Source organism: Apus apus, chromosome 24, assembly GCF_020740795.1.
Source record: "Apus apus isolate bApuApu2 chromosome 24, bApuApu2.pri.cur, whole genome shotgun sequence".
NCBI lineage: Eukaryota > Metazoa > Chordata > Aves > Apodiformes > Apodidae > Apus > Apus apus.
The window spans coordinates 2474261-2596156 of NC_067305.1; the positions used below are offsets into that span (position 1 = coordinate 2474261).

Here is a 121896-nt window from a genome sequence, read left to right on the forward strand (position 1 = left end):
ATCTGTGTGGAGAATACAAGGAAAAAGAGTTCTCTGGGAGCAGCAGCAGTGTGACAGATGTGTGTACCCGTGGGCAATGCTGGAGACTTGCTCTGTCACACGGGACGGGGTGTTGGTTCCTCATGGCTCTCCTTCACACCACTGCTTTTTGATATGTTTCATGACTGATGAGTGAAGTGCTAAATATATATAGTAACACTGTGCTGAAGACAGCCACAGTTAATTAATTGATTCTAACAAAATACATTCTTCCTCTGAATTCTCCAGCGCAGCAGATCACAGCATCCTTCACTTTTTCTGCTGCTGTTTTAAGCAGGTGCTATATCTTGTGCCCTACAACTCGCAGGTTTACTCATGGGTGGTAGTTCAGAATGAACCAGCTTCTTCCCTTGGTGAGGAAATCCAGATACAAACAGGCAATAGTTTGCTTTGGGTCAGAACTCACCCTGCAACACGTGTCACAAAATAGGTGGTCACGGGTCTGAGGCTGGAGGCCAGTCAGTGCTATCCCTCTATAGATTTAAATTCTAGATGGATAAAGTGATCAATTCCAGATCATGGTTGAGATGGCAGATTTTGTGGTGCACACACGGTACGTGCTGCCTGTGCCTTGGCAGCACCAGGATCATATTTGTGCTTCTGGGTTCTGACGTTAGTACAGTGATGAAACTGTTGATACAGGCATGAGACCTGGCGGGCATGCCCTGAGGACAGACAAACAGGGAAGCAGCTCTGCTAAGGAGTCGGTGCAGTCCAGAAAAGCAGCAAGCACCTTTGTGGTCTGCTGCCCCATTACCTGTTTGTGAAGCCTGCCAGGAGCCTGTGCCACCTGGTGGACACCAAAGAGGAAACACTGAGCCGCTCTGGAGCGAAATGATTGTTTGCTGAGGGCACAAATACTGGCCTGAGCCCCAGGTGTCCAACCCAGCCTGCTCTGATCCCTTGCAGAGGGTGAAGAGCAGTGAGGGCTGAACCTCCCAGCTGGAGGGGTACAAAGGGGGTTGGAGCCAGGCTGGTGTGAACCTTTCAAAGCTGCAGTGTGGGGAAGGTGGCCTCATATGCTGCTCAGGGTGAACTGTTCTGTAGAAAAAATTCATGTCCCTCTTCCCAGGCAAAACCACCTGGCTGTGCACAGCAGCGTGCAGTGCCTCAGCTAACCAAGCCCTCCAAGGGCAGGAAGGGACAGGAGCCTTAGCAGCAGCTCTGTGTTTTCTGATTGGGTTTAAACCATCCCACTTGCAGGGAAAATTCGTATCTGTTCCAGTTTCATCTTAACAAAGCATGTTCGTTTTTACAGAATCTTGCTTTTTAGTCAAGTGAAGTTAAAATTGCCAGAATAGAGCTTGTTTGCCTTTTAAGCCAACAGGAATTAAAATTTGCAAAAGCATTGGAGGAACCAAGGAACCCAGGTCTTAGTCTTCTGGGTGACATCTTCTAAAGTCTCTCTGGATGTTTGGCTTGATTTTATTTTTAAACTGTAAACTTTCAGCCTGAGTGCCACAGCCACTTGTATATCTGAAGTGTATCTGGAAGTTACACTTCTGTAAGTTCAATATTTAATTGTTTTTTCTTTCTGGCTCTGTCAGGATTAGTGTGAGTGAATCCTTCCCTCCAGGACAGCAAGCCTGGGAAGGGGCTGAGCTGTAGAGGTCACTCTTCTCCTTCATTGCTCCCCAAAGTGGGAATCAGGATACTATTGATCTCATTTACCTTTAGATCATAGAATCGAATGGTTTGGGTTGGAAGGGTCCTTAAAGATCATCTAGATCCAACCCCCTGTATGGGCAAGAACTCCTCCCAGTAGACTGAGTTGCTCTAAACCCCATCCAGCCTGGCCTTGAACACTTCCATCATCCTCCCCCATCATTCCCCCTCATCATTCCAGCAGTTCCTGGGCTGGGGGAGCAGGCTGATGCTGCTGGCCCTGCTGTGCTCCTGTCCCACTCCCAGGGGCAGTGGGACTTCCTTGCAAACCCCGAGTCCTGGGTTTATTTTCCTATTCTGGAGCAACCTGAGGGGCTTCACATCCACAACAGCCTGCTCACAGCAGGTATTAGGCTGTTTCTGGCTGGCATTCCTGGCTCTAATCTCACAGCAGGAACACAGGCCCATCTGCCAGCACTGCAGCTTTTGTCCAGATCAGTCACCTCGTGCTGCCTCCACGCCCAGTGCAGAGAAAGATGCTAAGGTGTTTTTTACCTTCTCAAGATCATAATAATCTAAAACAGATCAGATCACTCACACCCTACAAAAGTCTCTCTTCACTATAAGAAGAATCCTAGAGGATAGGGCCACATCTAGAAACCCTGCTTTTGCAGAGCAACCTGGGCTGGTGGGAGGTGTCCCTGCCCATGCAGGGGGGTTGGATCTAGATGATTTTTAAGGTCCCTTCACACCCAAACCATTCCATGATTCTCTGTGGGCTGGGTTCCCCAGCAGACCCTGTTCCTTGTGCAATGTGATGTGGTGGTTCAGCCAGAAAATACTCCAGGGACAGGACTGCCAGGGAGCTGTGCCAAAGGGGGAATGAGGGCACCAGGCATCTGCACCAGGACTTGTTAACGAGCAATGGCCAGGGCATGTGGATGCAGTTCAAAGCAGAGTAGAACTGAAAATTAATACTGCAGTTAGGCTTGACAGACCAAACAATATTCATTTTAACCATGCTGAGAATGAAATATTTAGCTTCATTTTTTCCACTGGGAAATAATGTTGTGGGTTTGATTGTTGGGGTTTTGGTTTGGTTGTTTTTTTTTGTCTGGCAAGATAGAATTTTTTCCTCAGAGTTCTCGCAAAAATCAGCATTTTCTGGTTTATGTCTGAAGAAATAAGATCCTCACCTTAATCTCTCATCTTCCAAGCCATTCCCCCTTGTCCCATCCCTCCATGATCTTGTAAAAAGTCCCTCCCCAGGTTTCCTGCAGCCCCTTCAGGTACTGGAAGAGCAGATCCTGTCTACAGCTCCCCCTCCCATTCTGACAGTTACAGCAGGGACTTAATAATGAGACACTGAACATTTTAGACTAAATGAAGTTAAAGGCTTCATATAAGAATAAGCTCTGGAACTCACTGCCACTTGAGCTGTTGAAATGCAGCCAGAACTGGAGAAGGATGGATGGTGATTTGGATTTGGGCTGCAAGGATGATAAGACTTAGCTGGGTTCTCACTCCAGTCGTGGAGGTTTTGGGCATGAGGATGGATTTTGCTTCTCTCACTGCCATCCTGCACTTTCAGTCAAAGATTTTAGCAGGACTCATCCCTGGGAAGTAGTTGGCTTGAGGGGCTTGGGAAGCTCCTTGGTCCCTTCTGTTGTGCCTGAGCCATTGTTTAAGAGTTGGCAGGAGCTTCTGGTACCAAACCCCTCTGACATCTGCAGTCTCAGTGCTCTCTGGGACCAGGCTGTGCCAGTGTTTTACCACGCCCGTGCTAGGCTGAGGGATGATGTTATTCAGGCAACTTGGGATGAAACAGGGGCAGCACCAGAGCTGTGTGGTTTCCTGACTGCAGCTTTTGGAGAGAGGCAGAGCAGAGGGAGGATTTTTCACTGCATTGTTCATACCCACGGGACACCCAAAGGGTCCCCTTTGCCCTTGGCCAGCAGAGAGGATTCTGTGAATTTGGTGAGACAAAAACAAAGGTGCTGCAGGAACCTTGTAAACTACAGAGAGAGGAGCTATAGGTGCTTCACATGGAGGCTGTGTGTCCAACCCAGCATCATCAGGAAGAGTGTGCTCTTCTTACTCTCTTAGGAAACCCTTTGTCCCTCCTCCCTGTACCTGTCCTCACCTTCTTGGCTTTCACAGATGCAGGACACAGTTTCTGCTCTGCAGAAATGCACTCAGTGCTCTAAATCAAAGCAACTCCTGAGGATGAACTGAGAACCTACTCCTTTCCTGTACAGGTGTCTGCTGAGAAAATCACATTCTCAAAAACCTACTTAAGGGTAGATGTTGAAAGGAACAGATACTTCAAGCACCTCTTGATGTGGGAGCTGAGGCCTGAAGTTCCATTTATGATTCTGCAACTCTCCCCTTGAATTCAAAGCACAAAATTATAACATCCCATCTAAATAAATAGGCATTTCTGTGCCATTTGTGTGTGCTGGTGCTTTTATATGGTTACTTTGTAGATTTTTAAGTGAAAATAGTATAAACACTGTTTCCAGTCAGTGGTATCTCCCCATGGTTCACTTAAATCTTTCCTGTACTCATTGGAAAAGCCTGTTGAAAGTTATTTTTCTGCATTGGTGGGATGTTAGTGCTCCAGCACAGGGGCCAAATTCTGCTTCCACTTGCAGCAAAAGAAAAAAAGAATTAAGATTTGCTTGAGACTCTGAGCTAGCTGGGAAGTGGGGACCTGAAGCTGGAGGCCTGACTGCTCTCCCAGACAGGGCTGTGGCATAGTGGGTGACTGCATGAATATCCTCTGTTATTCATGAGTAAGTGCCAGCATTTGTCCACTTCTGACCTGGAATTTGTATAATTTAGCAGGTTTTTTTCTTTTAAAATGAAAGCTGAGTTTACCCACTTGTATATTTTATTGCTACACCACTAATAACTGTATTTGAAATATGCTGCCTCATTGTTTGCAGACTTTTCACTAAAAGAAACAGGAAAGATGGACTTTTTATTACCTGCATCAGGGAAGTTTATTAATCAGTTCATGCAGCTTAATAAGGTAAATAGAATTTTAAAACAGGTTGGGAAGTATGTGGGGGAAAAAATAGGTTTCCTCATAAAAATTAAATCCCAGACACCAGGAAAAGCCCAGTTCACAATCACTGCAGTGATGAGGTTGAAAGGACTGGGAGGTTTCTACTTTGGGTAGATAATAACTAGTGTATGAAGAGTGCAAGCAAAAGTAGAGCCTTTGTTACTGTGGGCATGGAAATACAGCCCTGCCCACGAGTGTCTTTGTGTCCACAGCCCCACACACAACATATTCTCTACACCTGCCAGGGCATGAACATGCCTGGCAATTTCTGCACCTGCACCAAGTGCCTCAGAGGTGTTACTCTGCAGCTTGAAGGGTCGAAATCAAAGTGCAGAGAGGGAAAATGAAGATTAAACTTGTTCTGACTGTAAGTCATATTGTCCTTTGGAAACTGTTCAAAAGGAACATTTACAACCTCCTTCCATTCCCTTGCTGGGAAGAACGAGCTCCACAAATTCCCATCACTTAATCCCCTCTTCATTTGAACTCCACCTATGAAATCTATTTTCCCTTACATTGGTCTTTTACAGCCTGTGGCTGTGCTAAGCCACCCTGATCCCAGTGACAGAGGGAGAACTGGGGAAGTCTGTGTCCTTCTCCAACACTCTCAGCTTCCATCACGTCAAGCTGGATTTCTCCATCATCTTCTGGGCTCTGACCCCTGCATAGAGGAGGGCAAAGCAGGTGGGGTAAGGGAGCAAGTGGAGCCCCTTCTAGCAGCCTTTGCCTGCTCTGCTGCCAGTGTACAGGGCAGTGAGGTCAAAATCCCCTAAGTCATAGTGAAAAGAGCAGGAGCTCTTGATTAGAGGAAGCTACAATCAAGCAGGGTAATTGAGTTAGAAAACTCAATAGAGAAAATCTAGAGGGGAGATATTTGTTCATTTCTAAAATCACATTAATAAAGAGAAAGCAGGTGATTTGACATGAAATGGAGGATTAGAGATCACAGAATCATCTTAAAATGGTTTGGGTGTGAAGGGACCTTAAAAATCATCCTGTTCCACCCCTCCTGTGTGGGCAGGGACCCCTCCCACCAGCCCAGGTTGCTCCAAGCCCCATCCAGCTGCTGTGCTCAAACTTGCAAATAAATCATTATTTTCTAGAAGACTTGCTACAGTAAAACACACTGTGTGAAACCTGGGCAGGGCATTGCATGGAAGGATGAAGCAAATCCACAAAGGATGAGGTTAACTCTCTGTTTCTGGCAAGCACTGCTCTGGGGAACAAAAACAAGGCAAGGAGAGAGCTGAGGGGCAGAGATGGCCCCTGCTCTGGCAGGAGGGTTGGACTAAATGATCTCCAGAGGTCCCTTCCAGCCCCCACCATTCTGTGGTTCTTTGGATGTCCCCATGCTTCTCCATGCCTAGCCAGGGGTTCCTATTCACTTTAGGTCCAGGGCTCTTGACTGTCATTCCAGCCTGTTTCCCAAAATTCACTGAAGTGGGGGCCAAAATCAGTTGCTCAAGTTTGTCCAGGATGACATGACAGACCAAAGCTGTAGGTCAGAGAAGGGAGCTGGTTCTCCATCCCGTTACACCACGTCCCTGTTCACCTCCTGCCAAAGGATGTGGCAACTGCCATATCTCTGACATGACTCTGCTTCACACCCACATTCTGCTCATCAGCCCCAGGAGTAAATTACTTGAGTTGGATGGAAATTTTCCTATAGACGAGTTTTCCATCCAAAAATGCTGATTAGACTTAACTGACGTGCTCTGTGGAAAGGTTTTGATTCCGTCAGAGCTTTCAAAGGAAACAAAGTGAGACCTGGCCAGGCTGGCTGGGGGGGAGCTCTGCTCTGCAGATTGTCCATCTGCCTACATGTCCCTGGACTTTCTGGCTCTGTGGCTACAAGATTTCCCAGCTGACTGGCTCATGGAGGCCAAGACACCAGTTGGGTACCAGCTTCTGCAGCTCTGTCCCTACATGGGGGCAACCCTGGGACCACACATTCTCTGAGTCCCAGAATCAGCTGGTTTATTTTTTAAAATCTCTTTGGATTCCTTTGTCATGATTTTTCATGTCACTGAAATTGTCCATGTTTTATTTTGCTATTCACTTCAGAATAACTGTCATCATCGCTGTCTGCAGGGCACGTTTTGTGCAGCAGGAGGTGGTGTCCTCTCTGTGTTGGTAACATGATTTCCAGCTCCGGGCACAAACTCTGCAAACAAAGCAGGGGAAGGGGATTTTTTTCCCCCCATTTTACCCTGCCTGCTCACAACTGCCACCTGCATTAAGTCCCCTAATGCTTTGGTCCCTCCTGACCTTCACACATAACCCTGCTCTGTGCTTCTGCCCTCTTGCCAGGGGCAGTTCAGCCCTGCACAGTGACCTGTTGGCACTTGCCTTTCCATCCTTCTGCCCACGGAGGGTGCAGCATTGCCCTGGTGCAGCTCCCCCCAACATCAGTGGTCTCTGCAGCCAAGCTTTGGGCTTCAGCAGTGAAGGCAGAGACCACAAGCCAAGCTCCACCTCAGGCCAAATGTCCTGCATTGTCATAGCTTTGCTTCTCCTTCCTGCACTGCTCAGGAGATGAGGAGGATGGGGCCTAAGGGGACCTCAGATCAAGAGGCAAATTGCTGGGTATCCATAAGCCCTCCATATGAACAAGTCTCTGAAGGTGCCATCTTACCAGAGCAAGGCTTGAAGAGGCAGTGGCAGCACCAGCCACCACGCCCTGCTTTGCCAGTGCAAAGCAAATGGAGCAACATCTCACATTGACCAGAGCTGATCATAGAATGGTTTGGGTCGGAAGGGACCTTCAAGATCATCCAGTCCCAACCCCCCTGCATGGGCAGGGACACCTCCCACCAGCCCAGGTTGCTCCAAGCCCCATCCAACCTGCCCTTCAACACTGCCAGGGATGGGGCAGCCACAGCTTCCCTGGGCAACCTGGGCCAGGCTCTCACCACCCTCATGGTGAAGGATTTCCTCCTCATGTGCAGTCTAAATCAGCCTTTTTGAAGTTTTAATCCATTGCCCTTTGTCCTCTCAATTGCTTAAGGCCACAAAAAACTGACACAGAGAAACCACCTGTCACTGCTTGGGCTGTTTGCTGACAGCCAGGGACAAAACCAGCCCCTGTGCCATGGTGTGTCTGATGCTGCTCTTCATCTCCCTGCCAGGCCTGACTCTGTGCCATGGCTCCAGTGGATCAGGCAGGCAGGGGCTCGTGCCTGCCCTCACACCCCAAGGGTGCTCCTGGCCCCAGATGGGATCATTTGATGTCAGAAGAGACAAGTGATGCTGAATTTCCTACCGCTCCCCAACAGCTTCTCAGCCGGTGCCAGAACCTCTCTTATTTTCCAAGATTTCTGTTGCTGATCAAAAAAACACAACCCCTTGTGAAGACGTGATGGCAGGTTTCCCCTGCCAGAGCAGAGATTTTTATCTGGCAGGCAAAACCAAGGTGACATTAAAAAAAACTAAAGACAAAAGAAGAAATGGCCTTTTGGCTCAGTCCGAGTCCGACCTCGGATTTCTTGGTGGCAAAATAAATCATTTCCTTCTGCTGTGAAAAGAGGGGTTTTTTTCCTCAGAACTTGGATTGTTTGGTAATACCTAAGCCAGCCCCATCCCTTGCACTCCTCTTGTTAGTGAAAACCATCTCATTTTTCATCTAGCTTTGCACCTTCCAGTGCCTTGCACATCCTTTTTTCTTGATGTGGTTGATGGTAAAAGCCTCTACAGTAGGAGCTGGCTAATTCTGGGCCACTGCTGAGTGAGGATGTTGGTGCATGTGATGACACTCTCTGTGCTGGGGCATCATTTGGCTTGTTCAGCTTCTTTGGATGGTGAAGGCCTTTGGACAGAAGAAGGTATCACCTGGAGATGGAAGTATGAAAGCAGACAGAGGTGGATGAGGGCTTTTCTTCCCCTGTGCACTCACTGGCCATTCATATCCTTCCCTTGTCCCACTTCCCTCTGCTGCAATTAGAAACAGGCTGATCTATCACGGAGGAAGAGAAGGGAACAGTGTAGGATCAGTCATTCTACCTGACTTATACACAGGAATCTGATTTTGAGCTGTATTTTATCAGGGCAGGCATTCTGTGACTTGATGGGTGCCAGACATGGGGTGACAAGAAGGGTGATGACAGGCAGCAGGTCTGTGTCCTGCCCTTGCAGTGACTCCAAGTTACCAACAGCTGGACAGAGATCTTGAAAATGCAAACCTGCCCTTTCCCCAGACACAAGCAGCTCTGAGTCCTGCAGCAGCTCAGCTCAGCAGTGGCTGCATGGAGACATCTGCCCTGGGGCCTGCCAGTGCTTCCCTGGGGCTGAGCCCCTCTCTCTGCCTCGTGCTTCTGGTTCTGCCTTCTTTGCTGTAGGGATCTACCCAAGGCCCAGACAGCAGCCAAAAGCAAGCAGCTCAGCTGCTGCCCAGGCTCATGGCAGAGAGGGCAGCCCAGCAGCAAAGCAGGAATCCCCTTGGCCTGAGGAATGGCCTGAGGAACCTCAGAGGCAGCACTCCTTGGGGTGGGAGGGGAGGATACCCAGTCCTAGCTGTGCAAACACACTTTTGCATCGGTTCAGTAAATTATTTAGGGATATGATACAAAGGGCAGTGAGCACAGAGCTGTGTTAGTCATGGAGCTGCTGTGCTGCTGAACAGAACAGAAGTGCCTAGATAGCTGAGATAGAAAAGCCAGAATGTGCTTGTGATATCGCAGTACAGTTGATAAACAGGCATGTGCTGGTGATAAGATAAGCTTATTGGTGATAAGACAGGTAGGAATGAGATAGATCTGGAGTGGTGTGTGATACAGTGTTGATCAGACATGGTTACCAATACGTGGCCATGTCTCGTTATCACTGTGGCTGCTTATTTAGAAGATGAAGTTGATCTTTTCTCTTGCAAGATGGAGAGGGCAAGAGTCAGAAAAGCTTGAAAGATTCAGGTAAAAGAGGGAAATGGGGCGAGTGGAGAAAAGGGGGTAAGGAGAGGTCTGCAAGAAAAGAGAGGATTTGGGGAAGTTTGAAGCAGCCAGAGAGCACTGAGCTCTAAGTCTGTGCTGACTGCAGCCTGTACTTCATCTTATCAGCTTGAACACCCAGTGTCTCTGGGATCAGGGGGCAAAAGGGCTGAAAGGTCCAGGAAAGCCTTTCAATATTTGAACCTGGCAGCAACGGGTGAGGAGAGAGGACAGGGCTGAATAGATCCATGATATGGATGATGGAGAGGCTGTTCTGGTCTGCAGGGCTGTTGCCCTGAGCCACCAGAGGTGTGAGCCCCCTCTGCCATGGCAGCCTGGGGATGCCCAGGAAGGGGCCAGTGCCTGAAGTCAAAGAAGATTCCCCTCAGGAGTCACAAAGATGCAGGAGTCACAAAGATGCAGGAGTCACAAAGATGCAGGAGTCACCGAGCCCTGAGGCTTCAGGTCCTGGTTGTCTCATTCCCCCACAGCAACTCCTGACATTTGGTGATGCTATTGGAACAGCCAGAGGAACATCCACAGCCTGGATGGCTTTCTGGAGGAGAAGCCCCTGCCTCTTACTCTTGTGACATGATCTCAAGGGATTTACATTCTGTCAGGGTGTGTCTCACACACTCACTTGGAATTGTCTCCAGCTAAACCAGAAGGTCCTCAGGGGATATGAGTTCTCTGGTACTTTCTTTCCCCATTTGAAAGAAATGCCAGCAGCCAGTTAGCTGAAAATGTAATATGAGAAATAATTTCAAACTGGAAAAGGGATTTGTTTTGAAAGAAAAGTCTAAACAAAATGTCCTGGCAGTGTTATTCAAGCAGAAAGCACATTGATCCTTCTTTTTTCCAGTAAAAGAGCTGCTTTCTCTGGGGGAAAAACATGACATAGGAGAGATTTTTTCTTTTCCTGACTCTGCCACTAACTCACTGAACAAACAGGAACAAGCCATTTTCTCCTCTAATACCTCTGTTTTCCCCTCTACTGGCAGGCAGGACAAGTTGGTGGGATGCAGGGAGGAAATGGTTTGGTGCATAATGAATTGGTATTCCAAGCAAGGAGACAGGAACACTCTTGGTTTTCACCAGACCTTGGTTCTCTGAGTGTTTCAACAGGCTGTACTGAGAGGGTAGTTTAGGCCTCATACCTGAATGCTCCCCAGGAACCAGTGTCTTCAGATCAAATCCACCTCCCATTAAGGTTTTAGATGAGGGCTGTGCCCTGGCTTGGGGTGTAGCTGTTGATTTTACCTCCAGGACAAGGTACTCTTGTGTGAGCTACTGTGTGGCTGTTGGACACCAGAAGATGGTGAGAGATACGTGTTTCTGTTCACTGTATCTCAGGGCTCTGATCTTCTGCTTGCCCCACTTCCCCAGCCTCCACAACACTCTGCTCTCTGCAGCAGGGCAGAGCACAGTCCCCCCCAGCACGGGCAATTCACTGCCTCTGGGGTTGGGGGTGACCAGGACAACCCTGGAATCAATAGGTGGGTTTCCACACTGGACTGGGCTGAGCAGCTGTGTGTGCCAGGAGCTGCAGTAAAGCTCCAGCCCCGCAGTGAAGCCCCAGGGATCACCAGGCTGGTGTCTCTGCAGGGTTATGGAGAGCATCGAGGAGGGAAACCCTGGCCTAGTGGAGGGAAATGACAATTATTTTCTTGCCAGCTTGCAGCAGTTGCAAACATTTATGATAGTTCAATAGTCTGAGTAATAGGTACATTAAAAAATATAGAATAGTTTATTTACAGGGTGACCAATTTTCAGGCTGGAAAAGCAAGATGCTCATTTCAGTGGCACAGAGGGGCCAGATGGGATGCAGGAGGTGAGCTGTGGGCCCTGGGAGCTGAGTTGGTTCAGGAGCCATAAGCAGCTTGGAGGGCTGTGGCAGTGCAGGGGGTGTGCCCTGTGCCCTGTGGCAGTGCCCAGGGTGTGAAAGCTGCAGCTGGCAGGGGACAGGAGGACAAAGCAGTGGCACTGTGCAACTCTGCCCTGCTCTTTCCTGGCAGCAAGCAGCACACCGGCTGCTTCTTGCCCTAAGCCAAGGGAAAGGAGACTTGATGGCTCCCTGTCCTGTGTCCTGCCTCATGCAGACCTCTCCAGAAATGTGTACTTGGTGGTTTCCTGTGAAAGAAGTGTTGTTTAAGGGGTCTAGAAAAATCTGGGTGTGCTGCAGCCAACATCATCTTCCTCAGTGAGCCTGGCAGGGATTAAGCTCTGAGGTCCTGGGCTAGTTTTGGGAGTGGGTAAGAAGAAAGCATGACACTGTCTGTGCTGTCCTGTGCTGGGTCAGGCTGGAGGTGTAACTCATGGCTGGCTGTTTGGAGGCACAAGGCACAGCTGAGCACCCTCATCTGCCCTGGCAGCCCCATCTCCCCAGCCCTTAGTTCTGGAACTGTTGAGAAACAAACCCGGCGTTTGAGAGATTAAAGCAAAAATTCACAAAGAGCCTTTCCAGGTCTCGTGCAGGAAGGGTGTGTGTTCAGGAGCAGAGAGGGGAGCTCAGGGGAGAGTTGCTTTTGACTTGTCCTCTGTCTCTGGCCCATTTTCTGTCTTGGTTGCAATGCTGTAGTAGTAGGAGCGGATTATGTTTTCCACAGAAATAAATCCTGGACGCTCTTCCGACCTGCAAGGGCAGAAAGAAACAAGTAAGAGCCACCAGAAGGGACAAGAGTGGACTGATGCAATGAGAAGATGCCAAGCACAGAAGAACCTGGGGAAGAACTGCAGCCTGGTTGTATTAGGGCTTAGGAGAGCAGCTGAGACTTTGATGGGCAGGGGCAAAGGCAACATCTCCCAGGGTTGGTACGGGCAAACAGAGGGGTGTGATAATAAAGAAACAGGTGCATTATTCATCACAGACTGGAGATTGTGACCAAGGCAGGTGACATGATTTGCTTTGTGTTGCCACCACCCGTGTGTGCTGGTCTGATGGGCCTGTGGAAGCCTCACCTGTAGGTCCAGCACTGCTGCATGAGGCTGTAGATCTCTGCGGGGCAGCCCGTGGGGCAGTCCATGCGCTTGCCTTGCTCTATGAAGCTGATGACCTCTGGGCCTTTCATTTTCTAGGATAGGATCAAGTGAGAAGACACTTTCAAGTTTTTGGAGAGGGCAGCAGGGTTAGAAGAAACAGTTTAGAGCTGGGCCTGGGGTAACGCTTTGGATCCCTGCACCAGGCACCTGGTACCAGGCACCATTTCCAACCCGGCCACCCAGCAGTGGTGTCTGGTGTTGAGCCAGCCCAGCCTGCAGCCCCCAGCCCAGCCTGCAGCCCCCAACCCAGCCTCGAGCCCCCAGCCCAGCCTGCAGCCCCCACCCCAGCCCCAAGCCCCCACCCCAGCCCCAAGCCCAGCCTGCAGCCCCCAACCCAGCCTGCAGCCCCCAGCCCACAGCCCCCAGCCCAGCCTGCAGCCCCCAACCCAGCCTGCAGCCCCCACCCCAGCCTGCAGCCCCCAGCCCCCAGCCCCCAACCCAGCCTGCAGCCCCCACCCCAGCCTCCAGCCCCCAGACCAGCCTGCAGCCCCCAGCCCAGCCCGCAGCCCCCAGCCCAGCCTCCAGCCCCTAACCCAGCCTGCAGCCCCCACCCCAGCCCCCAGCCCAGCCCAGCCCCCAGCCCAGCCTGCAGCCCCCAACCCAGCCTGCAGCCTCCAGCCCAGCCTGCAGCCCCCACCCCAGCCTTCAGCTCCCAGCCCAGCCTGGAGCCCCCACCCCAGCCTTCAGCTCCCAGCCCAGCCTGGAGCCCCCACCCCAGCCTTCAGCTCCCAGCCCAGCCTGGAGCCCCCAGCCCAGCCCACAGCCCCCACCCCAGCCTTCAGCCCCCAGCCCAGCCTACAGCCCCCAGCCCAAGCCTGGGCACAGCAGTGGCTGATTTTTCAGCTCTGTGAGTGGAAGGATCAAAGAGAAAAGCTGCTTTGATTCCAACCCAAATTAATTGTTTGTTTTTAGTTGTGGGTTTGTTTTTTTTTTTGTTTCTTCTCCCTTGAATGAATCCAAAGCTGCAGGATCCAAACAATCTAATTTGTGCCTTTTGTGAAGTGGAAGTGAGTCTGTCTCCTTTCCCCTCTGCTCAACAGTGGGAAGAGCTCCCATTCGAGGAGACAGAAATTGTAGTTTCAGGTTGTGTCAGCCTGTTGGAGAGTGGGACTGGACTGTGGCATCCCTCTGCGGTGGCCCCAGCTCTGCCTCACCTTGTATGGTTTCTGCCCAAAGCTGAAGGCCTCCCACATGGTCACACCGTAGCTCCACACATCACTCTTGCTGGAGAACTTGTGGTAGAGGATGCACTCTGGGGCATACCATTTCAGGGGCCACTTGCCAGCTGTCCTGGCCTGTAGCAAAGCAAAGAGGAACATTTCCACTCTGAGTCACAGCCTGCTCTCAGCTGAGCAGTAATTCTGCTCTGCTGAATGGTTGTGTCATATGTAGGTCCACGCTGCTGAAAAAATCCCCTTGCCCTGGGCTAGGAGCTCATGGTCCTGAGCCCTGAGCCTCAAATCCTAGCCCAGGCCCTGCTGTCTTGCTGGCCCTGCTCAGCCATCCCTGGCTCCTGGGAATGAAAAGCTCCAGCCCCTACCTCTGGAGGTCTCACCCCCCAACCAGGAGGGCTCCTGCTAGCTACCTGCATCCTTTGCTGTGCTTACACTTACCTTGTAGTAGCTGTCATCAGCCCCAAGGGCCTTGGAGAGTCCAAAGTCACTGATCTTGGCATAATGCTGGTTGACCAGCAGGACATTCCTGGCTGCCAGATCCCTGTGCACAAAGTTTTTTTCCTCCAAGTACTTCATCCCCATGGATACTTGGTGCATCAGCTCCACGATATTGCTGACTGTAATCTCGTCTCTGGGGAAGATGAAAGGACAAGGCAGGAGTAAAGGACCTGCCATCACTCTGTACACCACGGTCCCCTCCAAGCTTTCTAGGGAGAATGAACGTGGACATCTCTACTCCAAAAGCATCAGTCCCTATTACCTCACATGATATGACATCTCTTTCTGCTGTTAGCAGCTTCCCTCCACCTGCAAATCCAGGCTCCCCTGGCAGGACAGTGTTTGATGAGAAGTGCAGAACATCAGGCAGCCACATGTTATTCAGTACTCACTTCCTGCAGGCCAAGAACTTGTTGAGTGGCCCTCCAGAAGCCATCTCCATCACAAGCATCAGGGACTCTGCCTCACAGACCCCAATCATCCGGACAATGTAGGGGTTGTCCAGCTGATGCATGATCTGGGCTTCCTTCATCATTTCATCCTTCACTGTTTTCTCATTGTTGCTCTTCAGGACCTTTATGGCCACGTCGATCTGCTTCCTGCACGGGGCACAAGAGGAACACACATGGGATGAGCCAAACAGCAGCAGGACTTGTGTCACAGCCAGGAATGCAAACCACTTCTCATGTGTTATTGTTTGATCTCTCAATGACAATCTCAGTGCCTGTTTGGGTGGGCACAGCACTGGTATCCCAGGCCAGCTAGAAGGCTACAGAGAAAAGGGTCACCTCAGCCTTCGAAGTCACCTCACAGGCCAAGATCTGCATCAGCATTGCCAGCTTTCAAGGGGGAAGCTCAGGCATGAAGAGGGCAAAAGCCATCTTTGTCGACTCACAGACAACCTAGCCAAGGATCTCACAGCTCCTCAGTCTCTCTCCTTTGCCCTGACATGGACCAAGATGACCTCAGAAGCTTGGGCTTGCTCCTCTGAGCCCAGCAAATGCCCTCAGAAGTGGCAGCCCTGTGCCCAGGAGTGTGCAGTGCAGTTTGCACTCTCAAGGCAATGAGGCTGTCACTGGACGTTTCCATGGAAAGTCAACGCTGACCTTCCAAAGTAACTCTTACACCTCCACCCCATGATCACTTTAGGGTCCATCTAGCTAGAGACAAGGTAGCTGGGGACTCCCCTGAGCTCAGGCTGGAGCACCCTCCTCCCACTCCCTCAGCACCCTTTCAGGGCAGGGCTCACTTTCTCATTTTGTAGACTCCTTTCTTGACGCAGCCAAAGTTTCCTGCCCCCAGTTCCACTTCATCCATCATCAGGTGGTCCCTCTTCAGGAAAAGCTTCTTATCCTTCAGTTCCTCGGGGTCACTGTAGGGGCTCTCATAGACAGTGGTGTCCATGGGTAGCAGGCGTGACTTCCCTGCCCCTTCCCAAGAGAGACAGTTTTTATAGCTGTAAGCAACATATCCTTCCCCATCTCTTCCTCCCTCACCACTGGGGAAGATTTTCACTAGTCTCTTGGGCAATTCTCCTTCAAGCTCCAGCATCCAAGGGCATCATTCAAAGGCTCCACCCGGGGCATTCCTCCCTTTCACAACCTGTGGCCTCTCCTAGTTACAGCTGCTGAAGCAGCTGGGATGGGGAGAGATGTTGGGGCATTCCTGCTCCACCCATCAGGCCCTGCAGGACCTGGGCACCCCACTGAGGTGGGACCAAATGCACCAAGTACTGAGTAGGCAGGGTGCAAGGTAGGGAATGGGACAGGGCTGGATTTACTGGGTAGGATGGGGAATGGGACAGGGCTGAATTTACTGGGTAGGATGAGAAATGGGACATGGCTGGATTTACTGGGTAGGATGGGGAATGGGACAGGGCTGGATTTACTGGGTGCCAAGTGTGGGCAAACAGTTTTGCAATATTCCTGTCTCAGGGCCCTCAAAGGAGCAGGATGCTCCTGTGTGCCTTTATAAGAAAGGGGCTTTGTAGCAGAGCCCAGAAGGTGATGCAGATGTGTCAGGTAATCCCTGTGGCATCCCCAGGTCCTGTGTCCTGTTAGGAGGAGAAGGATTTCAGAGATGCTCACCTACAGGCTCTGGTGTGTATCCGTCTGCATTAAGAGGCCCAAGGTGTCTCTGGAAAGGAAACAGGGATAAAGTGAATAAAGGAACCAGGGAAATTTGCTTCAGTGTAAAATGGAGGAGGAGAAGGACAAGGAGCCTCTGCAGCCCACAGAGCCCTGGCTGGTCACTCCTTCTGCACAGCCCTGAGGTGGGCACAAGAAACTGGGCTGGTATTGAGCTGACTTTGCTCTCCCAGTCCCAGCTGGCAGGAAGCCCCACTGCAGCTGCACAGCAGGGATTAGATCCTGGGGGAATTCCCTGCCATGGAGCCTGGGTGCAGCATCACCCTGCAGTGACCCAGCCTGTGGGCTGGGCAGGTGAGGTGCTGAGGGCTCTGGAGTCACCCAAGCAATGAGGGCCACACACACAGGGCTGCATTTTGCCCTCTTCCCCCTCTGCTTTCCCCATCCCAAAGGGACAAGTCTCCTAGAGGAGCAAAGTCATCCCAGCCAAGTGTCTGCAGCTGGTTTTGAGGCAGGGAGTGAAGAGAAGCCTGGAGGCATCTCAGCTGGCAGCTGCCACACCTGCCCCAGGAGTGCAGTGATCCCCACGAGCACAGGACAAGCCTAGAGGAAACGGCCTGAGGTTGGGGCAGGGGAGGTTTAGACAGGATATTAGCAAGAATTTCTTTGCTGCAAGCGTGGTCAGGCCCTGGAAATGGGCTGCCCAGGGAGGTGGTGGAGTCACAATCCCAGGAGGTATTAAAAAAACCCACGTAGATGTGGCACTTCAGGAAACGCCCTCATGGGCGGGGTTGTGTTGGTTGGTGTTCGTTTGGGGGTTTGTGGTTGGTTGTTTTTTTGGGTTTTGTTGTGTTTGTTTTTTTCCTGCTGGGTGGACGGTTGGACTCGGTGAACTCAGAGGTCTTTTCCAACCATAATGATCCTGTGATCCGTGACCCTGTGTTTCTGTGACCCTGTGTTTCTGTGACCCTGTGCACAGCCTCCATCCCACAGCCTCCATCCCACAGCCTCCATCCCACAGCAGACAGGGGTACCCTTGTCCCGCACACCCCTGAGCGCCGCTTGCAGCCACCACGGCATGGGAGCCCACCCTAGATTGTGAAAGCTCTCTGAGAAGAGCTCAGGCCTTTCTTCAGCCTCTGCTGGGCTCTGGGATGGGCTGCTCCGACAGCCCAAAACGAGCTGGTTTCAACACAGCTCGGCACACACGGCAGTGACTGAGCACAGACGTACCCCAAGGCCAGGGACGCAGTGGGAGCACAAAGACCTGGCTGGTGGCCAGCAGCAAGGCTGAACATTCCCAGAATCCAACCACGTCTTCCTTGCTCCTGCCTGGCAAGGAGGGCAGGGGGGGGGGGGGAGAGGGCTCCCTGGGGACAGGCCCACATGTTGCAAGGAGCTCAGTATGAATGGAAACCATTTTCAGCTCTAATGGTAGCTGTGCCCAGCTATTCCTTGTCCCCATCCAAGCTGGAAAGGGAACAGCATTGCAGCTGGCCTTAATATATTCCATTTGAGTTACTGCCTTTTAGAGAAGAGCAGAGTTTGATCAGCAAGCTTGAAATGCAATAACATTAAACCACTGAGGTACCAATAAACCGGACCCTGCCCAGAACTTACGCTCACAGAGGGGTGGGTTGGTGGAACCGGTGCTGCAGACGCTGTGAATCAGGAGAGAGAAGGTGTTAGGAAGGGTCTGCCTGTGCCCCAAGCAGGATCAGAGCATCCTTGAAGGACTGTGTGGATGCCTGGGTGTAATGCACCCCCCCAAAGGCTGGGTTCCACAGCCTTTACCAAAAAAGGTGTGGAAGTGTGCCTGGCTACGGGCATTATTCCCAGAGCAGCCCTCAGGGGAGGTGCAGGCCCCACTGAGCACCCCACAGTCTCCACTGGTCCCAGAGTGGGGATGGGTTGAGCTGTACCCCAGAGCCCCCTGCCCAGGGGTCCCACAGGCAGGCTCTGAAGAGACACTTGTGATACTTGGCCCAGGAACAAAGTGACCCATGGCTTGAGCGTTCAGCTCAAGAGAACCCCCAGGAGCCAGCCTTGCAGGACGTGTTGTTTTCTGCTGCCTAAAAGCAGGTCACTTTTTCAGAAGCCATCTGTTTGGCATCCAAAGTCCCTAATCTATTTGGAGCACTGAATCCCCCATCTGCTCCTGTCTTTGGGCCAGCCTAGGCCAGACCTGAAGAGCAGCCACTTTCAGCAGACAACCTGGCATGGCACTTGCCCAGTTTCTAGAGGAGCAGAGACCTCACTGTTCCCTCACTGCCAGGATCTGAGCAAGGTTGGACATGCTAAAGTAAACCTGGGTTGGCTCTGCTCAAACTGGTTCTACTGGTGGTAAACTGAGGCCAGGGATGGCTCTGAGAGATGTTCGCTCACCTGGCATGTTGGGGTTGGGGCAGGTTTCCCTCAGGTAGAAAATCAGCCCGTCTGGTTTGAGTTTTAGGTACTCCACCAACTGGGAAAGGAATTGGAGGAAAAAGAGAGGAGAAAATTATGATTGTGAGGAGAAAACAATCTCTTGGGGTTTTTTTTTGCAGGCAACTTGTGTGGCTTATGGTAATAATTTCTCTCAGATTTATGGCAGATGGGAACTCAACTCTTTTCTCTCCCCCTATCTGTGCACTCAAGGATCTCCTAGAGCAAGGGCTTGCATACCTGATTATCTGCCAGAGCTGGGAGGAATTTGGGAAGTTAGATAAGGACCAAAGAAAGCCAAAAGGCAAATGTCCAATAGGAGAGCTGGGTAGGGCATTTGCAGTGCAATGTTTTTGTTGTTCCAGCCAGAAAGGTTTTTAAGTCGTGTTTGATAAAGCATGAAAGAAACCTTTGGCTTTCCCAGAGGAAGCCCAGGGTTAGCTCTGTGATTCCCAGGCAATTTCTCACTGCAGCAACAACCAGTTCAAGCACAGTGAGGACTTGACTGGCTGGAGACAACCAGACCAGTCCCTGGCCACTGGACCACAAGGGGGCCAAAGCTTTCTCCTCCCCTTCTGTCTGGCTCAGATTTCATCTGCAGTTTGGAACCTGGCACGGTTCTGTTTCCATAAAAATGCCCCAAAGTCTTTGTTTTCAATCACATTCAGAGTGAAAACAGTCCTGGGAATTTAAAAAATTCAGCAAAACAGAGTTACTGTCCCCAAGACAGCCCTGCCTCGGAAGAAGCGCTGGTCTCCGTCCCCTGGCGCAGCTCTGAGGTGTGTGCCATGGGGCAGAGCTGGGCTCTGGGGGGACAAGTGACTCCCCAACAGTACCAAGAGCTGCTGGGCCATGTGTCACATTCCCTAAAATCCCTGCCCAGCCATCCAGTTCAGCCATCTCCACTTCCCAGCACCCCTGACTCCCAGGAGCGATGGGATGTGTCTCCTGGTGTCTGGATCTCCTGTCACGTAAAGATTTTTGGCAGCTGGCTCAAGACCTGTGGCCTCCCCTACTCTTTGCACAGCAGTCAGTCCCCTGGCAAACAGAGGGGCAATCTGCACCCAACAGTGCTGCCATCCCAGGGGGACAGATGGGGGGACAGCCTGGGATGAGCAGTGCCATCAGGGATCAGCCATGCTATCAGGGCTTGCTGCAGGCAGGGGTCTGAGGTGCACCCTGGGGCTGAATGTGGTGTTTGCTCCTGGGGTGCAAGTGTAATGAATACAGCCATCTCAAGTGTCCTGGCTTAAAGACAGAAATTAAAAGCACTAATCCTCTTGTTTCCTTGGAGAGGCACCACACTGGTGTAAGGCATGGAGGCAGTGGCAAAGCCAGCACCATTTCAGTGCTGAGTTGGGGCTATTCAGCCTGGAGAAGAGAATGCTCTGGGGAGACCTTCAAGCAGCCTTGCAATACCTGAAGAGGCTACAGGAAAGCTGGGGAGGGACTTTTCACCAGAGGGAGAAGAGATAGGAAAAGGGGTAATGGTTTTAAACTGAAAGAGGGGAGATCTAGGTTAGATATCAGGACAAAATTCTTCACCATGAGGGCAGGAAGGCACTGGAACAGGTTGCCCAGAGAAGCTGTGGCTGCCCCATCCCTGGCAGTGTTGAAGGGCAGGTTGGATGGGGCTTGGAGCAACCTGGGCTGGTGGGAGGTGTCCCTGCCCATGCAGGGGGTTGGAACTGGGTGATCTTGAAGGTCCTTTCCAACCTTCACCATTCCATGATTCTGTGAAATCAGTCAGGTGAGCTGATCGACAGCCAGACCCAGGGAATATCAGAGCTTTCTGGAAGGGGCTTCAACCACCCATCTACAGTCTTAAAGCCTTTCAAGCTCCAGGAGGCTTTTCAGCGTTATAACCTCAGGGTTATCACAAGGGAAAAGCACCTTCACTTGCTCAGGACACCAGTGGTCAGCACAGTACCTGCCAGAGTGTGTCGAACTTGGTGCCCTCAGGGATGGAGTACTTGCCAGACTTGTCCTGGTCTATCCGGTAGTGATAGACTGTTTTGCCATAGACCAGGGAGAGAGCATAGGCACTGTTCTCTTTCCTTTGTCTCAGCCTGGGAGGAAGAAGAACCATTAAAAGCAACTCTAGGTTTCGCCCTGCAAATTATCATGGCTGCAGCAGTGGTGGGTCACTGGGTGAGCACTTGGCAAGGTGTCCCTGCACCCCAGTGTGGGAATTGCCACCTCGCTGACTTCCCTCTGACCCTTTACCTTCAGTCTCTTGCCCTTCTCCTCCATCCTCTCCAGCTAATGCTTTCTTTCCCTAACTCATTCAGGAGATAATTAAATGAAGGGCTGTCTGACCTCAGCACAGATGCAGAGCAAATGCTTTTCCTGTATTGCCATACGTGGTCTAACATGTCAATATTGAATCTCTCTACTCACTGAACCCAATACCTTGTAGAATCTGGTGCATGAACAAGCATACTTCATAGAGATATCTAAACATGAGAAACAACAAAGCTCACGATGGACTCTTCAGGGAGGCCAGACACTGCCTGGACAATAAAAGGGTTGGGGTGTTGGACCCTGTCTGTGAAAGATCTGTAACCACAGCCTGACCACATTAGGCTAAATCTCCTCTGAGGAACTGTCATATGAAACAAATTGCTACAGGGTGGTGGAGGTGGGGAAATGGTAAAAAACACAGAGGTCCCAGCATCTACCAGGGGTTTGTGTACTCACAGGAACTTCCCATCAGGTTGTGCCCCAGAGTAGAGTCTCCGCTCAGCTTCATCCCGGGCGATGCTGCCGTGGTACCAGGGCATCCTCTCATGGGCTGTGGTGGCAATCAGCTTCTCCACCTGGGGAGCCTGGCTTATGATGGCCTGTTCCAGCGCATCGCCCTGCAAGAGGGTGAGCAATGAGACCTCCTGCCAGCCTTCAGGCTTCAGCACGGTTCATTTTGCACCCTTTTGGGCTGATGATGCAGGAAACCTGTAAGATTTTCAACTGAAGTTCCTGTGGCCTTAATCATGCCTATAGCAATAGTGGGTTGAAATCTCTTCTGCTGCAGAGAATTCCTTGCTTATCTAAATTGGTCCCATCCCTCAAATCCAGCTGAAGTCCATTGACCTGCTGCTGGGGGAAGAGAGAAGATGTCATCCTGGCCCCACACAATTTATAAACAACTGTAGATTTTCGTTTGCCAGTAGGTGGCAATGTCCTTTGTGTTATCTGCCAGTATCCACGGATCAGCTTTAAGCAGAAACCCTATGGGTAACCTCATTCTGCCAAGCACCTTTGGTCTAAAATCAGCCACATTTAGAGATGTTTTGTAGAGAGTCTCCATAAAGGCAGAGTCTGAGCCATCTTCTGTGAGGACTTGGAAATGTCTGAGTAGCTACTCTCAAGGTGACAGCAGATAGAAGGAAATTAATTACGTGGTTGCCAGTGTGTCCATTTACACTGTTTTGCTTTATGCAGATATTATATATGTTCCAGTCTGCAGTAAAATGCAGGGACCTGTCTGTAGCTATTTTTAAATTTAAATAACTCACAGACCTGACCCAGTACCTCAGTTTCACAGGCAAAACCTCCACTGACTCCAAAGAGGGAGGAAAATGTGAGTGAGAATTTAAGTCTAAGGCATTACAGCTCCAGCTCAGTGTTACGGAGAGATGGTCCCGTGTGCTGCAGAGGAGCAAACAGCACACGGGGAGCTGCTTTGCCAAGCGTGCAGGAGCTCCAGCACCCTGCAGAGCAGGCACAGCACCAGCTGTTCACGGGAAGGGTCTGAAGACTTGGGAAGATGTTTAGACCTGTTCCTGAAGGAGAAACTGGAAAAGAAAGAGATTTAAGACTACTCTTAGTGCCAGCAGCCTCTGAGGAGAAGGACCTTGCTTTGCCATGCTGTGAGAGGGGGCTGGCAGCAACAGAGGAGGCAGAATCATAGAATCATAGGGGTTGGAAGGGACCTCAAAAGATCATCTAGTCCAACCCCCCTGCCAGAGCAGGGTCACCTAGGGTACATCACACAGGAAGGTGTCCAGGTGGGTTTGAATGTCTCCAGTGAAGAAGACTCCACAGCCTCTCTGGGCAGCCTGTCCCAGGGCTCTGTCACTCTCAGAGTAAAAAAAAATTTTCTGATATTCACCTTAAACCTCCTGTGCTCCAATTTGCACCCATTACTCCTTGTCCTATCACTGGTCATCACTGAAAAAAGCTGAACTCCATCTTCTTGACACTCACCCTTTACGTATTTGTAACCATTGATGAGGTCACCCCTCAGTCTCCTTCTCTCCAAACTAAAGAGACCCAGCTCCCTCAGCCTTTCCTCATCAGGGAGATGTTCCACTCCCTTCAGCATCTTAATCATCTCCCTTCATCAGAAAGCAGCAGCAAGCCCCCCGAGGAGCCCTCCTTGCACCACCACACACCACCTTGGCCAGTACCTCTAGTTTCCAGGTCTGCCGCACGTATTCCCGCACCATGTTGTCCCTCATGCTGTCGAAGACCCCGGGCTGGGGTTCCACCCCGCTGGGCCGGTTGCAGGGCTTGCGGAGGGGGCAGCAGAGCCCATCAGCATCTTTGGAGTAAAACTCGCAGAGCTCCTCGGGCCCGCAGTGCGCTTTGCCCCCCGCGATGGCGTAGGTGCCGTTCATCTGGCGCTCGATGGCGTAATGGTAGAACTGCAGGTTGCAGACCATGGAGAGGACATACCCCCCCAGGCTGCGCAGGCACTGCCGGAGCAGGAACAGCCCATCTGACATCCCTGCCAGCTTCAGGTGCTCCTCAGCCTCCGACCTGGCGATGCTGCCGTAGTAAAAGGGCAGGTGAGCGGCAGCATCTGGCATCTCGGCGCTCTTCCCGGGGCTGCCCGGGTCGGGTCACGCTGCTGGGGCTCGGTCTGGAAGAGAGAAGCAAAAGTCTTCACTGACACAAAGTTTTAGGAAAAAAAGGTGTCCTCGGAAATCAGCCTTGTCTGCCTAGAGGTTGTTCAGCCTGCAGCTGGCTGCCTGGAGTGGCACTTCAAGCACCACCTGGAGAGCAGCAGTGGGGACGTTCATATCCCCAGCCAGAGAATCCCACAGTGACTCCTCTGTCCCACCCTGAGTGCACTTAGAAAGTGTAAGCACAAATCCATCTGATCTTGATTCAAACATTTCAAGCAATAGAAAATGCACAGAATCCTACAGTGAACTGCTCCAATGGCTAATTACCTTCACTATTAAAAATGTGTTTCTTACATCCATCCCAAGGTTTTTAGCTTCGACTTCCTACCATTTTCTCTCCAGCTCTGTTCACAATAAAAGGAAATTCTTTTGCCTCTCTGAATAAATTCGCTTTGCCATGCAGGTCTATAAGGCCAAAATCTTAAATGGAGTAAGATTAAAACACAGGATGGATATTAAATACCCAAAAAAACATTTAGATAGACAATTGCACCAAACACAGCAAAAGGAGATAAAGATAAACCCAAGTGCTTCTGGGCAGACATGAACCATCAGTTGATAGAACAAGAAGAAAGCTTCCTCTAATTGTCTCTTTAAAAATTAATAATTCTTTTCCCACGATACCTGACTCTGGCTGGGTTCTGAATTTGTCCAACACTCTGATCCTTTTGGCAGTTCCTGTCTCCACCTCATGAACGTGCTGCAGAGAAGGCCGGAGCTCAGACGTGTTCAGCCATCACCTCAAGGCCAGTTTAATCCCACTCTTTCTGTTCAGCTTCACTGCGCAGGCATCACTGGAGACCCTTCTTCTGAACAGCCTCAAACCCAAAACAAACCTACCACCGTGCTGCTGCAGCTCCAGCTCGTGGTGGGAACCCAGAGAGAAATGGCTCTTTATTGACTGAGCCCCTTCTGCCAAGGAGCTATAGATCTGGTATCAAATCATCTAAAATCCCACCCACAAACAGACGCCAATTTCTGATGATTAATGGAAAATTTATCGTATTCAAAGGGTCTCATTTGTTCCCCGGAACCTTATATTTGATTTTGTCATCGTGCAGATGCTGACTCCAAAAAGTGTTTGTCTCTATCCACCTTTCCCACAGATGTGTCACTTGCTTTCAGAGTAAGGAATCATGGAATCATGGAATGGTTTGGGTTGGAAGGACCTTAAAGAACATCTAGATCCACCCCCTGCATGGGCAGGGACACCTCCCACCAGCCCAGGTTGCTCCAAGCCCCATCCAACCTGCCCTTCAACACTGCCAGGGATGGGGCAGCCACAGCTTCCCTGGGCAACCTGGGCCAGGCTCTCACCACCCTCACACTCCAGAATTCCCTCCTCATGTCCAACCTCAATCTCCCTCTGCCAGTTTTCATCCATCCCCCCTTGTCCTCTCCCTCCCTGCCCTTGTCCCAAGCCCCCCCCCCAGCTTTCCTGGAGCCCCTTCAGGCACTGAAAGGTGCTCTAAGGTCTCCCTGGAGCCTTCTCTTCTCCAGGCTGAACACCCCAACTCTCTCAGCATGTCTTCATAGAAAGAGAACACTGGCTCTTTGGCCAGCACACTGGGAATTTGCCCTGATTCTTCCCAACATGAATCTTATGTCTGAACATGATGAGAGAAGTCACTGCCTGCTGGGTCAGGCCCACTGCTCTATCCCAGAAGTTGTCCCTCCTCTCAAGCAGTGGCTGGAGCTGGTGGCCAGCCCTGCTCCATCTCACCCGGCTTGCTGCAGCCCACGCAGCAGCAACAGGGCTGCCTCCTGCCAGCCTCTGGGACTGCTGGAGCTGGGAAGGGGTTGGTTGGATCCGTGCTTTGAGTGGGCAGGAACGGGATGAGGGTCAGGAAGCAACTGCTCGGGAGAAACCCTCCTGCTGCGCGCACCCCGCGCTGCCCAGCCTACCACAGCGAAGACCCACGGAGAGCTGGGTTTATGGCAACCAGACTCCGCTCTGTTTTGTTTGTTGTCTTCATTAAGACCAGAAATGGCCCTGATGAGAACAGGAAGGGAGAGCAGGCTCTGTGGAGGAGGCGTTGCAGCCGAGGCAGGAAACCGCAGCAGGAAGCCGTCAGTGGCGTTCGCAGCTCGGGTGCGGGACTGGTGTAACCCGGATCAGGCACAGCACAAATAAGCCTGAGTTGTGAAGCCCCTTTCATCAAATGCATCAAATGAAGCAAAGTGAAGTCTTGGCAGACTTGCTAGACTGGGACACAGAAGGCAAATGAAAATGAAAACACCCTCAAACCCAAAGTGGAGTCAGTGCTTGGCACCAAAGCGAACGTCCTCATCCCTTGATGCTTCCAGCAGCCCCAGCGCTGGACAGGCAGATCCCCCAGGTTCAGCTCCTGAGACGAGATCACTGCCAGGTCTTCCTGACCTCAGCCTGGTTCACAGGGAGGGCAGGTCCCAGGAAGGTGGGTTGAAGCATCTGAGGAGTGGGGATTGCAGCTCTTGGTTTTAACTGCAGAGTCAGGCCCATGAGTCATGTTCATGAGTCAAGGAAGAGGAAGCGCTGAGTGGGCAGTGGAAGGTTGATGGCCTTCATGTGCTGCTAATTTCCACTGCCTACCTGGGATAAACAGTGATTAGGTACAAGGATGCTGCACCCAAACATGCTGATTCCCTTTTCTGGAAAGTCCGGGACCAGAACATCACAGCAAATGGAATTTGTTTGACAATTGTTCATACAGGTGAAAATGAGAAGGCAAAAGTCACTGATCACCACTGAGCTCCAATAAAGTTTCCAGCTGCCTACACAGGTGGTTCTTTTACAGACAGACTGGTTTTCCTCTCCAAGCACAGGACTGTGAGTCAAGACAGCCTCGTGGAGACACAGGAGTGAACCCAGGGACCAGAGGCTGGTTCGGGCTATGCCACCTCTTTCATACAAGCCTTGCTGCTACAAATGAACTCTGTTAGATAATCACACTTACTGGAAAAAAAGTCTGAAGTCTCAGCCATGAGGGAAGGTCACCCCCTGGTCTGAGAGCAGGTGTGAACAGGGTGGCTTATATCTCCTCTAAAGCTCTTGCTTTAAAAAAGTTTGTGCTGCCATCCTGGCTCTTTCTGTTGCCCATACACCATCTCAGGGCCTTCTGGGCATAGATAAGCTCCTCTTCCCAACCACAGCTCTGTGCCTGAGCTCTCCCTTTGGCTGGACCTGAGCAACCCTGAGACAACCTCCACAGACCTGCACAAACCCTGAACAGCTTTGTTTTCCCACACTGTAAAACGCAGAGGGAAATGAGACCTGATTTCCTGGACTGCTTTCCTGAACATCTCAAACTAGTGCCTGGAAGAAGCTGTGCAAGGGACCCCTCCATCACCAGCCATTTCAAGTGACAGGACCTGATGTTTCCAGCACCTGCTTAACCTCTGTCCCCTGGACTGCAGCGACCCAGATGCTGGGTGTTCCTGGTGGCTTCAGGAGCTCCTCCCAGGTTAGAAACAGGACTCAGGGAGAATGGCCATAGGAGCAGGGGGGCTGTGAGGATGGCCACGCTTGCAGGTTGGCATTACCCTGTGAAAATGCGCTGAAAAAACCAACACCCACGTAAAGAAGTAATCGGATCTGTGCACCATGACACACAGGAAAGCCAGGCAGGAAGCTATTGAGATGTCAGTCAATCAGATCTATATATAGCTGGCCACTTGTTTGTACTTAGATTAGACAAGTACTGTCAGGAACTGGTTGGATTTTATAATTTCTCAGAAGAGCAAAATCACTTTCTGCAAATCCGGAGCCAGTCCCCGCAAGCAGCGGGGGGTGCTGATGAAACTGGAGGAGGCACTGGCAGGCTTGAGCATCCTGTTAAGACCACATTTTCTGTCCTGGCAGAAATAATCCCCTGTAACACAGCACTGGCTGGGATGGGCTGTCCCTTTAAGGTGGCTGGGTCAGCCTGGGGTAGAGGAGGGATCTGCCCGGGGGAGAGCAGAGAGGGCTGGAGGATGGAAACCAGCCTGGAGGGGTATAAAGGGCCATCAGGAGGGGCATAAAGAGGCATCAGGAGGGGTATAAAGGGGCATCAGGAGAGGTTGTGTGCTTTGGAGGTGGCAGAAGGAGCTGCTGCTGAGGTTTGTGTTGGCAGCGTGGGATGGAGTGTTTAATTGGGAAGGGGGGAGAGGTGGCTGAAAGTAAGATCTGCTATGGTAAATGTGCCCGTGGCATTGCTGGAAGGTGAGGTCAGCCTGTGTGTTAGGGGCTGGGGTCTCTGAGCTGCTCTGTGGGTCACTTCTGCTGCCCCCCAGGGCTGGGGGGGGTCTGAGCTGGGGTGCAGGCAGTGGGGTGGGTTGCTGGAGAGCCCAGCCTTGGGGGCTGGCCTGGCAGGAGCTCTACTGGGTGGGTGCAGGGCAGCAGATCTGACCTAGGCTACTTCCTCATCTCCTCCTGATGAGCACTGGCCTCTTTTACCACCTCATGGGAAGGAAAGATGCTTCTCATTGGGCCTTGCCCTGACCCACCTGCAGCTAATGCAAGAATAAAAGTGCTTCCTTATGCTGCTGCTTCCAGGCTCCTCTTCTCAGGGCTTTGGGAGAGCACCAAGTAAAGGTTTGTACCCCAGATTATCTCAACCCTCCTGTTTACTGAGGGCTGCAGCAGCCCTGCTGGTCGCCATGGAGGGCTGGAGGAATGGTGCTGAGCCTGCTGAGCAGTGGGAAGGTGAGGGCAGGACTGAGAGGTGGGAGCAGGGTGTGAGGTGCAGAGAGGGATGGCAGAAAGCAGAGCAAGTCTCAAGCAGCAGCTGCTTCCTCTGTGCCTGCAGAGGTGATGGGCACATCCAGCTGCAGAGGAGCAGCCATCCCCCATCCCTGCCTTTGGATCCCCTTCCCTTGTTCCTGATTTTAACAGAGAACTAGATTTACAGGTGAGAGCCTGGTTGAAGATGTGAAGGGCTGAAAAATGCCTGCAGTGTACAAGTCCTCTTTCCAAGTAATTCTTCCCAGGAGTAGCTGGCACTGTGCAAGAGGATGAGCTGAAGAGCTGGTTCCTGGGGCACAGGCACATGGGGTTTTTTAAATCTTAAATAACGAAAAACTTGAAATTGCTTTGTTTAAGTTTGAAATGCTCCTTAGTTTAAAGAAAAACCTGAAAAACTTAACTTTGGCTTGGCCTGCCTACAATCTTCTAATTGTTCTTGACTAATGTTTAATTCTTATTTATGCACTCCATGGCAGCTCTTCCCAAGATTTCCTCATGAGCACTTACATTCCTGGCTATAGCTGCTTTCCTAACCTCCCTGCTGACTACTCATTAAAACCTCAGCTACCCAACCATTTATTAACACTTGACTAATGTGTGAGTGGGAGTTTATGAAAGTGTGAGCCCATTTATGTTTGAGCTCATAAACAGTGTGCCTTCTGCTTGCATGTGCAGATAATAATCTTTTCTGCTTCTCAGTGAGCAGTACTGACTTAGTCCTGCCTGAAATGGTTGTGTTTACAGAAACTCCACAGAAAAACCTGCCTGATTTCCACTAAGGACCTTGCCTGCTCTTGAAGCAAGCAGGTAGGTCCCAACTGCCCTTCCACTGCCTGTGGATCCCAGGCCAGGTGCAGAAAAGCTTCATAAACCTCCTCCCCTTTGAAGTGGAACACGGGAGCCATTTCCCCCCAGGGTCAGGCCACAGTCCTTGGAAGGAAAAATGTTAAATAAAGAGCAGCAGCTTCGAGGCCCTTGGAGGGACCTGGTGCTTCTGTGAGGCACTTGGGGTGAAGGCTCCTAACAGGGACAGCATGTTCCACACAGGCTTTGAGACAAGCTGGTACTGTGGACATCAGTACCTCTCTTCCCCCTTCTAAACCCTTAGGCAGAGACCTGGTACCTCTGGAGATAAACTGAGGGAGTGGTGCTGCTCAAATGTCTGTGGCCTTGGTCTTGGTGTACATGTGTGCTAGCAGCAGGCAGTGCTCACCCAGTGGCTGGGCTCATGGGGAGCTTTTGTGTGTGTGTGGCTTCTTCCAGGCAGGATCCAAGCCAGGCAGGCTGCCTTGGGTCCCTGCAGCTCTGATAAAACATTCATCCCTGCCAGCCAGGGCTCTTGCTTGCAGTTAGTGCTTGAGGGCTCAAGGCACAAGCACATTGCTCACAGTTTGTCCTGCAGAGCCAGCCTGGCGCTTGTATCTGTGCCCAGAGGCTCAGAAGTTGCCATGTGTCCCCTCTGCTCCCATCTTGCAGCTCTTGGAGCATTCCTGCTTGCTGCTCTGTTTTGACTTGGCCACTCTGAACCTGCCCGGGCGAGGGGGCTCATCCCTCTCCAAAAAGGGAGAATGGTGTAACAGAGCATGGAAAATTGATGACATGCTTGTTTGGTGCAGTTTGATGGCAATAAAGGCCTGGGCTCATTCATATCCTGCCGGGGACTTGTTTTCCTTCTGGGGTTATTTGTCAAATGCTAATGAGCGGAAGCAATTTGCTCCTCTAGCTTTGAGAGCAGGAGGTGGGGAGGGGGCTGGGGAGGGAGAAGGCCACCTGCGTGGGGCCTGCTGGCTGTAACTATCTGCCTCTTTTGTTCAAGGTGTTGTTTTAACGGCTGGGACTGCCTTGTTCCCAGAAAGCAGTTTGCTGCTGTTACCCTGCTTCCTGAGTGAAGCCCAGTGCAGCTGCCCTGGGGGTGGCAGGAGGCAGGGTTCCCTGCTGGAGAATAGGTAGATGCTTCTGCGGTGCCACGGCAGGGGAGTCAGGCAGAGCAGGGTCCCCCCGAGCCAAAGCACATGAGAACAGTCCAGTAGAAACCACCAGTGGGTCTCTGAAGCATGCAGATGGTGTGTGTTCCTGCTTCGGGATTCACAGCGGTCAAGCCTTGTCTGCAGGAACTTGTTTCTTATCTCCATGTGGCTGTGCCCGTGGGGTGTCACATGCTGCTTCTAGCAGAGAGCACCTGTCTCACTGAAACCTTGTCTGGCTGTGCGCTGCCTGGGGAGCGTGGGTGGAAAGAGACAACCACAGAATCAGAGTGGTGGGGGTTGGAAGGGACCTTGGAGATCATCCAGCCCAACCCCCTGCCAGAGCAGGATCCCCTAGAGCAGATCCCACAGGAACACATCCAGGTGGGGCTGGAATGTCTCCAGGGATGGAGACTCCACAGCCTCCCTGGGCAGCCTGGCCCAGGGCTCTGTCACCCTCAGAGTCAAGAAGTGTTTCCTCATGTTTAGCTTGACCCTCCTGTGCTCCAGTTTGTGCCCATTGCCCCTTGTCCTGTCCCTGGGCACCCCTGAGCAGAGTCTGGCCCCATCCTCCTGCCACCCCCTGGAGATCTTCACCAGCACTGACCAGATCCCCCCTCAGCCTCCTTTTCTCTCAGCTGAGCAGCCCCAGCTCTCCCAGCCTTTCCTCCCAGGCAGATGCTCCAGCCCCCTCAGCATCTCAGTGCCCTGGGCTGGACTCTCTCCAGCAGCTCCTTGTCCTTCCTGACCTGGGCAGCCCAGACCTGCCCACAGGGCTCCAGGTGAGGCCTCCCCAGGGCAGAGCAGAGGGGCAGGAGAACCTCCCTGACCTGCTGGCCACACACTTTCTGAGTGCACCCCAGGAACACGTTGCTGGCTCACACATGCCAACCATGCAGATCTATCTTGTCTGCTCTTCAGCCCCCAAGGGGTGCAGCACAGGGCAATGCCAGGGGCTGCTGTTCATCTGCTGTGCACTGGCTGATCACACCACAGACTGACCCCAGTTTTGCTACCAACTGTAGGAGCTTGGGCTGAACACTTGGCTCTTTCCCTAAGGAAAAGGGTATTGGTTCTTTTCATAGTTGTTCTTCTCCATGAAAAAATCCATGAGCAAGTCTTTTTACAAGGGCTTTTAGTGAGAGGACAAGGGGGGATGGATGAAAACTGGAAGAGGGAGATTGAGGTGAGACATTAGGAGGAAATTCTTCCCTGTGAGGGTGGTGAGACCCTGGCCCAGGTTGCCCAGGGAAGCTGTGGCTGCCCCATCCCTGGCAGTGTTGAAGGGCAGGTTGGATGGGGCTTAAGGTCCCTCCCAACCCAAACCATTCTATGATTCTATGAAGGCAGGAGCTCCGCAGACCCTGATAAATGAGAACATAAACAACCGTGTTTCCAAAAATGCTGCAATGAGGGGCACAGAGGGTTTTTAACTGAATGTGGTTCTTTGTTTAAACTCAAGCTGACATGAGTATTTCAGGAATATCCAGTGATGCAGACAGGCACAAGTACCATGAACCTTGTGTCCTGCACAGGAGAGAGCTTTGTTGTAGGCTTCAGTGCCTGGGTTAGTGCAAGAGCAGAAACCTGAGTTTTGGTGCTTCTTGGAGCTGACCCTGCTGCAGGTTTTTAGTAGCACCCTCTCACAAGCCAAATGTCCCTGGTGAGCAGCTCTGGAGAAGGAGGAGGGTGCTGGGCTGGGCTCCACGGGCAGTGGGAGCACTGCTGGGTGGTGGGGTGAAGCAAAGCCACCTGAGGCAGCTTGTGCTCAGCTGGTGCATGTGGATTTCGTTTGGAAGGCTGTGAAAACGCCCTGCTGAGCCTTTGTCAGGGCACTGAAAACACTCCGGGCTCCGGAGCCATTGATCCTGAACTGCTTTTAATTAGGGTCTGACATACATAGTTAAACACGGTACCTGCAGCTTCCTGCCTGGTATCCCTGACTGCTCCTGTGGTCTGGTAACTCAGCTATGGGTCATGGTGTCTAAACAAATGATGTCAAGATGTTTGTCCCGAGGGATGAGTGAGCACAGAGCTTGTCCCTGCCAGCGAGGTGGACCTGGTGCTGACAAGGAAGCAGGGAGAAGAGTCGGTGCTCCAGCCTGACCCTCTGGGGTCTGGGCACAGCAGATGGTTTCATGGAGCCAGCGGCAGAAAACTGCAGCAACTTAGGCAGAAGTTGGAGGAGAAGGGCTCTGGTTTTTTGTTTGCTTCTAGCTGTCCTCCCTGCTTTACCCACTTGTGAAGGGCTTTTGCTGAAATAACAGCACGCGATGTTGTGGGCCCAGAGATCGAGTCCTGGCAGTGCAGAGCACCTGGGGAGTGCCAAGCTGCAGAAAGCTGAGAGGAGATACTTATCTGAGGGGCTGGTGCTGAGTCTGTGGCTCAAGCCCCTTCCTTGGCACCAGCACTACGAGCTGTGCAGCCCTCAGCAGGGGCCAGGAAAGGTGGCAGAGCTCAGAGCAGCCTCAGCGTGAGAGCACTGGCCATGATTCATCTTACTGGAAATAAGTGAATGGTGTCCTGCCTGGGCTTGGGTCCTGCTGGTGCTGAGTGGGTCCCTTCTACGGAAGGACTGAAACTTGTTGTGCAAGTCTGATGTGGCTCTGAACAACGTGCCCTTCTCACCTTCCTGCTCCAGGGAGTGAAGTGGCTGACAACTCTTATTTCCAACCACCAAAGGACAGTGTTTTTGTCACTTAAACGTCTGCGTTTATGCTTTGCATTTGTAAAGAAATGTAATAGCTGACCTGAAAGTTTAGCAGTGGGGGTTTTTTGAGGGTTTGGGGTTTTTTTTGCAATGCCTAGAGACTCCCTTGGAGATCACAGCCACTGTCTGCACTGCATCCAGTGCACAGTCTTTGTCCTGGAAAGCTCAGGAAGAAGAAGAGACAAGGGGAGGAAGAGAGAGAGGCAAATTAAGGAGAGGAGGACTGTGCGGTTCACAGTTGTGATCAGGTCAGGTGTAGAGCTCCAAAATCTTGTTCCTTGGCTCCTGGTGTACAGGGCTCTGCAGCCACTGGGCTGTGATGCCTTCCTGATGGGGTGCTGACTTTTTGTCCTGGACTTGGTAGGGTGCTGGCTTACCAGGTCTACCGTGGGGGAGACAAGCTGTCTGGAGGTAATACTGGGGGTTCACCCACCTGCTGACCAACCTTCCCTTAAGAGTTCCTCTGAAATGCTTCATATGAGTTAATCAGGTTGCTGAGCTGCTGAGGGGTAGTTCAGTCCTTTAATCATTCTGCCTTAATTTAGCTTTGAGAGGAAACAGTTCCTGTGTCTCTGCCAGGAGCAGCTCTCTGCTGGGCACAGGGTCCTGTGGGGCTGTTGCCCGTGGTGGATGCTGTCAGACATTGCTCTGTCCAAACTACCTGGCTTCTCCTCTCTCTACCACACAGGAGGTATTTTTAAGGTATTCTCAGTCTGGACAATGTCTGTGCAGATGTGGCACTTCATAAGTTGATAGTCCTCTGAAGGCATCTCTGCAGCTCTGCAATTCCCTTTTGGAGATGGGTGAGGGAAGCAGGCAGTTCCCATTCAAACCAGTACCAGGTTGTACTGGTGCTGTGTCAGTGCCACGTGTGGGTCACCTGAGCTTTGACCCAAAGGCTTCAATGTGCCCTGAGCTGCCCCAAAGCTTTCCCTGGCCACTGGATTGAGGGTTCTCCTGAGGACCTGTCACAGCCCACCTGCACGGAGGGAGCTGCTGCAGGGGCTCTCCAGACAGCTCTGGAGCAGAGCTCAGAGATGGTTCATCCTCATCTTCCAGTGCTACTGCAGGAGCTCTCCAGACAGCTCTGGAGCAGAGCTCAGAGATGGTTCATCCTCATCTTCCAGTGCAGCTGTCCCCAGCGTGGCACACAGCAGCTTTTGTGCTCTGCAGTGCTGGCCGAGGAGTGCCTGAAACAGGGAGACAACCTTCCCCAGCACTGCTGGAGGGGATTTAGGCAGGCAGAGAATAAATACCCAACTCAGAAGTTGGCTGAGACACCAAAGCAGCTTCTCTGTGCTTGCAGTAAGTGCCACGGGCTCTAATGGCCGCGAGTCACAGAGTTTCTCAATCTCACTTTGATAGCCCAGGGAAGAAGGACTAGCAGCAGCCCCAGAGATGGCAAAATGCATCTGCTGGGCATCTGGTGTTTGCCACTGGTGCTGCAGCTGTAGCACTTCTTGTATGAACAGAATATGACTAAGTAGAGTGGGTGAAAGCTGCTGCCAGGCGGGGAAGGAGCTGGCAGAGCCCTGGGTGCACTCGTTGCTCCTTAGACATGCAAAGATGAGTTGTGTTCACATGGAAAAGATCTCAAACAGTTCCTACAGTTTAATAATAAAAATAAAAGCCACCCATGTGGTTCAGCAGAGTGAGGAACAAGGTCCCAGCACCTCGGTGCTCTTGAGGTTACTTCTTTCAGTTGGTGATTTGGTACTAGAAGTGTTGGAAACATCTCAAGTCCAGGAAAGAACAATGAAAGTGATGAAGGGTCTGACTGGGCTGATTAATGATAATCCTCTTAGGGATGGAACATGCACATGAATTGTTGGTGAAGAGTGATGGGGGAAAATTTGAGAGCAGTGTCTAAAGAGCATGATCATCTTTCAGGGAAGAAAAGCTGTTTTGGATGTGCTGATAAGGTGATACAGGGATAAAGGAGACGATATTAATGAGTGGAAAGTATAGTCTGGTTTTCTAAAACCAAGTTCTAACAAGAAGATCCATCAGGATGTGGAACAGGGGGTATAGTGGAAGTCCCATTGCTAGTCACTTAACACTGGATCAGAAAATGTGCTGTAGGGAACAATCCTCTACAGCAGGAAGAAGCTGGGATGAGTAAATAGGACTTTCCCATATCTAATTTCTGCAATTCTGGGTTCCAGTAGGGAAAATAATACTTTCAGTTTCTTTCTCTGGCCAATGTAATTTCCAGTCCAGCCAATGTTCTGTGGAAAACTGAAAAAAACACTGAAAGCAGAAGCATTTTGTGGTCGTTTGTTGAACATCAGTGTCTGAAATGAGAATGGAGTCCTCTGCTTGGTGGCAGACTAAGGTTACATGCACAGCAGTAAATATTCTCCTGCACATTTTTAGAATGTGGTTCAGTGATCAGCTGTGACAACTAAGGTGAAAAAATAGCTCATTCTCCCTGGTCTGGTGAGTTCTCAGCTTTTGTCCTTTCTGGGCTGTCAACAGGAGGTCACATTAATCACTGTCTGCCCATGCTCAGGCTGTTCTTACCATGGGCAAAATGCACTGTGTCCCTCAGCACTTCCACCAAGCAAAACTAACTTGGAACTAACCTTCCAGCTGAACATCCTGGTGCAAGCACCCATAGAATCAGAGAACAGTTTGGGTTGGAAGGGACCTTGAAAATCACAGAGTCATAGAATGGTTTGGGTTGGACGGGATCCCAAAGATGATCCAGTTCCAACCCCCCCACGGGCAGGGCCACCTCCCACTAGACCAGGTTGCTCAAAGCCAAATCCAATCTCATCTTCAACACCTTCCAGTACCTGAAGGGGCTGCAGGAAAACTGTTGAGGCCCTTCTTACAAGGGCATGGAGTGAGAGGACAAGGAGGAATGGGTTAAAACTGGAAGAGGGAGATTTATGTTAGACATGAGAAGGAAATTCTTGAGTATGAGGTTGGTGAGACACTGGAGCAGGTTGCCCAGGGAGGCTGTGGATTCCTCTTTTCTCTCTTGGATGCAAAACACTCAGAAGCAGCAGAGGGTTAATGACTTTGCTTCACCCTCCTGCAGCCTCCCCTTGTCAGCTGGACGGGTGGGATGCCAAAACCCATCAGAACAGACTCTCCAAGGAGAACACTGTGGTCCAAGGAATGGGGCTTTGTGCTGTGGAGCCCTCTAGGCTGCTGGATTGTGTCCAGCCATGGTGGGACAGGCTGGATGCTCCAGCCTGGCAGTTGTTTGGGCCCTGCCAGCAGAATCCCTGCTCTCCCAGACCGCTTCATGGCGGGTGTGTCTCGGCAGCAACAATTAGTGGGAAATCAGCTTTTCTTCAGCACTCCCAGCAGAGAGACCCAGTGGAAAACTTTCCAGGTCCCCTGGAAGCTGTGCAGGGCATGTCCTGCCCAGCGTGGGCCCAGCTGAGTCCCAGCAGTGCCTGGTGCTCCTGGAGCCTTACAGTGTGATGTTGGGGCGATGCAGGCAGCTCTGAACACCCCTGAAAACGTTGCCTGTGCCTCTGGCCCCTGTAGCCACGTTTTGCTGTGGTTGTGGGGCTTTTCTCTAGGCTATTGTCTGTTCCTGCATCAAAATTATGTTCCTGGGGACAGGGTTTGCTGGCTCCTCTCCCAACTCAGCCACAGCACCCATGTGCACAGCCTGACCCTGCAGGACTCTCACTGTTTCCCCTCCATCTTCTACCACTTGATGTGGCTACAGCACCTTGAGCAGCTGATGCAGGAGCTGGGGAGGCTTCTTCTTCCACTGGTTTGTAGAAATGTGCATTATCTCACACTCCTCCCTAGAGCTGCATTAGTAAAATTAGGCTCTAGTTAGGCATAGAATAGTTCTGCTGGGTACTCCTACCTCTGCCTTAGTTCTGTGCATGAAAGATAACCACCTCAGATAAGAAATGAGGGGCAAACCATAGGTGTGTATCTTCACCAGTAATCTTCAGGATCTGCACAAACATCTGATGGGAAAAGGGTCATGATTTTCACTCAAAAAAACCCCCAAACAACCGGTCTTGCAAACTTTTCCACCCGCCCAGCAGATCACAACAACTTTGATTCCAGTGTGATCTGCTCCAGAGCTGCACACTGGGATTTTCTAATGAGATGGAGGAGAGACAGGTAGGAGCAGGACAGCAGATGGGCAAGGAACAACTGAATCATCTGCTCTTCACTGGTCCAAACCTACCATAACTTTGTTGCTTCGTAGACTTTTGCTGAGGGATTATTCAGAAGCTTTTCAGAAGCACAAATAAGATGTTTGGGTTTTGCTTTTTTGTTTGGTTGGTTGGGTGTTTTTTTTTTAAAAAAAAGACTGTAAGGGTTTAAAATACTCATCTGTGTGATTCTGTTCTTTTTGGCCAAAATGAGAGAGAACCTGGGCAAAATGTAGTTGTCTGAGGCAGCTCAGATCCAGAAGGACTTTCTTTGGTACTTGAGCTCAGGATCTGAGCCAGTGACTAAGAGATGATGGGTCTGGTATCTCTTCCAGTGTTGTCTCTGCCATCTGATTCTCTGTCCAGTTAATCACTGACCTGCAGCAACAGCTCTGGGTGCTTTATTACAGCCAACAAGGCTGAGAACTGAAGGTTCTTGTGCTCTTTTAAAATCCCATGGAGTTTTCAGAAAAATGTGGCATTATCTGAAGTCTCTTACCCCATTTAATGTGCCAGAACCTTTAATCTGTTTGTGTTATTAACTTGCTGCAACAATTGAGTGTTGTCTGGTCCCCTCAGGGGGCAGGGATCGCTGAGTGGGGGTCTCATCAGTGCTGGTGAATATCTCCAGGGGGTGGCAGGAGGATGGGGCCAGACTCTGCTCAGGGGTGCCCAGGGACAGGACAAGGGGCCATGGGCACAAACTGGAGCACGGGAGGGTCAAGCTAAACATGAGGAAACACTTCTTGAGTGTGAGGGTGACAGAGCCCTGGGACAGGCTGCCCAGGGAGGCTGTGGAGTCTCCATCCCTGGAGACATTCCAACCCCACCTGGATGTGCTCCCGTGGGATCTGCTCTAGGAGATCCTGCTCTGGCAGGGGGTCAGACTGGGTGATCTCCAGAGGTCCCTTCCAACCCCACCACTCTGGGATTCTGTGATCTGTCCCTGCTAGAGCAATTCTGTCACCAACTGAGAGAAGTTTCATCCCTCCAGGTCCAGATTAGCCTGGCAGTTGCTGAGAGTTTCAGAGAAGGAGAGAAATTCTGCAAATCCAGCTGAGCCTCTGAAACTGTAGGTGTAAAATATTGTCCTGGTGGTAAATGGCAGTCCAGGCCTTGATGGGTCTTCATCAGGGTGGGAGCACAAGCCCTTTCTCATCCCTGCTGCTCAGGATTGCTTTGAACATTATTTCAAAGCAGAGCGAGACTGTTGCTTTATTGGAGTATTTCATATAAAATGTATTTATATATTTTGGAGTATTAAACATAAACTTCAGACTGTGCAGGATTACTGGGTGGTCATAGGAAATTCCTGAAGGGAAAATTCTGGAGGGGAAAATTAATGCAACTGGAGGCAGGGAAAGCTGAAAACTTGGACTTCTCCAGCTCTGCTCTTCTTGCAAAAGCTGATGAGCTCAGGAGGGTGAGTTTGTGATTGCCTGGGACCAGCATGTGCTGGGAGAAGGTGTGGGACTTGGTGGTGGTGCTGGAGGTTTGCATTCTCAGTCATTTCCTACATTACAAGGTTAGAGTGTTTAAATACACCCTCACAGGCCTCTATTTTCCAAGTATAAAACTGAGGCATAGAGAAATAATGGGCTAGATCTGCACAGGGCTTTTAGTTTATTTTAAATAGCAACAGTAAAAGCTTTTTGTTCCAAATATTTGAAGAGGATTTAGGGAAGGAGAGTTATCTAAGGCCTTAGTTCATGCTTTATCCTTACTATAGTAAGTAGTGGCTGCAGCTTTGGCTCTGTATGGAGTTTGTAGAAATCTGCCCATGTTCCCCATAGCCCCCTGGATCTGTCTTATGTTCTGGGCTCTCTCTAGCCTGGCCCCCATCTCTGCTGTGCCCATTCAATTGCAGCCCCAGCAGGGCCTTTTCTGGCACCTCTGGGAATATTACAAGCCTTCCTGAGCACGTTCAGTGATCAAAATGGTGTTTAAAAATGTATATTCCTGCACTGGTGAGGAAAGGACTAAACAAGTAATATACTTTCATTCTTAAGACTCTGTTTGATGTAGCCCATTTAATGCTACCATACAGGTTAGCAGAGATGCCTGGGAAAGCAAGTGCTAAGCAAAATGTGTGGGGTTTAAAATTACATGGGAAGTTACCTGTATTTTTTGTGTATTTCCAGCCCTCCAGCTTAATTCTCTGCCCCTTGATAGTGCCTGCCCTCCCAGCAGCTGCTTCATGCATCCCTCTTCACAGTCGTGTTACTCAACTCAGACCCACACAATTGTTAGAGGTGGGGGGGGGGGAAATATCATCTCAGTGGCACCCTTTGCCTTTGGCATCTCTGCTCCTGTGCCACCCATCCCACCTGCTCAGGGCTGGTGTGACCCAAAGCTTGGCTCAGTTGACACATCTCTTGGCCCTTCTGACCACACTGACCCTCTCAGGCTTTTGCTGCTTAAGCCAAATCTGATGTTGCTGGTTGAGTGGGCTCAGGTGGTGAACAGAGCCTGGGGCTTCTGAGGTGTCCTGCTCCCTGTGAAGCTGGCTGAAGCTGTCAGAGTTCTCAGGAAACCCTCTTTCTGGTTCAGGTCTTCATGAGAATTAACTTTTTAAAAAGCCAATAACCACCCAGGTGTGTATATGTGGGGATTCTAAATTCTGCTGGGGCATCTCCCATCATTTCTTTAGGAAATCCTATTCCTGGGAGCATCACCAAGCTTTTCAGAGCCTCAGGCCCTTTCTCTTATTAAGAGGAAAAAGGATGATGGGAGGTTGAAAATACAAAAAAATCCTAAATGTATCAGAAAGCAGGACCTTGTCGATCAGTTTGTTCATCCCCCAGCAATGAAGGAGCTTTCTGCCTGATCCCTTCTCCAGTCCCCTCTCCAGCTCTGCCCACGTGCTGAGTTTCCCCTGCGTCTCCACACGTTTATTCCACAGCCTAATACATCTGCCTGTTAGGAAATGTTTTCTGAGGTTTAATCTCAACTTTCCTTTGTTCTAGTTTATTCCATAACACCACAGACTCTGCTTGAATTGATGGGCCTGGGAATGGTGCCTGTTTGCACAGGAAAGTGCTGAACAGTAACAGAGGAGACAACAAAGAAATCAAAGAAAGTAAAGGTGAGTTTGCCAGAGGCCTCTGCTTTTGAGTACAGCTGCTGTTATATTGTCCCTGCCCATGCAGGGGGGTTGGAACTAGATGATTTTTAAGGTCCTTTCCAACCCAAACCATTCTATGAATCTATGATTTGTCAGTAAGAAGTCTCTGAAGTCTTTCTAAAATATTGGAGCATTATTCAGCAGGTACCAGGTATCCCAAGTCTTCCCACTGAGGCTCGTAGGCAGTTTAAAGAGAAGCTTCCAGAGAAGACAAGTTTTCATGTCACAGAGTCATTTAAGTTGGAAAAGACCTTGAAGATCATCAAGTCCAACCATTAACCCAGCCCTGCCAAGGCCACCACTGCCCCATGGCCCTCAGCACCACATCTACAGGGCTTTGAAATCCCTCCAGGGATGGGGACTCCACCACTTCCTTGGGCAGCCTGGGCCAGGGCCTGACAACCTTTTTGGGGAAGTCATGTCTAGAGCTAAGGGAAGAGAAACCCGAGCACCAGACTACAAACCATCATTTCAGCATCTTCTGACCTATCTAAATCCCCTCCAGCTTCAAAAATAACACGACGCCCCGAGATTACACCGGTTGTTTTTCATGAACCCGTGGAGTAATCAGTAGAAAAGCCAGAGTGGGCACATGAGGAATTCACCTGGGCCTGTTAACACCAACGTTTGCCAGGATCTCCCCTCCTGACACTGCAGCCCTGATGCCACCAGGGTGAGCAGGAAGGTACGAGACAAGGAACAAAGCAGCCATGTCGTGTAACAGCCACGGGAGGTACCGACAGCAGAAAAGTGCCTCTTACCTGGTGTGCAGATGAGCACGGTGCCTCCCCGGGGCTTCAAAACAGCAATTTTGAAGAAAGGAAGGAAAGAAGAGGGAAAATCTTCTTCAGTGGGTGAGAAACGTGTCGATTTTGGAAGGCGAGAGGGGAAGGGGCCACGCCATCCAGTGAGCTGCCTGGCATTCGCTAACCTCCGCTTGCTGGTTTCTTTGAAATGTGACCTATTTCCTTGTTGCACAGGAAAGGAAAGAAGAGAAAATAAAAGCTGTGTAGCTCTGAAGGGTGAAAGAGTTGTGAGACCTTCTCAGCGCCAGGATACGGGTCTTCTGTGGAAGCAAAGGGAGCGGAGGAAGGTGCTGAAGAGCTGTTGTTACCTAAACAAACGTGCTGGGGAAGGACGTTGCCTGGAGAGCAAAGGCCTCGTCTTGCCCCTTGAAGAGATGTTCATGGGGACGTGAGGCTGCCTCTGCCATGCCATCCTGTGTCCCTTAGAAGTCACAGGGGGGTAAGGAGGGCTTAATTTCCTTGGATTTGCCACATCCAGGCCAGAGGCTTCTGAGAAAGGCCCTCTGTGTAGAGCTGCCTTGGAGTGGTGGTTTGTGATGGTCAAGAACTGGGCTCAGTAACCCAAGAATCCTCTCCTAGGCTGGTTTTCTGCTCTGCTTTCTGATTAGCTCTTTGTGGTGCCAACATGGCCATAACACTAACAGCTGGGCTGGGAACCATCAACACCAATCCCACCAAACAGTGCTGATTTTTGGCAAGGTTTTCAGCTGCTCCTCAGGGACATGTCTCCCTTTCCAGAAGGGACAAGTTTCCATGGTGAGCTGCTCATTGCCACCTGGCAGCTCATTACCATGGAAGAGATGGGTAAAGGGGCAGTGTCCAGTGCTAGCTCTTGGTGACTGGGGAGCAAGGCTACCCTGGGTCACTGTCACTTGTTTCTTCTGAATGCACAGAGGGGCCCCAACAGGATGGCTGGGGAATCCCAGAGTGTCTCACTGTTACAGGGAGAAGACTCTACTGTAGAATTTGTGACTTGGGCCCTGATTGTGGCAGGTTGAGCTTGCTGATGTTCAAGACTGATTGGAATAAAACCATAGTAACAGGGTTAGGGATGCAAAATGGAAGCTCTCCTTGAGCATGCCTCAGCTGTATGGCATCTCATGGCCAGATCCCCCTTGAGGAGCCCTTTGTTTACATTTGGCCGTGGAGCTCTACATGCTATTTATTCATAAATCCATATTAAAGGCTTTTCCAAGGACAAGGTGAGATCCTGAGATAGAAGAGGTGAGTCACTCAGGCAGTTCCCAGCTCACCCCAGCCTGCTGTGAGGGCAGAGAGCTCTCAATCCTGAGCCCCCACCAAGGCTCACCTGCACATTTGTCCTTTGCCCAAACCTCCCAAAGTTCAATTCATGTAAAGGATCTTGATAATCACTTTCTGATGGCTGTGCTTTCAAAGCCAATGGTGGCTCCCTCAAGCTGGAGTTAGAAGATTGGGAGACACCAGCCCAATTTTATCAAGCACCTGGGATTAATTAAACTGGGTTTCACTGCTGGGCAATTAGTTGACGTGTCTCTACCCTAGTGGGAAAACAAACGTTCTGTTTACAGCTGGTTTTGCTTGCAGGTTCTCAACCTGCAGTATTTGGGCTACAAACAAAGCAGAGAAGTTTCTTTGTTCCTGCAGTAGCTAAAGGGCTGAATGGAGCGTTGTCCTGTTGGGTGCTGTGCAACCATGAAAAGAATTAGTCTGTGGCTCAGCAACTCGTCCCAAGATGGACTTGGGGCCAGGCTGTGATGTAGAGCCAGAGCTGGGAACTTTGCCCAGGCCCTGCAGTTTAGACATAGCAAGAGAGAGTTGCTTTTTATTTTATGTACCAAATGGTTCTACAAAATGACTCCATCAGGCCTCAGCATTGTTCCCCATGTGGTTTAGTGGCCACCAGGTCAGAGCTTACAGCTTTACAAGCCTTCGGATGAGCACTGGGCTCAGTGTTGTGCAGGGTGCTGCTGCAGCTGGGCACGCTGGGCCATGAAGAGGATCCTTGGGCTGGAGCAGCTCTGCTCTGGAGCCAGGCTGGGAGAGTTGGGGTGTTCAGCCTGGAGAAGAGAAGGCTCCAGGGAGACCTTAGAGCACCTTCCAGTGCCTGAAGGGGCTCCAGGAAAGCTGGGGAGGGACTTGGGACAAGGGCAGGGAGGGAGAGGACAAGGGTGATGGATGAAAACTGGCAGAGGGAGATTGAGGTGAGACATGAGGAGGGAATTCTGGAGTGTGAGGGTGGTGAGAGCCTGGCCCAGGTTGCCCAGGGAAGCTGTGGCTGCCCCATCCCTGGCAGTGTTGAAGGGCAGGTTGGATGGGGCTTGGAGCAACCTGGGCTGGTGGGAGGTGTCCTTGCCCGTGCAGGGAGTGGATCTGGATGATCTTGAAGGTCCTTCCAACCCAAACCATTCTATTATTCTATCCTTTGTGCATGGGTCAGCAACACCGAGCGGCCATGGCACCAAGTTTGCCTGGAAGTTGCTCTTCCTGCCTCCCCAGGGTTTGGTGCTTCATCCCTGCAGGTTCCTGCCAGCCTGGTGCTGAGCCTGCAGCTGGCAGGACCCGAGTGCTCAGCCTCTGCCTCGTGCAGCCACAGGAGGGTGCAGTGTCACCAGCTGCAGGACTGGGCCCTGGTGCTGTGCTGAGCACTGTGCTCCTCTCCATCCCAGAAGTGAGGGAGGATGCAGGAGAGCGGGTGGGAGAGGATTTCAGGTGTCTCCTGGAAGTGCATCCTCACCCTAGAAAGAGAAGAGGCAATCAGCTGGCACTGTTTGGTGTTGGAGATGAGCTGTAGTGGCTCAGTTGTCTGCAAAACCCTTTTTTTCAGGGAGAGTCCAGGTACCCTCTGCCTTTTTTCTGTATCTCATCCTTTTACCTTTCCCCATTTCCTGGGTGTTTGTGTGAGTGGTGGAGGCCTTGGCTTGGGAAAGTGTGTGCAGCTCCAAGGTGGCTTCATCACCCCCTCAGCACAACTGAATTAATTACTGAGCCTTGTTTGCATGGCCTGGTGTGAGAGGGTCCTCAGAGAAGGTCTGGTTTTGGGTACAGGGCTGGGGGGGTGACGTTGGCCCCCAGGCACAGAAATCGAGTGTCCTTGTATGTCAAGAGTCTCTAACACTACATTTATCATCTGAGAGGGACTGGAGACCCTGCACATCAGGGAAAAGCAAATTTCGCTGGGAAGGGGGAGGGACAGGCAGCCAAGAGCTGCTTGTTGCTGAGCAGGAAGGTTAGGGGGGTGTCTGCAGCCTCTGTCCCTCTTCCTTACACACCAAGTGTGTTTGGGGACAAGCTCCAGCAGAGAGACAGCCCCTGGTGGGGCACCAGGCCACACCTTGAGCAATTAGTTTTTCCCTGCACAGAAGCAGCACAATTCAGTTAAACCCCAAATATTTGGTTGAGTTGCTCTTTTTACGTATGTGCTGTGGGGGCTCAGACAATGGCCTGCACGGCCTGGGGAGGAAGGAAACTGCTCTTTCCACCCAGCCAGGGAACCAGCCAAAAATCCAGCCCAGCAGTTTTGCAGTCCCTTTGAACTCTGTTTTCAAACGGAGAGCCGGGACCTTCCAGTGTGACTGCCTGTAAGGAAGAGTGGCCCTTGTGCTTGTGTTGGGATGTCCCAGGGGCTGGAGAAGCTGGGAGTGGAGGTTCAGGCTGTGAACTCCCACTGACAGGCATCTCCTGGGAGCACAGGATCATAGAATGATTTAGGTTGGAAGGGACCTTCAAGATCATCTAGTTCCAGCCCCCTGCATGGGCAGGGACACCTCCCACCAGCCCAGGCTGCTCCAAGCCCCATCCAACCTGCCCTTCAACACTGCCAGGGATGGGGCAGCCACAGCTTCCCTGGGCAACCTGGGCCAGGCTCTCACCACCCTCACAGGGAAGAATTTCCTCCTAATGTGTAACCTAAATCTACCCCCTAAATGATAGTTTTCGTATAATTGAATGTCATTTTTTCCTTCTTTTCTCAGATGAGATGAGCACATCTGCCAGGCAATACCAAAGACATTGAGACCAGAAGAGGCACCTTCTGCTCAAGTCACACTGTGGATCCATCCAAGGAGCCGAGTCCAAAAGGCTTCAATAAGTGTTTACACAAATCCATTGGAAGTGAATTATGACTGTTAAGTGCAAAGAGACAGCTCCTGGCTCAGGTTCAGCTCTGCACTTTGTTTACTGATAGCAGAGGATGTAGGAGGATACACTGCAAAAAGTACCAAAGGTTCCTGCTTTTTTCTTAGTCCCTTTTCCTAGGCTTGCCATGGCCAGCATCCGAGGAGGGCGTAGGGCTGGTTAGGCCTTTGTGGCTTTTCCTTTCTCTGTTCCCATCTAATGGTCAGATGGTTACAAACCAGTGCTGGGTCAGCCTGGGTGGCAGCCAGGACCAGTGCCAGGAGCCCTGGCTGCTTAGTCCTGCCCCAGGGCCAGATCCTGTGGATTTGGCAATGTAGGTACCTAGAGAGGTCAGGGCAGGACACGGTGTCTGGAGGGGCTGGCTGTCCTGCAAGCTCTAGCCACCCCACACCTCAGGGAGCTGCAAACCCTCCAGCCCCTTCCCACAGCTCCCCTTGGCAATCTGCTCCTGGGCAGAGGGGTCTCATGTTCAGGGAGCTTGGTCTAAGACTGCGTTTCCATCTTCCCCCCACAACTTTTCACCCCCTTAACTCATAATTAAAATCCTCTTACACGAAAAAAGCTCCTTGGAGATGATTTTTGGGTCCTTCTGTGTTCCCTGCGAGGCTCTGGCTGGAGATCCCCTGCCTGCTTTGCTCCTTTCCCCATGTTCTCCTCCAGGGCCCCTCTCTGTATCCAGGGCAAAGCAGAACAGTGCACGGAGATCTGGAAGAGCCCATTTTTATAACATCTACAGAACTGCCAGGTAATTCCTTACCAAGCCTCACAGATTCAGCTTTGTCATCTCAGAGACGACTTCAGGAGGAAGGAAATGGGCTCCTGCCCTTTCTTGTTTCTAATTGTTTTGTGTGTCCTGAGAGGGCTTTGGTTTTAAACCAGCAGTATTTTCTTCTTTGCCATGTTTATTCTTGACTTCAGCAGTGCATTGTCTTCTCTGGGCCACTCCACGGTGGCAGCAGGACAAGAGGAATTATGGCCTGGCAAGAGCCAGCAGGGCGAAAATGATGTAACTGGGGAGGGAAGGGACTTCTTAAAACATTAGCAAATTCTTGAGGGCTTTTTTTTTTTTAAGCCAATACCTAAGATTACTTGCCTTTGTTACGGCTCTTCCATCCCGTGCTGGCTTTTTTAACAAAGCTGTGAAAGCTACGGTTAAAAAGGAGGATGGGAGTGTGTTGTTCAGTGTTTGGGGGAAAACCCTGGCTTGCTTTATCTGTTGTGTCTGCTGGCTGCCATCCTCAGCCTGACCTCTTGGCTTTATCACTTTTATCGGGGTGTTTTATCAGCCCGGGAGCTGCCTGCATAGCCCGGGGAGGATCTGCCTGCTCCTTTGCAGAAAGGTTTAGCTGATTAATTTTATACTGGTTGCAGGCAAGACCTGCCTTCTACCCTGATGTCAGCAGTCAGGGCGGGACTTTTACTGCCTTGTGGCTTTGAGGATTTTTTTTTTATTATTATTTTTTTTTATTTTTTTTTATGATCCTGGCAAAATTCCTGAGCAAAGTTGTGGTTTTTTTTCTGGGTTTTTTTGTTTTTGTTGTTGTTGCCTTTTTTTTTTTTGGAGCAGCCCCTATACATGCTGCCTCCGAGCTGCTCTCTTATTACTGCTCACTTCCTGAAAGGAGACTTTTTAGCAAAGCCTCTAGCTCCAGCTCTGCCTGGGTCTGACAGAAGAAGGTTATTGAGGAAGGCGACATAAACTCTCAGCTTGGAAAAACTTTCTGACCCGCGCAGGACTGAGAGAGGAGCTTTTTTGGCTGCTGCTGGGAAAAAGGAGAAAGAAAGAAGAAGAAAAAAAAAAAGCTCAAGGAATTAAAAGGGGGGAAAAAAGAAGAAAGAAGGGAAAACGCTAGAAAAGGTAAAACACTCTTTAAAATAATTTTTCCAGAGAACACTCTTTGAGGTTGGAGTGGGGTGGTCTGGGGTGGAGGGAACGCGAATGTTCTTTGAAATCAGAACCGTCTCCCTGGAGAAGGAATGAGCCTGAAGAGCGTTGCACGCTGGAAAAACATTTATGAGAATGAAAACCATGTTCACCCTTCTCCAACATTCAGAGTTTCCATAAAAATGCAGGGTTGTGTTTCAAAGTGTCTGCAGACAGCAGGACTCAGGCATCTGCACTCGCACTGTCTCCCTCACCTCCCCCTATCCCCACACTGCTCCACTTTTTTTTTTTTTGCTGCATTAAGCCATCTGATCCCATGTTTGCTGCTCGAAAATGCAGCTCTTTTCTTGCACAGCTGCCGCGGGCAAAAGTCTCAATTACAGAAAGCAACAGCTCTAATCCCTGTCTCGGAATTAGATGTTCTTTGCTGTCTTCATTCTTGAGCCTGAACACATTTTGCGCTCCCTCTTTCACTGCCTCTCTCTGTCTTCAGGAGCTGCCAGTGCCTCTTTACCTCCTGCACGATGTGCTCAGGGGATTATAAACTGTCTGCCCTGAAAAAGCTGCAATGTCATTAACTTCGTGTGCATCACCAGGCATTTGGCCCCCTTGCCCTGCTCCTCTGTTTCTTTGCTTTGATGGTGTTTTAAAGGGTGTTTGTTGTTGTTTTGTTGTTTTTTTTAAAAAAAAAGATCAGTCCCTCAGAACATGTTATTTTAAACATCAAAGTAAATATTAGTGATGGTGAAATGCCAGAAGATTATCTCATTAGAGCTGAAGGAGCTTGTGCTATAAATAGAAAGGAGTTTATAGAATAACCTTGGCAAATATCTTCCAGAGGGGAAGAATCAAACCAAGAGGGGGACTGGCCGGGGCTGCTCCAGGGCAAGTACCTGCTCCAGCACCAGCCCCGGCTGGGCAGCAACATTTAAAATTCCCATCAGAGGGGCTCAATTTTGGGGGCTTTTCTGGCCAAACCTATGCCGGGATATAAACCTCAGGGGACGTTTGTTTTCTTCTTTCAGTCCATGCCAATTCCCATGTTGGCTGGAGGGAGCTGGGCCACACCAGAGATCTGCTTCTGATTCTGGTGGTTACTGCTCCTGTGAGCAGAGCTCACGAGGTGACAAAGTGAGACCTGCATGAAGGGTGAGAGCAGGAAGATTTTTTGAAGCCTTTGTTTGGCTCTGGTCTCCCCCCACGCTGGGGATGGTAGGAGGGGAAGTGCTTTGTTGAGAGCCCAGGTAGTTCCCCAGCCTGCACGGGGGGTGTTCCATCTGCTCTGCTTGCCATGGCCTTGCCCAGACTAGTCTGCAATGCCTCTTGTCAGTGAGGTTTCCTCCAGTTCTTGGGAGGTTGTTCCAGTGTCGTGAAGTTTCTCCATATATGGAACGTGCCGAGTGCTCCGGTTGCTCCATCCTTGGCTTCCCATTGTTCCTGCTTTGCCCCACGGCAGCACCCTCTGCTTTCCTTCTCCTCCTTAGATCCCTAAAACCTCCAGAGCTGCTCAGTGTGTCTCTAGTTGCATTCCCCGAGCCGCTGCTTGTTGGGTGGAATGGGAGAGGTCCTGTCATCTCCTGTACATCAGGCTTTTCCCAGATAAAACTCAGGGGCTGAACTGTTTCATTTGGCAGAGGAAGACCCCGATGGGGTGAAGTGTAGGCCTGAAGGAAGGCAGTGCCTGCCCAACATAAACAGTGTCTGCTACTCAGGGGAAAGGCCTTTTAAGGACCAAGATGCAAACCTGTAAGATGAGAGGCTCTGTTATCACCCATGGGGACTTTTTGGGGAAGGGTCACTGCTTATCCCCACATGAAGCCCTGCTCCATGGGCTCAGCTGCCCCAAGGAGCAGCTCTGAAGAGGCCTTCTCAGCACAGGTTGCATCAGGCCCACCCAGGGGATGACCCTCTTCAAGTACTTCTCAAAAGCTTATCTGAACCCCCCAACTCCAAAAACCACTTTTCTTGCCAAGTTTCCAGCAATTAGTTCATTCTAAGCCAGAAACACTGCAGGATGTGTTTGTCACGTCCTGTCCTGCCTAGATCTCAAGTTAACACAAATGAACTTGAAACAAACAGAATTTGGACCAAATTTGTCAAGTTTTCAATTCACTAGTGCTTTGGGTGATGTCAGCTCAGATGTGCTGAAGACAGGCAAGTCAAAAAGCTTCACTTGACCCCACCCCCATAGGAAACATATGCAGGGCAAACATTTCCTGGGAATCGCTAAGCAGGTCAGACCTCATGCACTGCTGAGAAACATGGAAAACCACCAGCCAAGATACAGACTTAATTTTTCAGCACTAAAGGAGGTTTTAAAGGGACACCATCAGAGCAGGTTTTCCCATCTTGGTTATTCTGAGTGTCCTCGATTCAGTCTGCAATCAATTCAGCAACTGGGAGATTTTCCACTGAGAAAACCCTGCCAAAATATTTATCTCCATCTGACTCCAGTGGAGCAGTGTCAGTGGCATGTGTTAAGTGCAGGGTCTTCATCTGGCTGCTCCAGTGCTGCTGCATTCTCCCAGGCTGGGAACAGAATCCTTGGGCTATGCCATGTCCAGCTATTCAGCATCTTTACATTTCTCTTTGACACCCCAACCCACTGTTACTGCTGCTCTTTCCCACTTTTTTGTCACAGCCTCATTTTTAAAGGCAAAATGTGTTCAAATTAATCTCTCTTTGAGTAGTCCTGCAGATTCTTCTGAACTCAAACATTCATGAATGTTGGTTCCAGCTGAGCTGAACTGGCAGGTGAGATCCTGGCCTTCTACTGTTGGAGTTGTGCCACTGAGCTCAACAGGATGGAGGGTTCACCCCAAAGTGGCTTTGATCAAAACCACAGTGCACATGATGAGTTCAGTCCTATTGGGGTTAGCAGCTCTTCATCCCTTGGCCATGAAGGAAGGCACCTCCTCAAGGCACAGAAGAATGTACTTGGTGGCCTTTGGGCTGCAAATTCCCCGTTAGGAAGCCACACGTGCTCGTGAGTCGGCGTTTTTTCTGTTGCACCCTGCCCTTCCCCACCAAATCCAAACCATCTGGGCCATATGTTTCCCTGAAGAGAGAACCTGCAGGGAGGGGAAAAAAGGGGCCTATAAACTCTCTGCAGAGCAGATCTCATGGAGCTCCGCTTAAGGAAGCCAGAGCCTGGAAAAGATCTGCAGATCTTTTGGATCTGTACGGGCTGGAGGGAGCCCATAGCCTGGTGTGGTCTGCAGGACTTCATCCAGCTGCAGAGCTCCCCTGGCACGTTCCTTTGTGGTTACATGTCTTGGGGTCTGTGGGTTCTCACTGTCATGGTCCTGCCTTGCACCAAGGGGTCTCAGGGTGCTTGCATGGGGGACACGTGCTCCTGCACTGCCTGCTTAGCTGCTGCCAGGTCACTTCTCCTTGGTTTGCCCTGTGAACGAAACCAGGAGCATTTGCCAGCTTGCAGGGAGCCTTTGAGAGGCTCCAGGGAGAGGCAGAAGCTGGGCTGTGGGTTTGGTTTTGTGCTCTCCTGCCCAGGGGGCTGGGTCTGCCTGCACAGCTGCAGTGGGGGTCCCTAGGGCTGGGAGCACAGAGCCAAGCAGGCAGCGGGGCAGGTAGAGCAGATCAGGAGGAGCCACATCTCTGGCCAACCAGGGCTCCTCTCCCTTTCTCTGTCACCACAATGCAGCCACTTCAGTTTCTGGTTTCTTGGAAGGACAGCATGGTCCAAACTGACTTTGATGCTTCAGGGTCCTGCTCTACAGCTCACTGCGTTTCCTCCACGCCACTCCTGTATGTGACCCCCTGAGACAGCATGGGTTTTGTGATCCAAACCTGATCCAGTGTCTGAGCTAACCCTGTTGTGGGAGTGAGGTGGGACCAGAGCTCCCCCCGAGTCCCTTCCAACCTCAGTTGGTTCAGTCTGGCAGGACTGGATCAGCAGTGGGTGCTGGGGGCAGGCAGTGCCGTGGATCCCTTCCCCTCTCCAGGATGGTGCCACTGCTGGATGCAGCATTAGACACTGCTGTGCCATGGGGATGCTGTGCTGTGGTGGTGGTACAAGGAGCTGCTGACCTCTGTGCTCGCTGCAGGTCCTGTGGTGCTCCCCACAGCCCTTCTGGGTGACAGGAGTGGCCTCGGGTGCTTGTCTTGGCAAGCTCAGCACGGCTCTCTTGTCTCTCCAGCTTCAGCAGTTGAGCCTGTGCTGGACTGTGGGTGCACGTGGGGTGGCAGGTGATGAGGGGGGCTGTAGTGGGCTCTGCTCCCTCCTGGCAATGCACATGCAGTCTGGTGACCAGACATGACTTTGTCAGAGGGTCCCAACACAGGTAACAGCAGCACTGTGGATGTGGGGGGGTGACCTGAGGCTGGGTTAACAAAGGAGTCAAATCTAGGGTGTCACGCTGGGTGTGTGAGCTGTGACAGGACTTTGTTAAGCTGGAACTGTATAAAACCTGCTGCTGCCTGAGCTGGGAGAAGCAGCAGTGGCAGTTCTGCAGGTGAGTGGAGCTCAGTGTTTGGCACAGGGGGGTGTTTGTCTTTATGCAACCCCAGGGCTCGGTGCCCTGCCGTGCTGTGTGGTGTTGTGTAAGCACCGGGAGCGCTGAAGGGCTGCAGCTGGAGCCAGCCCTGCTGGGATCAGGATGGCTGCTTCCCTGCTGCTTCCCTGCCTGCTTCCCTGCTTCTTCCCTGCTTCTTCCTTGCCTGCTTCCCTGCTGCTTCCTTGCCTGCTTCCCTGCTGCTTCCTTGCCTGCTTCCTTGCCTGCTTCCCTGCCTGTTTCCCTGTCTGCTTCCCTGCCTGCTTCCCTGCCTGCTTCCCTGTCTGCTTCCCTGTCTGCTTCCCTGCCTGCTTCCCTGCCGCTTCCCTGCTTCTTCCCTGCCTGCTTCCCTGCTTCTTCCCTGCTTCTTCCCTGCTGCTTCCCTGCTGCTTCCCAGCTGCTTCCCTGCCTGCCCAGAGGGGTGAGTGCTCTGGCCTTCCCAGAGCCTGGGGCAGTTTCCTGGCATCCCAAGCACAGCAGAGCTGTGTTGCTCCATGCTGGTGCAGAGGCAGCAGCAGGAGCTGGTTGAGCAGAGAGGCCCAGGAGATCTGGATTTCTCTCCTGGCTGTGCTTAACCCTGCAGAGAGAAGAGGTTTATGAAGGCCTGGAGATGCCTGATATAAAACCAGCATTTATTTGTGCATGGTATATCTAGAGGGATTGGTGGGGCAGGATGGCATGCAGAGAGGGGTGTGGGTATGGAACACTGGTGTGCCTGCAGATAATGTGTATCCTTGTAGGGATAGTGTGTATCCTGGTAGGGACAGGGTATATCAACCTGCTCTGGGGATCCTGCTCTAGCAGGGGGTTGGACTGGATGATCTCCAGAGATCCTTTGCAACCCTGACCACTCTGTGATTCTGCCTGCATGCATGTGGATGGCATGTTCATACCTACATGCGTGTGGTTGGCAGGGGCACTGTATGGCAGGGGAGATGTGCTTTCTTTTAATGACTGCTGGGTTGTCTTTTTTACTCTGCTGGTTTGTGCATGGCTGAAGCCTGCAAGGAGAGAGGTGGCAGGGGGCCAGCAAGTCTGGGTCACATGGAGAGCCTCCAAACTATTGCATAAGGCCCGTCTGAAAGTGGACCTGCTTGGTGGAGTCATCTCCTTAACGTAAAACAAGTCCCAGGCTGGGAGCATTTTGGTTGCATCTGGCTGAAGTTTTCTGAGCTAGCAACTAGTTTTGGGCTCAGCCCTGGGGCTCATGCTGCCCTGTGCCCAGCACCCCTGATGGATGATGATAGGAGCTGGCACTGCTCTCATGCTTTCCTGTTGGGGACCTCCAAGCATTTTACCACACTTGGAGAAATGCAGTGACCCCCAGATAGGGCCAGATCTTTATGTAACACAGAGATAGGATTTCCAGAAAGCCAAGCAGTTGGTGTCAGAGAGAGGTCAGTGCTCCCAGCTCCCCGCTCGTGTGCCCTCACTTTGCCATGGGTTTCTTTTTCCCCTTTGCTGGTGAAATTAAAGATCCCAACTAATTGTGGAGAGGAGCAAGGGGGTCTTTCAGTCCTTCCCTCACTGAGCTTGCAAGGAATAGACTTGACTGTAAAACAATCCTTGTGTTTTGTTGGTTGTTTTTTTTAAAAAAAAAAAAAAACAACCAAAAACCCTACTCCCACACAGTTCTGGAGGGAGCCCAAGCCCCTGTGAAGCTTGTACAAAGGGATGGAGGGTGTGCCCAGCTAGAGCTCAGCAGGGCCCAGCCTGGGGGGCAGCAGCCAGGCTGTCAGAGGGGGCTGGTTGTCCCAAGGCTGTGAGAGGGTTCCCCCTGCTCACCAGGCTGATACTGGGGGGCTGATGGGGGGGGATGAAGACCCAGGCTCAGCCCCCTCACCTCTTGGGTTCAGCCTGGATTTCCCACATTGCTGGTAAGCACCCTCAGATGGGGTTGGATCTCATTTTAAGTGCAAAAGCAGCATCTCTCCTGCAGGCCAGCTCTAACTTTGACCCCGCAGTGGCTGGGATGGGCAAAGAGCTGCTCTTGGGGTGAGATGCAACAGCCCGTTCAGGCACAGGGGCTGCAGGGCTCAGCCTGGTGGGTGTCAGCAGGAAAGGGAAAGGCAAAAGCCCTGGTCCTTCCTCCAGCGTGGGCTTCAGAACAACCAGAGGGATGGTGAAGGGATCCTAAAGGGTTGCTGTGGAGCAGCTCAGGCAGTAACCACCCCCTGGCTGGAGGCTGCTGTTTTCTGGTGAGCAGTGATAACTACATGTTTCTAATTCCTTGCTTGCCGTGCCCCCAGAGAGGCCAGGCGTGGAGCAGCAAAGCAGATTAAGGCTCAGCCTCTTGTTTTCTGTTCTGCAGACCTGTGACTTTAACCCATTTTTCACATTCTGTGGCTGATGCTTCTTAACTGCTGAGCAGTTCACGCTGATTTTTCTGTTTTTAACCCATAACTCTGCTCCAGAGCTGAGCAATGACTTCCCAGTGGAAGTCCTGTCGTGTTGGCAGGATGACTGCAAAAAAAAAAAAAAAAAAAAAAAGGCTTCTGCCATTTGCAACTCAGCATGTTCTCAACTTAGCAGTCCAGCCAAGTATTTTGTCGGGAATATCAGGACAGGCTCATGCTGCAAGCCAGGGAGGTCTCGGGAAGCTTTGCATCCACCCACGAGCTCAAATCCCGCCCGGCATCTGGCCAGGAGGTGCAGCATGGCCCAGGGGAGCACTGCTGTTTACTCTGTCCTCAGGAACATGCAGGAACCTGCCAGGAGCTGGGGTGGTAGCATCTCACACATGAAAAGCCTGCAGCTCCTGGGGGGCACAGCCCAGAGTGGGGGACTCACCTGTGCCAGCCCCCGGGGTGTGGAGCCAAAGGGGGTGAGAAAGAGGGAGGTAGGAATGGTGAGAAGTGTTTTGGGAGAGGTTTCAAGGAAAAGGAGGCAGGGGTGTTGGTGGTGGCTTTGCTTGTCCCCCACTGCTCTTTCCTTCCCCTCCTTATACTGCAGACAGCAGGAGAGGCCAGAAGTGCTGGTGGAGATGGGAGGGCTGGTGGTATAAGGCTATCAGGTTGGTCAAACATGACTTCCTCTTGGTAAAACCACGTTGACTGTTCTTCATGACCCCCTTATCCTTGATATGCCTAGAGATAGTGCCAAGAACAAGTTGTTCCATCACCTTCCCAGGCATGGAGGTGATGCTGACAGGTCTATGGTTACCTGGGTCCTCCTTCTTGTAGACTGGAGTGACATTTGCTGTCCTCCAGTCCTCAGGCACCTCTCCTGATGCTGTCATTCTGTGTATGGAGAGCAGCTGGGTGCAGTGGGGGCAGAGCAAGGTGTCCCCCCTAGGCCATGCACTGCAAACAGGCCCTGTCTGTGCCTGAGCTGAGCTCTGATTCCTTTGCTATGGTAGTGACTGGCTCACTCCTCTGATCTGGTCCAAGAAACCTGCTAAACATGCAGGTCAGCTGCACTGAGCCTGCTGGTTGTTGGGCTTGATTGAAAGCGTGTGAAAACGTTTGATTTGCTTTGAAGACTCTGGAGTTTTTTATATCTGGCCAGAGCCATCTGACTGTTTTCTTATAATGAAAAGGCTGGCCTGAGCCACCAGGGATGGTCTTCTGCTGGCTGCCCTTGGATGTGTGCTGGAGACCTGGGTGCTGGAGGTGGCCACCAGCACATGCAGCTCTGCAAGGCTGACCAGACAAAGGTGCCATTGAGTTATCTTGCTTTTAAGACATTCCAGTCCCCAATTATTTCCTCAACCCTCACACTTTCTGTGAGGCCCCCCCATGTGCTGATTCTCACAAGGAGGTGGAGACAGGGCTGGTGGTCTTGGTGTCCCCTTGCTGTGATGGTGCCTGTCTCCATGGGTCAGGCAGCAACAGGCATGTGGCATTTTTCTGAGTGTCCCCTGGGTACAGGAGCTTGGGTTGAAACTAGGACAGACCCTGGAGACCACGCAGAGGAGTTGTCCATCTGCCCTGTGAGAGTATTTGGGAAGCAGATTTCAGCCAAGGGTTTACAGACCAAACTTGTGGGCCCCCATGAAGCAGCGACAGCAGGTGAGAGGGGAGGTGTGTTTTTCAGAAAACGTGGCAATTTTAGGATGGACATCCAGGAGCTGCAAGCACTGTGTGGCCGTGGTGGGCAGCTGTGGTCACGAGCAGGAGGTAACAGCCCACGGTGTGGAGCAGGGGTTCTGGGTTCTGAGAGTTCTGGTGATGCTGCTGCCAAGTGCTTCTCCATGGCCCTGGCAGGGCCCAGGAGCTACATGTTCCAGAACCCTGCAGTCCCCACCATACTCAGCTTGGTTTCCAAAGAAAATAAGGCCCATGGAGCAAGCCATGTGTTTGCAGCTTTTCACCCCAGTGATGGCTTTTGAACTGGTAAGACCATTTCAAGTTGGAGTGGCTGGAGATGCAGGAATCTCTACGGTGCTGTGTTTGCAGGGGCTGTGGGCAGTGGCCACGTAGCTGCTGTCCTGTGGGTTTGAAGTCCAGCTGAGCCCATTAGCAGGGTCAGGAGGGAGCTGGGCTCAAAGCTGGCCAAGCTGTGGGACATGGCATCTCCTATGAAGACAGGCTGAGAGAGTTGATTTTGTTTAGCCTGGAGAAGAGAAGGCTCCAGGGAGACCTCAGAGCACCTTCCAGTGCCTGAAAGGGCTCCAGGAAAGCTGGGGAGGGACTTAGGACAAGGGCAGGGAGGGAGAGGACAAGGGGGGATGGATGAAAACTGGCAGAGGGAGATTGAGGTGAGACATGAGGAGGGAATTCTGGAGTGTGAGGGTGGTGAGAGCCTGGCCCAGGTTGCCCAGGGAAGCTGTGGCTGCCCCATCCCTGGCAGTGTTGAAGGGCAGGTTGGATGGGGCTTGGAGCAACCTGGGCTGGTGGGAGGTGTCCCTGCCCATGCGGGGGGGTTGGATCTAGATGATCTTGAAGGGTCCCTTCCAATCCAAACCATTCTATGATTCTGTGACTCTGTGCTAACCCCGGCATGGTTAGGAAGTGCTGGTACCCCATTTTTCAGAAGAAATAAGTAGTAACGAAGGGGCTGGTGACTTTCATTGATTCATTTGTGCCATCAGTAACAGCACAGCCCAGAAATGCTGTTGTTGGGGAAACGGTGCAGCCGTGGGGACCTTCCCTGCCCTCCCTCCCTGCTGGGAAGGTGTCAGTGGAAGGGCTGAGACCTGGCAGGTGAGCTGCCAAGTATTTCCTCCCACCGGGAAAAGGTGGAAGCAGAAATCTGTGTTTGTATTTATTTCTCTCTGAAAAAAAAAAAAAAAAAATATATATATATATATATATTAAAAAAAAAGGGAAAAGGACACCTGAGCTCCTAATTTGCAAAAGCTGGATGAGAAACCTGGAAGCTGCCGGGCCCTGCGTCTTTAAAAGCAGTTAAATTCCTCTTCCCTGCACTAGGAGGCACCTTGAACCTTCCTCTTGGCCCCGAGCAGAGCCCATCTGCTTCCTATTACCTTCCCATAAAGCTGCCTCCCCGGCCAAAAAGCCGGGCTTTCAGGGAATTCTGTCTGCAGCCCCGATGTTGAAATTAGTAACAGTTGTCATCTGTTGTGGGGTTTTTTTCCCCCCCTCTTCTCTTTTTGCTTTATTCCAGCTTGGTTTTTAAACCTCCTCCCCAGCCCTAACACCCCCTGCCCGCCCCCCCCTGCTTCTCCCCTGGTTTGTCGTGGTTTTTTTTTTTTTTGGGGGGGTCGGTTTTTCGGTTTTGGTGTGGGGAGAGGTGACCTTGAAGCCACCCCTTGTGGCATCAGCCCCTGCTCCCCTCGCCCCGCAGGCAGCTTGGCGCGGGGAGCGCCGGCCGCTCGCGGGGCGCCTGCCAAGGGCGGCGAATTCCTTGGGAAGGAGCAAATGGGAACCTGGCCCGAGCCAGGGAGGCATGAGACTGTGGAAAGTCCCCCGTCCCCCCCCAGCTCATGTCCTGGGGCTCCCAACAAGACCCCTGGTGTTCCTGCCCCCAGCACAAGCCTGAGGCCTGTCCGGGCTTGCCGCGGGTCAGGAAGAAAATCTGCAAAATGAGGTGATGGAAAATGTTATCCGGAGCGATGCGGCCGCAGAGCCCACGCTCCTCCAGCTCTCCCGCTGGTTCCGGGTCCTTCCCTGGCGGGAGGTGGGCTCGCTGGGGTCTGGGAAGCTCCGCTGGGAAGGGGCCATGTTTTCCTTGCTGTGTGCAGGGAGGAATGGAAGCTGGGCCCTTCCCCCAGCCCAGCTAACGGGAATTGTGCAGCTGTAATTCCTGCCTCCGAACGTGGCTCCTTCCCCCCAAGGTCGGGGCTGCCTGCAGCTTCCTCCTGGCGCCTGCTCCGGGGGATGCTGAGGAGCTGGGACTGAAGGGGAAGGGCAGAGGGTGGATGAGGGGATCAGCCGTGGCTGCCACAGCCTCGGGGTCGGGGAGAGGCGGAGGAAGGATGGGAAATAAGGACAGGCTGGAGGAAGCGAGTTCAACAGCTGGAAAACAAGAAAAATGAGCGTGAAGCCCAGGAGAAAATACGCTTCAGCTGAGCAGCTTTCTCTCCGCAGGCCTTGGAGCTGTGACAGGATATAAAAGCTGGAATCTCAAACTTGAATAGATGCTGAAAAAATGCTGACTTAGGAGAGGGCCACAGCACGCCCGGCTCGCGTTCCGCATTCTCCCTTTTCCAGTTGACTTCCCGCAGCCCCGCCAGGAGCAGGCACAGAGCAGCTGGCAGCATCCAGCACCATTGGCCCCCTCTGCCCCACAGCCGGGGGGTGACACTACAGAGATGCTGTCCCCAGGTGGACGTGGCCTTTTGGACCCAGAGGAATTCCTGCCCAACCCTCTTGCCTCCCCTGCCCTCTTCACTTCACCCATCACGGGTGAGTGGAGCAGCCTGGGATGAGATTTGGGCAGTTTTTTCCCTGGTCAGGCAGCTGATTCTCATGGTTGCTGATCACTTGTTGCTGTCTTCAAAGATGCTGTCACAGGGGTAGTGCCTGGGCTTTGCAGAAACAAACTTGGCAAGTGGCATCAGGTGTGACTGGGGAGACCAGCCCAAGGCCTCACTGTTGATCTTTGGCCATTTTTAACTGTCAATAGATTTAACATTTAAAATACGTCGTTCCAAATTGTGATTTAAAGATGCATGATTAATCTTCCAGCAGGGAAAAGTCACTAACTTACTTAGATTAATTATTGGGGCAGGAATCATATCTCTGATTTCTTCTTGTACCTTACCTGTGTAGTCTCTGGCCTGTGGTGGATGTTATTCCAAACCTCCACGGCACAAATAACATTAACTGCGTAGTAGAGATGGGAAAACAGAAGTAGAGATAAATTGCAACCTGCCCTGAGGACATGAGGTGAGGGGGAGTGTGGCAGACCCAGGAGGAACAGGGCTCCCCTGCTCTCTAGCCAGCAGTTAGTCTTTGCTACTTAAAGCACACAAGAGCAGAGCAAAGCAAGGGTTAATGATGTTCTTCCCAGTGTTTTCTTACTGGGATGAGGACCACACACGTGGCTGTTGACACCTTTGCAAAGAGCAGCATCCTCCAGCCCAGCCTCATCTTCCCAGCAGTTCAGGAGCATCCCTCCTGCCTTCCCTGCTGTGCAAGCCATTGCTGGATCATCTCAAGCCAAACTGCAGTATGTATTTATCTGTCACCTTTGCAGGAACCTTTGCATTGTGCTGTGGGGCTGCTCTGGAACAAGAGAATCACTTCAGATATTTGGGATTCTCCAGGCAGTGTTTAGGTATGTGCCATTTTCCTTACATACATCATCTGAGGGCTGGATAGCAGCAGAAACCACAGGCTCTGTGCAACTCTCCAGCACTCTGTGAGTTTTGTATAATTGCCTCAGACTGAGTGGAAATTATCTGCAAGCCAGAAATCTTTCACTGGAGCAATTAGCAAATCATTTTAAATAACAAATACAATTGGAATCTCACAATCCATTTGTGGATAGAGCTGAGGGTAAGGGTGAGTTCACTCAATGGGTCCTTTGTTTTCAGTCACTGTTTTAGGTTTAGCCAATGCACTCAGAGAGCAAGTTCTCTCAGTGCACTGATGGTCATTAAAGTGTATTTTAAAGCCAGAAACTGCAGCAGAAAGGGTATCTACTGCTCACTGCCACCCCACTAATGCTTTTATTTCATGCTCTCCTTGAAAAGATCGGGTAACTGAGACCAGGTCACTCTTTGGTCTGCACTTTCTTGTGGGTATTGTCACAGGACAAAGAGTTCCCATTTATTCTGAGCTCCTCTCCTCTGGTACAAGGTCTGTACCAGCCCTTCAGTGCAGGGTTGTGCTGGGAGCAGAGTTTGCATCCAGGAGAGCCCCCAGCTGTCCCTGCAGCAGGACAATGTGGTTTTCTGATGCTGTGAACTGACGTGGTTAATTGCATTTGCGTTCGTTTCCCATCCTTTTCTCCCCTTTTCTTTCCATCCCACTCCCCCTTCTCTAAGATTGGGCTTTCCTCCTTTACCCTGCACACCCTTTTCTCCCCCGTGTCCTTCCTCCTCCACCCTCTTTCCCCTCTGTCTGTCCCACTGGCTCATCCCCACCCTCTCCTCCACAGGGGCGATGCCACCAAGAGCCTGCAGTTTGGATTAGCCCATGGTGACCCCGCAGTGGCCCGGGCACAGCACGTGGCACAGACATCGTGGGCCTCTCTGCTTTGGGGAGAGCACAGAGTGGCCAAGGATGCCTGCGGAGGGACCCAGGACTCCTGTCTCTACATAAGTGGTGGCTGAGGGAGAGACATGTTGGGACAGTGCCCCTCCAGCTGGCACAACACTCCCTGCGCCGAGACAAGCGTCGCTAACCATGGCAATAGCTTGGAGGCTTCTCACGTGGACTGTCATCTTCACTGCAGCCCTGTGCAGCTTTCCAGGTTACAGCTTCCAGTCCCAAGGTAGGGATTGCTGGGGGGGGAGGAGCTGGATCCACCCACCTCTGCTGGCAGAGACTCTGGTGCTGTGGGAGGGAGCTTTTGGGGTAATGTTGGGGAGTAGGTGGAGACACCCCAAACTCTGCTCGTTGCACTGCAGCAGAGCTCCTCCTGCTGAATGTGCAGGTGTTTTCCCTTGGCCTCCAAGGAAGGGGAACAAGGAGAGGACACTGGCCCAGGTTGCCCAGGGAAGCTGTGGCTGCCCCATCCCTGGCAGTGTTGAAGGGCAGGTTGGATGGGGCTTGGAGCAGCCTGGGCTGGTGGGAGGTGTCCCTGCCCGTGCAGGGGGGTTGGAACTAAGTGATTTGGGGTTGGACTAGATGATCTTTCGAGGTCCCTTCCAACCCCTATGATTCTATGATTCTATGATCCCTTCCAACCCAAACCATTCAGTGGTTCTATGAAAGGCTGTGTTCTGCTCTTGGATGTTTCTCTCCCTGATTTTCTGCGGAATCCGGAGCTGTAGGGTCTGTTGTGAGAGGACAGCACGGAGAGGCTTAGAAAGCAAAGGAGATGTGGTAGGACAGAGGAAGCTCCCCTTCCAGTGGGGTGGAGCAGCGCATCCTGGGATGAATGGAGGCTTTGTGAGGAGGAGGCTGTGTGTGTGCAGCCAGCCAGCAGGGCAGGGAGCAGCCCTGTGGAGCAGTCCTCTGCAAGTGCAGGGACCAAGCTCTCTGCTGGCAGACACTCTGCAGAGCTGAGCCTGGGCAGGCATGTGCTGCTGGAGGAGCAGCTGTAGTTTGCACACACGTTTCTCTAAGTGTTACCATTAGAAAATGCCCAAACCAAAAGGTGTGAGCACTTTGTACCCGCCTGGTGTGTCTGTGTGTTTTTAGTGGTCTTGTGTTTAAATACAGAGCCACACAACCAAGGGACTGCAAGGAAAGCAGAATGTGGGGCTCCTGGAGATAGATTTGTGCCTCTGTACATGATTTTCATCCAGGTTAGGAGTGAAGGAGCTGGAAAGTGAGGTGGGGCTGCCTTGTACCCAGCCCGGAGTGCAAATACAGCACGGGCAGGTAACACAGGGTGGCTAAATTGCTTAGTACTCATTTGCTTTCATGACCATTTCTTAAGAGGCAGTATGAACACTCCCCTCAGGCACCAAAGGAAAGAAGAAACTCCAGAGTTAGACATTCAAGGTGTTTAAGCCTCAGCAGAGCACTTGCACAGCCATAATCCTGCAGTACCAGGTGTTGCCCAGGTTAAGTGCAGCAGGACCAGTGATGTCCCTGGGCTGTAGAGTGGTGCAGCACCATGGGCTTGCAGTTATGGGTTGTCTTGTGAAGCAGAACTGGAAAGAGGAACAGAAGCAACCAAAAAGCCTGGTCTGAGCACCATCTTGTTGCTAAATGTGGGGCACTGCTGTGCTGCAGCTTGTGCTGGGTGACACGAGGGGGAGGCAGGCACAGAGGGTTTGCTAGGCAGGCACTGTGCAGCATTCAGGGTTACACAGGCAGGTGTTGTTTTTTTTTGACTCTGAAACAAACAGAGGTTTCTGGTCCTTTCCACCAAAGGCTCTGGCAGTGCCTGGGGTGGCTGTTCTGGGCCTCCCATCCCCATCAGCTCACACCTCCCTCCATCTGCAGCACAGCCACGCGCTGACCAGCACTTTGCTGCCAGACCCCCTCAGTTCTGCCCACGGCAGCTCAGATCCTCCCTCACCCACCAGCCTCCTCACCATGTGCTAATGACACCTCAGCCCAAACCCAGGAGCTCACCCAGATGATGGTTAAAGCATTTGTGCTCTCCTAGGTGCTGCCTTCCCCTGGGGGATGAGTCCCAGCTGGTGGTGTTGCTGGGAGCACCAGTCTGAGAACTGAATCCCGTTCCCTCCCTGGTCCCTGTCCAGGGTCAGGCTGCCCCTTGGGCCCCTCTTGCTGTCCTTTTTTAGGCTCAGAGTCCTTTTTTAGGCTCCCTGCATCCGGAGTGGGTGGCATCAGGCTGTTGATGTTACTCAACACTTCTCTTCACCACGCTGCTGAGGCAACAAGTGCATAATCCTCACAACACCCTTTGAAGAGGGTGAAAGGCTGTTATCTCCTCTTAGCAGCTGGAGGCACGGAAAATAAAGGCCAATGCTTTCAACAGGCACAACTGCAGATCAGATTCTTTGTTTCATGCAGGAAAAAATGAAGGTATCATAGTCATGAGGTGTAATTATCTTTGTGGTGCACAGCCCAGGGTTGAAGGCCCCTTCCATCCAGCAGAGATGTAAGAGTGTCAGATGTAACACGTACAGTCAGGCTGCAGTTTTTAACAGTGCAGGAACCAGCAGCTGAAACAATTGACCAAGGACTCGGCACGTGCTCACTGAATGGTTTTTAATCAGGAGGGAATTTGCTGCCAACCCTTTGGTTTAACTGTAGTGACAGATTATTAGATATCCCAGTTTTTAGAGCATTAGGTGAGGCTGGCCTCTCTGCTCCTGGCTCACATGTAAACCCACAAACCCTCGAAGGACACAGTGGGACTGCACCAATGCCAGGGCAGCCTGAAGTCCTGGGGTCCCACAGTGTTTTCCACAGTCATCCCCTAGGGATCACGTCTGGGCTGCAGCTGCAGCTCCTCTTTTCTCTAGTGACAAGACCAGAGCAAACATCTGCTTCCTTTCCATCCTTCAGGCAGCTCTGTAATGAGAGAGGCAAAGGGGAGCATTCAAGGAGGGGACAAAAACCTCCCTCCTCCACCTTTACCACCTTCTTTTCGTTCAGCTTACCCCTCTGCCTCCCCTGTGCCCTTTCCCTGCCATCCCTGCCCCCTCAGATCTGTGCTTCCTGTACATCAAACACGGGGCAGTGAGGGACCTCTCCCTGCAACCCATCCCTCCTGCTTCCCAGCTTTCTCCTGTGCCTTCTCCTGAGAGCTTTGAGATCCTTCAGGGGTGCCCAGAGTCCTGCAAAGCCATGGAGCAGTTTTTCCAGGAGAAAGGCTTTTTATAGCATCTTTTCTGAAGCAGTTTGACAGCTCTCTGGAAACACCAGGCTGCTTATCACCAGCACATGGGGCACTGCACTGCACATTGCAAGGCAAGGTCTATTAATACAGTGTGAAGTGGCTGAGGGGGCAGAGGGCACATGGTGGCTTTTCTGAAGGGAAGGAAGAGGCAAACAGTGCTGTTCTTGCTGTTGGGAGCTCCTGGTATGGTCTGTAACCTGAGGAGCATGACTGAGGCAGAGAAAATTAGGGAACATCAGTGATGTTGAGTGGAGCACACAGGGTTAGGGACTGAAAGAGATCCTAATTTCTTAGGAATCCAGCCTTGTATGTTTTTAGGGGAGAGGAAGGAGCCAGCTGGAACACTGGATGAGGACACTTGGTTTCTTCCTTCTGTTGAAAGTCTGTCTTCATTATTTTCCCATTTCTGGCATCTCCACCCTAGAACATCACTTCCTAAAATGTACATGTGATGCAGGGCACTGCTCTTAGATCTTTATTTCTAAGATCTTAGATCTTTAATTCTGTGCCTCAGTTTCCAGCATGACATCCCTGAGAGGATGCAGAGCACTACAGCAAAAGCAGGTTCTCACACACAACCTCACCCCCAAGCTCTGGACCTTTGTTTTCCCCCTGCAGATTCCTTGCAGGTCAGGATCAGAGACTCAGCCCAGGGTCCCAGGCCCTTTCTAGCCACTGGATGCACAGACCTCCTTCTGATTGACTATTTTGCAAGCCCACGTGGACTGCAGGGAAGGGAAAAAGAAAAACAAGACACTTCCGATGGCAAATTTTTCCAAGCCTGAGGTCATTGCTGCAGTGCAAATAGTCACTCTTGTTTGCCTGGCCACATCACACTCAAGGAGCTGTGATGCAGGAGAAGCTGGAGCACAGGAAGTTAAAGAACTAATAATTATTTCTGGCTTGTCAAGGCAAGGGAGAGGTGCCAGAAGTGCTTATGGTTTGGAAGGATGGGAGCTAACCCCTAAACCCAGCTGGTGGGAAGGACTGTCCCATTACCAGTGGCCAAGGAAACCACTCTGTCAGTCTCCCACACTGGAAAACACACTAGAGGAAAAGGAAACTTTCCAGTGCTGCCATGTGGTAAGAGTGTAATTTGGAGTCCAAATTTATGATGGCTGGGAAGGCTTTGAAGATGGGTGCTGTGGAGCCAGGCAAATTGCAGCCACCCTGGAGCAGCCTGGCCCCTCCTGTTTGCTTAGGAAACAACTACAAATAGGATGCAAAAAGGACAGGAAAAGTCTTCCAGGGTGAAAAGAAAGCAAATCTTCTCCCACTCCATGAGCAAACCTCCAGCCATGAGGGGTCCAGGGGAACACACTGTGATGAGGGAAGCTCTGCTGCCCCGTGCGTGGTTTTTTACATCTCCTCATGAAGGCTTTGGTGCTTGGGGCTGTCAGAGGCAGCTCCAGCTCCTGTCAGATCCAGCCTGGCAGTCCCTGGGACGTTTTGCTTGGGACATGAGAAATTTCTGTCGAGGATGCAGAGTGCCAGCTCCTGTGACAGCCAAAAGTGTTGTGTTCCTGTGTGAGTGCAGGCAGACGGGTTGCACAGGGACCTTGTCAGAGCACATTTCCTAAGTGAAAAACACAAGTGCCCCAAGAGAAGGTGCTAAGCCAGGCTGATAGGATGCAGAGCACCAAGCTGGGAAGGCAGGATGGTGTCATAGAGAGAGACTTGGCTGGGGAGCTGGGATGTCTGACTTGCCTTCTCAGCACAGATGGGGAATTCTGGTGACCCTCTTGTCTTCTTTTGATTGCAAGAGTTGCATTGCAAGGACATTGTGCCCCTGGGGAAGATGCCCAGTATTGCACCAAGGTAGCTGTGGTCAGGAGGCTGGTTTGGTGCTGCTGTTATGGGAGTTGTCAAGGCAGAGTTAGCAGGTTTATGTGCAGCAGTAGATGTTCTGAAGAACCCCACAGTTCCTTAGTGAGACTCTCCTCTCCTGAGACAGTGTTGTCCCAAGGCTTGTTCTGGCTCATTTTGAAGACACCTGATTGATAGTTTTGGTACTGAAAAGCTCCAGGTTAAAATAACCCTCCAAACCACAGAGTGTGAGTGTGCACAGCCTGGAGTCCCTCTGCCCAGTGGAGATGGAGGGATGGGGGATAGTCCAGGTCTAGAGCTGGAATTTGGGTGTCCTGAATGCCCCCTGGGACTGGTTTGTTTCTCTCCATCACCTGCAGAGGAAGAAGATTACAATCCATAGGCTCGAAGCCTGTTGCTGCCCCAGGGCTCTGTAGGCTCTGAGCCTTTGGGAACACCTGAAGGACCTGCAGCCTGGACAGAGCAGGACCCTGTCCCCCCGTTGTGCTCAGGCTCCATGCTGAACTCGCTGGGTATTTTGCTCCCTTTGCAGAATGTCATTCCTGTCTTTGCTTTCCCTTTCCAGAGGAGTTCCTCTCCAGCCTCGATCACTATGAAATTGCATTCCCCATCCAAGTGGACCAAAACGGGGACTTCCTCACCTTTGACATGAGAAGCCAGCTGAAGCCCCGGCCCCGCCGCAGCCTGGGCTCCTTGCCCTATGAGCCATCTGAGCAGCAGGTCTTCTACAAAGTCTCTGCCCACCGAACCCAGTTCCTCCTCAACCTGACCCTGCACTCCAACCTGCTGGCTGAGCACTTCACTGTTGAGTACTGGAAGCGGGATGGCATGGACTGGCAGCACGATTTCCACGAGGACTGTCACTACGCCGGCCACCTGCAGGACCAGCACCTCAACTCCAAGGTTGCCATCAGCAACTGCAATGGACTGGTGAGTCCCTGGAGTCTGCCCAGCCAAGGGCAGTACTAACAACAGCTGGTGGGAAAGGCACAGGGTTGGTGTGAGGCTGGAGTGTTGCACACTGGCATCAAAAGTCACCTGAGGGTGAAGAAGGACAAGGGGCAATGGGCACAAACTGGAGCACAGGAGGTCCAACTTAAACATGAGGGAAAACTTCTTGACTCTGAGGGTAACAGAGCCCTGGGACAGGCTGCCCAGGGAGATTGTGGAGTCTTCATCCCTGGAGACATTCCAAGCCCACCTGGACATTTCCCCTGGCATCTGCTCTAGGGCATCCTGCTCTGACAGGGGGTTGGACCAGAAGATCTCCAGAGGTCCCTTCCAACCCTGACAACTCTATGACTCTAAAGCCACATCCCTTCATTACATCCCATGAGGTTCCTGATCCATGTTTCACTTGCAGTCCAGTTTCTGCCAAAGTCAGATCATTTTTCCCTTGATCCTAATTGGAATGGGATAATCCAGGCTCTAGACCATTATTCTGGCTCTCACACAACTCCTGCCTCCCCTTCCAAGAGCAACAGCAGAAGATGTTTTGCATGTGCTAGGGAGGAAGAAGTGCAGGAGGGCAGGAATTTCACAGCACAACTGGGAATATCAAAAGTGCATTCGGGTCCTTACAATTGCTGAGACATTCCTGGGGTTCCCAGTCATTTCTGTCCAGGTTTCAGGAGCTAAAAATGTGACTTAAGGGAGAAAAATGGGAATAGTCAGTTTTTCAGTATGAAATAGAGAACATCAAGAGGAGACAAAGCAACATTCCTCAAAAACAGCAAGGCTGCTGCAAAGAGGGTGGGAGTGATGGATTTTGCATGTCCTAACAGCTAGGACTAGACATCATGGTCTTGAAATGGTCTTTAAAAGAAGCTGAGCTCTGGACTAGGTTGCTTGGAGAGAACGTGGCCTCTGCATTGTTGGAGATCTTTAGCAACAGGCCAGACAAATGCCTCTCAGAAATACCCCAGGTATGATTCATTAGGTCTTCCAGCACTGGGAATAGACTAAGGACTTCCATCCATATTTTTTTGTGTTTTTCTGGTATTTCTGGCTCACAAAGCAGGTTTCTCAACCTGCCAGATGGAGGGATGGAGCAAACATACCCTGCTAGTGAATCCCAAGGATGATGGCTCCCTTGGAGGAGTAACATGCAGCAAAAGCCTCTGTAGATCAGATTGATATTTATGCTACAGTCCCAGCCCTTAGCAGTGTTCTGGCAGTGTGGAAGAGCTTCCAAATGGGAATGAATTCACGTTTGATTTATTGCTAAATTACACTGCCAGAACAGTGCTGTGGGTTATTAACAGAAATGAGAATCTGACTCATTATATCATAAAGTCTAATGTTTCTATCTCACGGCCAGAAATCAGAGCTGCATAAACTCTTGGTTCCCTAGTTAGCCCTTTGTTTAGAGATGGGAGCTCTGCTGAAGTCCCAGATGATTTGCTGGTGTTCACAAGAGCACTGAAGGGTGAGCTGGATGCTGCTGGCTCAGAGGGGTCTTGGCCTGCCTTCCTACTTCAGAGAGCAGCAAGTCCAGGGCAAGCAATGGCCCCAGCAGCCCTTGTACTGGGATAATTCAGTCCACAGGCTGTTTAGCTCTGGAGAGATACCAGGGGCTGTCTGGAGGAATCTGCAGCCAGGCACAAGGAGGAACGGAGGGTCATCCAACAACCTCTGATTCCTGAACTCTGTCCTTCTGCCCTCCAGAGCTATGGACAGCAAGGAGGGGGGAGGAGGTCTTCTGGGGTAGTGAGGACAGTAGGGTCAGGAATTTGGATGAGAGGAGCCTGGAGTCTTCTGAGCTGGCAGAGTGGAGGCTGTAGGTGCCAGCAGGGAAGTGTTGCAGAGCTGTGCTTGGTCAGTGACAGCTGATCCCCTGGTTCCCTCCCTCAGGGCTGCTGTCAGTGCACTTTGGAGGGGACATGGGGGGCAGAAGAGGGTCTCCACTGCTGAGCTCTCAAGGTGCAGGTTCATGCTGACACGTGCTAAGAGGGGGACTGCACGTGGTGACCCACTTCTGTGCAGCCCTGCCTCCCTGGTGATGGCAAGGTGGCTGTGTGTTGGGACCAGTGCTGGTCACAGGGTGAGCTGTGCATGAGGAGGAGGGAAGGGGACAGTTGCATCCACAGAAGTGCCCAAAACAAAGCTGTGAAAAAGAGTAACAAGCCCCAAGCCATGATCCTGTCCTCAAACTCCCACACCCCTGAGCAATGTCTGTGTCTGCAAGCTGTGCTGCTGCAAACCAAGTTGTTTGCAAACACCCTCGACACAGCTCACACCTTACAGCATCCCAGCTTTGGGCTGCCAATACCTGGGCACACTCACATCCACTTGTCTTCCCAGCCACACACACCATCACCCCAGTGCCAGGGCAGGCAGGCAGTGTGGCAGCTCCTGGGCTGGGTGGTGGGGAAAGTCACCAAGGCTTGAGTCACCCAGGCTTAAGTTGTCTGAAGCAAAGGGCAAAATGGTCCATTTCCCAAAACACTCAGAGCCAAGAGCTGCCAGCAGGGCCAAGCACAAAGCAGCTGGAGCCTGCAGGGAGCAGCCCAGGCAGCTTTGTCTCAGCCTGGCCAGGAGCTGAAATCCCTGTCTTAAGCAAAGCCATGTTTCATCCTCAGCTGCACAAGATCCCAAGGACCTGGGTCCTACCATCAACAAAATAACAGCAAGGAGAGAACAACTTCAGGAGAGAAATGCAACTCTTACCTCTTGTGCCAGAGCCCATCAAAGGGCAGGTTAAAGGCCAGGTTTTCAGCCCTGTGTGCTGAAATGGTGCTTTCAAACTGGGCAGCCCTCCTGGAGCCAGCAGGAGCAGGGAACGGTGGAGCGAGGCAGGTGGCCCCGCTGCTCAGGGTGCCCTGGAGCTGCTCCTGTGGGAGGAGCTGGAGGAGCTGAGCTGCAGCATGTGGCTGTGCTCTTCTCCAGGGTGGTTCTAAGCTGACAGCAGAAACCAGCCCTGCTCTGCAGATGACCTGGGTGAATCATAGGCAGGATATCCAGTTTAGCTCCCCCACAAACCACAGGGATCTCTCCCAGGGCCTCTCACCACCCCCTTTCCACAGGCTTGTGTCACATCCATTGCCTGGACCTCAGGGCTGGGTCTCTGGGGTCAACCATGGGGCAGGTTCCAAGCTCCCCTGCTGGAGGACACCCAGAGCCTCCTGCCTCTCACACTCCACACAGGCTCTGGGTTTAAATCAGAACAGCCCTTTTCTAGCAGTTTTTGGGTTTGGGGGCAGGACACGCTCTCCCCTCCTGCTCTGCCCCACACCAGGGCTGACCTCCTCCTCCCTGTCCCACCAAGCCACACTGGGCTTTCCGCCGGAGCCCTCGCCAGGCTCACCTCACAGTCCCTCACTTGTCTTGGGAAAGGTGGAGCTGAGCCAAGAGCAACAGAGCCTGGGGCAGGAGGAAATCCCCTGGCACTCTGGAGACGGGGACTTCGCTCTGCACACACTGCCCTGATTCAGCTGTTGTGGCAGGGAGGGAGAGGGGCAGAGACCTCAGGTGGAGGCAGTGTCCATCCCAGTCAGGCTCTCCACCTCCCCCAAGGGGCTCTCCCCCATCCCCAAATCACAGAATCCCAGAATCACCAAGGGTGGAAAAGACCTTTGAGATCATCAAGCTCATCTATGACCTGACACCACCACATCTCCAGACCATGGCACCAAGTGCCACCTCCAGCCTTTCCTTGAGCACCTCCAGGGATGGTGCCTCCACCACTTCCCTGGGCACTCCATTCCAGTGTCTGATCACCTCTTCCATGAGGAAGAGCTTCCTGATATCCAACCTAAACCTCCCTTGGAGCAGCTTCAGGTTAGGCTCTCTTGTCTTCTTGCTAGTTGCCTGGAAAAAGAGTCCAACCCTACCTGAGCACAACCTCCCTTCAGGTAGTTGAAGAGGGTGATAAGGTCCCCCTTGAGCCTCCTCTTCTCCAGGCTAAACAAACCCAGCTCCCTCAGCCTATCCCTGTAAGTCTCTCCCCAACCCCTGAGAGGCTCCCCCCACCCCAAAGAGGCTCTCCCCCATCCCCAAAAGTTCTTCCCCACCCCTGAGAGACTCTTCCCCAGCCTGTCCCAGGGCTCTGGTACCCTCAGAGTCAAGAAGTGTTTCCTCATGTTTAGGTTGAACCTCTTGTTTTCCAGTTTGTGCCCCTTGTCCTGTCCCTGGGCACCCCTGAGCAGAGTCTGGCCTCATCCTCCTGCCACCCCCTGGAGATATTCACCAGCACTGATCAGATCCCCCCTCAGCCTCCTCCTCTCCAGGCTGAACAGACCACTGAAGTCTGGGCTCACAGCTGAGATGCATTCAGCAGTCACAGAATAAAATAAGGTAGAAGAAGAAAAAAAGCAGACAAGGGAGCAGAAATAAGATCATCTGACCAAGGGGGCCAGTCAGAGGTGTAAAAGGGGCAGTGATGCCTGCTGAGCACCACCCAGGTTTCAGGCTGCAGAGGAAGGTTGTGGCTCCTGCTGGTTCCCTCACTGCTAACTGGACTTCAGATTTTAAAGGTTCCTTGTGTTTCTCAAGAGCTTCTGAGCACCTACACTTCCCTGCAAGTCTGTGCCCAAGTATTCCAGCTGCTGGTAATGGTCCTGAGCTGCTTTTGAAGGTTCTTTGGTAAGGTTGAGAGGTATAGGAGGTAGATCCCCATGCTGAGCTGTGCTGCTGTTGGAAGGTGTGGTGTTTAGGATCCCACAGACAGCTCTCAATTAGACTGAGTGGGTGGAATAGGAAACAACTTATTCATCATTTTGCAAGGGAAGATTGTGATTTCCAGAGCACTTCAGTGAACACAGATGTGCCAAGGCATCCACGACCATCTGGCTTGGTTTTCTCTGGTTTCTTGAGTTCAGTCTTTGTGAGTAAACGGCGGATTCTGTCACATTCTCACCAGGGTTTGTCAGGCCCCAGAAATCCAGTGGTTAATCACCACAGAGCTCGTTAGGAGATGCCACTGGTGTGTCCCCCAGTTCTCTCTCAACCCCTTTTGTTGCCTTCTGTCTCTTTCCTTCTGCAGCACGGGGTGATTGTGGCAGATGAGGAGGAATATTTCATTGAGCCCCTGAGCCCAGGAGCCAACGTCAGCGCGGGGGGCGAGGGCAAGGGCAGCCCCCACGTCGTCTACAAGCGATCGTCGCTCCAGTACCCACACATGGATGCAGCCTGTGGAGTGCTAGGTACCCAAACTGCCACGTTTCCCCCTCTGCTCTGCTCCTGTGAGACCCCACCTGCAGCACTGTGTCCAGTTCTGCAGCCCCCAACACAAGGAGGACATGGAGCTCCTGGAGAGAATCCAGAGGAGGCCACAGAGATGATCCAAAGGCTGGAGCAGCTCTGCTCTGGAGCCAGGCTGGGAGAGTTGGGGTGTTCAGCCTGGAGAAGAGAAGGCTCCAGGGAGACCTTAGAGCACCTTCCAGTGCCTGAAGGGGCTCCAGGAAAGCTGGGGAGGGGCTTGGGACAAGGGCAGGGAGGGAGAGGACAAGGGGGGATGGATGAAAACTGGCAGAGGGAGATTGAGGTGAGACATGAGGAGGGAATTCTGGAGTGTGAGGGTGGTGAGAGCCTGGCCCAGGTTGCCCAGGGAAGCTGTGGCTGCCCCATCCCTGGCAGTGTTGAAGGGCAGGTTGGATGGGGCTTGGGGCAGCCTGGGCTGGTGGGAGGTGTCCTTGCCCATGGCAAGGGAGTGGGGTGGATCTAAATAATCTTTATGGTCCCTTCCAACCCAAACCATTCTAGGATTATGATTACTAATACCCACCAGCACATCCTCACTCCATCCCAGTGCAGGCTGGGAAAGGCCTGGTAGACCAGGCTTTGAAGATCCACACTATATGGCAAAAAAACAAATTTATCTCCTGCCTTCGAGAAAGCTTTCTGGATTTAGTTTTACCCATGTTAAGGATTTCTGGTGGCCTGGTCTTTGGAAAGTTCTCCTACTCCCTTCTTCCCAGCAGGGCTTTTAAATTTGTAAATAGAGCATGGAACAGAAGAGAAAAACACTGCCTCTTATTGTTCTTAAGAAAAATCCTCCCAGATTTGGACAATTTACACGGTATTGAGCAATCATAGCTTGTGCATGCTCAGCAGAGACTTGTCTTTGGGTTTTAGGCACTGAAGGTTGTGTCCACGTTGAGTCATTTCCACACTGACTGGACTTTGAGTTCGTAAAGGACTCACACGGGTCTGCCCTGGCCTTTCCCCAGGTGCCTGTGCAGTCAGACTGTGTCCCACAGCCCAGCTGAAGTCCCCAGCCCTTGGGAAGTGTCTCCACCTACCCAAAAAGTTGCAGGCATACAGGGTGCTGCTCCCTCTTTCCCTGAGGATGAGAGGAGACGCCAGCCCTGGGGAGGGGCCAGCTTGTGTTTTATGCATTGGAGTTTGTAGGTTCAGAAGCAGAGCTGGTCCCCTTGCTCCTGGAAGGTTTGTTTGTCATCTCAGGGTGTTTATCCAGTGTCCCAGTGGTGACACTTGATCAGATGAGGAGTCACTGCTGGAAGGGATGGAGCCTCTGGAGACAGCAGGACACTGCCAGCCTGCTCTGAGCAGGCTCTGAGTGTCCCCAGCCCTGCCAGCATCTCTGGAGACCACTTGTGCTTCCCTGGCCCAGCTCCCAAAGTCAGGTTAGACAGAGCACCAGCAGGCTCCCCTTCTGCTGACTCCCCCTCTGCTGACTCTTTACCACATTCCCCAGCTTCCAGGTGACAGTTACCCTGTTCCTAACTGCTTCTTGGAAAGCAAAGACCACGCAGCGAGAGCCACAGGCCAGATATGGCTCAGAAAAACCACAGCTCAGATGGCCCCAGCAAAGCCACCCTGTCCCCTTGCCCCATGGGCTGACCTGCCCCGCATGGATGAGCCCCAAGCACCCCTGTGAGCTCCCTCTGATCAGCCAGAGGGGTCAGAGCTGGCAGGCTGTGGTCTGCCCATCTTCCCTGTCTGGATGTTTGCTGATCCAGCATTAGAGCAGAGGAGAGGGGGTTCAGCCATCTCTCCTGCCCCGTGGTGGCCTCCAGGCCATGGGTTTGGACCTGATGGCCCTGCTGGGGACATCTCTAAGTTGGGTCAGTAGCACTTGAACCTTCAAGCAAAGTCCTGCAAACCTGCTGCTTCTGCTTTGGAGGCTGCAGCCATTTCTGTGGAGGAAAAGCAAAGTCCTAAATTCAGGTCCTGTCAGGAAAAGGAGAGGGGAAATGATCTGCAATGGCTTTGTTTTCATATTATGTCTGTGTAGTTTGTGAATCCACAGCTCTTCCCTGTGACAGAGGCAGTGGGATGTGTGAGGTCTGGGCTGGAGAGCAGGCAGGAGCACAGGGACAGCCCTGGGCTGCAGTAAGAAGAGCTCAGCAGATCCTGCTGATGGCAGTGGGGACATCTGCTGGGTCTGCACATGGTGCATAAAGACCCTCACAGAATCACAGAATGTCCCTGGCTGGAAGAGACCTCCGAGATCATCCAGTCCAGCCTCAGACCTAACACCACAAGCTCACCACTAACCCATGTCCCTGAGCACCAGGTCCACGCGCCCCTTCCTCCCCTGAAGCCAGGCTCACACTGCTCACCTCCGTGCTGCTGGACCTCAACAGAAGATTCTCTTTTCCCCCCCTCAGATGAGAAGCCCTGGAAGGGGAGGCACTGGTGGCTGAGGACACTGAAACCCTCTCCTCTGAAGCCATCAGGCAACCACAGCCAGCGTGGGCAGCTGCCCCTGAAGAGGTCGGTCAGCACCGAGCGCTACGTGGAGACCCTGGTGGTGGCTGACAAGATGATGGTGGGCTACCACGGGCGGCGGGACATCGAGCAGTACATCCTGGCCATCATGAATATTGTAAGTGTTATAACCACAGCACGACCCCTGGGGGAACCCAGAGAGCAAAGAGGGAAGCAGTCCTGTTTGTCACCCCGCCTGCCTGGATTGGGCAGAGGGTCTCATGTGCTGTTGCTGCTCGGAAGGCAAGAGGGTTGGGAACACAGTGAGGAAAGCAGATCTGTTCCAGGGTGGGAATGGCTTCTCCTCATGCCCAGAGCAAGACTTTTGGATCAAAAATCCTGACCAGCTGCTGCTCCTGAGCAGTGATACCCTGCAGGGACTCGGTTGTAGAGGGCAGCTCTGTAGGAGAGGTAAACTCTGACCACGCTGCAGCCCAGATCTGGACTGGGGGAACAAAGCCCTTTCTTTGAGCAGCATCTCTCATCTCAAATTAGCATTGCAAATAGGGCCTGCCAAGCTGAGAAACACATGGGAAAGCACAAGGACACTGAGCTCTCACGCTTGGGGGCTGCTCAGCCTGAGGGGTAGGGAGGAATTCCCCTGTTTCCCCCACACCCACTGCCCATGCCTCAGGGTTACTGTGGAGGAGCTTCCTCAGCACCATCAGATGTGGGTCATTGCTGGCAGCAGGATACCAGCCTAGATGCATTAACAGCCTGAATTGGCCTTGCTGAACCCTCCTGTGAGGTGAGACAGGCTTGGAAGTTATCCATCAAACCACTGAAAGCCCCTCTGTGATGGTTCTTTGTCCTGTCCTCTGCAGGATCTCTTTTCCTGGCTTGCTCTGTTTGCATTTCTGAAGCAGATGCCAGCTTTTCAAACAATACTGTTTCCAAGTGTTTCATCTGCTGTACAACACCCATGGTGTGGTGGCAGATTGCTGTGTGGTTCCCTGCCCCTGGGCAGCCAGCAAAGCTTCATCCCCGTGGCTGCCTCATGACAGGACCATGGGGCTTCCCCACCTGAGCTCCAGGCATGGAGCAGGTGCTGTGGGATGGTGGCTTCACTGCTCCAGTCTCCCCAGGAGGAGACACTGAGGCCTGAACACATTTTATAAGGCTCTGCAATCCAAGTGGTAGGGAGTCCCAAACATGTCTCTGCTTTCTGAAAGGTTCAGACCCTGACAAAGCAGCCCTGAGTGCCCAGCACGTCCCAGCTCGCCCAACTGCACCATCACTCAGCCAGGGAGCTCATTTTTAAGACTTGTCTTTTCTTGTTTCTTGGAGGTCAGGTTGCCAAACTTTTCCAGGACTCGAGTCTGGGCAATATTGTCAATATCCTGGTGACTCGGCTGATTCTCCTCACTGAGGATCAGGTAAGTCGGGCTTTGCTGAGTCACTTCCATCATGTGTCTGCACCTCCTGGGTGTCACCCCAGGAGGTCCCCCAGTGCAGTTTGGGATTCTGAGGACTGTTGCTTTGATAAGGTGATTTTAGGGAACTTTAAGTCTCTTCAGTCCCTCTAAAGTCTCACTTGCCCATGAAAAGCAAGAAGTGGGGACACCTGGGCTGGTGTCAGTGTCCTGCTGGCACAGGAATAGGTGGTGCCTTCAAATCAGAGCTTTCCTGGGAAGACACTCTCCTGTTGCTTCCATTCCAGCCCACACTGGAGATTAACCACCATGCTGGGAAATCCCTGGACAGCTTCTGCAAGTGGCAGAAATCCATCGTGAACAGGAATGGCAACGGGAACGCCATCCCGGAGAACGGCATAGCCAACCATGACACTGCAGTGCTCATCACCAGGTAAGGCTGAGCCTGCCCCTGGCAGCCCTGTCCCCACAGGGGGTGGTCCTCTGTGCAGGTGTCCTCTGTCTCTGTCCAAGTGGCTCATCCACTTGGATTTTTTTCTCTTGCAGGGAGTGTCAAACCAAAGCCTCCTCCAAAGGCTTTCATGGTATTTGCTCAAAACAAAGCAACAAATGTTTTTCACTTACTTGGTTTCCTGCTGGGGTTGAGAGGTTTGGACACCTCAGAGAGCACCAGGGAGCCAAAGGGACAGAAGGCATCACCAGGAACATGTTACACTTAACCCATTGTGTGCTGTCACCTTCCTCCCTCTTTCCTGTGAGGGTGACAGAGCCCTGGGACAGGCTGCCCAGAGAGGTGGTGGAGTCTCCTTCTCTGGAGACTTTCAAGACCCACCTGGATGTGTTCCTGTGTGACCTGCCCCAGGGGATCCTGCTCAAGCAGGGGGGTTGCACTAGGTGATCTCCAGAGATCCCTTCCCACCCCTGCCACTGATGACTCTACGATTCTATGAAGTGCTGTGGATGTGAACTCCTCAGTAAAATGGAGATGCCCCATTTTGGAGCCGCCACAGCCGCACGTGTTCCTAACGCCGCTTTCTCTCCTTCGCAGATACGACATTTGCATCTACAAGAACAAGCCCTGTGGCACGTTGGGTAGGTTGGATTTGGATGCCCCTTCCCAGCCCTTCTCACCAGCACACGTGTCTTTGGGAGCGTGGCAAGGGCAGGTTGTGCCAGCCCCCTTTCCCAGGGAGCAGCCAAAGGGAAGAGCCAGGAGCAGCCTGGTGCTTTCCAGCCCTCTGCACTGACTTCTGTAAACACTCCAGGCAGCAACCCGGAGGACAGATGGGCTCTGGAACACTTCTCCCTTATATCCCTGGGTCAGGTCCAGCCTGATGATTAAGAACCACTTGCATCTAGGGCTGGTCCACAGCCTAGTGGAGTATTCCTGGCTTAGCAGAGAGCAAGAAGACTGTTTTGTGATGACTATAAAGGGAGTTCTTTATTTAACCTGCGAGACGCAGACGGAGCCTGCAGCTCTCTGGCTGGAGCTCCTAATTTGTCTTGCCCTGGTCTAGACTAAGCAGTCAAGGAGGGATTTATGCTCTGAATCACTGCAGTTGAAAAGGAAAAGTTGGTGGATCTCTGACCTGATGTGGCTGCAGATGAGGTTCTTGGGAGGGAGCTTGAGGCAGGAGGTGCCATAATGGCTCAGTTCCTTCATTTGACAGTCTCTTCCTTCCTGGCCTGATGCAGCAGGCACGGCCTGTGGTGGTGGGACAGTGCTTGGGCAGAGGGTAGGGGGAACCTGCTGCCATGATTCAGGGGGGTTTTCTGCATGATCAGGCCCTCCAGATGGAGTCAGGTTGGCTGCCTGATCATGGCAGGTGTCAGCCAGAGCCAGGCAGGGATGGATCTTGGCTTTCTCAGTTGTCCAGGCTGCTCTGACCAAGTTTGGATGTTCAAGTGCTCATGCAGCTGGTCTCAGATTCTCCTGCCAGCAGTGCCAGCATTGTGGCAAGGACTGCTCCCCCTCTGCACACAGTCTGGGTATGAAATTCAGAGGATTTTGACCCGTTCTTAGCATTTCTGAACCTATTACTGTTAACTTAGTTGGCAGCGCTGAGTGACCACGTGCCCTGGGTCCCTCCCAAAGCCCAGTGAGAAGAAACTTTTTATGGACAGCAGGCTATACTCAGTGTTAGTGAGTGTGCAGGGCATCTGTTAGTCCCCAGATGCCACCTGTGTCCCCTGCAGGTGCTTTGTGCTGACCCAGTGTGACAGCTCTGTCTGGCTTCCCTAGGCCTGGCTCCCGTGGGCGGGATGTGCGAGCGGGAACGAAGCTGCAGCATCAACGAGGACATTGGCCTGGCCACGGCCTTCACCATTGCCCATGAGATTGGCCACACGTGAGTACTGTGCCAGAAGAGCCCCTGGGAGAGGCCATCACAGGGAGGGGGACCCCTCTTGGTTTGTTCCTGAGAAATCCTTCCATCCTGTGGATGACCCAGATGTGCTGAAAACGCAGCAGCTGATCGTCTCTCTCTTGCCTTGGTGATGCTCTCTAGGTTTGGCATGAATCACGATGGGGTTGGCAACAGCTGTGGCTCCCGTGGGCAGGAGACAGCCAAGCTCATGGCTGCTCACATCACCATGAAGACCAACCCATTCGTGTGGTCCACGTGCAGCAGGGATTACATCACCAGCTTCCTGGAGTAAGGAATCCATCTCACCTTGCCCTTCCTTCTGCCTCTCAACCAGTAAACACCTCCAGCCTCTCACAGTCACTTGTGAGGAGTGGGTAAAGCCAAAGAAATGACCCCAAAACACATGGCTCATCCACCTTCTGTCCTGTCTCCCAGCACCTCATCCTATCCCAAGAGGCATGTGCTTTCCTTCCTTCCTTTAGATGTTCCCATGGCTTGTTTGCCTGCTGAAGATACTGACCCCATTTACCACACAGCTGTGAGAACTTAATTTAGGTTCTCCACTTCCAGAAACTTCACAAATTAAGTCAAGAGGTCCTGGAGGCATTTGGATGTTTCTGAAGTTCAGCCAGGAATTGCTGAGAGGGGTTGGGGAAGGAGGACCTGGAGTCTAGGTCTGCATGGTGTCTGCAGCTTCTCCAGACACTGAGGAGTTTTCAGGTGTGAACAAGCAACATAGGACAAAGGTTTTGGTGGTGCCTTTCCAAAGCACCTTTAGGCTTCAGGAGAAGGGATTTAGGCTCTTAAATCCCAAAGTTTTGATATTGTCATCTTGCCTGAGTCACAACTCTGCAGCCTGAAAGAGCTTCTCGACCAGGGTTCAGGCAGTCCCCAGGGATTTGTCACGAAATGAAGGTGTTCAGATTGGCCTTCTCCAGGGTTCCTGCTGGTCCCCCCACCAGAGCGTGGCCCTGGGAGCCTCTCTTGGGCCAGGATCATGGTGTGCTCCAGACCCTGGGATTTGGGGCTGGGGGCGTGGTGACAGGGATTTAGGGAGAAATCAGGGAGCAGCAAGGGATGGGCAGGGAAAGGCTTGTTTCTTGGACCTTCCCACGAAGCTCTGACATGCAGAAGGATGGGCTGGGAGAGCAGGGCTCTCCATGCCCCCCACCTCCATGTGCTCTCAGCTGGGACCCTGCAGCCATGGGGTGGAGAGCAGCCCACACACCAGCCTCCACGCAGCTGCCTGCTGACCCCACACCCCCCCTTGGGACAGCCAAACCCTCAGATGAAAACTTCTGGAGTTACCTAGGAGCCAGCACGTGCTTCCCAGCCCTGAGGGCACAGGTAGAAAGACCTCAGGACACTTCCTCAGCCGTGGTTTTGCCCAGAAGAGCCCAGCAGAGTTATCCCCCCACCACGCAGCCGAGTGTGCAAGAGCTCAGCCCCACGCTGCTGGTCCTGCACCACCACTGTGACTAGTGTGAGGAACATCTGTCATGCCCATGAACAGGCTCTCACAGATCCTGCAGCCAAGCACAGGTTATTCACACTCTGGCAAGAATGGGTGACCTAAACAAGCAGGCACACCCACAGTCAGGTGAATAACAGTTTATATTCCCTATTCCCAAAGCTCCCTCCCCTGTTTCCCCCCTGGCTGGGCACTCCAGGGTTTACAGCCCATCTGATGCTTCTAATGACCCTATAAGTTTCCTGCCCCTGTTCACACATTCCATTCTAGCAGGTCACTTTGTACCTTTTAAGGTAAAATTTTGACCTTTCTTACCCCCTTGGCTGCCTTCCCAATTAGCAAAATGACCTATATCTACTGGTACCATCCTGCTCCTAGGAGCAAGGTAGAAGTGGCTTCGTTGGGTCTGATCTTGGGCCATAAATCCTTCCCCATGTTCAGATCCCCCAGATGGAGCCCAATTCAGTCCCTCAGTTTCTTGGGCCATAAACCACTCCTGGTGTCCTTGGAATGTGCAGATATCTCACTTACCTCAAACAAACTATATATTCCTAACACTAGAGTGTATATATATATCTATATATGAACCAAACCTGACACTACGTTTCTAACACTAGAATGCAAAATCAACACTACGTTTCATTTCTAACACTAGGAGCCTTTCTGAGCTCTGATTCTCATCTCTTGTTTCCAGCTCCGGGATGGGATTGTGCCTGAACAATGCTCCTCCCAAGCAAGACTTCATCTACCCAACGGTGGCTCCCGGCCAAGCCTACGATGCAGACGAGCAGTGCCGCTTCCAGTACGGAGTTAAATCTCGCCAGTGTAAATACGGGGTAGAGAGCCTTCCTGCTTTACTATCGGTTCCCAGGGGGTGGAGGAGGTCCCCAGGGGGCTGGAGGAGGATCCCAGGGGGTGGAGAATTCGGGCTACAAGGGGAAAGGGGCCCTTCCTCTGCTGCTCATGTCTCTTTGTTGTCCCGCTTCAAGCGGCACTGGCAGTTCCCTGTCAGCTTTCTGCCTTGTGTCCCTGTGAGATGACAGAGGAGGTTGTTCCCCATCCACAAAGGTTGAGCCCAGCTCAGTTTTGGCCAGACTAGTCCCATGGAAGGAGATCTCTTGCCTCTGCTTGATGCCTTGGCAGCTGCTGGTCCCCAAGGGTTGCAGCTGAGAGGCAAACTGCAGTCCCCTCACCCCGACTCCCCTCTCAGCAGGGCTTTGTACACAAACATGATTTTCATGATCTGTACTAGAAGTCATGATGCTGCCTCCACAAATGAGGAGGAGAAACATCTTTCTTCCAGGGAAGGTGGGTCAATGTGCTGTAGGTATGTCTGAGGGACAGCTGCCCACCTAAGCCTCCTCTGCCATCGCGCTGCCACCCCCTGAGCTTTGAATCCAGGAAATCTCTGAAAGGAAAGGTTGTTCCAGGAGAACAGTCTTCCTGGATCAGACATCAAACCTGATGTTTCTTGTTGCTGACTTACTGAGTGTTGCCAACCACCTGAGCATAGTGGTGAGGGGGAAGCATCTGCACTGAAGGGCTAATTGAGCTCCTAAATGTGTCCACTTTGCTCTAGAGCAAGCAGAGGAGCCAGCATGAGGTGCAGGGGCAACTGTGTTGTCTGATGGACACACACATGTGTGTACCCCCCCCCAGGGCCAAGCCCTGGAAAGCTGTGAAGGAGGAACCATTAAATCAGGGTTTAGTTTCTCTTGCACCCATGTAAACACAAGCCCAACGCTGCCATTGAAGTGACCTGATGTGAACCAGCTTATCCCTCTGAGTGTTCCTCTGTTTAGTATTCATCTCTTCAGTGTGGTTAAACACTAAACCACCTCCTGGTGCTCTCCCCAGCTCATTTTGGTACACAAAGGGCAAAGTTTGGCTCTCCTTGGTCCAGTGCTGTCTTTCAACATGGCCTGAGAACCCAGAGCCAGCTGGAGATGGGACAGATGCAGTGTCACAGGGTGCCCAGAGCAGCAAAGGATCTGGGTCTGAATAATGTGGTGGATCTGATGCCAGGTGCTACCAACTGGGGTCCCTGCTCCTCAGCTGAGGCACTAGAATGGAAACTTTCCACGTTTACATGCCTGTTTCCCAGCTAATTTTTAACTTAGGCAGGCACTTCCTGTATATATACAAGGATAACAAAAGCACAAGATGTCCTTGTGATGACCCTTCTAGCCCAGCCTGTCTTGCCTGTGGTTTGGGAGAAACCCAGGAGGCATCAGGGCTCAAGTGTGTGCAGATAAATCTGGGTAAATGTGGAAGTCCATCCATCCTGTGCCCCAGATAATCAAACCCCAGGGTGATGGTGAAAGCACAGCAGCATCCCTCCTTCCCTCCCTCCCTCCCTCCCTCCTTGCCTCCTTTCTTCTCTCTCTCCCTCTTGGTACCAGCCTAGAGGATTCCCAGTCATTTAATCAGTTGGTCTGGTGGGGGTGTCAGGTACTGTCCAGAGCCCAGACCTTGGGGGACAGAGGAATACCCTGCTGGAAGGCTGAGCACTGGAACAGGCTGCCCAGGAGGTGGTGGAGTCACCATCCCTGGGGGTATTAAAGAAACATGCAGATGTGGCACTTCAGGGCATGCTCTGGTGGGCATGGGGAGGGAGGTTCAGGGTTGTATGTTGGTTTTGTGGGGTGTGTGGTTGTGGTTTTGTGGGTTTTCCTTTTTTTCCCCCCCCTGAATGGTGAGTTGGAGTCTCTGATCTCAGAGGTCTTTTCCAATCATGTTGATCCTGTGGTGAACAGGCTGAGACCTGATTGGGAAACTCAACTCTGGATTGTAGGTGTTGCTTTGCAGTTGCAGGTGTTGAAGTCCAGCCTGGTTGATTAGTGGTAGAGCAGGGTCAAAGAACCTGGACTTTCTGATGTAGCAGCTCTGACAACTTTGCAGAATCTCTTTGGCGGACCTGACTTCTGGGTGGGTTGTGGAACAGCCAAGGGAAGCTTTTTGTTTGCTAATCTTCTGAGAGGTCAGGAGGGGCTGAAGCTCAGGAGACCTCCTGGAAAGAGGTCTGGAGTCCTCAGCCCAGTATCACTCAGTGGACCCAACTGGCAGAGACAGAGAGAAGAAGTGCTCTGAGAGCACTGAGTGCTTCTGGAGCTGCTCAGGGGCTTGCTCAGGATCTGGCATCATTTTGATTATTCTGAAAATGGGTCTAAATCTCCCAGAGGAGTCTTCTCTTTAGGACTGAGGCTGGCTGGAGATTCCCAGTACACAAGGTAGTCACACATGACCTGCACTGCCTTCCTGTGGCAGGGGGTGACAGATGGGCCATGTTGATGCTCCCAGGGAGTCCCAGCTTCCCACAGAGTCAGATCCAGATCCACGAGGTAGATCTGGACCCAGATGGCACAGGGATGCTAATGGCAGGTGCTAGGAATGGGTCCTTGTGCTTGGCCTCCACTGCATAGACCCAAAAGAGAGAACATCCCTCAGCCCTGGGGCAGAGATCAGGTGGAGCACAGTGGGATGAGCTCAACTCACTGGGATGCCCAAGGAGAGGTGTCCTCTGTGGCACAAAGCCCAGGTCTGGCTGCACAGGGGGACTGGGGAGGTGGCTCTGGCACCTGAGAGCAGTGACACCTCCAATCCAGAGAACCTCAGCCCCAGGAGGAGTGCCTGGGCTTAGTCCAGAGAAAGGGATGAGCTGTCAGTGACCTGCAGCTGCCTACACCTTGCAAGATTGGATCTCATTTTCCCCCCACCACGCTGAGGACACTCCTGGCCCTGTGTCCCAGCTGGTGCTTCTCGAGCACACCAGCGTGTTGCTGCCCCAGCCTCACGGGCAAATCCTAATCTTGCCTTTGTTTCTTTCTCTCTTTCTTCCTCCCTCCCTCCCCCTTTCTCCCCCAACACCTCCCTCTTTCCAGGAAGTCTGCAGTGAGTTATGGTGTCTGAGCAAAAGCAACCGCTGCATAACCAACAGCATCCCTGCTGCCGAGGGGACCATCTGCCAAACCAACACCATTGAGAAGGGGGTAAGGAAGCCCAGGGCACCAGAGGAAGTTGACAGTGAGTGGTTGAATCCCTCTTCCAGCAATAACCAGGATTGTTGTTTGCCTTGGTGGGCGTGGAGTTGATTTAAGAGCACCCACTAGCCTGTCCTCCCTGGCTCCCAGAGCCTGGAGCTACCCCAGCCTCCCACCAGCACAGGGAGAGGCTGGGATGTGCCCAGGTACCCCGGGGCAGGATGTGAAGTCCCTGCTCCAGTCAGCTTCTTGGTCTCACCTAGGAGGCACAGGAAGGTCACCTCAAGCAGTGCCACATGCTTTAGATGAACATCTTGTTCTGCTGAGCTCTCCTGGCCATCCTGAGAAAAGTTATTTTTGCCCCAGTTTCCCCAGCAGGGACAACGGGTTTGCAACATGTTTTCAGAGGAACTGGTGAGAAACTGCCTTGCCAGGCTAGATATGATGAAACCTTCAGTTTTCAGACTCGGCTGAGAGAAGAGGATGGGAATTTTGGATTTTTCATTATTTTTTTTGCAAACAGGTGTCTTAGTTCTGCTGGGAATTAGATTGGAAAGGAGCAGACAGCTCCTGGGGCAGAACATCCCTGCTGCTGAAGATCCACCATGTACAGTGGCATTTTTTTTCTGCTAGCCATCTTTTTTACCAGCTTTTCCCACTTTCAAATATCTCTTTTCCCCCCACTCACTAGTTGTTTAACCAGGGTTCTTCAAAAAGTCCTCAGTGAAGTGACAAGCAGTTGCAGTCCCCAGGACTCATGGGAACTGTTCCCAGTGAAGATACTGGCTCAGTTGGAATCCCCAGTTACCTTCCCATCCTTCTGTTTATCCTTTTGTATTAATTCTGAAGTGACTTGATATCCTTGGGTGAAAGAAGATCCACCTTTGTATGAAGTTTCTGCACCTCAACCAGCTGGAGCTCCTGGCTGGTGGCTCCTCTGCTCTGCCACCCCCCTGAGGAAGCAGTGGAGGGGGAAGACTGATCCAGGCTCTGTGGGGTGATGGCTGTGCCCACATTCCAGGCTTCTGCTTGTTTTCTTCTCCCAAATTATCTCTTCCCTTTTCCCTTTCCCCTTTCCCTTTTCCCTTTTCCCTTTCCCCCCTCCCTTTTCTCCCCTCCCTTTTCCCCTTTCCCCCTTTTTCCCCTCCCCCCTTTTCGCCTTTCCCCATCTTCCCCCTTCCCCCCTTCTCCCTTTCCCCTTTCTCCTTTCCCCCTTCCTCCTTTCCTTCCCTTTTCCCTGATCCCCTGTGGCTGTTGTGGCTTCACCTGTTTTACCCCAAGTACCCACAGGTGGGGCCTCCATCTGGTGGCAGTTTCTGCTGCCTTAGGGGTGACCCCAGCGGGGTCACTGTCCTGCTGGCTCCTTCCCTGCTTGTTTTTGTTTTCTGTTCTCTCTCTTTTTTTTTCCCTCTTTCTAAATTCCCATTCATCAAGCACTTGTCACACAGGTTATGGCTACCACAGCCTGTGGGGATGCCTTTCCTTAAGGATCCTCCCTCCTCACATGTCCCAGCTGGTCAGGCAGTCGGCGTGTGTCCATGTGTCCTGCAGGACAGGGAGCCAGGATCTGCTCCAGGCCAAGGGCAGAGCCCATCCCTGATGCTCTCAGGAGTTCTGAGGGCATGGGGCGGGGGGGGTTGCAGGGGCTGGTTGGGCTCCTGGACCCAGATCAGCAGCCCCAGTTCCTCCAGTCAGGAGCATCAGCTGGGCCAGCAGAGCATCCCCTTGGCAGGGGTTGGGACCTTGGGAAGGGCGCTAGGGTGCCAGGAGGTGGCTGGCTCAGTGTCCATGGCTCATTTTTCCCTGCCAGCTGTGCTGCCCGTGGCCAGCCTGGCTCAGAAGGAGCTGGGAGAGGCTGTGCCAGCAGCTCCAGGGTGGGTTTTCAGCCCCTGGAAGGAGCATACAGCAGTTTCTTCCTTCCTGGGATTATCTCAGCCCCCGAGGCTGAGCGTCCGGCTCCGTGCCCAGAGAGCGGCAGCTCTGGCACAGCCCTGCTCCTTGCATCACTGCTGACCCCAGGGGGTGCAGGAGCCTTTCCAGGTCTGAGGGAAATCTTTCACAGGCAAGTTTCCCTGAGCATCTGTCACCCAATGGAACAGGGACAGGAGGGTTCTTTATGGATCCTTGGCAGGACAATGACACAACAACGTTGCTGTTACAATCCAAACTTGATTTTCAGCAGGACCCTTTGCTGGTTGCAGCATTTTAACACATTCATGACAGCTTGAGCTCCCAGTAGACATTAAAAACTCACTCTATCCTGGGAGGTGGAGGTGTCTGTGTTCCCCAGGGATCCTGGCCCTGCCACCCAGGAGCAGCAGCAGCTCCAGTCCAAGTGCCACCTGGGTCTCACTGTTGCTGAGTTCTCACGTGTCCCTGTTTGCAACATGTCACTCTGATTGACCAGGTGCCCAGGACCCCTTTAGAGGAGAAGTGGGGACGTGACCCAGTTGCCCTGTGGCCCCACAGGGTGGTGACCTGGGAGCTGGGAGTGGGGGCACTGGTCCCAGCATCCCTGCGAACCCTGAGCGCACAGCGTGTGCGAATGGTGACAGTGTGACTCTCAGGAGGGGGTGTCTGGGGAGCAGTGGGTGTCCTCTGCAGTGGAGGACTTGTCTCCAAGGCCAGCACAGCTGCCAGCTCATGTCTCACAGGATCAAACCAGCTCTGAACTGGCAGCCATGGCCCACGGAGGCTGGGGAGCCCTCTGGGAGGAGGAGACCCGTGCTCAGGGTATTGAAAGCTCTCTCTTTCCACAGTGGTGCTACAAGAGGGAGTGTGTCCCCTTCGGCACCCGGCCGGAGGGTGTGGATGGTGCCTGGGGAGCCTGGTCATCCTGGGGGGAGTGCAGCAGGACCTGTGGTGGAGGTGTGTCCTCATCCCTGCGCCACTGCGACAGCCCACGGTAGGTGTGCGTGGCACGTGTCCGGTGCCCAGGAGGGTCTGTCACACAAACCCCTTGCCCTGCTGCCACAGCAGCTCAGTGCTCTTGCTTCTCTGTCGGACCTGCAGCCACAGACCCAAAGCCACCTCTGCAGTTTGCACAGCTGAGCCTATGGGGGTCTGCAGGGTTTGTACCCCTGTGCACACCGGTGAGGCTGCACCTCGGGTACTGTGTTCAGTGCTGGGCCCACCACTACAAGATGAGGTGTTGGAGCATGTCACCAAGCTGGTGAGGGGTCTAGAGAACAAGTCCTGAGAGAACTGGGATTGTTTAGTTTGGAGGCTGAAGGGAGACCTCATTGCTCTCTATAAGTACCTGGAAGGAGGTTGTAGTGAGGTGGGTGCTGGTCCCTTCTCCCAAGCTAATAACAACAGGACCAGAAGAAATGGTCTGAACTTGTGTCAAGGGAGGTTTATACTGGGTATTAGGAAGAATTTCTTCACCCAAAGGGCAGTCAGGCCCTGGAACAGGCTGCCCAGGGAGGTGGTGGAGTCACCATCCCTGGAGGTGTTCCTAAAACGAGTGGACATGGCACTTCAGGACATGCTCCAGGTGTTTAATTTCTGGGTTGATGGTTGGACTCGGAGATCTCAGAGATCTTTTCCAGCCCCGAGGATTCTGCGTAACGGCCCCCCAGGCAGGACCTGCCCTTGCAGCAGAGCAGGGTTGGGAAGAGCTGGGGGTGTTCCTGAGTAAAACTGGGGCAGCCAGCAGGGCTCGGTGCCCTCAGCTGGTTGTCCCACCTCGTTCCTGGCTTGGCAGGCCCACCATTGGAGGGAAGTACTGCCTGGGCGAGCGGAAGCGCTACCGGTCCTGCAACACCGACGTGAGTCCGGCCGCGCTCGGGGAGGGCAGCAGCTCTGGGCTCCAGGGCTTTGCTGGCTGTGGGGGGGGGTGGGGATGAGCCCTCTCCACACTCAGGTGGAGATCCACAAGGATTCGGGGTGTTACGTGGAGCTGTGGGACCCCCGGGAGGAAGGGGCTGGGCGGGGGGAGCCTGGGGTGCTGGCGGAGCGGGGAATGAAGCGGGGTGATGTATGGGGGGGGGTGGTACATATCTGAAGGGCTTCAGCCTGAAGAAGGGGCCCAAAAAGATCACGAGGCAAAGGAGGAGAAATCGGAGGCTTCCAGCACTGACATGGCAGCGATTGCCTCAAAGTGCAGGCCTGGCCAGGTCAGAGCAGCTCAGAAAATGCCATGGAGCAGCCTGCTTCCCAGGGCTGGGGGTTACACCTCCAGGGGAGCAGAGAAACGTGAGCTGTGGGGAGGCTCAGTCAAGCTTTGGACCTGGGAAATGGTAGTTCTAACACCCACAGGCTGGCAGTGAGGAAAATAGATGGTCTCTGCTGCTTCCCTTGGGCTTTGCACCTGCTTTTTAAATCATTGCTGGCAAGAGCAAGTGCTGCATCTGCAGCCAGGCCAGCTGGGGCCCAAGAGCTCCTGCCTTTAGTCTTCAGAGTGTCCAGCTTTGCAGGAAGGGTGCTCCTGCTAGGCTGTAGCAGTGTCCAGTTGTCCAGGGACGTGTCCATCACCTGGAAGGGCTGGTGCTGGTTGCAGCTGGGAGCCCTGCAGCAGCTCCTGCCCTTCCAGCAGCTGAGGCAGGCTGCTCCCCCCCCAACACCCTGACCCTGGCTGTGTGGCTGCAGGACTGTCCACCAGGCTCCCAGGACTTCCGAGAGCTGCAGTGTGCTGAGTTTGACAATGTCCCCTTCCGAGGGAAGTACTACACCTGGAAAACCTACCGTGGAGGTGAGTGCTGGGGCTGGGCTGAGCATCATCCCTCTGCTCAGGCAGAACTGGAGCAGGGCTGGGCAGGGCTTTGCTCTCCCCCATTTCTCTGCAGGGACAGGTCTCATGGTCCAAGTGGGCAATTAGTCACTATCTCCACTAGTCCAGGTCCCCAGGCTGCCCACTGTGTGTTCCTGGGATGTGCTGCCTCCCCCTTGGATCAACGTGCATCCCCCCCAGGCAGCTGCCCCCAACTGTCCTGCTGTGACAGTGACCCTGTCCTGGGTCACTCACCCTGAGCATTGCCCTTCCCACTTCATTGCTCTGCCAGAAACAAATTCCAGCAGCCCTGGGGCTGTTCAGCTTCTCAAGTCTGTTTCCTTAACTGCTGCAGGAGCAAAGAGGAGGACAGAGAAGGGAATGGAGTTATTAGTGTCTAGTACTTGATGGGGAGCAAACAGGGCAGCCCCCCCTGCACAGGCAGGTGAAGCTTCCAGCTCCTCCAAGGTGGAAGGGATGTGAGCTGGTGGATCCTCCAAGGAGCTCCTCCCTCCTCTTCCCCAGTCCTGTGTCCTGCAGAAGTGTCCAGTGAGGAGAGGGGGCAGGAGAGGGGGCAGAAGGAGCCTCTGGGGCAGAAATCTCTTCATGACGAGAGAGAACAGCGCGTCTCCTTCGTGGAGTTAATGAACTTGACTGGGGAAATCCTTCACAGCTGTGTAAATAAGCTCCACCTCCCAGCGTGGAGCAGATGTGCTGAGCCTGCAGGGGATGGATCAATGAAAATGTAATAAAATTGCAAAGCAGCAAGTGACACAAAGACCCCAATGAATTCCAAGGTGGAAGGCAGCCCCGCAGGCTGGACCTGCCCTCACTTGGATCTCACTCTGCCCCCAGCATGGCCCAGTGGTTGGAGTCCAGGGGATGGTTGGCCAGTTGAACATCAGCCCTTGAATCTGGCCTTGACAGGGATTTTTGCTTTGGCTTTAAAAAAAAAAAAACAAAACAAAAACAAACCCTTCCTCTCTCTGTCCTTCAGCTTCTTCTGCCATAAAACCAGGTGATGGAAGCTGTCCCAGGATTGTGGGCACACTCATGTCTTGAAGGGATCTGGGAGTTCCCTGTCCCAGCTCTCCAGGTTGGCTGTGGGTAATGGTGCTGTGATGTTTAGCAGGTGTGTGTTGTTCAGTCAAAGGTGTCACTCTGTGGGGGCCAAGGTAGGGAAACTGAGGCATGTTGACATGAGTAGAGAGTTGCTGGAAGCTGCAGCTCCTCAGCACACTCTGGGAACCAAGCCCCTGGCCAGGATAGCACCCATCTCCCAGCTCTGGAGAAATCATGGGTGCTGACACCTGCCTGGGACTTGTCAGTGAGTGATTCCTGCTGGGATTAGCAGGAGCAGCTCCTCCTGGCATGGGCTGTGCACACTGGTCCCTCAGAGCAGCTGGGACCATGGGGGTGAGAAGGTGTCATCACTGTTCCCTCCCCACCTACAAACTTCTTTGCGGGGGTCTGGGGGCTCTGGAAGGACTGGGGAGACCTGGGGCTTATAAGAAAGATGGAGAGAGACTTTTTACCAGGGCCTGTAGTGACAGAGCAAGAGGCAACAGCCTTAAACTGAAAGAGGGTGGGTTTAGAGTGGACATAAGGAGGAAAGGGTGTGCAATGAGGGTGGTGAGAGGCTGGAACGGGGTGTCCAGAGAAGCTGTAGGTTCCCCATCCCTGGAAGTGTTCAAGGCCAGGTTGGATGGGGCTTGGAAGGTCCCTTCCAACCCAAACCCTTCTGTGATTCTGCATCTGTGACTTCAGCAAGGTGCTTTGCCCTCAGGACCTGTTTTCCCCCAGCAACCCCTGTGCCAGCAGGGTCCATTTACCCCAGCATCAGGGAGCTGGTGAGGGTTGACTGTTGTCTCCCTCCTCCCCTCCTGGGTTCCTCCGGTGGTGCCCAGACAACTTTGGGGTGGTGGGTGTCAGTCCCTCCCTCCCCACAGCCCCCCAGCACCCCTCCTTCTTGGCTGCCCTGTCCCTGGCCAGCCTGCCCTCCAGCTGAGAGCTCCTCAGGTTGCTTTTGGGTACCTGTCCCTGTCCTGGGAGCTGTTCCCCTGCTCAGTTCAGCCACTGCCTTGGGCTCTGCACCCTTGGGCCACCTCCTTGCCAAAGGGTGCCCTGGCCCAGGGGTGTCTGTGCTGTTTGCCCATCAGTCACCAACCCTTGGGGAAATATCCCAGGACTGGAACACCCCTACCCAGAAGACAAGGAATACCCCACTGGCTTGGATGTGATCCCACAGGGAATTTGGGAATGGAAGGAGCCACCTGCTGAAAGCCTGACTCTGGGTCACTGGCAAGTTGAGGTGGAGTTTTGCTCGGGGCTGGTAAACAGTGTTTTCCTGGTGGGATTTGTGCTGGACCTGGAGCCCAAAGCCTGGATCACAGGACACAGCCCCAGCAAGAATCGCTGGGCTCAGCCCTTCCCAGCTCACCAGTCAGCAGATACCTCGTGGAATGTGCCCTTAATTGTTTGTTTGTTTTGCTTTATTCGCTTAGTTATTCATTTTCCTCTTGGCTGATGCAGGAGCCAAGGGAGAGCAGAGCAGCTCGCAGGGCTGGGGGAGGGCTGGGGATGGGGGGGGGACTTGCAGAAAACAGGAGATTGCTCATCAGTTGTCATGTGCTTTAACTCCTGATGGGATCAGGGCAGGGGGAACAAAACATCCTCTGAGGCACCGTGTAGCCAACTGAAAATAGTCTGTTCTCTTGTAATAGCTGTATTAAACTGAGAGAGGGGAGATTTAGGTTAGATGTTAGGAAGAAATTCTTCACTCTTAAGGGTGGTGAGGAACTGGAATGGGTTGCCCAGGGTGTTTTAGGGGTCATGCCTGTGCTGTCCCCCCTGGTGGCCCTGGAGCTCCCTTCCCAGGCAGGGCAGAGCCCAGGTTGCTGTGGAGGGGGTTGGCTCTGCAGATGGAGGATTGATTGAGCTCCTCTAGGGGCTTGCCCAGGCATCCACAGCATGCCCCCAAGCTGCTGAATTCCCCTCTCGTGTCTCCTCCTGTTCCTCCCTCTCCTGGCTTTGCTCTTTCTTCCCCTCAGCTATGTTTGGGTGCTCCCAGGCCCAGCTGGGCCACCCTCCCCTCCATCTGCCCCTTTGATGTTCTTGTTGAGCTGCAAGTTTTGCAGGATTTCTTTGCTCCCAACCAAGGTGCTTCCCAGCTCTGGCACACTCAAGGCTGTTGCTGCTGCCTGGTGCCTACAGGAGCAAACTGCCACAGCTCAGATATGCATCTCTGCCATGTTCCTGCAGGCTGTTGGGTCTTCTTGGGATCATAGAATGGTTTGGATTGGAAGGGACCTAGTTCCAACCCCCCTGCATGGGCAGGGACACCTCCCACCAGCCCAGGTTGCTCCAAGCCCCATCCAACCTGCCCTTCAGCACTGCCAGGGAGGGGGATGCTCACTAAAGGCAGCAGGTGCCACAATCTGCACCAGTGTTTGATAAAACACAATGACAAGAGGCAATGACTGCTCTGGGGTCTCCTTCCATAACCATCCCACATCCAGATATCCACCCTCTCTTCCCCAGATAGAGCTTTGGCAGGGGGAGTTGGGAAGCAGGTATTTCAGCTGTAACTTGAGCATCCTTCCCCATCATCCTTGTGCTGCTGTTGGTGTCTTTGCTGTGAAAAACTCAGTGTCCACCAGCCTTGAGCAGAAAGAAATGGTTGCTCTGGCCTAGTAACTGGTCTAGGAAGTGAAAACCTTGGTTGCCTTGGTCTAGAACCCTTGGACAAGATGCTTGAGAGCTGCTCCCTCAGTTTCTCTGTGTGTAAAATGGGCACAAGGTTCTTGACAGCCCTGGTAAAGTGTCAGGAGACCCAGAAGTGACTGACACCAGAGAGGAACAAGTCAGTTGTTCCCTTCCCCATCACATAGAGCAGGTGTTTCCCAGGCTGTGTAGAAGGGATTGTGTCTCACCACCATCAGTGTCTGGTTCAAGGGTGTTGACTCTGATCAATAAGGAGGGTCCCTGGGTCCCTCCATGGGTCCCTTCACTCAGCAGGGACACCCGCTCCGGGCCCGGAGCTGTGCGGGATGCAGGCGTGGGGAGGCTGAGGGCAAGGCAGCCCTTATCCAGCTCTGGTTCTCCACATCTTTCCTCTCTCTCCTTGGTGGCATCTGTTGAACCTCTGCTTCTTCCTCAGGGGGTGTGAAAGCCTGTTCCCTCAACTGCCTGGCCGAGGGCTTCAACTTCTACACGGAGCGAGCAGCAGCCGTGGTGGACGGGACGCCGTGCCGGCAGGACTCCAACGACATCTGTGTCAACGGGGAGTGCAAGGTGCTCTGGGGGCTGGGACAAGCTGGGGAGGGGGGGAAAGCAAGGGCAGACCCCCAGGAAGGAGAGCACTGCCCTCCCTCTGGCCCCAGGGACACGGGCATCCCTCTGCCCAGCACCCTGCAGGAGCAGGAGCGCACCCACCTCTGGGCTCTGCTCTCGGTGCACTGGCTGCCACGTTGGTCTGTGTTAGAGACCCCCAGATGGGTCTCTGCTTTCACACCCTGGGCAGCCCCAGACACTTGGTATTTCCCTTGAAATGGGATCTGGAGGGCTATAAAAGTTTAATTCTAAGGAAGCACTGTGGGAGTGGTGACTGTTCCCCAGCAGGCAGACTGGCTCCCTCTCTGTCTGTCTTCCTTCCTGTGTCTCTGGGATCCTTTTGTCTCTGAGGGGCTGAATGTGCTGTGGAACAAAAAGGGGGGTTGCAGCCACAGCCCTGCTGGTGACCCTCCTGGTGACCCTCCTGGTAGCCCACCTGCTGTGGCAGAGGGCAGAGCTTCAGATGAGCTCACTGTCGCGATGCTGATGCTGAGGGACATGGCTCTCCTTGGGCTGCCACAGCTCCACCAGCTCCACTCAGCACCCTGCCCTCTGCCTTGCCCCCTGGCCCAGGATTTCTGCCTTGGAAAGAGAGAGAGAGAGACCCCGAGGGCTGTCCCTGGAGACGGGTGGCAGAAGGATGGGGCTGGGCAGAGGTGAGGTTGTTGAGAGCTGCACGATGTGATGGAGCAGTGAGGTGGAGCCCAGGGGTGGGTTCCCTGGGGTGCTGCAGGTCAGGTGTGGGGAAGACCAGGCCCCCACCAGGATGGCTAACTCTCTGCTGCTCCTTCCTCCAGCATGTGGGCTGTGACCGTGTCCTGGGCTCTGACTCCAAGGAGGACAAGTGTCGTGTGTGTGGGGGAGATGGCAGCTCCTGTGAGACCATCGAGGGCGTCTTCAACCAGTCCCTGCCGGAGGGAGGTAGGGAGCAAGCACAGCATCACCCACCCTCCAGTCCTTCCTCAACTTCACCTGCCCCTGGGGACACACAGGACAGGCAGGGACGTATCCCAGAGAAACACCCCAAAGGGAACAACTGGGTGGCAAGCAGGGAGCAAATCCCTCCTGTTGGCTGACCAAGCTGTGCCCCAGCCACCGCTGGCACCCAGCTCCTTGAGAGAGGCCCAAGCCCCTTCCTCCCTGGCTCAGGCTGCTCTCAAGGCAGGCTGTGGAGATGCCCGTGGAGATCCCAGCCCCACAGAACCTCCCCAGCACGGCCAGTCCCATCACCAGAGGCTGCACTGCAAAGCAATTGAGGTCCTGTCCTGGCAGGACATGGTGCTTTTTCCTTTCAGTTGCAGCAAGGGCTGCAGAAGCACCTCTGAGCTGCCAGCATCTCAGTTGGTGTTTAACCCACGGATGACAGGGTGGGACACGATCCCACCCAGCCCAGGGTAGACTTGGCTCTAGGCTCCGAGGCTGAACATCACCTGGGTTGTCTCACAGGTTATGAGGAGGTGATCCAGATTCCCAAGGGCTCCGTCCACATCGACATCCGGGAGCTGAACCTCTCCATCAACTACCTAGGTGAGATGGGCTGGGCATGCTGGAATCCCAGGCACACACCCCTTCCTCTGCCTGGGGTCAGCAGGGCCTGGGAAAGGCCCAGCAAGGAAAACCTCCCACTGCAGCAGAGGATGGGCTTGGGGATCCCAGCTTGGGCTTGGGAGAAGGGAAGGCAGCAGGACCTGCTGGCAGGGCAGGGTGGCCCAGGCCAGTGTGACCCATGTCAACGTGTCCCACAGAGCCCCTGCCTGGCTGTGGTGCTGCCTCTGTCCTGCACTCACTGGTGGGCAGCCTGACCCTGAGCAAACCCCACACCTGGCATTCCTGGCCCTGCCTGGGGCTCCTTGGCATTCCCCCCTCTGCCAGCATGTTGGGCTGGGGATTAAAAATAGACCTGCTCACAGTTTCCTTGGCCTTAATTTTCCAGCCAGACTCTGGCTCATTTTTACAACGGGCTTTTTTCTTTCCTGTTGTCTTCTCTTTCTGTCCTCCAAGAGATGGGCAGTGGTGACAGAGGGGTGGGCAGGGGGGCTCAGTGCTGATCTGGTGCCTCCACAGCAGCTCTCTGGGAGCAAGACCATGTCTAGATGCCATCACTGGTGGGAGGTTGCAGCATCCCTCCAGGCCAGCTCCCTTTGTTGGGTTCAGAGGTGCCAACACCCCTCCCTGCCCAGCCCACGTGCACCAGGGGCTGCTCCTGTCTCTCCAGACTGGATTTCTGTGCACAGCCCAAGCTTGTGTCGCTATCAACTGCTGCCACTGGTCTCTCCCACTGTCCCTGCGCCCCGGAGGGAACATTCCTCATCCTTATCAGTACCCACAGCACCATGGCAATGAGGTCACTGGCAGCAGGGAGGGCCGGGGTGACCGTGTCGATGGCAGAGAGCAAGCAGGGAGAGCGTGGGAATGAGATGAGCCGATCCCCCTCTAGTGACTCGCTTGGGCAACCACAGCTGAGCTCCCAGGGACCAGCCTCCTCCAGTAGCCCCAGCAGCCAAGACCCAGTTTGCACAGCTGAATTGGAGCCCGGCTTCAATGGCCACGGCTTGTCACACTGCCAGGTGGCCCCATCCCCACCCCAGGCAGCCGGGCAAGCTCCCCAAGCACATCCAGCCCCGATGGGCAGGCTGAGCCAGGACAATGGGCACATTGATCCCACATCTGCTGGTGACTCTGTGTGATCCTGACCCAGGCACCTGCTCTTTTTCCCCCACCTCTCCCTTCCCTGCAGAATGAGGCTGATGATGGTCACCCTGAGAAGCACCTGGCCAAAGCTGGTGCCTTCAGCCTCTCTGCTAACCCTGGTTCCCCCTCCTTGCAGCTCTGAGAGGGGAGAGTGGTGACTATTTCATCAATGGGAAGCTCTCCATCGACCCTCCGCGCCGCTTCGACATTGCAGGCACCACCTTCCACTACCAGAGATCCCCAGAGGAGCCTGAGTCCCTGGAAGCCTTGGGACCCACCAACATCACCCTCTTTGTCATGGTTGGTAACGTGGTTCCTTCATACCCTCACCTGGTATGGGCCTGGGCTGGGCTAAAGAGACCTTGCTGTGACTACATGGGAATTGGAGCTCAGCAGCTTCTGTCCTTGCTGTCTGGAGTAATGGGGCACAGAGACCAGAGGTAAATTGGGCTACATTTCTTTTCTCCAAAAGGGTTATCAGGCAGTGGAACAGGCTGCCCAGGGCAGTTTTGGAGTCACCATCCCTGGAGGGATTTCAGAGTCACACAGGCATAGCGCTCAGGGATATGGTTTAGTTAAGGACTTGTCAGTGTTAGGTTAATGGTTGGACTCGATGATCTGGAAGGTCTTTTCCAACCAAGGTGATTCTGTGAAAAATCCTCAGGTCTCCCTCCCCAGCCTGCCAGGCTTTGGATGAGTCAATCTCTAAGTGCACAGGAGCATGTTCTCCGTCCATGTCACCTCCATGGCTGCACCTCTGCCATCACTGGTGGCTGCCATGGCAATGCTGGAAGGGACTGGAAAGGGAAGGAGGGGGTAGGGGGTGGGAAGATTTCAGCTGTGCTGGATTTTAGAGGTTGTGGGACACCATCCTGATGGTCAGGACCATGCTGGACTTGGGTGGCACTGATGCCTGGGTGGTCCCTTCCTCCACAGGTCCTGGTGCGCACGGAGCTGCAGGGGATCCGCTACAAGTTCAACGCGCCCGTCGGCAGGGACACCTCCAACCAGTATTCCTGGCACTACACCCCATGGACCAAATGCTCAGTGCTGTGTGCAGGGGGTGAGGTTTGACCCCATCTGGGCTGGGGGGACACTCCTGTCTGCACTCCTGTGGCTCCCACACACTGGGCCAAGTGAGGCCACGCACAGACGTGAGCGCCTGCTTTGCTGTAGAGTTCTCAGGCTTCTAGATGTTCCCACCCTGCACTGAGCCATGTGCAAGGTAGTGTTGGCCCAGCATGATCTTGTGGGCAGAACATCAGGGCAAAGAACCTGAGTGCTGTTTTTTTGGCTGAACCACACGTGTAGGTGGTGGAGGTGATGGAAGGTGGTATGAAAGGCTTGAAATTCATTTACCTGGGTGATGCAGGACAGGTTTGCTGGTTGCAACGGCCCCTCTGGCCTCCAGCTCTACCTGTCTGTGAACTGAAACACTGCTGAAGCTTCCATGAATCCCTTGGGCTGGTTCCCATGGGGATTGACAGAAAGGTTGTGCCATGTCTGGTGGCTCTGGAGAACCTGGCTGCAAGTGTCTGAGCTGGTGTTGAGAAGAAGAAAGAGGCAGTTTCAAAAGCAAGACTTAATAATGTTCCCTGCTTAAAGCTAAGGGCCCTGACCTGGTCCTGAGTGCTAGGCCTTGACAAAGTGTTGCCCCTCTTGTTCCAGCCATTCCCCCCAGTGCTGCACGGACAGTGTCACAAGACCAGGGCTAGAACAGGTTTCTGTGAGGAGAAGGGATGTCAGGAATGCTTTGATCCTCCATGCACTGCACATTCTGCCAGGTCCTGTCCTGGCTGGTGAACCTTCACCCCATCCATTTTTTCCTGAAGATGTTAGAGGCAAAGGAAGCCTTGGATATGAATAGAGGGGCTTGACAAGGAGCAGTGACAAGTGACTGCCCTGTCGTGTTGCCCACAGGGGAGCAGAGCCACGGAGCTCGTACCTGCATCCTGGCTCAGCTCTAGCTCAGCATCCTCCTCTCTTTCCACCCTTCCCTCTTTCTCTTGGCAGGAAACCAGATCCAGTCTGTGGTCTGCAGGAAACTTTCTGATGGCTCAACTGTCCCCAACCATTTCTGCAGCCCTGAAACCAAAATGCCAGAGAGACAGAGGCCGTGCAACTCCGAACCGTGCCCCCCGGTGTGAGTAGCTTGGAGCAGATCAAGGGAGCCTGTGTGGAAAAGGGTGGAGGAGGGTGAAATTCCCCCCTCTCTGCCATTCCCAAGTTGGAGTCCCCTGCCACAGTACCCAGGGGTGACACTGCCTGGCTGGGGCAGCTCTGGTAGGGAGGAGGGGACAGTTTCCTCCTCTGTGCCCCATCATGACCATGGTACAGCCACAACCTGCCCAGCCCAAGTGCCTTGCTGGGCAAAGGGGCAGCAGGGGGAGCAGAAACGTGTCTCCAGAGCAGTGCTCTGAGCTCGAGGCTGCCCCAGCCCACCTTGGTGAGAGACATGCTGAGCACCTGGTGTGTGGGCCAAGGATGGTCTCTGTAGCGTGGCCTCCTCCCTGTGCTGCTTGCACATCTAGTCTTTTGGTGCAGAGTCCCTCAGAACCTGTCCCAGCCCCTGGGCCTTGTCCCTCTCTTGAAGGGAAAAGGGAGCTGTGGAGGAACTCTGTGGTTCAGCCAGAGCTGCCTGGGAGGCTGTGGCCACAGTAGGAGCAGAGCTGTGCCCAGGAGGATGGGGACAAGCATGGTCCAGCCTGCCCCTTTCGAGCTTTGCTGTTTTCCCTGTCTGCAGCTGGGTGACTGGGAACTGGTCTGAGTGCAGCCGGAGCTGCAACGAGGGCGTCCGCACCCGCAGCGTCTTCTGCAAGCGCAAGATCTCTGCCACGGAGGAGAAGACCTTGGATGATGCTTCTTGCACCCACCCACGCCCCAAGATGCTGGAGCCTTGCAACAACCAGACCTGCCCTCCAGAGTGGGTCGCCCTGGACTGGTCTGAGGTGAGTGCTTCACATCAGCCCTCCCTGATGTCACCGATCCTTAGGGGGGCAGCGCCAACCTCCAGGGCCTCGGTGATGACTGATGCCCATGGAGAGCAAAAAATGTGGGAAACGTAGAGCAGGAGACAGGCAGGGTGGGAGCACTGGTGGGCAGAGCCAGTGCTGCCCCTCCCTGCCCTTGGCAGCACCCCCTGACCAGGTGTGTCCCTCTCTCTCTGCAGTGCACCCCGAGCTGCGGGCCGGGTTTCCGCCACCGCATCGTCCTCTGCAAGAGCGGGGACCACAGCTCAACCCTGCCCACCTCCCAGTGCCACGAGGGCTCCAAGCCCCCCACCAGCATCAGGTGCAACCTGCGGCGCTGCCCACCCCCGCGCTGGGTGACTGGCGAGTGGGGAGAGGTAGGGATGAGCCTTCCCGTGGTGTTCCTGGAGAAAACTCTCCCTCCCCAGCCCCTCAAATCCTAGAGGGCGTGAGGGTTTAAGCTGCCAGCAGAACCTGATGTGGCCACCACAACAATCTGGGGGGCAGCAGGTGGGGGTGTTTTTGCCTCCCTCTTGGCTCAGGAGGCCATTGTGGTGGTGGTCCAAGTGGATGGCTGACTCAGGGAGTCTCCTGGGCCTATCAGAGCCTCACAGAAGTCATTGGAGGGTCCCCACGGGAGTCTGGGGGGCAGCAGGGTGGTGGGAACGGGCAGCAGTGCAGTGTGGTGGGAGTGATGAGCTGCAGAGGTGGGCTGGGCCAGCTGCAAGAGGTATCCCTGCTGGTCCACCTGCCACAGCCCAGCCTGGCACCCACAGCAGGGTCACACTGACAGTCCTGTCCCTCTAACACCCCTCGAGCTGCAGGGTGATGTGGAGATGCAGGAGGCCTGTGATTTAGGGCTGGATGGAGGGACCTTGGCTGAATCCTGGAGGTTCAGACCAAGGGTGTTTGGGAAGTGGGACCCTGGTGCTGAGCTGGGCCCTGAGGTCCCTCCATCCAGCAGCCCCTGCAGCTCCTCAGCCCCCCCGTGCCCCCCGTCCCCGCTGTCCCCCCGCAGCCCCGCTCTGCTCTGTCCCGCAGTGCTCGGCGCAGTGCGGCCTCGGCCAGCAGAGGAGGTGGGTGCAGTGTCTGGCCCACACTGGGCAGCCCTCCAGCGACTGCCCCGACAGCCTGCAGCCCCCCAGCACCCAGCAGTGCCAGAGCAAGTGCGAGTCGGGACCTACGGACAACCCTGAAGGTGAGGGAGAGCTGGGGAGGGAAGCGCTGAGACCCCCCTGGAGAACTTGCCAGCCCTGGGGGCTTCATGGGGCAGGGTTCCCAGAGCCAGTGCAGCCTGGGGTGGGCTCTGGGGGCTGTGCTTGGGATGGGACTCTCATGAGGACACCTGATGCTGTCCCCTCTGATCCTGGGCCACGCTGGTGTCTCGTGACCCCAGTGAATGAAGTAAATGCACCTTGACCAAGAGAGGCTTTCAGTAGAGAAGGCTCCAGGGAGACCTTAGAGCACCTTCCAGTGCCTGAAGGGGCTCCAGGAAAGCTGGGGAGGGACTGGGGACAAGGGCAGGGAGGGAGAGGACAAGGGGGGATGGATGAAAACTGGCAGAGGGAGATTGAGGTGAGACATGAGGAGGGAATTCTGGAGTGTGAGGGTGGTGAGAGCCTGGCCCAGGTTGCCCAGGGAAGCTGTGGCTGCCCCATCCCTGGCAGTGTTGAAGGGCAGGTTGGATGGGGCTTGGAGCAGCCTGGGCTGGTGGGAGGTGTCCCTGCCTGTGCAGGGGGTTGGATCTAGATGATCTTGAAGGTCCTTTCCAACACAAACCATTCTATGGTTCTTCAGCAGGGCTGCATCTTGCTGGAAACCGTCCCCAGGAGCCGGGCACGGGGGGTGCAAAGGGCACTGGTTAGAAGTTCCCCCGGGGGCCCCTCACCCCCAGGCAGCCGTAACCCTGCTTCCCTCTGTTCCCCCATCCAGAGTGCAAGGATGTGAACAAGGTGGCCTACTGCCCTCTGGTCCTGAAGTTCAAGTTCTGCAGCCGGACCTACTTCCGACAGATGTGCTGTAAAACCTGCCAGGGGCACTAGGGACACGGCGGGACCCCCGTGGGAAAACTGGAAGGCAGAAGCTGCGCCGGAGGGGCCGCCGAGCCAGGCCCTTCCCCTCCGCCCCGGGCATCTCCCCTGGGTCCAACACAGACACTGCTCGTGCTTCCAGTGGGAGCTGGTGTCACCCAAACCTACCCCCCCTCCCCAAAGACACACGCACCCTTTTGTCCCCCGAGCTCCCCAATGGCAGGTTCCCAGTTAAACCACTGCCCGCCGCTGCAGGAGCCGGCCCAGGAGCGGTGGCGGAGGGAGCAGCTGGGCAGAGCGTGGCAGCAGGGACTTTACTTGAAATTCTGACCTTGTTATTTATTAGTAGCAGACCCAGGGCCTGCAGGTGCCCAGAGAGCCACCCCGGAGGCACCAACTCACCCCGTGCCCGTGTCCCCAGGGGCCACCAGAACGGAGCGTCCCCAGGGAGGCTGGGCGAGCTGGGGGCTGCTGCCTGGCCCTGGGGGGCCCCTGGGGAGGCAGGGAGAAGGTTTCGGGGGCCATGGGTGACAAGCGTGGCTTGTGGCTTCTGGGTGATGGATGGAGATGAGCTGCTGTGGGGTTGGAGCAGGAATTTTGGTGTCTTGGTTTGCATCCTGTCACCTCGGCCACGCAGCAGGGGACAGAGAGCAGGCCACCCAGTGAGCAGGGCGGTGACACCAGTTTAACTGGGAGAGGGGGTTACTCAAACTCTCTTCACAACCTACTTTGGATGGGGTGCCCCCCTATTTTTCCTTAAAGCCCTTGTCACTATTATGATCCTTTTTTCTTATTCCAGAAACACCTGGAAGCTGGAGCTGAGGTCAGGGCCGGGGTGTGCTTGGGGTTGCAGTCACTTAACGGGCATCAAGGAAGCCAAGGAGGACATGGGACAAGAACTGTCTTGGTCACAGTGTCCCCATTGCTGAGCTATGACTCGGGACCAGTCTGTTGGTCCTGGCAGGGCCTTCTGCAACAAACCCCACAGCCTCCAAGGCTGCTTTGCCTCCAGAGGTGCTTTACTTCCAAAGGTGCTTTGCCTCCAAAAGGTGCTTTGCCTCCAGAAGGTGCTTTGCCTCCAAAGGCAGCCTCACCACATGCTGCTGTGGCCTCGGGGTGCTGGTCCCGGTGCCACCCACTCCCCTGCCCCCAGGAGACCTCCAGTGATGGGAAAAGAACAGGCTTTAAGTTCCTTCAGGTCACCTCTTGGCCAGATCTGGGCCAAAACAGATCTTCTCCACGGGCCAGCACAGCCTGCAGGGGAGACCTGAACTTCAAACCTGCAAAGCGTGTGTTTGTTATTATTATTTTCAGGACTTCCTTGTCCAAAGCCATGTTCACTTCCCTTTGAGGGGGGGTCATCCATGGGATGCAGGGAGGTGGGCAGCCCTCTTTTCCCCAGAGCAAACCCCTCTGTCCTGCCAGCCCTCGTGTGTTCCTCCATCACCTGGATTTTTACCCACTCATCAGCCGGTCGCAGCTTCTCTGGTGCTCAGCAAATCCTTGGCTGGCTGGCGAGTGGGGCCCTTCATGTGTCTTCCTTCCTGGTGCCATGCTCCGTTCTGACGTGTTGGTGAGGGGAAGGGGGTGTTTTCACCTTTTTATATAGATATATATCTAATGAAAAAAAAAATAAATGTTTAACATACTAACTCTGAGGAGGAGCAACGTAACAGCATGAGTTATAATAAAGGAGTAGCTACCATCCCGGGCGCAGCTTCTGGTCCCAGTCTTGTTTCTGGAGTGACAAACCCAGGCTCTGGGCAGCCCCCACACCACCATGCTCCTCGTGCTCAACCTGGAGGAGAAGTTTGGGCTGCAAGGGAGGGTTTTCCCTGCAGGTTGAAGAGGTGGAGGTTGGCCCAGAGCTGCTGCATGACAAGTAGGAAGAGACTTCTCCTTGGCAGAGCCCTGGGTGGTTGGATGTGACACACAGCCCCGTGGTGACAGTGCTGGCTTGGCTTTCAAGGAGGGGGTTGGTTTGAAGAACTCAGTGTCTGAAACATGGCTGGTGCTTCCCTGATTGCCTTGGGCTGGTTCCCGTGGGGATTGAAAACAAAGGTTTGTGCCCCGGCTCTGAGAACCAGAGGACCGGACTTCTCAGCAGGGCCTGCAGTGGTAGGACAAGGGGGAATGGTTTTAAAACCAAGCAAAGAGTTTCCAGACATCCTCAAGGGCTGGGCAGCTCTTGTAGTTGTCCTGGGTAGTTTCATTGGGCTGCAGGACCAGGAACTGCCCATCCCTGCCCAGTGTCCTGCTCCATTTGCTGGTCGTGCAGATGGGAGCAGCTGGGGAAGTGGTGGCCAGGGGCAGGGCTGCCCTTTGATAGGCCAGGGGACAAGGGGCAGTGAGGAGGTGGCTTGTCACAACAGGAGGCCGTGGTGGTGGTGGTGGTGGCCCAAGCACAACGAGCTGGGGCTTGCACAAGTGTGTCTGCACACCAGGGTCTGTGTGTGTGCAGGGTTTGCAGGAGCAGCAGCTCTGCAGTGGCAGTGGGGACAGCAGGGTGGCTGTCCCCTGCCCAGCCCCAGTGATGGCCTTTCTGAAATGGCTGCAGCTCATTTGCAGCCTCAATATTTCCTCCAGGGAGGCCTTCTCCAAAAAACCTGGGGGGGGGGGAAAAACAAACAACAAAAAAAAGCAGCAACCCAAAGCATCTTCCTCCTAAACCCACCTTTAACCAGAGCATCCTCCAGCTCTGCCTGCCCCTGGAGGGGACACATCAAATTGTCACCTCAGAGCAAAGAAGGGGAAGGGGGGGGAAGTTTTGTGGAGGCTCTGAGAGCATCAGTGCTGGACTCTCCCCAGCAGCCACCCACTCACCCAGCTCGGTGACCCCCAGGAGCACCCATCTGCAGCAGAACTGGGGTCACCCTCGGCAGGGCCACCTCAAGGGTCCCCAAGCCCTGGCAGAAGAAAGCCACCCTGGTCCTCCCCACCCCCAGCAAACCGGGGTGAAATGAGGAAGTGGGAGGAGGAAAAAAAGACACACCAAAAACAACACGACCCACCGTTTAGTTGCAATTTGTAGTTGCAGCAGAAAGACAAAAGCCAAGGGGCTGGGGATGGGTCCTCGGTGACAGGAGCCCCCGGAGACGCAGGGACACGATGGTGAGTGTGAGCAGGGCCCTGCTGGGCTCCCCCCACCCTTTTTCCCTTGGGGGCCCTGGGGATGTCACCTTCCCTTCCTGCCACCTCAGGGATGTCTCAGCCCTGTCCTCTCCTGCACCTGTTGTGATCTCTTGCTACTTTCTGGGGTCTGGAGCCCACCCCGTGTCCCTGCTGGAAAGGGACGGTGCTGCTGCAGCTTGGGGCTGGGTGAGGGGCAGGGTGGGGGGCAGCCAGGGAGGGGTGGGGGGTCCGTGCTGGACCAAGCAGGATGGAGAGCACCAGGCAGCCAGGCTGGGCCCACACGAGGGGTTTGGGTTTTGTTATCACTGGTGATGGTACCCACAGGAGAACCTGCCTGTTCCTCTTGGCCCAACCACCAGTGCTGCTGGTTCCAGGGCTCATGGTGCCCGCAGGGTGTGGGCAGGGAGAGGAGCAGGCAGAGCTCAGCAGGGTGGCAGCAGCTGCTGGGGGACAGATCAAGGCAGGAAGGGGCTGGAGCGTGTCCAGGGAAGGGTGATGGAGCTGGGGAAGGGGCTGGAGAAGGGGCTGGAGCACAAGTGTGAGCAGGAGCAGCTGAGGGAGCTGGGGGTTCAGCCTGGAGACAAGGAGGTGAGGGGAGACCTGCTGGCTCTGCAGCTGCCTGAGAGGAGGTTGGAGCCAGGGGGGTCGGGCTCTGCTCCCCAGGAACAAGGGATGGGACAAGAGGAAATGGCCTCAGGTTGTGCCAGGGGAGGTTTAGATTGGATATTAGGAGAAACTTCTTCCCTGAAAGGGCTCTCAAACCCTGGCCCAGGCTGCCCAGGGAGGTGGTGGAATCCTGGTGGAACCCCTGGAGGTGTTTCCAAGCCCTGGAGATGTGGTGCTGAGGGACACGGGTCAGCACTGGACTGGGCAGAGTTGGGTTAATGGTTGGACTGGGTGATCTGAAAGGTCTTTTCTAACCAGGAAGATTCTGTGATTCTGTGCCCCTCAGGGTGCTGGGACTCGGGGTCAGACCTTGCACCTTGGTGCCTGCAGGGAGCAGGGCTGTGGGCAGGACCACAGGGCTGCAGGAGCAGCAGCAGCCAGAGCTGGGAGTTGATCTGGAAATCAGGAGAAGAGGAAGATGAAAACGCTCAGAATGAGGGAGATGCTGAGGTGTGGAGTGAGGGTCTGCATGGGGTGGCCACAGCCACGTCCTTCAGCTCTGCCCCCTCCCTGCCTCGGGGTGATGCTGTGCCCAGACATTTCCACCCAGCCAGGAAGGGGATGGTGGCCCAGCTCAAACAGAACCTGCTCCCACCCACAGTCACTGTTGCCACTTCTCAGAAGCTGCTCTGATGCTGTCCCCAAGACACAACCACTGTCCCCATCTCACCCGAGACCTGAAGATGTTTTGTGGCTTCACAAAGGGCTGTGCAGCCACAAGCCCTGCCAGGTCCCATCCCCCAAAATGCCCCATCCCCAAAATTCCCCATCCCCAGATGCTGCCTGTGCCCAGGAGCTGGTGGGGTTGGGAGAGTGATGAAACACACCCCCCCCAACACATCCCCATGTTGCTCTCCTCAAAGCTTCCTGTGGTTTGAAGATGTTGGCTGCATCTGGGCTTCCCCTGCCTTGAGACAAAAGGTGCCACCTTGGGCTGTGTCCCCTCCCTGCCCGGGGCTTGCAGAGGGGTTTTGGTGGCTCAGACCTGAACTTTGAAGAAAAACAGATGCTGTTTTGCAATCCGTGGGGCCACTCCCCTCCCTGGCTCTGCCATCCCCTTGTGAGTGTGAGTACTGGGTGTACCCACAGCCCTGGGCACAGGTGGTGGCCATGGTGGTGGTGACAGTCCCCGTGGGACTGGGACACTCCTGGGGGGGTCCTGATGGGGGTCCCCCATGTGTGCAGCCCTGATGCATGGAGCCAATGGCAGAGCAAAGACAGTGTGTGAAGCAGCTGCCAACTGCACCTGCTGGAAGCTGAGGATGAAATGGCCTCTGGTCCATCAGTCCCCTCCCCTGGGGACCCCTCAGTGGTGGCTGCCTGAGCTGCTGCTCTCCAGCTCATCCCTGGCTTGGGCTGGGAACAGCAGAGGGGTGTGAGGAGCTGCTCCCCCAAACCTCTGAAAGCAAATGCACTTTGTGCCCCTGCTCCCTGCAGGAAGCTGCAGCCCCCGGGGGCTTGGCTGGGCACTGAGCTCAGGCACTGCTGTGGTTTTTGGGGACCATCACCCCTCTTCATCCCTACCCTCCAAGGCTCTGACCCAGCTTGACCAGCCCTGGCCCCCCTGGGAAGGAGCTGAGAAACACCAGGGAGGCTTTTTGCTCCCAGAACCAGGTGGAAACAACCAGGGGCCTCTAGATATCTGGGACAAAACTTTCCTTTGGAGGCAACTGGTGTTTTCCCCCCAGCTGGGCTGAGCCAGGTGCCTGGCTGGGCCAGGAAAGCACCAAACCTGTGCCTGGAGGAAGAGGAGGAGGAAGGCATGTGCTCACTGCCTGTCTGAGCAGGCGTTTGGCTGCGGGAGAAACTCGGGGTGTCAGCTCACAAGCACCAAGTTTGCAACACAGGAAACGTTCATCTTTGCCTTAATTTGGTGTCCAAAGCAGCCACGTGAGCCCAGGGTGCCTGTGAGGGCTCAGGGTGTGATGGAGGCTCAGGGTGACAGAGGGACAGGGGACAGGGACCTGACCCCACTCCTCCTCGCCTGAAGCAGGAGCTTTTGTCCAGGTTGGGTTGGAGCTGGGAGGCTCCTGGGGTCTCCAACAGCTCCCTGGGTGACAGCACAGTGACCTGGAGGGAATGTCTGAGCCCACCTGCAGTTTTCTAGGTGGCCTTCCTAGGGTTTTGTTAGGAGGGAGAGGAGGGGAAGGCAAGAAAAAGGCCCCTAAGCAACAAACAGGAGGAAGAGGAGAAGCTCCCTGGGTGGTTTCAGGCTGTGTGAGAAACTCCAGTCCCCCCTGGACCCCTGAGCTGAGCCAGCTCCACGTGTCCCAAGGGAAGGTGGTGGAGCAATGAAGCCAAAAGCCCTTCTGCCAGCTGGAAGGGGCTTGATTTGCACTTGGGTGGCATTTTGGGTTGCAAAGCCCATCGGGGAAGCTGGGGGAGCAGCAGGAGGGTCCTGAGCTCCTCCCAGCTCCATGGGGGTCCTGCTGTCCCCGTGAGATGGTGCCTGGTGGTGCTGATCCCAGGGGGGTGGAACCAGGGGAGGGTGGGAGGGTGTCGGGGTCTGGAGGCCCGAGATCTTGAGACCCAGCAGGAAAATGGAGCAAAAGGGGAAGAGGAGAAAAGGGAAATGGAAAGAGAAAGAGGTCGGGGGCGACGGGGAGGGGAGGAGAAGTGAAATCAGTGCTGGGAGCAGAGGGGTGAAAGCGGAACCGTGGGGGCTGAGGGGTGAGCTCAGAGGAGCTGCAGGCAGGGCTGGGCTGGGGGGTCCCCTCCAGGGACAGGTCCAGATGGGGGGTCCCCTCCTGGGTACTGTGCCAGGGTCAGGTTCAGATATGGGGGTCCCCTCCTGGGTACTGTGCCAGGGGCAGGTCCAGATATGGGGGTTCCCCTCCCAAGCACCACACCAGGGTGCATGAGCAGTGGGCACTGGGGTCCCTCTGCAGCACCAAGAGGACCAGGACCAAGGGGCCTTGGGGCAGTTCTCTTCTTGCCCAGTGAAACCACCCTCCCCTCCCAGCCCAGATCTGTCCTTAGCCCCCAAGGGCTTAAAGCACAGCCCAGTTTTCCTGCTGCCCTGGGGCTCTGGAGGACAGAGCTGGGCCAGCTGGGGGGCAGCTGGCAAGGGGGTGTTGGTGTCCCCCTGAGGGGGGAGGAAAGGCTGATGGGGGCACAGTCACACTTCTACCCTGCTGTGAGGGGATGTGGGGGAGCAGAGGATGCTCAGTGCCAGGGACACCCCCACCAGCTGCCATTCTTGCCCTTCCTCTGGGTTTTTTTTTTGCTTCCACTTTGACTCACAAGCCAAGGCTGTGCAGTCATTGCTTCATTAGCCCTTCATTTCACCCCACGAGGAGCAAAGCTGAGGGTACAAACCCACCCTCAGGCTGCCTGTGTCCCCCCTGCTCCTCTCCAGGTGCTGGCCCTGCAGTGAGGGGGGATCCAGAGGGATGGGGTGGGATCCAGAGAGATGGGGTGGGATCCAGGGGGAAGGGACAAGCCCACCACTGGGATTTGAACTTTGGAATTTCCCAGCATGGCCCAAACACCACTTTGCACCACCTGAAAATACCTATTTAGGAGGCCCAGCTGGGACCAGTCAGAGCTACCAGCAGCTTGCAGGGAGCTGGGGCCAGACCCCAGCCCAGAGCCCCCCCTGGCATCGTGGTGGCCCTGGGGCAGTGGCTGAGACCTTCTCCCTGCAGGGCAGCAAGGAACGATTCCACTGGCAGAGCCACAATGTCAAGCAGAGTGGTGTGGATGACATGGTCCTGCTCTCCAAGATCTCCGAGGACTCCATCGTGGAGAACCTCAAGAAGAGGTTTATGGATGATTTCATCTTTGTATCCTTCCTGGGCAGGAAGTTTCCAAGCCCTGGAGATGTGGTGCTGAGTGACATGGGTCAGGACTGGACTGGGAAGAGTTGGGTTAATGGTTGGACTGGGTGATCTTAAAGGTCTCTTCCAACCAGAACACCTCTGTGCTTCTGTGACTTGAGGTGCAGAGTTCTCATCCTGCTCATCCCACCCTGCCTGGGGACGTGGCCACCTCAGCACACACCGTCCCTGGCACCACAGCACCCGTGAGGACACGTGTCCCCTGCTCTGGGATGGGGACAGGGCCGAGCATGGGGGGCTCAGGGTGCTGAGCACAGCAGGGGGCTGTGGCTCCCTGAAAGTGCAGCTCTTCCTTACAGGGCCGTGCCTCTCCCTCCCTCTCCCTCCCTCTCCCTCCCTCTCCCTCCCTCTCCCTCCCTCCTCATCCTCCCTCACCCTCCCTCCTCTCCCTCCTCATCCTCCCTCACCCTCCCTCCTCTCCCTCCTCATTCTCCTTCACCCTCCCTCCTCTCCCTCCTCTCCCTCCCTCCCTCTCCCTCCCTCTCCCTCCCTCCTCCCTGCTGTCCCACCAGCCCTGGGGCTCAAGATGCTTTTAGGGCTTGGCTGGTTGGGTGATTTTTGGTTTTTTTGAGGGCAGGAAAAAACCAACCACCCCAGGCAGCCTCTTTCTTCCTTTTCTTCCTCTCTGCTGCCAAGTGCAGGGCCCATCTCCCTGTGACCCAACACCCCAAGCTTCTGCATTTCCCCAGAGCCCCCAAACCCCTGAGCCCCCCTCTTCCTGCCCACCAGCTGCTCTCCCCCCAACCCCACTGTTGGGTGGGCCAAAAATAGTCCCTGGAGGTTTGGGGGTGATGGCACCTCCATCTCCCTGCCCTGGGGTGCTTCATCCCCCTCCTGCATCACTTCCAGGTGCAGTTCCCTGCTTTTCTGGTCCTTGCCCTGTTCCAGGGTGACTCAGGGGTGCTGGGGCAGGGCCGGGGGGTGCAGGGAGGCTGCAGGGATGGGAAGAGGCAGGAGCTGGTGGCTTCACTCCTCTCCGTGCCTCAGTTTCCCCGGTTGGGAACCAGAGCCCGGCGCTTGCTGCAAAAGGTGGAGCGTGAGCAGCAGAGGGTGAATTCCAGGGGAGATGCTGGGAATGCTGCTCCTGGAGCTGATCCCAGGCAGAGGTTGAGGAGCTGAGGGGATGGTCCTGCTGTGCCCTGAGCTGGTCACACTGGGACATCCTGGGGCCGAGGGAGTAAAGCAGATGGGGAGCACTGAGTCCTGGCAGTGGCTCTGCCGGCCTTGCTGGAAATCCTTGTGGTATTCCTGGAGCAGCTCCCGGGATTAGGGACCCCCCAACCACCTTCCTGCCTTGGCTCTCCCTAACACTGCCTCCAGGGCAGGGGGGGGACATGGGAACTGGGGGACATGGGAAGGGGGAACATGGGAACAGGGGGACTTGGGAAGGGAGGACATGGGAACAGGGGGACTTGGGAAGGGGGGACTTGGGAACAGGGGGACTTGGGAAGGGGGGACATGGGAACAGGGGGACATGGGAAGGGGGAACATGGGAAGGGAGGACATGGGAACAGGGAGACTTGGGAAGGGAGGACATGGGAAGGGAGGACATGGGAAGGGGGAACTTGGGAAGGGAGGACGTGGGAACAGGGGGACATGGGAAGGAAGGACATGAGAAGGGAGGATATGGGAACAGGGGGACATGGGAAAGGGGAACATGGGAAGGGAGGACATGGGAAGGGAGGATATGGGAACAGGGGGACATGGGGAAAGGGGACATGGGAACAGGGGAACATGGGAAGGGTGGGACATAGGAATGGGGGGACGTGGAAAGGGAGAAACATGAAACGGGAGGATAGGGGAAGGGAGGGTCTTGGGAAGGGAGGACCTGGGAAGGTAGGACACGGGAAGGGAGGACCTGGGAAGGGACAGAGACCTTAACCTGCCTCTCAGACCTACATCGGGCCGGTGCTCATCTCAGTCAACCCCTTCAAGCAGATGCCCTACTTCACCGAGCGGGAGGTGGAGCTGTACCAGGGGGCGGTGAGGCTGCTCTGCGGGGCTGAGGCTGCTGCCAAACACCGGGAGGGGGGGTTCCCCGTGTCCCACGCGTGTCCCACGCGTGTCCCCAGCCTGCCCAGCCCTCCGGGCGCTGCAGGGAGTGCGGTGCTCCCAAAGACACCCAAGGAGCCCATGAGGAGACTGGGGGCAAATCCACATTCCTGGGAACTTCAGCTTAGAAACTGACACCAAAACAACCCAAACACGGGGAGATCCAGCCCGAGCGACCAGCCCTGCCCTGAGCAGCAACCCGAGGAGGGAGGAGGGTTGATAAAACCATCTGACCTGCTGCTGCTGAGCTCAGGGTTGTGACAAGGGACTGAATTCCCCACCCCTGCTGCCAGCACTGGGTGGGCAGAGCTAGGGGGGGGATCTGGGGAGGGGGAGCTGGTGGGGCTCCCTGCTCAGCTCCTGCTCCCCCTCTTTAGGCTCAGTATGAAAATCCCCCCCATATCTACGCCCTGACGGACAACATGTACAGGAACATGCTGATTGATGGGGAGAACCAGTGTGTCATCATCAGGTAGGGGCTGCGTGGGGACCCCCTGGCACTGCCGAGGGGTGGCTGCCCCAAGCAGCCCTTGCCCTGCACCTTGGGGTCATCCCAGTTAACCACGGCAGCAGGAGGTGGCCTGGCCAGCAGGAGCAGGGCAGGGATTGTCCCCCTGTGCCCAGCACTGGTGGGGCCACACCTGGAACCTTGGGGTCAGTTCTGGACCCCTCATTGCAAGAAGGACATGGAGGGGCTGGAGCGTGTCCAGGGAAGGGCAGTGGAGCTGGGGAAGGGGCTGGAGCACAAGTGTGAGCAGGAGCAGCTGAGGGAGCTGTGGGTTCAGCCTGGAGACAAGGAGGTGAGGGGAGACCTGCTGGCTCTGCAGCTGCCTGAGAGGAGGCTGGAGCCAGGGGGGTCGGGCTCTGCTCCCCAGGAACAAGTGATGGGACAAGAGGAGATGGCCTCAGGTTGTGCCAGGGGAGGTTTAGATTGGATCTTGGGAGAAACTTCTTCCCTGAAAAGGCTCTCAAACCCTGGCCCAGGCTGCCCAGGGAGGTGGTGGAATCCCCACCCCTGGAGGGGTTTCCAAGCCCTGGAGATGTGGTGCTGAGGGACACAGGTCAGCACTGGACTGGGTAGAGTTGGGTTAATGGTTGGACTGGGTGAGCTGAAAGGTCTTTTCCAACCAGAACACCTCTGTGTTCTGTGAAGCCCAGTGGTGGGTTCCAGGGGACACAGTACGTGGGGATGCCTGGAGGGACCTCAGTGTCCTGGGCCATTAGCACCATTCAGAGCTGTGACCATAACCATGTTGTCCCTTGTGCAACGTCCCTTTCCTGCTGAGTGTTGCAAGGGAGATGGTCAGGATGTGGGGCAAGGCCAGAGACTTCCCCTCGAGCCTCCCAAGTCTCCCTCCTCCCCTCCAAAATCCAGCAGTGAGAAATCAAAACACCTCCTTGTTGGAGCAGCTCCTCACCCAGCCTGGCTCCAACCTGGCTTCTATCCCAGAGGACTCCCCAGGCATCCAGGACCCCATCCCTGGTGTTAGAGCTGCTCAGAGCCCCTGTCACTCAATGTCACCTCCAGCATCCCACCCTGAAACACCCTAGGATGGGGGACCCTGGTGGGGCCATCTCACATCTCCTTTGCTTTGACATTGATTTGCACAGTGGAGAAAGTGGAGCTGGGAAAACGGTGGCAGCAAAATACATCATGGGCTACATCTCCAAAGTGTCCGGGGGTGGTGAGAAAGTGCAGGTATGGTCAACTCCATCCCCTCAACACCATCCTTCACCTCCCAACCCACATGGAGCAGGATCCAGGGCTGGGGACACACCTGGGTGTCTCCAGGGACACTGCGTGGACACACCCAGGTCTGTCCCCAGCCCTGAGGCAGGGCTGCTGCAGTGGGGTGCAGATCTATGAACCCCTCTGGCTCAGCCCTCTTCCTCCTCTGCCCCCAGCACGTGAAGGACATCATCCTGCAGTCCAACCCACTGCTGGAAGCCTTTGGAAATGCCAAAACCGTCCGGAACAACAACTCCAGCCGCTTCGTAAGTCTCCAGGGCAGGTGCAGAGGGTCAGCACTGGGGGCAGGATCAGTCCCGGGCTGGGTGAGGGGTCCAGGGCTGTGATTCTGAGCAGGAGCTGTGCTGGAGCAGGGGAAGTACTTTGAGATCCAGTTCAGCCGGGGAGGTGAACCCGACGGGGGCAAGATCTCCAACTTCCTGCTGGAGAAGTCGCGGGTGGTGAGCCAGAACGAGTGCGAGAGGAACTTCCACATCTACTACCAGGTACCTGGGGGGCTCGGGGGAGCCAGCCGGTTGGCCAAGAGGGTCAGGAACCAGGCAACCACAGCTCCCATTTCTGTCCCAGCTGATCGAAGGGGCATCCCAAGAGCAGAGGCAGAACCTGGGCATCATGAGCCCTGATTATTACTATTACCTGAACCAGTCGGACACGTACCGGGTGGAGGGCACGGACGATCGCAGCGACTTCCACGAGACCATGGTGAGTGTCCAGGAGGGAGAATCCAACAATGCCAGCCAGGCTGGGGCTGATGGGCTCCCCCATGTCCCCAGAATGCCATGCAGGTCATTGGCATCCGGGGTGAGGACCAGCAGCTGGTGCTGCAGATCGTGGCTGGGATCCTCCACCTGGGAAACATCAGCTTTCGGGAGGAAGGCAACTACGCTCAGGTGGAAAATGCTGACTGTGAGTAGCCAACTCCATCCTGCTCCAGGGCAAAAAGTGGGGATGCTCCCAGAAAGCCCCGGCAATGAATTGCAAACTCTCCATAGCACAAATCTTCCCCACGTTAGACATGGGGAAATTGAGGCAGAACCACAGAAACGTCCTGGTTGGAAAAGACCTTTAAGATCTTTAGGTGAATGGTTGGACTTGATGATCTTGAAGATCCTTTCCAACTAAGGTGATTTTTTGATCATTGAAATGGCACAACCAGAGCTTAATTAGCAAGGGGATGGATGCCAGGAGGGGCTTGCTGTGACTTAGCACAGAATCACAGAATGGTGGAGGTTGGAAGGGACCTCTGGAGATCACCGAGTCCAACCCCCCTGCTTGAGCAGGATCAAAACTAGGGCAGGTGACACAGAAATACATCCAGACAGGTCTTGAAAGTCTACAGAGAAGGAGACTCCACAGCCTCTCTGGGCAGCCTGTCCCAGGGCTCTGTCACCCTCACAGGAAAGAAGTTTTTCCTCATGTTGAGGTGGAATTTGTTGTGTTCCACTTTGCATCCATTGGCGCTCGTCCTATCACAGGGCACCACTGAAAAGAGATTGACCCCTTCTTCTTGACACCCACCCTTCAGATTCTTGTAAGCATCAGTAAGATCCCCTCTCAGTCTTTTCTTCTCCAGACTGAGCAGCCCCAGCTCTCTCAGCCTCATCAGACAGATGTTTCTTCATCATCCCTGTAGCCTCCATTGGACTCTCTCTGGTCCATCCCTGTCCCCTCTTGAACTGGGGAGCCCAGAACTGGACACAAAATCCAGATGTGGCCTCACCAGGGCAGAGAGGGAGGAGAACCTCCCTGACCTGCTGGACACAGTCTTCTTAGTGCTCCCCAGGAGGGCACTGACCTTCTTAGCAGAGGGAGGACAACATCCCATGTCCACGGTCACTGCACAGACCCTCAGACCAGGCTGGGGGTCCAGCTGCAGGCAGCGTGTGGGGGTCCTACTGGGAGCAGTCAGCCCTGACCTGCTCTGCTCTGCTCTGCTCTGCCCTGCCCAGCCTTGGCCTTCCCTGCCTACCTGCTGGGGATCTCCCAGGACCGCCTCAACCAGAAGGTGACCAGCAGGAAAATGGACAGCAAGTGGGGCGGCCGCTCCGAGTCCATCACCGTCACCCTCAACGTGGAGCAGGCAGCCTACACCCGAGATGCCCTGGCCAAGGGGCTCTACTCGAGGGTCTTTGACTTCCTGGTGGAGGTTTGTGGTCCTGGTGTGGGCTGGGCCAAGCCTGGGCAAGGTGTGGAGGGGATTCACCCCACTGAAGGGGGCTTGTCCCATCTCTCCCTGCAGTCTATCAACCGGGCCATGCAGAAACCACACCAGGAGTACAGCATCGGGGTGCTGGACATCTATGGCTTTGAAATATTCCAGGTGTGTGTTGCAAGGGGAGCAGCTGGAGCTGGGGGGGCTGTTAGCAGCCCCAGGAAGGGTCCCTGGAGCAGCTCCCAAAGGCTCTGCTGTTTGGGCTCAACCCCCAACGTGGGGAGAGGAGCAGGAGCCAACTTTGGCCCCCTCATCTCTTTTGTCTTTTGCAGAAAAATGGCTTTGAGCAGTTCTGCATTAACTTTGTGAACGAGAAGCTGCAGCAGATCTTCATAGAGCTGACCCTGAAGGCAGAGCAGGTACATGGAGGGCTGGGCTGGGGGGGGGGCTGCACGAGCACCCTGATCCCTGCACCCTGCATTCCATCACCAGCTGGTCCCAGCACCACAGCTGGAGCTGGGGGGGCTGCAGCATATCCCATGGATTTGGGGGGACCCATTTCTTCCCCCAGGAGGAATACGTGCAGGAGGGCATCAAGTGGACCCAGATCCAGTACTTCAACAACAAGGTGGTGTGTGACCTGATAGAGAACAAGCTGGTGAGTGGGGTCACCTCCTCCAGGGGTATTGGGTGGGCTGGGTACTGTCAGGGATGGGTGGCAGAAGCAGGTTCTGCCATGAGCACCCTTGGGAGAGCAGCAGCTCAGTGTCCTTCACCCAAGCTGTGGTTCAGGATGAAGCAGCTTTAAGCAGCTGAGGGCCCTTGAGCAGAGGCAGGTGCAGGATTGGGCCCTGCCTTTGGACACCCGTGGCTTCACTCCCCACCTCCCAGAACCCCCCTGGGATCATGAGTGTCCTGGACGACGTCTGTGCCACCATGCACGCCACGGGGGAGGGGGCAGACCAGACCCTGCTGCAGAAGCTGCAGGCGGCCGTGGGCACCCACGAGCACTTCAACAGCTGGAGCTCAGGCTTTGTCATCCACCACTACGCGGGCAAGGTACAGCACAGCACCCTGAGCCTGCACCCCCAGCACCCTGCACCCCCAGGACCTTGCACCCCTCACCCTGCACCCCACACTGAGCAGCCTGCACCCCCAGGACCCTGCACCCCTCCACCTTCACCCCACACCCAGCGCTGTGCACCCCCAACACCCCGTACCCCTCACCCTGCACCCCACACACTGCACCCTCAGGACCCTGTACCCCTCACCCTGCACCCCTGGGACCCCGTACCCCTCATCCTGCACCCCACACACTGCACCCTCAGGACCCTGTACCCCTCACCCTACACCCCACACCCCTCACCCAGCACCCCCGGGACCCCGTACCCCTCACCCTACACCCCACAACCCTCACCCTGCACCCCACAGCCTGCACCCTGCACATGCACCCTGCAGCACCGCCCTGCACCTGTACCCCACACCCTCTTTGCACCCTTCACCCTGCACCTGCACCCCCAGGACCCCCCACCCACCCTGCACCCTGGGCTGGGGGCTGAGCCCCTCCTGTCCCCCCAGGTCTCCTACGACGTGAGCGGCTTCTGCGAGCGCAACCGGGACGTGCTCTTCACCGACCTGATCGAGCTGATGCAGAGCAGTGAATAGTGAGTCCTGGCAGCTCTGCCCTCCTGGGAGCACCCCAACAAGGGTGGGGGCACCCCAACAGGGCTGGGGCACCTCAACAAGGCGGGGTATGCTCCTCAGCACCCAGAGCAGAAAGCTTTGCTGGTCCAATCTCTGCTAGAGCCACGGCTCGGGGTGCTCAGAGCACCCATGGGCACTGCAGCTTCCCCCCCGTTGAGCACAGGGGTGCAGGGCTGGATGAGGGGGTGCTCACCCAGCACCCATCCCGGGGGCAGTCAGGGGCACGGGCTGAGGGGTGGTCAGGATTTCCCAGCAGCAGAGAGCAGAGCTGGAGCTGGCTGCAGCTCGGTGGGTGCTGAGCTCAGGGAGCCTGGCAGCTCTCACCTGGGGACTGTCACCTGCCTTCCAGTGGTTTCATCCGGATGCTTTTCCCAGAAAAACTTGATTCTGACAAAAAGGGACGTCCCACCACTGCGGGCTCCAAAATCAAGGTAAGTCCTGGAGGCTGCAGGACAGGAGCTGCCTCTGGGCCAGGGGCAGGGTGATGGGCTCCAACCAACCCCTTTTAATGCTACAGAGCTCGATCCTTGCCCCAGAAACAGGCCAACGACCTGGTGAACACCCTCATGAAGTGCACCCCACACTACATCCGCTGCATCAAGCCCAACGAGACCAAGAAACCCCGGGACTGGGAGGAGAGCAGGTAGCAGAACCACCTCATGATGTGTCAAGGACCCCACAGAGCCTGGGGAAGGGGACCTGGTGATGGGGATGTGGCCAGAACAGGCTTTCCTCCAAAACCTGCACCCTGGGCTGATCCCTCTGTGCTGCCCACAAGGCAGCTGGGGACACACACGTCCTTCCACCTCCAACACCCCAAGGTGACGCAATCCGAGCCTCAAGAAGCTCCCAGGTGTCCACCACGGGCATCCCAGTGCACAAACGATGGCCAAGGGTTCCAAACCTGTCCCCTGCTGCCCTTCAGTCCCACACCAAGTGTGTCCATCCCAACCCTGCAGGGTGAAGCACCAAGTCGAGTACCTGGGGCTGAAGGAGAACATCCGTGTGCGCCGCGCCGGGTTCGCCTACCGCCGCCTCTTCCAGAAATTCCTGCAACGGTGAGCGGGGCGGCTGGGAAGGGGGAGGGTGGGTCCCCCATGGCCTGGCTGTGACCCACGTCCCCTTGTCCCCACAGCTATGCCATCCTCACCCCCGAGACGTGGCCGTGCTGGCGGGGGGACGAGCGGCAAGGGGTGCAGCACTTGCTGTGCTCCGTCAACATGGACCCAGACCAGTACCAGATGGGGAGGAGCAAAGTGTTCGTCAAGAACCCCGAGTCGGTGGGTCTGGGCTCTGCCCCTGAAGCCCCTGGGGATGCTGAGCGTGGCTTTGGGCAGTGCTGGGCAGGGTTTGGGGTGCAGCGGATGGGATGGAGCTGAGGGATCCCCAGCTCAGCAGCCTTCATCCCTCCCAGCTCTTCCTCCTCGAAGAGATGCGGGAGCGGAAGTTCGACGGCTTCGCCCGGGTGATCCAGAAGGCCTGGCGCCAGCACGTGGCCACCCGCAAGTACGAGCAGATGAGAGAGGAGGGTGAGTTCAGGGCAGGGATTGTCCCCCTGTGCCCAGCACTGGTGGGGCCACACCTGGAACCTTGGGCTCAGTTCTGGGCCCCTCATTGCAAGAAGGACATGGAGGGGCTGGAGCGTGTCCAGGGAAGGGCAGTGGAGCTGGGGAAGGGGCTGGAGCACAAGTGTGAGCAGGAGCAGCTGAGGGAGCTGGGGGTTCAGCCTGGAGACAAGGAGGTGAGGGGAGACCTGCTGGCTCTGCAGCTGCCTGAGAGGAGGTTGGAGCCAGGGGGGTCGGGCTCTGCTCCCAGGGAACAAGTGATGGGACAAGAGGAAATGGCTTCAAGTTGCCCAGGGGAGATTTAGATTGGATATTAGGAGAAACTTCTTCCCTGAAAGGGCTCTCAAACCCTGGCCCAGGCTGCCCAGGGAGGTGGTAGAATCCCCACCCCTGGAGGTGTTTCCAAGCCCTGGAGATGTGGTGCTGAGGGACACGGGTCAGCACTGGACTGGGGAGAGTTGGGTTGATGGTTGGATGGGTGGACTGGGTGATCTTAAAGGCCTTTTCCAACCAGAACAACTCTGGGATTCTGTGATTAAGGTTGGGTGAAGACAGGGACACTGACACCCTGGCACCCCTTTTAGGGTGCCTTTTGCTGGGGACAGCTCAGCTGCCAGAGGAGCAGGAGAGCACCCGCCCAGCCCCTAATGTTGGCACTAGCAAGGAAAGGGGTGAGGAGGGACTGGACCATGGGATGCCCAGGATCTGTTCCTACACCTTAAAGGAGGGAGCAGATTCCTTGCTCTACATCAAGCCCTGGGAGGGGCTGTAGGACAGAAACCAGCTCCTCACTCTGCATTTTGTTACCTACAAAGGGACAGAGAGGAGCAGCTGGGAGTCAGCATTTGCAAGGGGGTGGGAAAGGCCAGTGACCACCCCCTGGCCCCATCACGGGTGTTTCCTGCCCTCCCAAGCATGCAGTGAAAAATTAAGGGGGAAAACCCAGAGAGCAGCTGGGTCCCTCCCTCCCACAGCACAAGTTTTTCTGAGGGGACTTACTGGGTTTTGAAGCCAGCTGAGCTCGAGCAGCCCAGATTCCTCCCACGGCACAAAACAAACCCCACTTCTGGCTGCCACAACCCGTGTCACAGCTCCCACCGCTCCCACGGCCGGTTTGGGAGGGCAGGGAATGGGTGGGCAGGGGCTGAGGGCTCAGCCCTGCCTGGTGGCATCACCTGGGGGTTCCTTGCAGCTTCCAACATCCTCTACAACTTCAAAGAGCGGCGGAGGAACAGCATCAACAGGAATTTCGTGGGCGATTACCTGGGCATGGAGGAGCGGCCGGAGCTGCGCCAGTTCCTGGCCAAGCGGGAAAGGATCGACTTTGCTGACTCCATCACCAAGTATGACCGGAGGTTCAAGGTACATGGACTCTCCTGGGGCTTGGAACAGGCCAAGCTGGGGCTCGTGGCTGTCTGTCCTTGGGTGGGATGTGTGTGAGGGGCTTATCCCCTCCCTCAGACACCCCCCTCAGGCCCTGCTTCTGCCTTTTTCCAGCCCATCAAGCGAGACTTCATCCTCACCCCTAAGTGCTTCTACCTAATTGGGAGGGAGAAGGTGAAAAAAGGTCCCGAGAAGGGGCAGATCAAGGAGGTGCTCAAGAAGAAGGTGGAGCTCCAGGCAGTGAGCGGCGTCTCGCTGAGGTACAGCAGGACCCCCCAGCTCCACCCCCAGCACTGGCGGGCACTGGCTTTGACCCCCACTGACATCCCCATGCTGGGGTTGCTCCCTCAGCACCAGGCAGGATGATTTCTTCATCCTCCACGAGAATGATGCTGATAACTTCTTGGAGTCCATCTTCAAGACGGAGCTGATCAGCCTCCTGTGCAAGCGCTACGAGGAGCTCACCCGCTCCAAGCTGCGCCTCTCCTTCAAAGACACGTAAGGGTGGAAGCCAGGAGAGATGACAAAGCAGGGCAGGGTCCTGCCACCGTGGCCTCATGGCTTCTCTCTCTCCCCAGACTACAGTTTCGGGTGAAGAAGGAGGGCTGGGGTGGTGGTGGCACCCGCAATGTCACCTTCATCAGAGGACAGGGTGACATGGCCGCCCTCAAAGCTGGAGGCAAAACCCTTACGGTCAGCATCGGGGACGGGCTCCCCAGGAATGCCAGTGAGTGCCAGGACATCCGAGGGGTGGTGGGGTTTGGGGGACAGAAGCATGGGGGCCACAGGACACAGCTGGAGGCCTGGGAACACTGGGACAAGCCCCAGCCCTGTGGGGTTTCATGTCACCACTGGGGTGGTGGGTGGGGCAGGATGGGGCATTTTGGGGAAAAGGGTGGCTGGGCACAAGCTGCTCTGGGACTGTCACCTAACGGGGGGCTTGTGTACCCCCCAGAGCCCACGAGGAAGGAGGCAACACAGAACAGAGGTGGCAGCAGGTATCCAGCCCCCTCCCGAAGGGCCCCAGCAGCACCCAGAGGTGAGGGGGACAGTGGTGGGGGGGGGAGGGTGTCAGGGAGGAGGGGAACCCCCAGCCTGGCTCCATCCAGCACTGCACTCTGGGGGTGGTGCAGGCTGAGCGTGGGTCCCCTCATCATTCAACATCCCTTGGGGGGGTGGGGGGGTGGTCTTCCAGATGCCTGCAGGAACGGGGCACCCCAGTTCCCCGGCGGGGAGGGCCGGGCTCAGAGGGACACCTACACTGCACCCCAGAAGCAGGCACGGGGGCCACCAGCCACGGTGCTGCCCCCCAGGAACGCCGGCCACCAGTCCCGGGCACGACCCCCATCCGAGCAGAACATGGATTTCCTCAATGTCCCTGACCAGGGGGTGGCTGGGTAGGTCCTGCCTCATCCCACCCCCTCCACACACCTTATCCTCCTCTCCCACCACTCCTGCTCCCCCCCCCAGGGGATGCTCCTTCACCTCCCAGCAGCTTGGTTGCCCAACCCAGCAATGGGGAGGGGGGAGGGAGGGGTCAGTCTCTTCTTCCAAGTGACAGGACAAGAGGAAATGTCCTCAAGTTGTGCCAGGGGAGCTTTAGGTTAGATATGAGGGGGGGGGGCGGAAATCTTTACTGAAAGGGCTGTCAGGCCCTGGCCCAGGCTGCCCAGGGCAGGGGGGGAGTCCCCATCCCTGGAGGGGTTTCTAAGCCCTGTAGATGTGGTGCTGGGGGACATGGGGCAGTGGTGGCCTTGGCAGGGCTGGGGGAATGGTTGGACTTGATAGAATCACAGAATGGTTTTGGGTTGGAAGGGACCTTAAAGATCATCTAGATCCAACCCCCTGCACGGGCAGGGACACCTCCCACCAGCCCAGGTTGCTCCAAGCAACGTGATGACCTTAAAGGTCTTTTCTGACCCAAATGATTCCACGATTCAATGATTCTAACAGCCCCACCAAGTCCGGGCAGTCTGGCCTTGTGGGCAGGACAGCACCTCCCTGGCTCCTGCACATCCCAGTTCTCCCAGCCCCTCCACTGGGAGGACCCACCTGAGCTGCTGGGGCAGAGCATCCCATGGCTGGGGCAGGGCAGGATGGGCAGGGGGTGGCACCGTGTCCCTCCCTGTCCCCAGCATGCAGGGCTGATGCAGAGCATCCCATGGCTGGGGCAGGGCAGGATGGGCAGGGGGTGGCACCGTGTCCCTCCCTGCTGTCACCGTGTCCCTCCCTGTCCCCAGCATGCAGGGCTGATGCAGAGCATCCCATGGCTGGGGCAGGGCAGGATGGGCAGGGGGTGGCACCGTGTCCCTCCCTGTCCCCAGCATGCAGGGCTGATGCAGAGCATCCCATGGGGGGGGGGGGGCAGAGCAGGATGGGCAAGGGGTGGCACCATGTCCCTCCCTGCTGTCACCGTGTCCCTCCCTGTCCCCAGCATGCAGGGCTGATGCAGAGCATCCCCTGGGGGGGGGCAGAGCAGGATGGGCAGGGGGTGGCACCGTGTCCCTCCCTGTCCCCAGCATGCAGGGCTGATGCAGAGCATCCCATGGGGGAGGTCAGGGCAGGATGGGCAGGGGGTGGCACCGTGTCCCTCCCTGCTGTCACCGTGTCCCTCCCTGTCCCCAGCATGCAGCGCCGGCGCAGCCTGACCCAGCGGCCCCCCCCGGCCGGGCGCCCCAAACCGCAGCCCAAGGCGGGGCCGCGCTGCCGGGCACTTTATCAGTACATCGGGCAGGACGTGGACGAGCTCAGCTTCAACGTGGGGGACATCATCGACATCCTGCTGGAAGGTACCTCCCCCCTCCCCGGGCTCTTGCCCTGCCCAGCTTCTCCCCGCTCCGGCAGCAGCGCTCCCGAGCCTGCTCTTTTTTTCTCCCACCCCTTTCGCAGATATCTCCGGCTGGTGGAAGGGCCGGCTGCACGGCAAGGAAGGGCTTTTCCCCGGCAACTACGTGCAGAAGATCTAAGCTGGGCACACGGCTGGAGGCAAGGAAGGGGTCTCCATCCCTCCACCCCACCTCCTGCAGCTCCAAGGTGGTTCTTCTGGGAGCCTCACGGTTTGGCTCAGGATCAGCAATTAAACCAGCGCTTCTTATATAGAGTTGTCAGGGCTGGAAGGGACCTCTGAAGATCATCTAGTCCAACCTTGGCTTCCTCATCAGCCCCCCCAGGCCTGTGCTGGCTGTGCTGGTGCCAACCACTGAATCCCACAGCTGCTTGAGTTGGTGGCCTCCTGGCAGCAAGGACTGGCTCGTTGCTGCTCGTTCCTCCCCCTGGGAGTGGAACTGCTCCGGTGGTTCTGGGGTAGAAATAGGATTATTGTTAATAAATGTGGTAAAGAATCAGACTCTGCAAATCTGACTCGAAAAACGGAGTTTGTGCTTCACCCTGGTGCTGGCCCGTGGCTCCTGCTGGCCCGGTGACAAGAGCCCTGCACCCACGTGGCCCCACATGGGGACACACCTTGGATGCAGCCCCGTTCCCTCCACGTTGAACCCTCCAGAAGATGCTGAATCCAGGCTCCAAGGCCCCAGGAGCAGGGCTCAGGTGTCTGCACAGCCTGGCATGACTCTGGAGCTCTCGGCACAGCCGGGAGCTGCGGGGGTGGCAATGAGACAAAGCTGGGCACTGGGGAGCAGCAGCACCAGGAGCCATCACCCATCCCTC

General features: G+C 54.3%; 3 protein-coding genes and 1 long non-coding RNA gene across 6 annotated transcripts; 2 read left to right on the forward strand and 2 right to left on the reverse strand.

Annotated features, from left to right (window-relative positions):
• Nucleotides 1–12141: 12141 nt before the first annotated feature.
• Nucleotides 12142–23670, reverse strand: LOC127394053 (tyrosine-protein kinase ZAP-70). The gene is made up of 12 exons (XM_051639783.1): nt 23266–23670; nt 21557–21717; nt 20787–20925; nt 18818–18896; nt 18053–18093; nt 16433–16481; nt 15595–15775; nt 14738–14944; nt 14286–14478; nt 13827–13967; nt 12592–12704; nt 12142–12265 (listed from the first exon to the last, which is right to left on the reverse strand). The coding sequence occupies exons 1-12, from the start codon at nt 23665–23667 to the stop codon at nt 12142–12144; spliced, it is 1830 nt and encodes a 609-aa protein (XP_051495743.1). The 5' UTR covers nt 23668–23670.
• Nucleotides 23671–46819: 23149 nt separating this feature from the next.
• Nucleotides 46820–101694, forward strand: ADAMTS10 (ADAM metallopeptidase with thrombospondin type 1 motif 10). Of its 3 annotated transcripts, XM_051639727.1 has the most exons (26): nt 46820–47188; nt 59329–59409; nt 60235–60570; nt 65957–66321; nt 71375–71534; nt 73965–74182; nt 75357–75440; nt 75725–75870; nt 76486–76529; nt 77680–77785; nt 77945–78091; nt 79969–80110; nt 83156–83263; nt 86014–86159; nt 86961–87024; nt 87845–87947; nt 92125–92258; nt 93095–93218; nt 93744–93824; nt 95125–95288; nt 95925–96051; nt 97002–97131; nt 97732–97936; nt 98158–98334; nt 98999–99155; nt 99890–101694. In XM_051639727.1, exons 3-26 carry the CDS (start codon nt 60483–60485, stop codon nt 99997–99999), a joined length of 3330 nt encoding a protein of 1109 aa, XP_051495687.1. In that variant the 5' UTR covers nt 46820–47188; nt 59329–59409; nt 60235–60482; the 3' UTR covers nt 100000–101694. The 3 variants fall into 3 exon arrangements, with proteins under 3 accessions (XP_051495687.1, XP_051495688.1, XP_051495686.1); XM_051639728.1 differs by lacking the exon at nt 93744–93824; XM_051639726.1 differs by lacking the exon at nt 59329–59409.
• On the reverse strand, nt 62914–69190 carry LOC127394070 (uncharacterized). Its single transcript, XR_007891596.1, has 2 exons — nt 69061–69190; nt 62914–63236 (listed from the first exon to the last, which is right to left on the reverse strand). It is a non-coding gene; the product is annotated as an uncharacterized LOC127394070 (long non-coding RNA).
• A 1331-nt stretch (nt 101695–103025) lies between the features above and the next one.
• On the forward strand, nt 103026–121576 carry MYO1F (myosin IF). Its single transcript, XM_051639730.1, has 28 exons — nt 103026–103098; nt 107433–107570; nt 109518–109607; nt 110054–110148; nt 111288–111375; nt 111582–111671; nt 111780–111911; nt 111994–112128; nt 112200–112332; nt 113376–113572; nt 113666–113746; nt 113911–113997; nt 114150–114236; nt 114470–114637; nt 115157–115242; nt 115632–115713; nt 115819–115925; nt 116242–116340; nt 116418–116562; nt 116697–116811; nt 118040–118209; nt 118345–118490; nt 118582–118728; nt 118809–118957; nt 119186–119269; nt 119426–119627; nt 120856–121019; nt 121120–121576. The coding sequence occupies exons 1-28, from the start codon at nt 103096–103098 to the stop codon at nt 121194–121196; spliced, it is 3297 nt and encodes a 1098-aa protein (XP_051495690.1). The 5' UTR covers nt 103026–103095; the 3' UTR covers nt 121197–121576.
• The last annotated feature ends 320 nt before the right edge of the window (nt 121577–121896 follow it).

Coding starts and splice junctions, on each gene's coding strand:
- LOC127394053 (XM_051639783.1), bottom strand. CDS start 23,667: ATGCCAGATGCTGCCGCTCACCTGCCCTTTTACTACGGCAGCATCGCC. Junction 21,718..23,265: donor GGCAGACCTGGAAACTAGAG/GTACTGGCCAAG, acceptor ACCCTCTTGCAG/GGCGATGCGCTGGAACAGGC. Junction 14,945..15,594: donor GGAGTCTACAAAATGAGAAA/GTGAGCCCTGCC, acceptor TGCCCCGTGCAG/GAAGCAGATCGACGTGGCCA.
- MYO1F (XM_051639730.1), top strand. Junction 115,243..115,631: donor CTGATGCAGAGCAGTGAATA/GTGAGTCCTGGC, acceptor CCTGCCTTCCAG/TGGTTTCATCCGGATGCTTT. Junction 115,714..115,818: donor CTGCGGGCTCCAAAATCAAG/GTAAGTCCTGGA, acceptor TCCTTGCCCCAG/AAACAGGCCAACGACCTGGT.
- ADAMTS10 (XM_051639727.1), top strand. CDS start 60,483: ATGGCAATAGCTTGGAGGCTTCTCACGTGGACTGTCATCTTCACTGCA. Junction 75,441..75,724: donor TTCTCCTCACTGAGGATCAG/GTAAGTCGGGCT, acceptor CTTCCATTCCAG/CCCACACTGGAGATTAACCA. Junction 78,092..79,968: donor TACATCACCAGCTTCCTGGA/GTAAGGAATCCA, acceptor TCTTGTTTCCAG/CTCCGGGATGGGATTGTGCC.